At 42.1% G+C, this 144,179-nt stretch overlaps 1 protein-coding gene across 3 annotated transcripts; it reads left to right on the top strand.

The window, feature by feature from the left end:
* The first annotated feature begins 48,628 nt into the window (after positions 1-48,628).
* On the top strand, positions 48,629-120,335 carry WDR11 (WD repeat domain 11). 3 transcript variants are annotated; one of them, XM_075000530.1, is made up of 29 exons: positions 48,629-48,865; positions 51,759-51,870; positions 58,885-59,038; positions 64,855-65,028; positions 67,059-67,245; positions 70,108-70,273; positions 73,315-73,429; positions 74,297-74,492; positions 75,616-75,710; positions 77,600-77,779; positions 80,270-80,354; positions 82,233-82,339; positions 86,523-86,598; positions 90,827-90,935; positions 91,181-91,305; positions 91,838-91,985; positions 98,065-98,171; positions 99,397-99,511; positions 100,927-101,092; positions 103,130-103,238; positions 105,545-105,607; positions 107,161-107,226; positions 108,799-108,970; positions 109,365-109,460; positions 110,281-110,446; positions 112,863-112,960; positions 115,686-115,831; positions 116,288-116,370; positions 117,799-120,335. In XM_075000530.1, the coding sequence occupies exons 1-29, from the start codon at positions 48,780-48,782 to the stop codon at positions 117,951-117,953; spliced, it is 3,657 nt and encodes a 1,218-aa protein (XP_074856631.1). In that variant the 5' UTR covers positions 48,629-48,779; the 3' UTR covers positions 117,954-120,335. The 3 variants fall into 3 exon arrangements, with proteins under 3 accessions (XP_074856631.1, XP_074856630.1, XP_074856629.1); XM_075000529.1 differs by having other exon boundaries at positions 100,921-101,092; positions 116,288-116,367; positions 117,802-120,334; XM_075000528.1 differs by having other exon boundaries at positions 100,921-101,092; positions 117,799-120,334.
* The last annotated feature ends 23,844 nt before the right edge of the window (positions 120,336-144,179 follow it).

Here is a 144,179-nt window from a genome sequence, read left to right as displayed (position 1 = left end):
AGAGAATCTCTAGTTTTGGGAGTTCATTCTTGATTTTTCTCCTGTTTGTTGTACAGGGTGCTGATTAGGTGGTTCCTTGGTTTCTCTGAGAGTGTGTGGCACAGTCTCTCACTATCGTTTGAGCAGTATGTTGAGTGAAATAGATTTTTCATTTTCAGTCCATTGGGTATGATGTTAATCTCTCTGCATTTGGAGAGGAAGATGATGTCTGATTGTATCTGTGTGAGTTTCTTCATGAAGCTCATGCATTTCCATTTCATATGGCTAAACGCAGCGCTTTGTGTGGTAAAAAGTCTGGGGTGCGGGGGTTTGCCGTGTTTGTCTGTAATTTCAAAACCAACAAGCAGTATTTGAGGTACTTTAGAAAGGAACAAATTTATTAGAGCAGGGGCTTCATGGGTAGACCCACTTTGTCAGATGAATTGCAACTGTAGTATGCAACAGAGGAACCTATGAATTAATGAGGGTTCTGAAAAGCTGAAGATGATATTTCTTTCATGCTTGGTATTTTGAACTGTCTGTTGCATATGGTGAAATAGCAAGTCATTTGTGAAGAGGAAAAGACAGGACCACAGAACCACGTGTACTTGTTAAGTCCATTGTCAGTAGAACAATAGCCTCCCCATTTAAATTCAGTCATGCAGTCTTCAGGACAATGTTATCTATGGATTGCAGAGATCTGTGAGGCTGCAGTTTTGTCAGTGGTTAGGTTGTGCTAGGAATTTTAGCAGAGAATTTTATTGTGGAACCGCTGTCAATTTGCTAGTTTAATAAAGTTGTCAAAGAAAACAAGCAAAGAAAACTTGAATGGGGAATACAGAAATGTTGGTTGGGGTTGATAGTTCTTGCAATCCAAATAGCAATTCTTGTCATATCAAGAGAGTAGTTTTGCAGCTGAGAAATCCTACAAGATGAATTCAGTGCAAAAAGCCTTGGAACCGATGAGGCATAAAGTCAGACATGTTGTAGTTTGTGGGAAAGAAAGTTACAGTGCTGTGTGTACTTCATATTGGAATAGCGTGAAACGTTCTGCTGCTGATCGAATGCCTTTGATTTCAGTTTAAATAGACAGCTTCAGCTGACTGCCTGAATAATATTAAACAGAACAGGTTTTCCCTGAGCTCTCACTAAGCCCAGGACACTAATTTTAAACAGATCAAAAGAAAACTTAAATATAAACAGCTGTAATCCTTTAATACAAGCCAAGCCAAATCTCTAGGGAGCCAGTCAGCTTTTCCACTTCCATGAGTGCATAGAAGCAAGAAGGAAGAATTGTTGCATGGCTAAAGTGCTGCCCTGAGGCTTAGGACTTCTAGTTTTAGTTCCTGGCTTGACCATGAATTTCTTCAGTAAGTCTGTGCTTCAATTCCCAATCTGTAAAATGGAAAAAAATTACGCTACTGTGAAATACTGAGACTTCAAGTGAAGGGGGCTGTGGCTAGAGAAGCATGTAGGGACCGGCTCTACAAAGGTACTAAGGCATTGCAATGCTGACTGTGGCAGCCCTGTGATGGGACATCCACCTCACAGAGAGCCTGAAGGAGTTTAGAGGCTCAGAAAGGGCAGGAGAAATTAAGTACCTAGACTGCACCTTCAGGAGAAGGCAGGGATCAAGCACTAATTGGAGATGAGACTCCGCTACACAGGGTTTGTATAAAGCCCAGTAGCTGCAAACAGAAGGGGGTTGGTGAGACAAACTGCTTTCCCTCGCAGAGGCTAGGCTAGCTATAGAAGTAAGGTTCAGACTATGCTTGTTGTAGAGTCCCTGGGGCTGGATTCTCCTACCAGCTGTTGGAAGGGTGTTCAAGACATTAGGGTCTGAGAAACCTCAATACCCTGGAAGGGGAAGAGCAAACCATGAAGCAGGAACAGTTGAATCCCAAGTAAGTAAGGCAGGGAGAGTGGGGGAGCGAGAGGTCGGACTGGCAGAGCTATCGCTGGACATCGTGGGAAGAAGGTGCTTTGGTGGTGAGCTGAGTACCTGCTGACAAGCACTTACAAAATCACAGGAACAACACTGTGGTCCACAAAAGCCTGTGTTAGGCTCACTGTGGAGTGAAAAAGATGCAGTCAATGAAACCCATCAGGCAAGAGGGGGAGCCCTGTAAGATAGCCCCTGGGAGAGGCTAATTACAGCGATGTGTACTGAGCACTTTTGGTGATGGGCACCTTTCTTTGTCTCAGACTACACAAAATAGCTGGGGGAGAAGGTGATGCTCCTTTTTTAACCCAGAGGATGAAACATTCACCCAAGATGGTGGACACCCTGGTTCAGTTCCCTTCTCTGCCAGAAGGGGAGAAAGGGATCTATTACTATTCAGATGCAGCCTCTAAAACTATGGATTATGTCTAGAGGGACTGGGTGGATCCCCGGCACTTGGCTGGCATATGGGGCTCTTCCCTCCCTTTAGTCCCCACAGTGTGTACACTAGGAGGTGAGGGTAACCTTATGCCCAGCTCTTACTTTTTAATTAAGCAGGATCTGTGGGACAGTGCTCCCTGCCTGCCCTAGTCCTTGGCTTTCTGGACCTTGTCATCAGGCCCCGAAATCAGAAGCTCCCATGACCATTCTTTCTACATACCCCAAGTCAGCTGCACAATCTGAAACAATTGTACATGCTTGAGTGTCACAGCTAAGCTCTGTAACTTTATCTTCACACACAACTATTTCAGATTTGACGTCGATATATACCTTCAAATCAGCAGCACAGCTATGGGTACCCGCATGGCCCCTCAGTATGCCAATATTTTCATGGCTGACCTGGAACAGTGCTTCCTTAGCTCTTGTCCACTAACACCCCATCTCTACTTACGCTACATTGATGACATCTTCATCATCTGGACCCATGGGAAGGAGACTCTGGAGGAATTCCACCGGGACTTCAACAACTTTCACCCCAACATCAACCTCAGCCTGGAACAGTCCACACAGGAGATCCACTTCCTGGACACCACGGTGCTAATACACGATGGCCACATCAATACCACCCTGTACTGTAAACCTACTGACCACTACGCCTACCTTCATGCCTCCAGCTTCCATCCCAGACACACCACACGATCCATTGTCTACAGCCAAGCACTAAGATATAACCGCATTTGCTCCAACCCCTCCGACAGAGACAAACACCTACAGGATCTCTACCAAGCATTCTTGAAACTCCAATACCCACCTGAGGAAGTGAAAAAACAGATCAATAGAGCCAGACATGTGCCACGAAGCCTCTTACTACAGGACAAGCCCAAGAGAGAAATCAACAGAACACCACTACCCATCACCTACAGTCCTCAGCTAAAACCTCTACAGCTCATCATCAGGGATTTACAACCCATCCTGGACAATGATCCCCCACTTTCACAGGCCTTGGGAGGCAGACCAGTCCTTGCCCACAGACAACCTGCCAACCTGAAGCAAATCCTAACCAGCAATTATACACCGCACCACAGTCACTCTAACTCAGGGACCCATCCATGCAACAAACCTCGTTGCCAGCTCTTCCCACATATCTACACCAGCAACACCATTACAGGACCTAACCAGATCAGCCACACCATCATGGGTTCATTCAGCTGCACATCTATCAATATAATTTATGCCAGCATGTGCCAGCAATGCCCCTCTGCTATATACATCGGACAAACTGGACAGTCTCTATGTAAAAGAATAAACGCACACAATTAACTCAATCTAATTCTTGATCTTCCCCCCCACCCCTCCACTCTCTGATTTGCTCACCTTGATTATCTTTTTCTGATTTGTCCTCCTTGCTTACTGTTTTTGGTTCTCTGTGTCTTAAATATTGAGTCTGTTCTGGTCTGGCTATGGTCTGAAGAAGTGGGTCTGTCCCACGAAAGCTCACCTAATAAACTATTTTGTTAGTCTTTAAAGTGCTACTTGACTGCTTTTTGTTTTGATAGTGTATAGACTAGCACGGCTTACTCTCTGTTACTATTCAACATGCAAGGCACTACATTTAGCCATTTGGAATGGAGAGCCATCAACTACATGAAAAAACTCACCCAGATCCAGACAGACATCATCTTTCTCTCCAAATGCAAGAAAATGGACATTGCACCCAAGTGACTGGCAGTGAAAAACCCATTACAATCAACATACTACACTGACTACAGTGAACATCTATGCAACACGCTTTCTAAGAAACTGCAGAACCACTTGATCAAAATCCTTTACAATAAACAAAAGATGATCAAAAATGAACTCTCTGAACTTGAAATTATCATCAACGAACAGGCATCCACACAAGACCCCACAGTACGAAACTTTACCAGTGCCAGACCAGATATTTATAAAACACACTTCCTCTATCTACAAAAAAGAAATGAGAATAAATTTTCTTCTTTACTTCATTCCTCAGGATACTTCAACCCCAATACCAGTAGCTCGACCAACAACATTGTTAACCTCTCAAACTACCAACTCAACCCCGCAGAGGAGTCTCTCTTATCCCGGGGTCTTTCCTTCTGCCCTACTTCCCCCACAAACTTAATACAATTCTGTGGGGACCTTGAGGCCTTCTTTTGCTGCCTCCGTCTAAAAGAATTTTTCCAGCACACCTATGAACAACAGTCTGACTCTCTCGACCCCCGCTACCAACAACAAAAGAAGAACTCTACGTGGACTCCCCCGAGTGTCATAGTGAAAGTCTGGATTTCTACGTACAGTGCTTCTGCAACCGTGCTCAGTCTGACATTATACACAAACAACGCCAAAAGAGACACAATCTCAACTATGCTGAATGCTATGCTGTCCAGAGTCTCAAAAATAACCAAGACATCATAATCAAACCAGCTGACAAAGGGGGTGCTGTTGTCATCCTGAATAAGTCAGACTATGAACAGGAGGCAGCCAGACAACTCTCCAACACCACATTTTACAGACCTCTCTCCACTGATCCCACTTTGGAATTCCAAAGGAAATTACAACAACTGCTGAAGGAACTCCCTGCTGCTACTCGGGACCTCATTAACTCAGACACACCATCTGAGCCACAGTCTGGATTATTCTATTTACTTCCCAAAATCCACAAACCTGGAAGCCCTGGATGCCCTATCATTTCAGGTATTGGCACCCTTACCACCGGACTATCCAGTTACGTGGACTCCCTCCTCAAACCCTATGCCACCAACGCTCCCAGCTATATCTGAGATACCACCGGCTTCCTGAGGAAATTACAAAACATTGGAAAAGTTCCTGATAACACCATCCTTGCCACAATGAATGTAGAGGCTCTGTACGCTAATATTCCACATAAAGACGGATTACAAGCAATCAGGAACACCATACCTCATGCCACCACAACCAATCTGGTGTCTGACCTCTGTTACTTTGTTCTCACACACAATCATTTCCGTTTTGGGGACAATTTATACCTCCAGATTAGTGGAACTGCTATGGGCACCCGCATGGCCCCACAATATGCTAATATATTTATGGCTGATCTGGAACAACGATTCCTTAGCTCTCGTCCCCTATTACCACTCCTCTACTCAAGATACATTGATGACATCTTTATGATTTGGACCCATGGTACAGAGGCTCTAGAAGAATTCCACAGAGACTTTAACAATCTACACCCCACCATCAACTTATGCCTCGGTTACAACATGCAAGAGATACATTTCCTGGACACTACAGTACTAATAAAGGATGGCCTGATCAGTACCACACTGTACCGAAAACCTACTGATCGCTATACTTATCTACACCCTTCTAGTTTCCATCCTGCACACGTGACGAGATCCATTGTTTACAGTCAAGCTCTTAGGTATAATCGCATTTGCTCTGATCCAACTGACAGAGACCAAAACCTACAAGAACTTTACCAAATATTCATAAACCTGAATTACCCACCAGGAGAAGTAAAAAAACAAATCGACAGGGCCAGACGCATACCCAGAAACCAGCTACTCCAAGATCAGCCCAAAAAAGCCAAGAACAGAACACCACTGGTCATCACTTACAGCCCCCAACTCAGACCACTGCAACAAATTATTAAAGACCTACAACCTATTCTTAATCAGGATGCTACACTCCAGAAGGCCCTGGGTGACAGGCCTGTTCTCTCCTACAGACAACCTCCCAACCTCATGAGGATCCTTTCTAACAGCCACAGTCTATACCCCAGGAACACCAGTACTGGAACCTTTCTGTGAAACAAAGCCCGCTGCCAGCTTTGTCCACATATCTTCTCTGGAAATACCATCACTGGAGCTAACCAGGTTACTCACAGAATCATGGGCACTTTCTCATGCTCCTCTACTAACATCATATATGCCATCATGTGTCAACAATGCCCAGATGCTTTGTATATTGGACAGACTTCTAACTCCCTTAGACAAAGGGTCAACGGGCACAAAACAGACATCAAGACACTCCAGATCCACAAACCAGTTAGTCAACATTTTAATGGAATGGGCCATTCTGTCAATGACCTCAAGGTATGTGTGTTACTGAAAAGAAATTATCGCTTCTTGGTAGAAAGGAAAGTGGATGAATTGACATTTATATTCAAATTCGGAACATTAACACATGGTTTAAATTGTGATGTGAACTTTCTGAGTCACTATAGGGGCTCGTCTGCATACTTAACTCAATCTAATTCTTGATCTTCCCCCCCACCCCTCCACTCTCTGATTTGCTCACCTTGATTATCTTTTTCTGATTTGTCCTCCTTGCTTACTGTGTTTGGTTCTCTGTGGCTTAAATATTGAGTCTGTTCTGATCTGGCTATGGTCTGAAGAAGTGGGTCTGTCCCATGAAAGCTCACCTAATAAACTATTTTGCTAGTCTTTAAAGTGCTACTTGACTGCTTTTTGTTTTGATAGTGTATAGACTAGCACGGCTTACTCTCTGTTACAAATCAGATATCAGAAATGGAAATATACAAAAACCCATAGGAGAGCACTTCAATCTCCCAGGCCACACAGTAGCAGACTTAAAAGTAGATATCCTACAGCAAAGAAATTTCAGGACCAGACTCCAAAGAGATATTTCTGAGCTATAATTCATCTGCAAATTCGACGCCCTCAGCTCTGGCTTAAACAAAGACTGCGAATGGCTGGCTAAATACAGAAGCAGCTTCCCCTCCCTTGGTGTTCACACCTCCAGATCAACTGCTGGTAGTAAGCCTCACCCTTGCTGACTGAGCTAACCTTGTTATCACCACCCTTGCTCTGGCTTATTTGTACCTGGCCCTGCAGATTTTCAAGACCAGCATCTGATGAAGTGAGTCTGTGCTCACGAAAGCTCATGCTCAAAACTTTTCTGTTAGTCTATAAGGTGCCACAGGACCCTTCGTTGCTGTTACTGACCTTTCATTTCCTTACCTTCTTGTCTTGCCTCAACACTAACTGATGAGACCTCTTATCAGCAGTGGTGGATGAGGAATCAGCACTGCAGCTACCACAGTGAGCATCTCAGGACTGTCCACTTGAAGCTTGCCAAAAAACAACAGGTAACTGTCACCAGTGCTTATGCACCAACTCTAGACGCCAAAGATGATGTGAAGGAGAAGTTCTACACCCAATTGGACACAGTCCTGAGAGATATCCCCAAAGAAGTCAAGATTATTTTCTTGGGGGATTTCAATAGCAGGATTGGAAGAGATGTGGACCTCTGGCAGACTGTCTTTGGGAAAGAAGGAGTTTGTAACATGAACTCCAATGGAGCACTCCTCCTTATGAAATGTGTGGAACAAGAGCTCATCATCATGAACACTCTCTTACACAAGAAAAACAAATTTAAGACCTAATGGCAATATCCTCAATCAAAGTATTGGCACCTCATAGACTGTGTCATCATCCATGCTCCGGATTGGCATGATGTCCTTATCACACATGCAGTAACTAGTGCTGATAACTGCTGGACCAATCACTGGCTTATTCAATCCACATTGGTGATTAGGATTGTCACCAAATGGAGAAGTCCAAGGGAACAGATCTGACAAGAAATCAATTTGCAAGGCTTGAAGACCCCCATGATACTAAGTGATTTCCAGACAGTGCTCCAAAGGAAGGTGCTGAGAGTACACCCTGAAGGAGTGGAAGATGCGATGTTAATTGGAAAATGCCATCATTGGAGCCTGAGGACAAGCCACTGGCTACCAGTCTAGGAAGCATCAGGACTGGTTTGATGAGAATAATGTAGAAATTGAATGTCTGAGGCGAAAAAAAAAAAAAAAGAAGAAGCCTTCAGGTCCTGGCAAAACAACATCAACTGCACAAGTGAAGAGAAGCACTTGCCAGGCCAAGGCAGAAGTCCAAAGTAAAACAAAGATTCTGAAAAAAAAACAGTGGTGAACTGAGAGCATGAAAATGCCAGCATCTCACAGACAACAACGATACAAGAGGTTTTTTCAATGCTACCACAGCTGTTTATGGACTGAGAAACCAAGGACTCAATCCCCTGAGATCAAAGGATGGTACCCAACTCTTGAAAGACAATGGAGCCATTGCTTCTCACTGGAGGGAGTACTATAATGAGCTCTTGAACTGCCCCTCCACCATGGTCCTAGAATCCCTTGACCAGATCCCTCAGCAACTGCCTCGGGACAATCTTGCAACATTTCCTACCCTTAGTGAGGTCCAAGATGCCATCAAAGGGATGAAATGCAACAATGCAACCAGACTAGATGGAATCTCACTGAAGTCTTCAAAGGGCAAGAGCTCCACAAACAACTCCGTCCCCTGATTCTCAAGATCTGGGATAGGGAACAGATGCCACAAGAGTTCAGAAACACACTGATTGTCAGTCTCTTCAAGAAGGGTGACAACTCAGACTGTGGAAACTATTGTGACATCTCCTTCCTGGCAATGGCAGGGAAAATTTTAGCTTGAATCTTTGCAAACCAACTCCTGCTGATCTCAGAAGAAATTCTGCCAGAATCCCAGAATTTCTCCCAGAATCTGACCATTCTGAGGAACAGCAGACATGAACTTCACCACCTAGCAAATGCAAGAAAAATATTGTGAACAAAACCAAATCTTATACATGAGTTTCATTGATCTGACCAAAGCATTTGACTCAGTCAATCATAGTACCCTGTGGATCATCCTCTCAAAGATCAGCTGCCCCAAAAACTTCATTAGCCTCTTGAGGCTGCTTCATGACAACATTGAACAAGAACAGATCCCAAAGCGAGACTTTTGGGGTCAAAACAGGAGTCAAACAAGGCTGTGTCATTGCCCCATTACTGGTCTGCCTCTTCATCACCATGACTCTTCACCTCATTGATGGCAAGCTTCCTGATGGTGTGAAGATTGTCTATAGAATGAATGGGAAGCTTTTCAATCTCAGGAGACTGAAGACTAAGAGCAAGACCTCCACAACCTTGATCATGGAGCTCCAGTATGCAGATGACAACATAGTTGCTGCTTTTTCTCCTGCAGCCCTTGTGACCATCTTAAGTGCCTTCATGAGAATCTCTGCCTTACGCTGAACATCAAAAAGACCAAGGTGCTCCACCAACCCTTGCAGATGAGACAATCTCATTCACCTTCTGTTGAACTCAATAGAGAACTGGTGGAAAATGTGGAGCACTTCCCATACCTTGGAAGTCATCTTTCCACTAAAGTTGACATTGATGTGGAAATCTAGCATCATTTGAGCCATGCAAGCTCTGGTTTCACCTGCCTGAGACAAAGGGTCTTTGAGAACCAGGAAATCTATCACAAGACACAGCTCCTTGTATAGCATGCAGTGGTTGTTCTAACACAATTGTACACATGTGAAACCTGGACAACATACAGGCGTCATTTGCAGGCTCTTGAAAAATACAATCAATATTGCATTGAGAGAATCCTCAGTATCTCTTGGGAGGATAGGCGCATGAACACTAGCATCCTGGAAGAGACAAACATGACCAGCATTGAAGTCATTATCATTCATCAACAACTTTGTTGGACTGGTCCTGTGGTTTGGACAGCTGATCAGTACTTCCCAATACAGATTCTCTTTTCTGAGTTGGAGGAAGGATAGAGGAGCATTGAGGGCCAGCGGAAGTAGTAAAAGGACATGGTGAAAGTACACATGAAAAAGTACAGAATTGGTGTTGACCCTTTGGAGAACTTTGCCCAAGATAAGAATGGTAAGTGGTGAGGGTGTGGCACAGTTTGAAAGGTCCCACTGCACTGCAGACAAGGAAAGGCAGAGAAGAAGAAAAGAGAACCAAAAAATGCCCTATGCTCTACGAACAGCTACCAGCACCTGCCCCTTCTGAGATAAGATCTGCGGCTCCAGAACTGGACTGATCAGCCATCAACAAACTCACAAATAGGAGAGTGGCATGAAGATGTCCTACTTGTTACTGAGTGACCATGAAGAGGGAAGTCACAAAACCTCCTTGTAAACCTCCTCCTGGTGCTGGCCAATGCGACCTTCCAAAATCCAAGGAGAATGACGCTGAATGAGGAGGTGCTCTGTTACTGGGGGGGGATCTACTTTTGCTCCTCTTTTTGATCATACCTTGAGGCAGAGTTCTTCTGATCTAAGTCCATTAGCTCCTTAGAAGCTTGTGAAGAGCAATGGATTCTGTCCAAGGTTCTCTGCTCTGTGTTGCCTTCTGGTTCCCTACTTTGGACTGTGTAACTCTACTTCCTGTCCTTGTTTTATCATTAGCTGTTCCCCAAAATTGCTTGGGGTCTGCTCTGGCAACTCTGCCCCTTAGACTAAGGGCAGGGGCCATTAGCTGTTTAGCTGGGCAGGCACATTTCCAATAGGCTCATTCTTTAACCACTGAGCTATGGGATATTCTGATGTGGGGTGCCTTCAATAACTCCTGTTTAAAGCTCTTCCACTGTGGATAAATAATAAAAGGGTGACTGAGTAGGGGGACTCGACTTGAGGTCTTCCACCTCTCTGGTGGGCACCCTAATCCCAGGTTACAATGTCATTCACTCACTCCTTGTCTCTCCCAATGATTTTCTAAGTACTTATATCTAGAGGAACAGTCATGAGCACATCCCAGCTGAGTATTGTAATTGTCAACCTAAAAGTTATAAGGTTGGCAGCACCACCACCTTCTTCTCTGGTGGCAGCTGGATTTTGAATGAGACTCAGTCAAGTTGGCAGCCTATGAGTACATCTCCTGGATCATGCCCCACATGTAACTTATCTGTTTCTACACTTTATGAATCACTGCAGGGAAGGCAAGGAGCATCTGGAAGTCTAGAGTGAGACAACAGCATACATGACCAGAGGCACAAACATAGGTGCTGAGCAGGGTTGGTGTCCCGGGTGCTCAGGCTTCAGGAATATTTCTAGCCCACGGTCCCAGTTCCATGAAAGTTTGTGGCCTGCTCTGTCCCCTGTCCCCTCCTGCCACCCCCACCAGCAGATCAGCAGGGCTAGACCTGCTTCCAGCCCTGTGTTGCGGTGTGTGTTTCTCTGCACAATGGTCCTGCCCTGAGAGCCCCTGTGGGTAATGAGAGCTATGGGGTAATGCCTGCTGGCAGCAGCATGTGGAAATCCCTGACCCCCAACCACCTATTATTTGCTTCCAGAAGGAGGTACACGAGGTAAGTGCTGCATCCCCACCTCCTCCTCCTGAAACTCCCTGGCCTCCAAACTCTCCCAGACTCTGCACCCACAGCCCAGAACCTGCACTCAAGCTCCCTGCCAGAGCCTGCACTTCTCCCCCATCCACACTTCCCAGAGCCTTAGGCAGATGGGGAGGCAGGATGGACTTGGACCTGTGCTGGGTATCATCAAAATTTCTACAAACCTGCTGCCTTGAGTGTTGAGAAAAAGTTTACACTGAATACTTAAAGAGCCAAGTGAGCTTCGATGCCCACTGGTTTCTACAAGAAATCTGTGGATTGAGGGAGAGGCAAAACAACCTAAATATTGCACTTAGTCACTAAAGTACTTTTTGTGGATCTGGGTCTAGATAGTTAGAGTAAGGCACAAATGAGAAAGACTAGTTCTATAGCATTGGTCTCCTGATCCTGAGGAAAGTCCTAGGCACATGCCTGGAAGGGTGGGGATGACTGTTGTCCCTGGACTCCTTCCTCCCTAAAATCAACGTGCATTTGCTGAAGTATCGCTGGATCCTTCAATGGACAAAATAACTCTGGCGAAGCCATGCTGGCATAGCAAGGACGCTGGCCGTGCAGCAGTAAGAGGACTTTCCTACATGTCCTGAGATGGTCACAGCTTGATTTGGTAAGTAAAATCTACAGGTACATCAATAATAGAAAATAAAAGACAGGGGATATCAAAACTCCTGTACTCACTGAGACCCAGTCAGGTCAGGACTACTACCATCAGACAGTCAGGTAATACTAATGGACATGAAATAGGGCTGATCCTCTGCAAACATTGGGTGTTAGCCAGTCTATGTGAAAGAGGTGTGCTTTGGGAAGTGCTGATAGATTCACGACTGCCACCCCTAACTGTTCCAAAAACACCAGTCAGGCCATGAGCCACTGAGATTTGAAACTTAAGATATTGGAGGTATTACTTATTGGGTTTTGTATCCTGAGGGTACACATGAGCAGGCCTGCTGATTGCAGGGGGGTATAGGTAAAGAGAGCAATTGCCCAAGGGCCCAGTGATTCAAAGGGACCCAGGTTTCTTAGTCATCTTTGCTGGTATTGTGTCAGCAGCAGCAGCTGTAACCCTAGACCTATTAAATTGATGTCAGAACACTGTTCCACATGCTTCATGAGGCTCTGAGGGCTGAAGCAGGGGCCAGTGCTGTGGTCCAGGTGATGCTGAGGGCTGGTCTTCACATTTTGCCCAGGTGCTGCAAAAGCTTTCGGCCCTCCTGCACTTTGAGTAACCTTTCTCATGTGAGGAACAGAAGTTATTTTAATTAAAGCTGTGACTGAGGCATAAAGAGAAATGCTCAATATTGTGAGAGAAGCAATAAAATTATGAGAGTTGGCAACAGTGTAATTCCCTTATTGTGTCTAACTAGAACTCTAGCAGCTCCATGAATTCACCAGAAACTTATACACACTTTATTTCCAAGGACATTTTACTTAGTTATTTCAAAAAGAGTTCTAAGAAATTGTTCATATAAATTCAGACTTGAGAGACTTGCTGTCTTTGTTCTGATCGAGGTAAAAAATGCTACATGTAAAGTATTGCTGTTAGTGTGTAGCTTTGATTATCAGATCATTTCCTGACATTCTCATCTGATTGTAGTGAGTACAGACCAATTTGAAGAAGTAGATTTTTATCCCTCTCAGCTTACATGTCCTTTTAAATAGTGGAAATTGATCACTATCAAGATAGCTAGTGGATCAGATTAAATATATGTCCCATTACGTTATCGTTAGAATTCAGTGTAATTGCTAATGCAGTGATGAAAAGCTATCAAGCTGTCATTTCTAGTTCTTTGCAGACAATGTAAGTAGATAATGTTTGTAGAAAGATTTACCAGAGATGTACTCTTCTTGCCTGTACACAAATCTATTATTGTACAGTGCTATGCTACCATTGTAAGTTACAGTTACATCCATTTCCTCCTCCTGGCGATGTTTAGGGCTATGTTTACAATACGGCGCTCTGTCGACAGAAGTTACTGTCTGAAGAGATTTCTCAATAAAGCTTCTGTTGACAGAGTGTGATCATATTGGAAGAGCCCTCTGCTCTGACCACAGAGCAGGTGGACTGCCTAGCTGCTCTCTTGACAAAATAGGCACCTGGAAGCACAGCTGACAGGGCTGCCCATTGTTCTGGATGCCCTGTCTGTCGAGAGAAGCCCTGCCATCAGAGCATCCACACAACTTTTCTGTCAACAGAATCTGTCGACAGCAGCATTATACCTCATGGCTGAGGCAAAACACTGCCAGCGAAAGTGCTGAGTTTTGTTGACAAACTGTCAACAAAACACATTTTGTGTGTGGATGTTCCTCCAGTTTTGTCGACAAAACTCGCTAGTGTAACTGTAGCCCAGGAATCTATGGTGAAGGCCATGTTTAGCCACCAAGGACTGGCTTAAGCTTCTTGTGACAAATTATGGGGGAACTGATTTAAAAAATATAATTCTATCACTCAGGTACCCAAGCTAGTATTTAGTTTCTATCAGTTCACGTAGAATAACATTGTTTGTAAATAACTTTTTCTGCATCATGAAAATCCCAGAGCAGGCGATAGATCTTTTCTTTCAAATTCTTGATAAAAGATGCATGTTTCTATGACTATTCATGGATTCTATGTCATTGCCTAAGCCTTAATTTCATTCAGTTACAACCGTTAACTGCATAAATGAGGAAGGAATGAAACCTAGCTTGCATTATGTAATTGCCTAGTAAAGTAAGGGATCGGAGAACCAAATGTCCATCCAGTCACATTAATTAATCGCCCTTGACTCATCTTTTTGCTTCAACAATGGTTCTGGTGTACAGGGATCTTATAGGCTGGGCAAATAAGAGCAACCAGCTGTCACCTAGAGGAACAGAACTGCTTTACAATACTGTGCACCATCATCATAAAGGTAATAAGACTTTGTCTGCCCATCCAGTCTCCTAAAATTCAGATTCAGCTCAGCAGGTTCAAAAGCACCTCTTTGGGAACATTCGCCCACTCCTTAAATAATAAGGGTACCTCAGACTTACTGTCAAAACAAAAAGCAGTCAAGTAGCACTTTAAAGACTAGCAAAATGGTTGATTAGGTGAGCTTTCGTGGGACAGACCCACTTCTTCAGACCATAGCCAGACCAGAACAGACTCCTTGACTGCTTTTTGTTTTGATGGTGTATGGACTAGCACAGCTTCCTCTTTGTTATTATTCAGACTTAATGGGGTGTTCAGTGACTCCACCCTTGATACAGTCTCTTTGGATAATCTCAGGTTTTTAAATCTCAGTTGTTCATGGCCTGACTGATGATTTTAGAACAGTTAGGGTTGGCAGTGGTGAATCTCTCAGTCTATTATTTGCCAGGCTTAGTTTTTCTACAAGGTTCTGCAACTCCAAGACTGTGCTTTGTCTCCAGCCCCATTCCAGATGAGTTCAGACCCCCTGTTGGAGACATTTCCCTTTCAGGGAGCAGTGCAGCCAGTTATCCTCTTGTAAAATACAGGGCAATCTTTTCAAAGCAAGCCACCCATTTGTTAGACAACCGGAGTTCAGTATTGAAGAAGTCTGGTTAGAACAATATAGCCAAACTGAAGTCAGAGTCTGTGCTAACAGAATTATCTACCCACTTTACCAGAGCCTGTTAGCATATAGCTATCTCTGCAGCTCTGTATGACCCCTGACAGCTCCAGCCCAGAAAGACACACTCATGCCAGTGAACTAAAATAGCTGAGTGGATGCTGCAGCACCAGCAGAAGCTTGGGATATCCAATCAAGCCTGTCCACTGGAGCCAAGCTCCAGTGACTAGCCTGATCCTCCCCCAGGTGCAACATCAAACCAATTTTCTCACTGTGACACTAGTCTGGTGTTAGCCGATGGCCAGGTAATGAGTGGTCTGTGAGCCTTAGTACATCTGAGTCTTTAACTGTCAGGACCAGCAGTCCCTTTGCAGCAGGCAGCCAGGGTGACTGACAGATGCCCCAAAGGTTGGTGCAGGGAGCTTATTTCACCCGAGTCTTTAACTGCTAGGACAGACTGTCCCTTCACTGCAGGCAGGCAGGGTGGCTGAGGGGTGCCCCAGGAGTCTGTCCCATGGAGGCGACACTACTCAGCGCTCAGCTTTTACTGCACCTTACCACTGACCATGCTAATATAGCCAAACCGGCTAGGGTTCTTTGTTGTGTTCGGCCGAGTTACAGTAACTGGAAGGAGTCAGGCTGAAGCTTAAATGGTTACTATTTATTAAAAGGCAGAAATAAGAATCTTAGTGGTTACAAGGTTATTGCTCTATCTTCTTAACTACCAGTAAGATGATACATATGGTATACCAATTAGATTACAAGTTACACTTATAAAGACAAAACGCCTTAGCTTACAGAGCTCTTACTGTTAAATATGCACAAAAGTACATTGCAGGTATAATTCTCACCCCTGCATCCTCCAACTCCAGCATAGCCAGCGTCGTTCACTCAATCCCTCAAGAAGAAGAGTACGAGGAGGGCGTCCCCTGGGTCCTCGGGAGGCAATGACCTTACCCGACCGGCAGGTTTAGGTGATTGGAGCTCAGTTAGAGTGGGCTGCCGGACTCTTCTTTATACCCCTTGGGTCACATTCACTCTTCCTTATCTAAATATGCCAATTGTACTGGTTCACCTTTGTGACGCCAGTTCTTACAAGGGAGTTGCAACTTAATTTACACTTGTAAGATAGAGATAACTAAATCGTTAAGACAGAACATTCTTTTCTAACAGGCGAGAGATTCCTCTCCTGGGACAATGTGTAGGTGTATCAATTATCAGTACCAGCCAAGGGCAGTTTGAGGCCCTGTGGTCATTGGCTGGCCTGTTAGCCCTCTTATCTGTGTTCTTGCGTTGTCCAGGGTCGTGATGAGGCAGCACATCTGTGCTCTGAGGCATCAAAGACTGTGCTTGAGATTAGTACATCTGTGCTCCCAGGCTTCAAAGACTGTGCTGTTCCCTTTTGTCCTTTGTGCTCTGAGGCACCTAAGAGGGGCAAGATAGAGTAGAGCAGGGGAATTCTTGTCTGGCTACTCAGGCAGAGAACACTTACCCTATGTCTCTCAGCCCCAGTCTGCAACAAATTCACTATGGTTATACCTGCTCTCTTTGTCCCAAGTAGCAGTCCTGCTGGGTCTTCATGTTCTCCATTCTTGGGTGCCAACCACTAGGGCTTCTATTGACTATCTAGAGCCCTCCATTCACCTGTGCCAATTCCAATCAGTTTTAGATAGTACCCCATGGAATACGGCCATGCCTTGCATCTCTGTCCTCAGGGAGCAATTAATCTTTTCTCACCCAATGGCTAATGATGAAATAGAATGGGTAAACTGAGTCACACATACACTAAAACCATTTCAAAAATCACCACAATGGTTAGTACAGATAGCAATATATTTTCCATTAAAAAGTTTTTAATGGAAAATAGACTTTTCAGTTACAGGCTTTTATTTATTTATTTTTTTTTTGCAAAAAGAAAAAGTTAAGTATTTTCATGAAAAATACTTTGACATTTTCCCCCAAATTTTGGAAACCAAAAGCTGTGATGGTTTGTCTTGTTTAAAGCCAAGAACTTTAAGTTTTAATCCATAATAATTTAGATTTTGGGCATGGAAAACCAACAGATTTTTCATGTTTCTGACTAAAAGGTGAAAAACTCTGAGAATTTTAATAACTGTGAAAGAGTCTTCATGGGGAGGTTGGGCAAAATCTAAATGGACCAGCACTTGGGCAAAACATCAACCCAACTAATTCAGTGAGCGTTTGGGATTATTTTGTACTTTATATTTTATTTCTGTGCTGCCTGTGATCCAAAGGATTGGTCGTTTTTTAAAAAGGATTTCCTTTCCCCTTTCCAATCCCACAAATAACAGGTTCATGTTGTTGGTCTAATTTAAAGATTTATGTTCAGTGGCATGATAATATCTAATTGTCTCTCAAACATTAATGGATTTATCCTCATGACTTCCCTTGAAAGTAGGCAGGCATTATGCTAGTATTAAACATGGATAACTGGGATATAAAGAGGCTAAATGATTTGCCCCAGTCTCACAGTAAGCCCAGGACTGACTCTAGATCTTGTATGTTCCAGGCCAAGCCTTGTGCACAATACCAACCTCCCTCCATTAGACCAGCCTTTAAGTCCCTGTGGCCATACCAATGCCAAGAAATATTTTTAGACCCATTTTCCCAAGTGGAGAGCCGGAGGATGTACATCTTAATGCAATTCCTTTTATTAGTTATCAATTGTCAAGAATGTGAGAGAACCTTAGGCTATATCTACTCTATGAGATAATATCAGTTTTAAGTCAATTAGCCTGATTTTTCCAAGTGCCTGTCCTCACTGTAAATTCCATTAGCTCGATTTATGGAGCACTAAAATCGACATAATATTGATATCATAATATCATAGTACCCTGATGGGTTTAGTGTTCAGTTCAATTTTAAAATTCCAGATGGAGGGTAGTGAGGAAGCTTCATGTCTTTAAATCAAATTCATCAGCTTCCAGACAGGGGTTCCCACAATACACTGCTGCAGCACTCTATTTAAGCTACTTGTGGGTGGAAGCAATAAATCACTTTTGTGAGGAGCATGTGGGAAGGTGAGGATGCTCAAAATCAAATGGATAAAACCCAGCCTTAATAAATCAATTTTAAGTAATTTGCCTTTAGCTCGTAGTGTAGACACAGCCTTAGATGCTACTATGAAGCTCCAAAAGTAACACTGTACCTTTTCTGTGCTGCTTTGAAACTGTACCCCACAGAGACCAAATATTCCAAGATACATAAAATCAGCCAATGTCACTCATTAAAATGCTGAGATGAACAGGAACTGGAAATCTCCATGGACCACACATAAGCCTTTGAGGAGTGTTTGTGTTAGAATGGTAAGCTCTCTCTTTCAAAGGTGTAGACCTCTTTTAAGTGAGTTGAAAAGAAGTCATCTCTTTGTAGCAATCAGTTATATTTTTAAAAGGTTGCTTTTTAGAGCCTTTTCTTATGCCTACGTTTTAAATCTTACCATGTGCCATCCAACTCTATAGTTATAGAATCTATCTGTGCCAATCCAATGTTTGACATGCATGACAATTTTTTTGCTGGACAATTACTTTGTAGCTACAGCTCATTTATAGCCATAATTCTGTGATTACCATACAGGAGACATACTGCCTGCTCAGCAGTGGCACAAGTGAGTCAAAGCATAGCCAGGTGTTAACAACTGGATTGCTCATGTTACACTGTATGTAAAGTATTGGCTTCATTTCCATGACAGCAGCAAAACGCAGGCAGGAAATACACCAGCGCTTTGCTTTCAAGTATCATGTGCAACTGTTTCTTTGTGTGATAAGTCACCTTCTTCTTCAAGGACACGTTGAAAGGTAAAACTTCAATCTAATGGTGGACATGATCATTGTACATATAAAAATATATTTATTCATCCAATCTGCACAGATGATCTGTGTTGACCTTATTTTAAATGCATAGATAGTAGTGGAAGTTTCTCATGTGTACACTGGGGAGTGAAGAATGTCAGAATCAATATACACCTATACATGAGAGGATGAGTTTGCCTATAGGCAGGACATTTAATACGACATAAACCAATTAACTATGCATGTATCCAACCAACAAGCAAAAAGTTTAACAATTTGTCTAATAAATAATATGGGTATATGAATGTTTTAAAAAATTAACCAAAAGACATTAGTTTATTTTTAGAGAAAGAAAATATCATTAACTTCCAGGAAAGTACAACAGTTAACTCTCTTGATGTAAAGCTTCAGGGTGAGAAATAGAATATTAATGACTTGTCCTTTCACATAATAAGAAAATAACGATCACATCCCTAAACTAGAATTTTAAAAGTTCTGCTGTTCAGTAACTTAAAAACCTATGCATTCCTCTACGGGATAAGGACTTGACGTGACAGAGAATATATTGAATGACAGGAATAGACTGAACTAGCCATTTAAAAAATACAAAATTAAATTCCACAAGGGCCACTTTCAACATATAAATCAACACATTTAGCTTACAGTCTGGAATGTAATCCTATTTCTCCTACTTAAAGAAATGCAACATTTTGTAAAACAAGAGTTGGAGCCCTTATTCAGATCCAAGAAAGAAAACATAGCACTGTTTCAGTATTGTCTGAAATCTTCAGCTGTTTGCCTGTAGAATCCTGGGTTCACATAATGGTGACAAGCAGCCCTTGAATACTGTCAAGATAGCTTACTAAAGAGGCATGTGAGTGCCTAAGAGTTACCTAGTCCTGATCAAATTAGATAGAACCTCTACTCACCTACCCACACGGTTGCCCTCAGCCTTATCGCTTCTCTGCCCACCGCTTATGACTCTACCACAGACACAGTCCACAAGTTCACTGCTGTGGAGCAAGGAGGAGAGATCAAACACTCACTTTCCTAACAATCTCCTATGAGGAAAATGGCTAGATACAGTAGAGGTAGCTTCCCTTCATGGCTTGAGTACACTCTTCAGCAGACCAAAATAAACAGAGTCTGGACAAGAGGGGATCTCTTCTTCAGTCCTGCTGGCACAAGAGCTAGAAAGCCATGGCTGTCCCAGAAACTCTCATTCTACTGCTGAGTTATACAGTGGAGTTCTCACTAGCTACATCTACACGTGAACGCTACATCGAAGTAGCTTATTTCGATGTAGAGACATCGTAATAGGCTATTTCGATGAATAACGTCTACACGTCCTCCAGGGCTGGCAACGTCGATGTTCAACTTCGACGTTGCGCAGCACCACATCGAAATAGGCACTGTGAGGGAACGTCTACACGCCAAAGTAGCACACATTGAAATAAGGGTGGCAGGAACAGCTGCAGACAGGGTCACAGGGCGGACTAGCGCTTCCGGGGCAACAGCTAGCCGCTCCCTTAAAGGGCCCCTCCCAGACACACACAGCCTGCACAGCACGCGGTCTGCAGAGCCATAGGCACGCACACCTCGAGCGACGCAGTCATGGACCCCCAGCAGCAGCAGCTGCAGCAGCAGCCGCCAGAGGTCCACACAGCCGCCCCTGCAGGAGCAGTGCTCGCCCTGTTCAATGCCATGCAGGAGGCAGCTGAGCACCTCCTTGCCACAGAGAAGGAGCTGCCCACAGGGGAGGAGGACTCATCCCCCAACCCTGCAGCACCCCGCCGCCCCCCCGCTGCACACGCTGCCGGCTGTGGAGCTACCCCACCAGCACCGACTGGTGGGAGCGGCTGGTGCTCGGAGACTGGGACGACAACTGCTGGCTCCAGAACTTTCGCATGAGCCGGCAGACATTTCTGGAGCTATGCCAGTGGCTCACCCCCGCACTGAGGCACCAAGACACTGCCATGCGGCATGCCCTCAGCGTGGAGAAATGGGTCAGCATCGCTGTCTGGAAGCTGGCCACTCCAGACAGCTACCGATCCGTGGGCCAGCAGTTTGGCGTCGGCAAGGCCACTGTCGGGGCTGTCCTCATGGAGGTAAGAGGACCCACGGGGGGAGGGGGAGGCAGCCCTGGCAGGGGAGGGGAGGGGAGGGGGGCCCTGGCAGGGGAGGGCCACACACACCCTGCACTCCCCTCATTGGTGCTCTCCCATGTGCTTCCCCTGCAGGTTGTCCGCGCCATCAACGCCCTGCTCCTCCACAGGCTCGTGAGGCTTGGGGACCTGGATGCCACCATCACGGGCTTTGCCACCCTGGGCTTCCCCAATTGCTTCGGGGCTCTGGATGGGACCCACATCCCCATCCGTGCCCCGGAATACAGTGGAGGACGCTACATAAACAGGAAGGGCTACCACTCAGTGGTCCTCCAGGCCTTGGTGGACAGCCGGGGCCATTTCCTGGACATTTATGTGGGCTGGCCTGGCAGCACCCATGACGCCCGGGTATTCCGGAACTCGGGCCTGTGCCGCCGGCTGGAGGCGGGGACCTACATCCCCCAGTGGGAGATCCCTGTGGGGGACAACACCATGCCCCTCTGCGTCATCGCAGATGCGGCATACCCCCTCCGGCCCTGGCTCATGCACCCGTACATGGGCCATCTGTTTGCCAGCCAGGAGCACTTCAACCAGCTCCTGAACCACGCGCGCCAGGTGGTGGAGCGCACATTTGGCAGCCTCAAGGGGCGCTGGAGGTGTCTCCTCACCTGCCTTGATGCGGGGCCCACCAACATCCCCCAGATTGTGGGTGCGTGCAGCGCCCTACACAACCTCGTGGAGAGCAAGGGGGACGCCTTCTTTCAGGGCTGGGCTGTGGAGGCCGGCAGGGCCGATGTGCAGCCACCCGCTGCCCCCAGTCGCCAGGTGGACCCCGAAGGGACCCGGGTCTGGGAGGCCCTGCGGGCCCAGTTCGATGAGGCCGCGGGGTGAACGCTGGCAGGCCCCCCACTGCACCCCTCCCATCCTCCACAACACTCCCTGCCCCTAAGCCCACACCACAGAGCACCCAAGAGCACACCCCCCCACTTTTCTTGTAAAAATAAAAGCAGACAGTTGTTTGTCAACTCAAACATTTTCTTTACTACAACTCTTATACTATTATTATTATTATTATTATTATTCTGAACAAGACAAACTATGTACAGGGGAAATCAAACTGATAAATGTATATACACTATAAAAATTGGGATAACATGAAAGGGGAAGACAAGGAAGGGGGGAACTATTTACATGGGGGGGTAAGGATCAGCAAAGTAATGGGTCACAAATACAAACTATTTACAAGAAAAGAACAATAAACTGGGGGGAATATATACAAAGGGGGAGGGGGGGCCATGTCCTGGGCCCCACGCCCCTGCAGTCCAGCGCTGGGGGTGGGCGGCCGGGATCCCCGCCTCGGCCTCAGCCCTGGCCAGGGCTGGCTGCGGGCCGGGCGGACTGGGAGATACGGCCGGCGAGTGTCAGCTGGCCCCAGGTCCCCCTCAGCGGAATGGCCCTCGGTGGCAGTTCGACGGCGGCCGGCGCAGCAGGTGGAGCAGCGGGTGGAGCAGGCAGGGCGGGTGCTGTGGCGGCCGGCGCGGCCTGGGGGGCCAGGGAGTCCACAATGCGGTTGAGGGTCCGCATGTAGGCCCCCCATGCCTCCTGGCGCCAGGCCAGCACCCACTCCTGCAGGTGGAGGCGGCGTTCCTCCACCCGCAGCCGCTGCTCGGTGACCTCCAGCTGCCAACGGTGCAGGGCCAGCAGCTGGGGGTCCGTCACCGGCGGCTGGTGGTGTTGTGTCTGCCGTCTTCCCCATCATGGGGCCGGTCGTTGCTCCGCCGAGGGGCTGGCCTGGAGTGATGGCCCCGGAGGGCTTTCCGGGACCACTGACGCCTCGCCGGCACTCTCCGGTCCATCCGATGGTGCAGCTGCAGAACACAGGAGGGGGGGAAAAAGAGTGGAGACAGCCGTTAGTGTGGGCCCCGAGCCGTGGCCCTTGTCCCCCCACCCCTCTGCTGCAGGTTCCCCATCCCCGTCCCCAGGAGATGCTGCTGTGACGGGGTTCAGGGGTCCCTCTGCACTGCACCCCGTCCGCTGGCAGGAGTGACTCTCACTCACTCAGCAGGTACGACAGGAGGTTTATTAGGCAACAGATTCCCAGTTTCTCCCAGAAGCGACAGTACAGCAGTCAGAGACGGTCCTTCCAACCCATCCTGGGGAGAAGACCCCGAGGGGCACCCCTCTGGGGTGTAGCTTTCCCCCTCCTCAGGCTGGCTGCCTTCCAGCTCTCCCTTCCCCTAGCCTCTAACTGCCGCCCCCGATTCAAACCCAGCTCGGTTCCTCCCTTCTCTTTGTTCAGGGCAGAGATGTAACCTGCCAGTTGTAGCCCCAGGATCATCCTTAGCCCCTGGGAGCTATTCAGCTTGTTTCTCATATCTAGCCCGAGTCTCACATTTGCACTCCCCGCACTCCATCACATGCTGCTGCTGCTGCTGCTGCTGCTGCTGCTGCTGGGTGTCCCACCCCCTCCCCCCGGGGGACCCTAGAGGTTCCGCTCCCCACAGCCCCGGGGATGGTGCATGGCACTGTCGTGCTGGGGGCGGGGCATGGGCTGATGCAGTCCTGTGAGGGACATCCCACTGCTGTCCTTGGGGCCATGGTCATCTGGGCATGTGGAGGGCCCTGGCCATATCTATTACCCCCACCCCTGAACCCCGGGGGTGTGCACCGGGGGAGTACATACCTGACGGTCCACTCCCACGGTCAGGGAACACCCGGGGGGCAGACGCCCGGCTGAAGCTCCTGGATGGGAGTATGATGTGCAGGCCGGCATCACTGGAGGAGGAGTCCCTCTCCTCCTCCTCCTCCTCCTCCTCCTCCTCCGGTGCCCCGGGGGTGGGCTCCTGGGGGGGCCTCAGGGTGCAGGGCTTGCCTCCAGGGTAGACTCCACCTCCAGGGCCTGCTGGGGCTCCTCAGCCGAGGTATCAAGAGTGGCCGGAGGGGAGGAGGTGTGCCGGGGGCCCAGGATGTCCCTGAGCTCCCTGTAAAAGGGGCAAGTGATGGGGGCGGCCCCCAATCGGCCGGCCGCATCCCGGGCCCGGGCGTAACCCTGCCGCAGCTCCTTCACTTTACTGCGTACATGATCCAGAGTGCGGGCAGGGTGACCCCGGGCGGCTAGGCCCTCGGCCAGCCGAGCGAATGCATCCGCGTTCTGCCTCTTGCTCCCCATTACCTGGAGCACCTCTTCCTCGCTCCAGAGCCCCAGCAGGTCCCGAAGCTCAGCCTCCGTCCAGGAGGGGCCCTGCTGCCGCTTCCCCGCCTGGCTGCTGGGCTGTGAGCCTTGGCTCCTTTCGGGGGGAGTCCCCTGGGGGCGCTGGGGGGGCTGCCAGGTGGCCATCTCGTCGGGAGGGGGTGTGGGTGGCTGCGGAGGAGTGTGCAGGCTGGCTGCGTGTTACTGCTGCTGCCTGCACGCTCTCTCAGCTTCCTGCACAGGAAGGGAGGGGGCGGGGAGCTTTAAGGGGCCGCTCCACACGGCCACCATTGAGCTCAGGGGCTGGAGAGAGCATCTCTCAACCCCTCAGCTGATGGCTGCCATGGAGGACCCTGCAATTTCGATGTTGCGGGACGCGCAACGACTACACATTCCCTACTTCGACGTTGAACGTCGAAGTAGGGCACTATTCCCATCCCCTCATGGGGTTAGCAGCTTCGATGTCTCACTGCCTAACGTCGATGTTAACTTCGAAATAGCGCCCAACACGTGTAGCCGTGACGGGCGCTATTTTGAATTTGGTGCCTCTACTTTGAAGTAGCGTGCACGTGTAGATGCGGCTACTGTGAGCTATTTGAGAGCAGCAGCACCTTTGCTGTGTGTGTGTGTGTGTGTGTGTACGCACACGTATGCATGCATGCATGCACGCACCTGTGCTGGGAACCACCTGAGACAAACAGAACTGTTAAAGCTAGTCACAAGGATTCTGGCTCTTTATTTGCATCATACACAACTTGCAATCTCTAGAGATGGTAACCACCAAATCCAGATGACTGTCAAAGGGATAGAAATGCAGCGCTGAATGCCTGCTTCAGCCTCTTTGGACACTGTTTGCATCTTAGCCCATGAATGCAACTGATTCAGTGCATTTCTGCTGTGTTTTGGCCATATGCAGTAGAGGAGGGTGCCCCTGCAGGATCAGGCTATTTAGATATGCATGGCACCACTTTATTAGAATATCTAGTTAGTGGTGTGAAAAAAACAAGCAGACAACTTTAATGAGGGAGGGAAGGGAAGCAGGCAGTTCAGCTGTATGGTTTCAACTTCATCTATGGCTGAGTATTGCAGAAAGCCTTCAGACAGTTGAAAAGTCCCTTGATATGAACTGTAGAATAAATGTGTAAAATTTAATATATTTTTACCTGTCTAAATGTAACTAAGAGAGTTTTTAAAGCTCTTGCCACTAAAAGCTCAGAGGAACATTAAGACAGTCATGTCACAAAATGGTATTACAATCAAGGAGGAATCTCTTTATTTATAAATTGGCTACCCTATTATTGCCAAAGTCAAGAGTGCCGATAAATATTACTACTATGACTTCTGAGATGCTTTGGTTTTAATATTGTATGACATGCTAAATTTTCAATGTTGACTTTTCTTGTTCTGATACATGCAAATCTACATTTCCAGAGGGCTGCAATTCACAAAATGGATATTTTATTTAAATTGCTGCAGAGAAAATGGAGCCAGAAAGCTTTCATCATGGAAGAACACAGGTACATCTGTGCATTTCATATTAAACCAATCTGTATTCCCTTATACAAGTGCATCATGTTTTTGGAGGAGTAAAAACACGTAGGCACAACAATAGGGAGGGAAATAGACCTTGTCTGTGGTGAAGATCAATGTTTCTTAAACGTTTTGAGACCACAGAACACCAAACAGTATTTTCTATGCAGAACACCTCTGACAATTTTCTTCAAAATTTTTGTTTGACCTGATATACAGCAAAAACAGATTGAAGTTCTTTAATCGGGTATCATAGCAATGAAGGAGTAACATTGTATCTGGTTTTAATAACAGACAACATATACCATCAGTGTATTCTTCCAAATGTTCACAGCGCACTTACAAGTTGTTCATGGAACACCAGTGTTCACATAGTTTAAGAACACTGGTGTAGATTCATTGTTGTAACTCAATTGATCTTTTGGACTATGTCTAGATTACAGAGATTTGTCTACAGAAGTTTTTCTTGGAAGATATCTTCTGACAAAACTTCTTTTGACAGATAGTGGCCAAACTGCCAAGCAGATCACAAGAGCAATCTTCTCTGTTGACAAAACAGCCAACCGGGAGCACAGCAGATAGGGCTCCTGGGACTTGCTGCAGCCCTGTCTGTCAACAGAGGGCCCCCCGGAATGTCCAGACCATATTTCTATCGACAGATCTCTGTCAACAGACATGTTAGGCCTTGTGGGGCGTGGGATAAGACTATTGACAGAATGCCTTGGGAATCTGGACACATGCCAGTTTTGTCAACAAAACCGTCTAGTGTAGATATAGCCATGGTGTAATGACGGCCAACTTAAACTGAAGCAGGAGTTGGCGCACGTTTACTCTGTCACTAATCACAGGGTCTATAACAGCATAAAATGTTTTACGAACAAGGGTAGCAGTTGGCTATAACTTAAAACCTGTCAAAAATGTTCCAGCCAGAGGGGATCTAGGAATAAAAGGCAAGAGTAGGCTTCTAAGAGCTGGCTGACCTGTTAGCCAACAAAAAATGTCATAGAAAAATTAAGTGTTTAGATGGTGATCTCATCACCTCCTCTCCCAGTCATGTTGACCAACTTGTACAACTGAGTTCCTGAGCGTTCCAGTTTCTTTGTGTTCCCCTCTGAGACCGTACGCTTCCAGGAGCAGGGACTACTGGCTTGCCCTATGTTTGAACAGCACCTAGCACTAAGGGGTCCTGATCCTTAACAGAGGCCCCTAGGCACTACTGACCTAAGAAAGAATGTGGCTTTTAGGGGCCTGAGGATTATCGCTTGACTGGTACAGGGCTTCAGGCTACGAAGCTGAAGGACTAACCCACTGACTCTGGGTCTGTACCACAGCAGAAAGTGAGCATCCCACCCTGGTTAGATTTGAGCTAGCACAGTAAAAATGGCACTGTGGATGTTTGTGGTGCAGGTGACGACTCAGGTGTTCAGCCTCACAACCAGGGCATGGGTGCTCATGCATAAAGGCTACAGCTGGGAATGGACATCAAGGGTTGCACTCATAAGCCAACAGTTAAGCTGGGGTCTGGAGCAGGAGAGGAATAAGGCTGGTACAAGAGTAATGAAAGCTACAGGCAGGCCTGCCAATGAGGTGGGGTGGAGTTGGGGTGAACAAAGAGGGCAATTGCCCTGGGGCCCAATGATACGAAAGGGCCTGGAGCTCCTTTTGGCATATAGCAGCAGCTGGAGCCTTGGGCCCTTTGTATCACTGCAACATGCTCGGGTCAGCTGTGGAGGTGCACCACAGTCCAGGAAGCATTGAGGGCTGGCTGTCCCCAGCTCTGTCCCTTCTGTTTGAGGCCCCACATCCTCTGAGGGCATGGAGCTGTTTCTCCCCCACAGCCCAGGGACTGGGGAAGCTCTCAGTCCCTCTGCTTACAGGCATAGTAATTTAACAGTCAATGACCAGCTGGTTTCCTTCAGCCAATCAGGGTGTCCTACTACATCCTAGCTGAGCTCATTAATCTACTGGGGGGCTGGGAGGGCTAATCTACAGGCTCTGCTGAAGAAGCTAACTTCTGTTACTGTATTCCACCCAACTCTGGGCTCTGAGTTCAAGTGACTATCCCAAGCCTTTATTAGAGCCTCCGTGGCCACATTGATCTTCTTAGCTTGATTCCTACTGGCGGGCTAAGTAGAGTTTTAGTCCATAGTACTGCAACTTACATCTGTGGCTTAGAGCCAGCAACAGCAGTTAGGGAAATTTGCCTTGTTACTTGCGCAGTACCCAGAGGTACTGAGACCTCATCTGGGGTGAGTGAAGTCTCTGCTCTACAGCCTTAGCTGAGAGCTAGTGGGGTTTTAGCTCCTGTGGTAGAGTACAGGGCTTTAGACCCTATGCTTGTAGGTTCTATCCCTGGTACTGGCAACCCCAGGTCTGTCAGTGTTACACTCATGTCTGTAACTCAGAGTAGTTCTTGTTGTCTCATTAATGTTATTTTTATTGCTGCTGCACTCAGAAGCCCAAACAAAGAGTGGGTATCTCATTGTCCAGACATACTGTTGTTCACATACCATCTCTTCAACAAAGGTACTTGAGCTAAAACAAGGGATTTCTCCCACACAATCCACCATAAACTCCTATTTTAAGTGACTCAGAATATTGTCCTTTGAAATGCTTGTAATCCCCATTTACCCTTAAGGGAAGTTCAGGAATGCAGAGCCCTCTCACCTCATGTGAATGAGAAACTATCTAACAAGGCCCCAGAATTATTCCACTGCTTGGCAGAGGGGGTGATGCTAGTATCAGGAAAGGAACTATCATGTATTGTTATAAGATATGAAAGGATAATTCTTTCCTTACTATTCAAAAGAAAGACTGCCACTTTCTGAATTATCATCATTGCTATTCTTTGCAGCACTCTGAAGTATTGGCTGGATGTCACTCCACAGTTTAAGTAGGACCTTATTTATCTTGAGAAATCACATCAGTGGTATACATAACATGTAAATAATCGGAAAAAGAGATGATTCACCACTATCTTAATCTAGTTTTACACTTCTGTAATTCCACTAGATAGTTTGCCAAATCCAATAAACTATGGTAATCAGTCAAACCTTCTTGGTTATTTTTCTTTAAAAATGCATTTGGTGGAAACACCGCATTAATGCAACTTTATCATTAAAGTTTTAAAGGCACAAATAGTTCAAGTAGTTCAAGGTTAATGCTCTCTTAAAATCCATTTTTGGCTACATTCCACTTATATATTAAGGTATAAAAAAATATCACATGCAGCAATAGAAAGTATTTTACTAAGTATGTGCAGAGGAGTTGAAATGGTTACCATGGCTTCCATAATGCTACATTTCCTGATTTTTAGTGCATATAAAATCTTGACAATGTAGATTAATCAGAGAAAAAAATATTATACAATCATATATGACAGCACTTTATTTTATTTCTTAAACTGCACTTTATCAAGCACCATAAGTTCATATGTGCTTCACATTTTCTTTAACTATATCCATGCAATTGAATATGGTTCTTTAAATCAGTCTTAGCTCAAATTTGTTTTACAAGATTATTTAATGAAACAGGTTTTTTTCCTTTTTTTTTTTTTTCTTTTTTTTAAGTCATTGGTTTTCCTCTGAATATCTATGCCAAGGAAAATTTGAATTGTCAAAAATACTAACTGATTTCGTAGTATCCTACATCACTTCACAGAGATCTCAAATAGACAATGTTAAACAGTAAATGTTTTGGGCAGCCATTTTGAATCACTCTACATTACTGTGCTCAGTAACAACATCTCTAGATGAATGTCTGAAGGCAAATGCGCCAGTACTAATATAATATCTGCTGGTAGTTTATTAGCCACTGCAATTTTTACTTTCTATACATGTCTAATAAAGTAGAAAATAAATGCTTTCTTGACTTACAGCTAAAAGGCCATTTCACAGCTATTGATGCACTGCTAGAAGCTCACTTAGGAAAAGTCTCTCTCTTCCTCTTCATCCCATGGATCATTTAACATGATGAATGTGCATTTTATATTATTTGAGAGACCCAGGAACAAAACTACTCTGGACATCAGTATGGCATACAGAAATCCTCTTGTATGCCAGATCTTACAGTGGTGTGGAGGGCTCAGGCATGAGCTTTTGTCTTACCACACAGCCACCAGCTAAATGACTTTGACAAGTCTTTGTGTGCTGCTGAAAGGAGTGATCATTGCTGAAGAGCTAGTGTGTCTGTTTGCATAACTAGAGTGGGTTACTAGTGTTTCCTGAGGAGTCACTGAATGAGACCACTCACAAGATTTACAAGCAGTTGAACAGGGATCAGCCAGCATTTATCTCAAGTGAGTTTCTAAAATAGCCATCAAATGACATTTCTACAGCTCTGATCCTGCATTGTACACTGTGCAAATGCAGGGCTCCACCAATGCAAACCTTATTGTAGGATCATGGCCTGATGAAGGAACTTGCTGTCGCAGTTGATGAGCCAACTGCAACGCATGTAAAAGGCGTAACTCTAACGAGAAGTATAAGTGGGTGGCAACCTCAGCTGCAGTGATCATGAGATGGTAGATTGCAGGATCCTGACAAAAGGAAGAAAGGTGAGCAGTAAAATACAAACCCTGTGTCATACCCAGAGGCACTGAGACCTCATCTGGGGTGAGTGAAATCTCTGCTCTATAGGCTTGGCTGAGAACTAGCTGGTCTTGAGCTCATGTGGTAGAGCGTAGGGTCTTTAGACCCCATGCTTGTAGGTTCTATCCCTGGGGCCAGCAACCCAGGTCTGTTGGCATCACACCTGGATTTTACAAGAGGAGACCTTGACGCACCCAGAGACCTGATGGATAGGATCCCCTGGGATGGTAATATGAAGGGAAAAGGAACCCAGGAACACTAGCAGTATTTTAAAGAAGATTTATTGAAGGTACAGGAGCAAACCATTCTTATGCACAGTAAGAAAAGCAAATATGGTAGGCAACAAGCTTGGCTTACCAAGGAAATTCTTGGTGAGCTTAAATTCAGAACGCGCATATAAGAAGTGGAAACTTGGACAGATGACTACGAAGTAATATAAATATATTGCTGGAGAATGCAGAGGCGTAATCAGGAAAGCAAACGCACAATTGGAACTGCTACTAGCAAAGAATCTGAAGGGTAACAAAAAGCTTTTCTACAGGCATATTAACAAAAATAGAGTGACCAGGGAGGGTATGGGGCCTTTACTGGATGAAGGAGGTAATTTTGTGACAGATGATGTGGAAAAAGCTAAAGTACTCAATGCTTGTTCGTCTCTGTATTCATAGAGAAAATCAGCTCCCAGACTACTTCTCTAGGCAATTGTTAGCCGATGGTCAGGTGAGATGCCACTATGCCCTTGTATTAATATGAGATTTCAACTGCCAGGGCAGAGCTCACTAGTGACCAGGCTAAGAGCTGCTGAAAAGCAGCTAGGTTCTTTGTTTTGTGTTGGGTTTTGCACAGTAACAGGAGGAGTCAGGTTACCACTTAATCAATTACTTTGTTTATTTATCTAACAAGTTAATCTCTTACTGTTACAATGTTTGTTTGTTTACCTAGTGAGTTAAGCTCTTGTGGTTACAATTGTTACAAGGTTTATACTTTGATTACAAATAGCTAGCATACACTTTAATTTATAGATCTATACTTGTTAAATGCGCGCAAAAAGAAATGAAAATTAAAATACCTAGCAGGTCTTATCCTCACCCCTGCATTACCAATGTGGCTTGGCCAGTTTCCTCTCAATCCCTTGGGAAGAAGTCCTTTGTCCTTTTTTTTTCAGGAGTTGAGCATCCCCGAGGACCTGGGGAGACCCCTGCCCTCCTGTCCGGCAGGAAAGATGATTGGAGCTCAAATAGGGAGTCTGCCGGACCCCTCTTTTATACCCATTGGGTCACGTAGGCTTCTTCCTTGATTTAATTGAATTAAACTGTCTCATACTGGTTCTCACAGGGAGTTCAAGGGTGTAGTTCACACCTGTGAGGTAGAGACAATTAAGGGCATTTGTGTCTTAATGGGCTGGAGATTTTCCTCCTGTCTGGGACAAGAGTCCTGGCGAATCAACTGATGGTAATTAGCCAAGGGAAGTCCCAGGCCTGGCTGTTAATTAGCCCATTGTTCTTAGCTTTGCTCCAGAGCTTCAAAGACCATGGCTAAGATAAGCCATCTGCACTCTCAGGCATTCCAGGGCTGGGCTATTCCTTTTAACCCTTTCGTGCTCTGAAGCACCTAGGGAAGGCAAGATGGAGTAGAGCAAAAGGGGGGGTTCTGTCTGGCTACAGCAATGCACTATGGGATGAAGGTGGGCACCCCCAGGGGGGAAAGAATGGTTTAAGAGCTATTTAGACATACACAAATCCACGGGTCCAGTTTTAATGCATCCAAGGGTATTTAGGGAATAGGCAGATATCATTGCAGAGCCTTTGGCCGTTATCTTTGAAAACTCATGGTGATCGGGAGAGATCCTGGATGATTGGACAAAAAGGGAACTATTGTGCCCATCTTTGAAAAAGGAAAGAGGGGCAATCCAGGGAACTATAGATTGGTGAGCCTCACCTCAGTCCCTGGAAAAATCATGGAAGGGGTCCTCAAAGAATCCATTTTGAAGCACTTAGAAGAGGGGAAGGTGATCATTAATAGTCCACATGGATTCACCACGGGCAAGTCATACATGAACAATCTGATTAGCTTCTATGATGAAGTAACTGGCTCTGCAGACAGGGGAAGTAAATTATTTATCTAGAGAAGTGAATGGCTGTGATATATCCTGACTTTAGCAAAGCTTTCGATACAGTCTCTCACACTGTTCTTGGCCTCAAGTAAAGGAAGTATGGACTGGATACATGGACTGTAAGATGGATAGAGAGCTGGCTAGATGGTCAGGCCCAATGGGTAGTGGTCAATAGCTCAATGTCTGGCTGGTTTCAAGTGAAGGGCCCCAAAGATCAGTTCTAGGGCTGGTATTATTCAACATCTTTATTAATGACTGGATGAGGGAATAGATGCAGATGACACTAAGTTAGGGGACAGACAGATATGTTGGAGGGTAGGGATAGGGTCCATCATGACCTAGATAAAGTGGAGGACTGGACCAAAAGAAATCTGATGAGGTTCAACAAGGACAAGAGCAGAGTCCTGCACTTAGTGTAAGCTTTCATGGGCAAAGACTCATTTTGTCAGATACATCAGACGAAGTGGGTCTTTGCCTATGAAAGCGTGTGCTCCAAAATATCTGTTAGTCTATAAGGTGCCACAGAACTTCTTGTTGTTTTTGCAGATACAGACTAACATGGCTACCCTGCTGGTACTGGGGATTACAGTGGATGAGAGGCTGCGTATGAGTCAACAGTGTGCTCTTGTAGCCAAGAAGGCTAATGGCATATTGGGGTGCATTAGGAGGAGCATTTCCAGAAGATCTAGAGAAGTTATTATTCCCCTCCCGTTGGCACTTGTGAGGCAACATCTGGAGTATTGGGTCTTGTTCTGGGACCCCCATTATAGAATGGATGTGGATACGTTGGAGAAGATCAAGTGGAGGGCAATAAAAATGATTAGGAGGCTGCAGCATATGATCTATCAGGAGAAGCTGAGGGATTTGGGCTTATTTAGTTTGCAGAAGAGAATACTGAAGGGCGATTTGATAGCAGCCTTCAACTTCCTAAAGGGGAGCTCTAAAGAGGATGTAGAGAGGCTGTTCTCAGTAGTGAGGGATGGCAGAACGAGGAGCAATGGTCTCAAGTTACAGAGGGGGAGGTGTAGGTTGGACAGTAGGAAAAAAACATTTCATTAGGAGGCTTGGTGAAGCAGTGGAATGCGTTACCTAGAGAGGTGGTGGAATCTCCATCCCTAGGGTTTTTAAGTTCTGGCTTGACAAAGTTGTGGCTTGTATAATATAGTTGGGGTTGATCCTGCTTTAGGCATGGGGCTGGACTTGATGACCTCCTGAGATCCCTTCCAGCCCTAGGATTCTACCAGCTCTGATACCTCCTAATTGCTAATGTTCCCTCTAATTTTTGACATCCATGTGTGGGATAAATTTTGCTATGTGCACTGAGACATGTGTGAATGGGCACCACCAGTAGAAACACGTGCTGATGGCAGCTGTGGGCACTCTGCTGATTAGCTGGGTGGCATTGGAACCTCTCTTAGGTGGCAGCCCAGCTGCACAGTTTACAGAGGACGCCACTCATCTCCCTTAGAGTACCTCTGTGTGTCTCTGGCAGAAATTCTAGCTGTCACCTGGCTCTAGACAGTACCATGTAAATCATCAACTCTCAGCCTAATCTCTCAGTCACAGTCCTGATACTAACTGCATACCTTAGTCTGATTCAAGCACAGAAATTACAGTTCTGCTTCTTTGGGTGCAATGACAGTAGTTAATGCTGTAACTACCACACTGTTTTTATGCAGCTCTTTTATACTAAGAGAGTTCAACTGATGAGTCTGAGCAACTGTTGGGTATGGTGATTGTGAAGGCCAATCTGGCAGTCATTCTCTATGATATTAATCTATGATTCAAGAAAGCACTGGTTTCCTACTTTATGGAGCACATAAATAAAATTTTTGGGGAAAAAGTTCATGTCAGGTATTTTATTAGCAATATAAAATTTACACTAAAATTAATCTAGCCTCTGCAGAAGTTATTATTCACATTAATAACATTAGTGATTCTAAGCTGCAGTGAGAAAAGATAATTTTTTAAAACTGGGAATATTTCTTAAGGTTAGTGCACAGACAGAACAAAGAAGTGAGGAATTAGAGACAGACCTATGCCACCCCCAGAGTGCATTTTTAATATTATCTATGTCAGTGTCTTTGGCCATGATTTAGATTAATACAGCCAATCTGTAAACAATGTGCAAATCACACAGTAAACCATCACTGAAGAAATGGGAAAAGTTCAGAACCAGTGCGAACCTTTTAAATCACAGCACAAAACCTTAATGTCATCCAAAAAGAGAAAGTGTCACAGTGTATTTTCAAATTAGTCCAGGGTGCTAAAAACACAATTTTCTTCTTTTAAATGACTATAAACACACTTAACTCCCCCCAAACAAACTTTCACTGCATCTAGTGCTATGAGCCTCAGTAACAAAGAAGATTAACTGGAATTGTTCATTTGCAATGGTTTGTGCATAAATTCAATGTAGTTAGGAAAACCTTTTGGGCTGATTTGCATGATTTGGAATGTTAAATGCATTATAACCATTGATTTTTAGGAAGGATTAAGTGGGCAAAAAAGGAGGGAATGGTTCTTTTATATCAACAATTGAATTACTGGTTTCTCAATCACCGATAACTCAGAATTAAATGTTCTTGAATGCTTATGGATCAATATTCTAAAAGATAATGCACAAGATGGGGTATTAGCTGATGTCTGCTACAGACAAATGACACCATGGACTAGGATGACTGCCTCCATACATACATATCAGGGCCAGGGGGGAGTGGTCAAGGTGGGGGGCAGAAGGGCACTAAGCCTCGTCCCCCACTGCCATGCACATAGTGGTGGCACAATGGTACCATACTCCTTGGCATTTCAAAAGGGTCCAGAGCTCTGGCTACCACTGCTGCTACTGTGGCCTGGAGTTCTGGGCCCCTTTGAAGTGCACTTGATGATATAATTGGGCCAGTTTCACAAAGCTGACAACAATTCTGAACCAGATCCTCTGGGAGGAAGAAAACAGTGAAAGATAACTAGGAGTAATTTAAGAATACCTTCATAGATTCCAAAAAACTTACAATTACTCAAATGAGAAAGAAGGCTGTGCTAAATAAAAGAGCAACTGATTTCAGGAGGGAGGTAAAGGTAACTGTAAACATGTAGAACAACAAAAGAAAAGGGATGTTGATAGTTATTAACTTGAATCAGATGGTAGGAGTTGTAGGAAATTGATAAAGGAAGCAAACAGACATAAGGCAAAGACCTATGTGCTGTAGACTTAAGGACAGTAAAAATGATGTTTTAATATCTTGGAAACAAAAAGAATCATGATAATAGTATTGGTCCATTGCTAGATGGAAATCACAGATTTATCCGTAATCATGAAGAAAATATAGAAGCATTCAACAAATTTCTATTTTATATTTTGGGAAAAACAGATGATATCATATGGTAACAACACTTTTCATTCCACTAGCATATGTGAAGGATATTAAACAGAAGATACAAAAGTTAGACATTTTAAAATCAGCAGGTGCAAATACAAATAGCATCTAGGAGTTATAAAAAAAAATGGCTGAGGGTCCTGCTGGACCATTAATGTTCATTTTTAATATATCTTGGAGCACTGGGGAATTTTCTGAAAACTGTAAGAAAGTGAATGTTGAACCATTTTAAAAAGGGTAAACATATAATCTGAATAATTATAGGTCCATCAACCTGGCATTGATCCTAGGGGAAAATAAAGCAACTAATTTAATAAAGAAGTGAAGAGTAATGTCATTAGCACCAAACAACATGGGCTTATAGAAAATAAATCCTGTCAAACTAACTTAATATCTTTTCATTGCACATGTCAAATTGATCAAATATATGTAGATTCCATAAGGCATTTGATTTGGTACCACATGAAATTTTGATTAAAATCAACAGAATGACACAAAATGAACATGGCATACATTACGTGGATTTCAAATTGGCCAACAGATAGGTTTCAGTGTAACTATAAATGGAGAAACATCATCATCATCAAGTGGATGTGTTTTCTGTGGAACTTCACAGGGTCTGGTTCTTGGTTCTACACTCTTTAACAATTTTGTCAATGATCTAGAAGAAAACAAAATCATAATTGATCACCAACAATGCAAAACTTGCAGGAGTGGTAAATAATGAAGAGCATAGACCTCTGATTCAGAGCAACTTGGATCTCTTGGACACTAGATGTAAGCAAATAATATGGCTCAATGTAAGTTATGTATCTAGGAAGAAGGGATTACTGGATGGAGTTCTCTATCCTAGCAATCAATCACTCGGAAAACACATTTGGGGATTGTAGTTGAAAATCCGGTGAACTCCCAATGTGGCATTGTGGCCAATAAAGCTTACATGATCCTGTGCTGTACAAAGCAGGGAAACTTGAGTACGAATAGGTTATTATGCTTCTACAGCTGACATCAGTGGAACACTGTGTTTATTTCTGGTGCCTCTGTTGCACAATATTCTAGAAGAATATTGATAAATTGGAGACAATTCAGAGAGCAACCATACAAATTATAAAAGGATTAGAAAATGTACTTTGTCGTGACAGACTCAAAGAGCTCAATCTATGTAATTTAAGAAAGAACACATTAAGGGGTGATGATTATAATCTGTAAGTACAGGTTGAATCTCTCTCGTCCAGCACCCTCAGGACCTGATTGGTGCTGGATGAGAGAATTTGCCAGATGACAGGAGGTCAATACTTTCTAGCACATTACCAATACTTCTGCTCTTACTGGGCTCTTAGAAGATATTTAGGGGTAAATTAGAGCTAAATAACATCATAGAACACTGAGAACCAGGACTGGTGGCTGTAAACAAACTTTATGGGATCATGGGAAACTTGGCCACACCCATGAAAACTGGTCATCTGGCTAACTAAAATCATGCCAGTTTATGCAGTTTGCTGTATGAGAGAGTGCTGGATTAGAAAAGTTCAACCTGTATTTTCATGGGGAAAAAATAAATATTTACTAATGACCTTTTTAGCAATGAACCATACAATGTCCAATAGCTGGAGGCTGATAGCTAAACAAGTTCAGACTGGAAATAAAGCATAAATTAATTGTGAGACTGAGTACCCACTGTAATGATTTACCAAGCATTGTGGCGGATTCTCCCTCCACTGACTATTTTTACATCATTAATGGATGATCTTTCCAAAAGGTATGCTCTGGGATTTATATTGGTGAAATTTTATGGCCTGTGTTATATAGGAGACCAGACTAACAATTGCAATGGTCCTTTCTGGCCTTAGCATTTGGAATCTACAATCAGATCCGATGAGGTCCCCCTCTCCCCTCTGCCCTGCTTATGCTCAGTAAAAGGATAGGAGTGTTATAAATGGGCCTTAAACACCCAGTTCCAACACCAAGGGATTGTCTTCCTGATGCAGGCTCTGTGGAAGACCGATGTTTGACTGCCTTCCAAAAACCCCATCACAAGCCCTGGCATAGAGGTGTGTGTGTTTGTGCAGGGGGTACAAAATGGGTTGTTCAGGGCTGGGGGGACACTATTCAGCATGAGTAAGGTTTGCAGAACTTCACTTAGGGGATGAAGTAACTTGCCCGAGGTCATGCAGAAAGATTGTAGCAGAACTAGTAAATGAATCTAATTCTCCAGAGTCCTCAGCCCATAACATTATCCACAAGCAACAGGTCTGACAGCCCCTGTGGGCCCTGGGGCAAGTTGTGGGGTGTGTGTCTACATCCCCAGAAGGGGCGGGGCTCCAGGTGGAAGGGGCGGGCCCAGGGCAGCCAGCCCTCAGTGCCACCCAGAGTGTGGTGCAGGGCACTACCCCTCCAGCCCTCAAAGCCCTGCAGAGCACCTGGTTCTTGACTCCAGCAGCAATTCAAAGGGGGATGAGGCTCTGGCCAATGCTTCTGCAGCAATAGCAGAAGTGGCAACTGGGAGCCCTGGGCCCCTTAGGATAACTGGGTCCAGTGAAATTTTCCTCCCTCACCACCTGCTGTTGGTGGGCCTGTCCAAAAACACCCCTTCATCTCATTTGTGACTTTTCTGCTACTGCATTTGAATGTTTCACAGACTAATATATCCTATTTAGTACCTACAGTGTAGATGCAGCAGTAATTTACCGCTTCAAATATATCTACATTATTGTTAATTATTTCATCACAGCATTGGCTGAAAGAGAATATGTTGCCTGGGAAACAGGATTATTCTCTTTTCAAAAGCTTTTCATCTTTTTTATGGTTAGTTTTATCCCTTATCTACAAGATTAAACTGACCCATTATTGCCGTCTGTCCACCGTGATTACAGTGTATGATTCCAAATCCTCAGAGGTTGTTGACTTTTCCTCCTCAGAAGTCTGTCTGAGCCAGACAGAACAGAAAATATATTCATCTCTTTTTAAAGGGGTTATAGGCACAAGTCATAATTGCGAAGCTCCAGTTATTATAAAAAACACAGGTCACACACACAGCCAAGAGTAATACAGCAGGAGGAAACTCTTTCTCTGCAGTCATACCACGCTGCTCCCATATTGACTGGGGCTCAACCTGGTTCCAATTTTCTTCAAACACATACTGATCTTATCTTTCTGCCCAATGGAATTAGGGTCATATAGCAGTGAGGATCATAGTCAGGCAGTCAGGTAGGTATATTGGAGGGTAGGGATAGAGTCCGGACTAACTGAGACAAATTGGAGGATTGGGCCAAAAGAAATCTGATGAGGTTCAAGAAAGAGAAGTGCAGAGTCCTGCACTTGGGACAGAAGAATCCCAAGCACTGTTACAGGCGAGGGACGGACTGTCTAAGTAGTGGTGCAGCAGAAAAGGACCTGGGGATTACAGTGGATGGCCGTGTTTATACTAGCCAAAAACTTTGAAATGGCCATACAAATGGCCATTTTGATGTTTACTAATGAAGCACTGAAATACATATTCAGTGCCTCATTAGCATGTGGGCAGCTGCGGCACTTCGAAATTGATGCTGCTTAGCACTGTGCGGCTCGTCCAGATGGGGCTCCTTTTCGAAAGGCCCCTGGCTTCTTCAAAGTCCCCTTATTCCTACGAGCAGCCAGCCAACTCCTTAAAGGGCCCCTCCCAACACCCCCACCCTGCACATGCTCAAGGCTGCCAGGCTGAGGACAGCAGCAGAGCATGTGCTGGGGAGAAGAGCTGGAGAACATACCCGCTCCCACCCTCCCTGAGGACAAGGTCCTGTCCATCCTGCTGGCTATGCTGATTGCCTTGCTATTGCAGTGGTGTGGCCGGGTTGCCCGCATGGGACCCAGCCTGCAGGCCCTGGCCAAGGCCCTGCTACCTCTCTCCCTAGGCCCCCCCAATCTGGTGCCGACGGGCCTTTGCCACCAGCACTGAGTGGTGGGACCAGCTAGGACTGGGACTACAAGCGGTGGCTGAGGAACTTCAAGATGACCCACCAGACATTTGGGGACTTCTGCCACTAGCTCGCCCCAGTCCTCCAGCACCAGGACACCTGGATGCAGCCAGCACTCCCGGTGCAGAAGCGGGTGGCCATCGCACAACAGAGGCTAGCAACACCCAACAGCCATCTGTCCGTCAGCCATCAGTTTGGCATTGGCAATACCACCGTCAGAGTGGGGCTGATTGAGGTAAGTCTGGCTCTCACCACAGACCCACCCTGGGAAGGGGGTTACTGGGCAGGAGGCAGGGGGCCCCTGGTGGGGAGAGGGCAGGCAGCAGAGGGCCCATGGGGGGGAGGGAGTGAGGGGCAGGAGGCCCTCCCAGTCTGGCATTCATAGATGTGTCTTCCTTCCCCCCTGCTCACAGATCGTTGGAGCCATCAACACGGTGCTCCTGCTCATGATCTGGAAGCTGCCCTTGCTGTTTTTGCAGACCTGGGCTTTCCCAGTTGTTTCAGAGCCCTGGACAGGACACACGTGGCAATCTGGGCTCCAGACCACAGCAGGGGCACCTACGTTAACAGGAAGGGGTACCACTCGGTGGTACTCCAGGCCCTGGTGGACACAAGGGGCCTTTTTCTGGACTTGTGTGTGGAGTAGCTGGGCAGGGCCCATGATGCTTGGGTGTTCCAGAATTCATGGGTGGGATGCCAGATGCAGTAGGGCATGTATGTCCCCCCACACGAGCTCCCACTTGGGGCCATCATGATGCCCCCCCCCCGCATCGTGGCCGATGCCACGTACCCGCTGCACTCATGGATCATTCAGCCATATACTGGATGTACCACACAAGCCCAGGAAACCTTAAACGGTCTCCTCAACCATGCCAGGGGCACAGATGAATGGGCATTTGGGAGGCTGGAGGGGAGGTTTTGCAGCCTCCTCACCAGGCTGGATGCCAGCCTCCCAAATGTTCCTGTGGTCATCACCACCTGCTGTGCCCGCCACAACCTTGTGGAGGGCTGGTGGGAGCCATTTATCCACGGCTGGGCCGCAGACCCAGGGGCCAGCTATGAACAGCTGCTGGCTGCCCCATGCTGGGAGGCCCAGAGAGATGGGGTCAGGTCTGGGAGGCCTTGTGCCAGGCCTTTGCCACATTCTCCCACTGAACACACCCCCTTCCACATCTCACCACTATCCCACCAAGCACTAGGGACCTGGGTTAAGGTGGGAACAATCAAACTTTACTGTGGGCAATAAATGTAACTGTACAACAAAACAGAACAACACGCTAAACTATTTCCATTGTATGAGGGGAACGGTCTACAGGGAGGAGGTGGGGGGCTAGATGGGGGGATTGAACTGGCAGGGGGGCTGGGATGGGAGAAGGCTCAGGCACCCAAGGGCATGGGGGGCTGGGAGCCACGTTGGCCATGGCTACCCCTAATGCCCTGGGTCTGGGGCCCCCGAAGGGCTAAGTCAGGGCCAGGACTACATGGAGGTAGGACTGAGGTGGGGGTTCTGTAGGCTTGGCCTCTGTAGGGTGTGCAGGGGGCCGCTGGGGCTGGGCCAGGTTCACCCGCCTTGGCCAGCAGCCACCAAGGCAGCTAGACGGGGGTGAATGGTGACAGGTCTGCCACATGGTGGGCAGCTGGCGGTGGGGGTGGGGGGGAGCCTGCAGCAGGGTGGTAGCCATGGGCCAGGCTGGCGAGGGTGCGGGAGGCTGGGCAAGGTGGGTGGCCAAGGCCTGGGCCACAGCATCCAGGATGCCAGCCAGACACACCCACATATCCCACTCCATCGCCAGCCAGTCCCAGAGCACCCTGGTCATATCCCACATGACCGCCTGGTTGGCAGCCGCTTCCTTGTCCCTCCAGCGTCGTCTCCATGAGGCCCAACCATGGCTGTGAGGGGGTGCAGGCTGGGACAATGGGACGGCCTCCTGGCCCCCTATGGCTGAGGCCCACTCCGGTGGGCTGCAGCAGCTTCCCGATAATGGACCTGTAGAGACAGAAGGGGATGGCCCGTTAATGCTGGGTCCCAGCCCTGAGGAGTCTGCGGCCCCTGCTCCGGTGGCCTCCACCCTGCTCCCCTGCCACTTGATGGCCCATTAGCCACATGGAACCCTGGGTGCCCAGAGGTTCCCACTTGGCAAAGGTTGGGCCATGTTCTCTCTCTCTCCTCCATCCCCAGGCTTGTGGGCTGCAGGGCTGTTCCAGAAGGGCCCCACCCCTGTCCCTTGCAACATCCCACTTGTCCTGTACGTACTGTCTGCGACATCCTGGGGCTTGGGTGAGGCTCAGGTGGACAAGTCTCTGCTGGGTGTCCCGGAGGGGAGCGTAACGCTGAAGGTCCTATTGCTGAAGACCTAGTCATCACCCTTCTTCTTGGTGGGCCACTCCCCACGTGGGGGCTGGTGGTGCCGGAGGGGTCCACCTCATCCTTGCTGTCTGCAGTGGGAGGGACTGGTGGTGTCCACCAGATCCTCCGGGATGATCGTTCCTCAGCCCCAGTAGCCTATGTGGCTCCCAGTAGTGGGGGTAGTAGACAGGTCATACCCCCAATCAGCTGGCAGCGTCCCGAGCTCTGACGTAGGCTTGCCTCAGTTCCTTGACCTTTGTCTGGACACTGTCCCCAGTGTAGCTGGTGTGGCCTTGGGCGGAGAGCCCGCTGGCCAACCAGTTGATGGCCTTGGCATTGCGCTGGTGGGCGCTGGTTTGCTGAAGGACCTCCTCCTCCCCCCACAGAGCAAGGAGATCCTTCAGCTTGGCCTCGGACCAGGAGGGTCCCTTCCTGGCGTGTTCCTTGCCTGGGCACTCTGAACCCTCAGACTCCCCATCCGGGGCCCCTCAGGGTACAGTGGGTTCCTGGTGTGCTGCCATGGTGACCGGGGTTGTGGAGGCTGGCTGGTGCTTTGAGCAGGGACAGTTCGAGTGGTAGCTCGTTCTGCCCCTGCTTATGGCACAGTGTCAGATTTCTGCCTGGGGTTGCTGGAGAGCTGATTCCTTTAAGGTGGCCAGCAGGGACAATAGAGCCCTGCCTGGGCTGGCCAGACTCTCTCCATCCTCCAGGAGGTGGGGGTGGGGGTGGGGGTGGGGGTTACCTTCTTGGCATACCCCTTGCTTCGAAGTAAGGAGTGCAGAACATCTACACACACTTTACCTCAAAATCAAACTTTGAAGTAAGCAACTACTCCATTCTTGGGAATGGAGTAGTGACTTTGAAGTTAGCCTCCTTTGCTTTGAAGTTAACTTCAAAGTAAGGGAAAGTATGTCAAGTAGGGAAAGATACTCTACAGGCTACTTCGAAGTAGTCCCTTACTTCAAAGTAAGTTTGTAGTGTAGTAGGTATCCTTCAGTCTGCATAGACTACGGATCACACCCTTTATAGTTTCAATTGAGAACTTCATTTACAGCGTCTACTGTGACTATGAAGACCCACACGAGAGTGACAGTCCTTGCTGCATCTCTTGCAGATGTGGTGGGTGTCTGCCAAGTCCTTAGTGTGCTTTCTGTGTGCTCGCTTCTCCTCTGCTAGCTGTCTGATTCTCATCTCGCCCTTCTGAAGGCTCTTGTGTAACCCCTGCCTCCATCTGCTGCGGTCGTCTGCTAGTTCTTCCCAGTTGTCCAGCTCAATGTCTACCTCTCTGAGGTCTCTCTTGCAGACATCTTTGTAGCGCAACTGGGGGCGTCCGGGAGGTCTTTTGCCAGAGGCTAGCTCACCATACACGATGTCTTTTGGGATCCTTCCATCATTCATCCTGTGGACGTGGCCAAGCCAGCGGAGCCAACGCTGCCTGAGGAGGGTGTGCATGGTTGGGATTCCAGCTTGCTCAAGGACAGCGGTGTTGGGCACTCTGTCCTTCCATGATATTCCAAGGATGCGCCTGAGGCAGCGCAAGTGGAAGACGTTCAGCCTCTTTTCCTGGCGGGCATACAGGGTCCAAGTCTCACTGCCATAAAGGAGGGTGCTGAGGATGCAGGCTCTGTAGACTTGCATTTTGGCATGAGTGTACAACTTGTTGTTATTCCACACTCTCTTGCTGAGTCTGGACAGAGTTGTAGTTGCTTTTCCGATCCTCCTATTTAGCTCAGTGTCCAACAACAGGGTGTCAGTGATGGTGGACCCGAGGTAAACGAACTCGTGGATGACCTCTAACGTATAGTTGTCAATGCTGATTGATGGGGATTCAGCAACATCCTGACCAAGTACGTTTGTCTTCTTTAGGCTGATGGTAAGCCCAAAGTCCTTGCACGCTTTGGAGAACTGATCCAGCAGTTTTTGAAGCTCGTCTTCTGTGTGAGACACTACAGCAGCATCGTCTGCAAAGAGCATGTCTCTGATGAGGACTTCCCGCACCTTAGACTTAGCTTTCAGCCTTGCAAGATTAAACAGTTTCCCATCAGATCTTGTGTGCAGCAAGATGCCCTCTGTTGAAGATCCAAAGGCATGCTTCAGGAGGAGTTCAAAGAAGATCCCGAACAATGTCGGAGCAAGCACGCATCCTTGTTTGACGCCGCTCCTGATTCTGAAAGCATCCGATAATGCGCCGTCATATTGGATGGTTCCTCTCATGTCTTCATGGAATGACTGGATCATCTTGAGTAACCGTGGAGGACAGCCTATCTTGTGAAGCAGTTTGAACAGACCATCCCTGCTGACCAAGTCAAAGGCCTTGGTCAAGTCGATGAAGGCTATGTAGAGTGGCTTCCTCTGCTCCCTGCACTTCTCCTGCAGCTGCCTTGGAGAGAAGACCATGTCAATGGTAGACCTCTCTGCGCATAGACGCAGCCAAAAGTCACAGGATAAAAGTAATGGTAGAGGAAAGGATCAAAGGCTGTGTATATCGCAAAGACTTTCCTAAATAGAAGCTTCCACGTGCCAAAATTATAGAACAGAAATAGATAATTATCTGTGTTTTGTAAAACATATGTGATCCTGCCCTTGCTGTCATTCAAAAATCCTGTGTAACTACTCCAGGAAGAGGGCAAAGGATGGGAAGAGTCTTGTGGTTCTTACATGCAGAAAGCTATAGAGAAAATTAGATTGCATTGGAGAAAGGCCACCTCATATCCTGCTTCCATTGAATTTAACTAAGTTACTTTTATGTTTGTTGTGTTGTTGTAGCTGCCTTGGTCCCAGGATATCAGAGAGACAAGATGGGGAAGGTCATATCTTTTATCGGACAACTTCTGTTGGTGAGAGACAAGCTTTCAAACTACATAGAGCTCTTCCTATTTGGAATTTGCTTTCAGGCCTTTGCCCTTCGTTTGAATATGACAAGGCATTAACATTTATAATACTGCCTTTGCCTTTTCTGCAGCAGGATGAACATCTGTTCAACTGGATAGGTTGTCTTTAATCTGAAGCAGGTGGGATTTTCAGTGCCATTTTAACCCAAGGCCTATGAACTGTGCAGAATGTGATTTTCCTGGCAGTGACTCACCACCCGTAAAAACCTCAAGGGTTGAGTTGTGATTCACACACAGCTAGTGCAATATGGAGGCAGAGAGCTATAATTTCTTCTCTCTTTTCATTTTCTGTCCCTTTGCCTGTCTCTGCAGGATTCTTTCCGGTGTGAGCCAAAGTGACAGCTGGCCTCAAGAGTTTCAGTTTTTGGAGAAGAAGGAACTGATATTCAGCAGCTCAATCTTCTTTCCTTTGGTTCAATTCTAAAGTAAGGCCTGGTCCTTATGAGAAGCTGCGGGTCTTCTAAATGCTCTAAGAGGCCTCAACTTCCTTGGAGTACAGAGTGAGTTCAGAGAGTTCAGAAGCTCACAAAATCTAGCCATGAGCTAACAAGATATACTGTTGATACCAGATAGTATGATAGATTTGTATTGTCAGGAACTATGGGCTTGTGTATATACAAGTGTCTTATGGATACTTACGTATGGATACTCACATATGGACAATACATTGAGACATAATATAGGGTGGGCAATAACTTTTTTGGGGGGAGCACTCCAAGAACTTGGAAAGTGGTCAAGGGCCATACTTTTCCATATTAATGGAGGTGTGTGGTTTTGCATGGAGGTTGGGTGCAGACGTGAGCTTGGGGTAAGGGACTGTAGTTCAGGAGGGAGTCCATGGGTGTGGGTTGTGGGATGGGGCAGGAGCGAAGGGCTGTGATGTAAGCCAGGTGAGGGAGTTGTCACCTGGAGCCAGGAACTTGGGTGAAGACTCTGGGAGGGGGTTTGGATTGTGTAGGTGCTGGGGACAGAGTGGTGGGGAGACAGAGGGTCTGGGGTGCCCAAGGCAGTCTATGGCTGGGAGACTTTACTGGGCAACTCCCAGCCAGCAGCCCAAATTTCACAGGAAGGCAGGCTGCTGTTTGCTTGCCCCACCACATGCTTCTGTGAATAGCTGTGAGCCAGGCTCCTGTTGGCCAGTAATCAGCCAATAGGATTATGAAGCCTCTCCTACTTCCTCCCAGGCTCACAGTTATTGAAAAACAAACAGTGCCCTCAAGCCATTTTCTGAGTCATGCAAGGAGGCAGGGCAGACATGGAGCCTTCTTGAGGCTCCCTGCCGTATCCACAGCCTATATCTGGCAATTTGGCATATTGGATTCAGTCAGCGGTCTGTATTTTGCCAAGCCCTGCTTTACAGTTTGGGCCTGTCTGCATTGCTATACGTTTGATAGTATAGTTATAGTCCAATCTTACTTGGTACTGATTGTGTCCATGAAACAGTCACACAAGAATGTTACAAGTTCTCTTCTGACATCAGAAGCCCTCCTCAGCAGAAGATAATCAACTGCTTAAGCAGAGCTAGCTTTTCATTCGCAGCAGTGAAACACATTTCTCAAGAGTGATTATTATGAAGAGGCCATCTCACTGATCTCATTATTTCCTTTATTACCGTTCACTGACCCAGTACTTCTCGCTATGTGTATTAACATCACATTCTTGGTGTCCCTCCTTCCCTTGCTAACCTCCCTCTCCTCAGCCGGTGTCCTCCTTCCTTTTATCTGCCCCCACTTTCTATTCAACAAACTATTTATTTCCCCAGCATTGCCTGGCAACTCACATCCTTTTCCTCTGTTTTTGCTTTCTTGCTACTAAACAACTTTATCTAAAACCTAAGGATTGCATAGAATGTTCTTTCACTGTAACTCTTTCTTTTCCTTCAGCCCTGTGCCTCTTTGGCTTCTTCAACCTGCTTGATGAGGAAGCAGAGGCCAGTACCTCCTCTCCTCCTTTATAAACCCCCTCAAAATCTATTACACATTTTCTCTTTCTGCCTGTTGAAGATCTTGTTAATTTCTGCAGTGAGACAAATGAGAGCCCTTGAGAGAGCTTTCACTTTCCTCCACTTCCCTTTTTACATACCAGGATCTGATCAAATGACTCTTCCGCTCCTTCAACTCTGGTTAAGGAAACTGGACAGAAATGTGGGTAGGGAATTCCTTTCCATTTTGTGAGGAGAAGGAGAAGCAACAGCAGCAGCCTCAATGATGCAAAGCGTAATGTACCATGTTAGCAAATGGACAATTAAAATCAGTGAGAATTAAAGGTGCTTGACACTTTGTCAGATTGAGCTCCAGGTGGTTAGGATTATGTTGTCCCCAGTGGTAGTTTATAAAAAAAGGAAAAAGTCCTATTATTACTATTAGGAAACAGATTTTTCAGTGCAAAGGTGAAAGGCCACTGTTTTGGAATCCGAAGATCTTGAATTCTATCTCCACTGCTGTGTTTTAGCTGACAGTTTTATACAGCCATGGATTTGTTCCAAGAGCAAACAACAAGGGGTCCTAAGGATCAGAGAGAAGAACCCATCAGTTGCATATGGTTATTGGACTGGAAGCCCAACAACCATTCTATTGTATAAAGATGAAAAAATGTAGCAACCAACATATCCCCAAATTGAGGCCCTTTTGCAAAGTGACATAATGGTACTGCAAAAACAAGTATGTGCTGCTGTAACCCACTGCTCCGGGGTGCAGGTCACTGTCCCATATAGTTGCACCTAGACAACTTAATACAGAGAAAGAACATCCTAGCTACAACCTTCACTGAGACGCAATTATCTTTTAGCTCAAACTATGGAGGCTCTTGCACTAAGCCCCAGAGGTCCCAGGTTCAAATCTATCTGTGGCTGGTTACCTAGGTGCTAAGATTTTTGGGGATGAGAATTCAAAAACAGTTGGAGTTGGCTGCCATATACTTTTTTTTTTTTTTTTTTGCAGCAGTTGTACCAGTTTGCAGCAGAGCCTCGGCGTGTTGGTGCAGTATCGGCTGAACCAACAGAGTTGGGGTATTGGTATTAATCAGGTTGACATACTTGAACTTTCAAAAAAGGGGACCCTGGGAGAGGGAGTGAGTATGTACACATTCAGACAAGGTGCGATGGTAGATAGGGATACACTCCCTCTGGGGGGTGTCCTCTTTTTTCAAAGTTCAAATATGGTGCTACCTAAGCACGGAAAAAAAGATAAGCTCCAAGAAAGTCACAGAGGAGTCGTTTTTCAGAGCAACCAGGCCAGGATGGATCACGACTCAGATACTCCCCTTAAGACAGCGCTGGTGGCCACCCTTGTCCCTTCCTTAGACTGTGCACCCTGCCTGGTTCGGGGCTCCCGGGGCTGGGGCTGCCCAGCCAGAATGGGTTCACTGAGTGGCACGTGGGTGACCGCAGCCCCAACGCAGCCGCATCTGAGGCGACTGAGCGGCTGGCTGCGGCAGCGGCACGGAGAGCGGAAGCGGGGCTGCTGCGGCGCCATTGCGCAGCTGATCAGCGGCTGGCTGCGAGGGCGGTGCCAGCGGCTCCCTCTCCGGTATCACCCGAGGGCAGGGAGCGGCGCTCGGGCTACGCGGCTTCACGCCCCATGCCGCGGCGGAACCCGAGTGCCTGAGGCGTTGGGGCAGCCCGGACGTCGGGGGAAGGGGATCGGCAGCGCACCGCGTCGTGGCCGGCCGGAACCTCTTTCCCTCTACTGCCGAGCCCGGCCGCTGCCGCTGCAAGTGCAGAGCGCCGCTGAGGGGCTCCCTGCGCGCAGCATGCTGCCCTACACGGTGAACATCCGGCTGTCGGCCCGGACCCTCACGGGGGCCCTGAGTGCGCAGAATAAGGGGGCGGTAGACTGGTGAGTGTGGGGCCCAGCGGGCGTATGCAGGGCCCGGGGCTGCGAGGGACAAAGGTTCCTGCCTAGGGAAGAGGGGGCCTGGCGGACCCAGTGGCCGTGTGTGTCCTGGATCAGAGGCTGTTATTGTATCACTAGGGACGTATTGTATCTCATGGGACCCCAAAGTGGGGGTGCGGGGCGGGAGGCAGCCCTGCCCTGCCCTGCCCTGCCCTGGTGGGTCGGCAGGACTAGCCTTTCGGGGAGAGGAAGGGCTGGGGCAGCGAACTGTGGTGTCTCTTCTGCTTCAGCCTTTCAAAGGCAGCTGTCAGTGAAGGGCTGCTCCTAGGCCCCTTTCTCTGTCACTGGTCTTGCTGTTATACTCCTGTCTCAGAGTGTGGCATTGACTGCCTCAGACACTGAAAAGGTGTTTTGGTTTTTTTTTTTTTGTCCGTTTCAAATCCGGCGCTCTTTTTCTTTGACTTTTGGTCTATGCTAAGGTTTTTGAGCCTTTGCATTCTATATGGGGCACTAGGGTTGTTTTTTCAGTTTCTTTTTGCACTCAGGGGGATTAGGGAAAGATAAGTGTCAGAGAGGTAGCCAAGTTAGTCTGTATCTTCAGCGCATCTGATGAAGCGGGTCTTTGCCCACAAAAGCTTGTGCTACAAATTATCTGTTAGTCTGTAAAGTGCCACAGGACTTCTTGTTGTTAGGGAAAGGTAAGTAAAGTTGTTGGACTTTTATATTGCGGAACTGAGTTTGGAGGAGTTGATCAGTTTCACTTGTTGTAGAGAAACTATCATAAACATGCTCTTGACAAATTCAGTTTTGTGAAATTTCTGTGCCTGAATGACTGTTCTTGGTTTTGTATGATTACATATTTATATTATGGTAGGGTCAAGAGCAGTAGTTCTCAACCTTTTTTGGCTCAGGGCCACTTTGTAAATGGTTATGGCCTATTGTGACCTAATAAATAATCTGGAGATGGAGGGCCTCTAGTAAGTTTGGTTCTGTTCTCCTGGACATTTAGCCCACGGTAGCTCCTGTGCAGGGCTTGCTGGGCTTGGCTTTCTGCTTCAGGCATCAGAACCTCCTCTGCTGGTCCTCCGGGCAAGCCACATATTGTGTGTATTTTGATAAACAAATGGTAGAAACCTTCTGTAATCCATTGTAGCTATGATATACTTATTTACCTGTGATAGGGCAGGTACATATATATATTGCTTTTTACGTTCAAAGTCCTGTATGCTTTCCAGCTAATCCAAACAATTGCTTTGTCAGGGAGGTTTAAAGTGTACCCGTTTTGTGGTTGGTGAAACCCAGACAGACTAAAAGCAGACCCCGGAATTTCAGTCCTATGCTTAAACACCTGAACCAGTTTTCTCTCTGAAGACTTTTGTTTCCATATTTGACAAGTCAAGACAGCACTTTCCCTTCCACTAACTCCCTTGATATTTGTTCAGAGCAGTGAACATTATCTGGGGTTCTGTGCTTGGTTTCCTTTTTGATTTCTTGCTTTAACTCCATCCCAGTCCTGTTGTCATTTGTGTCCTACCATTTATCTGAGCCTCGTATTTTTGTGGCCTTTCTCCTCTGCAGCAATGTCAGACTCTCCCCTGACATCAAAAGGGGCTGAAACTTTTTTAACTGCAGGTTGAACCTCTCCATTCTGGCACCTTGCGACCTGACTGGTCCCAAACCAGACAATTTGCCAAACCACGGGAGGTCAATATTGTCTAGTAGCATTACCCCAACACTTAGACTGTGTACTGGGCTCTTAGAAGAGGTTTGGGGTAAAGTACAACTAAATAACATCACAGAACACTGACAGCCAGGACTGGAGGCTGTAAACAAACTGTATGGCACCACCAGAAACTTGGTCATACCAATGTTAAGGGTACATTCAGCTAATTAAAATTATTCTGGATAAGATGTTGTTGAACTAGAGAATGTTGGATTAGAGAGGTCCAACCTGTGCTACTGAAGTCACTTGAAATATACTCTTTTTCTTCTCCCTGCCCCACAAAACAACCACTGTACCTTCCAAAAGTATGCCTTATGTTGTATGTTATAAAAGAACATGCCATTTGTGGCAATGCTGGTGGTTGGTTTAAACTTTGTAAGGTTTAAACAGCTTGTAGCATTTAAACAGTCTCTTACATATACTATCAAAAGAAAAAAACAGTAAAGTAGCACTTTAAAGACTAACAAAATAATTTATTAGGTGAGCTTTTGTGGGACAGACCCACTTCTTCAGACCATAGCCATACCAGAACAGACTCAATATTTCAGGCATAGAGAACCAAAAATAGTAATCAAGTTGGACAAATCAGAAAAAAAAAATGATCTAGGTGAGCAAATCAGAGAGTAGCGGGAAGGTGGGGGGGGGTCAAGAATTAGATTAAGCCAAGTATGCAGAAGAGCCCCTATAATGACCTAGAAAATTTGCATCTGGGTTCAAACCATGTGTTAATGTGTCAAATTTGAATATACATTAGCCTTTCATTGAAAAATGACTCCCTCTAGAGTGCTGGAATTGAGTAATTTTAATGTTTCCAGAATTAACTTTGTTGGGTGGTTTTTACTGTTTGTATTTGTTTCTGGTATCATTCCTGCAACATACTTGATCTGGTACAGGCTATAAGGCACTTTTCTTTCCTCCAAATTATTTTAATTTAAAAAATGATAAAACAGGCATAGAATATAAGGGAGAAGGAAATGACAAACAGCTCTTGTTGGCCCCCTCTACATAATAAACACAATGTTTTAATGATACAATGATTTTTTTTAAAGCTTACGATATAGTGGCAAGCACAAATATACAAGCATTCTGCTGAGTTTCTTTTATTACTAATTATGTACACTTATTGATGGTCTTCACTTTCCTTGTTTGAGAGTAACATTGTTGTTTTTCCAGGGGTTGGCAAGGTCTGATTGCATATGGGTGTCAGTCCCTGGTGTTAGTGATTGATTCCAACACTGCCCAGACCGTACAAGTTTTGGAAAGGCACAAAACTAATGTTGTAAAGGTGAGTTTGTCTCTTTCAGGTTGATTCATGTGATTCTTTTAGGTTTGGTTTTCTAAATTTGACTGTAAATAACTACCATTGTATTTAATTTGACTTTCACATCAAATTGAGTACATGGCATTGATTTTTAATAAATAAAATGACCCGTTTAGCTAAGATGCTATCATATGTTTTGAAAGTGAACAGGCATTTATGGGACCTTATATTTTCAGATGTACTGTAGTGAGAAACATCTGTAGATGTGTTCATGATTTAGATATGACCAAAATGGGCTGCAGTGCAGGAGACATCCTCTGGTCTTGCAAATTTCCTTGCTCAGGACTGGTCAGGTCAGCTGGGTGCTGGACCAGGGAGGTCCAACCTGCATTAGTGAATGATTGGTGTCTTTCATGGCAGAGGGCTCTGTGGTGGACAGCTAGATTTCATGGTTGGTTACACTGAATCTGTTTTAACCAGATACTGCAGCAATGAATACATAACAAATTTATAGATTCCAGGGCCTCAAAGGATCATTGTGATTATATTAGAGGACGGACTTACAGAGATCTTACAATGTCCCCAGAATAATTCCTACAGAAGATCTTTTAGATATAAATCAGAATGGAGGATTAAATTCATGTTCTCCCCCATCCCCCTAAAAAGAATGAATAAGGATTTTTTGAGGGACAGAGTAAAGTTCAGTTTCCCAGTCTTTGCCCTATTAACCAAATGCAGGGAGGTTTTTGGACTGCAGCACAGCTCTTCCTTGGCTTATATTCTAGCCTATGGACTGGAATGGTGGCTATACCTCTTCTGCAGTTCTTGTATGAAGATTGGGCCATTGGTACAGTATTAGATAATGATCTGTTTTGCCCCTGTAGATGGGCATATTTATGAGTGTAATGCAAAATGCCTTTGGATCTTCAACAGAGGGCATCTTTTTGCACACAAGATGTGATGGGAAACTGTTTAATCTTGCAAGGCTGAAAGCTAAATCTAAGGTGTGGGAAGTCCTCATCAGAGAGATGCTGTTCGCAGAGGACGCTGCTGTAGTGTCACACACACAAGACCAGCTTCAGAAACTGCTGGATCAGTTCTCCAAAGCATGCAAGGACTTCGGGCTTTCCATCAGCCTAAAGAAGACAAACAGACTTGGTCAGGACGTTGCCGAACCTCCATCAATCAGCATTGACAACTATACGTTAGAGGTCATCCACGAGTTCGTTTGCCTCAGGTCCACCATCACTGACACCCTGTCATTGGAGACTGAGCTAAATAGGAGGATCGGAAAAGCAACCACAACTCTGTCCAGACTCAGCGAGAGAGTGTGGAATAACATCAAGTTGTACATCCACACCAAAATGCAAGTCTACAGAGCCTGCGTCCTCAGCACCCTCCTTTATGGCAGCGAGTCTTGGACCCTGTATGCCCGCCAGGAAAAGAGGCTGAACGTCTTCCACTTGCGCTGCCTCAGGCACATCCTTGGAATGTCATGGAACGACAGAGTGCCCAACACCGCTGTCCTTGAGCAAGCTGGAATCCCAACCATGCACACCCTCCTCAGGCAGCGGCAGCTCTGCTGGCTTGGCCACGTCCACAGGATGAATGATGGAAGGATCCCAAAAGACAATCCTGTATGGCGAGCTAACCTCTGGCAAAAGACCTCCCGGACACCCCCAGTTGCGCTACAAATATGTCTGCAAGAGGGACCTCAGGGAGGTAGACATCAAGCTGGACAGCTGGGAGGAGCTGGCAGACTATCGCAGCAGATGGAGGCAGGGGTTACACAAGGGCCTTCAGAAGGGTGAGATGAGGATCAGACAGGTAGCAGAGGAGAAGCGAGCCCAGAGAAAGCACAGTAAGGACCTGCCAGACACCCATTACACGTGCAACAGATGCAGCAAGGACTGTCACTCTTGTGTGGGCCTTCACAGTCACAGTCGATGCTGCAAATGATGATTCCAAATGGAACTATGAAGGGCGTGATCCATAGTCTATGTAGACTGAAGGATGCCTACTACTATTGCTTATGCAAAATATCATCTTGCAGTATTCAAGAGGTTGATTTATACTGGATCCTCTGCATGAGGAAATATATTGACCTCAGTAAATCTGAGTTACAATCTGTCAAGATATTATAGATGGTTGAAACTTTGTGTGTGTGTAGAAATAGATAACTTTATAAGAATACTGGTTTTTTGGGGCGGGGGAAGGGGACAGCAATCTAACATATTGTGATATTAATATATTTCTTCAAATACTATGCTTTGTGTTTTTTTTTCTGTGTTGTATTTTTTAATGGTGTACAATTAAACCTGTCTGTGTTGCTACAGAAGCATTGGTAGCTACTGTATTGTTAAGATTTGCATCTGAACCAGGAAAAGAATCCTTTTAGTCACATTTTAGTGACTGAATTTAGTCTCCAGATTTAGAGCATTAATATGCCAGATACCAACTGAAGTGTGTACCTAATTTTAGACCCATTGTTTTCTGATTCTGCCTACTCTGAATGTCTGACTTGCCCATTGATTTGAACAGTTAGATTTTTGTTTCTGTTATTGAGTAATTTTCAAATGCCAACATTTGGAACAGCTGTATAAGTTACGTACCATGTTGTATCTCCATATAAGACAACAGATTTCTCTGCCATGAACTTCTTAATTAAAACTTTTCTGTTTTATTGCATGTGTGGAGATTGCCAAAGAAATAGGTGGCCAAAATTTGAACAATACATTATATTAGTCTGGTAGATAGTGGATAGAGCAGTAAGTTATGTAAACGCATTGAAGCAGGTGACAAATAACCATACAAATAGTCAATGTCATAACTGAATATGATATTTAGGTATTACTTATGGTGGATAGAGATAGTCTTGCAGTTGGTCACAAAGTGAAAATGGAGGCTGAAGAGAAAGGGAGCAAAAATATACCTAGTGGTCAAGCCACAAGGATATTTTAGGGACCTGTATATTAAGTACATTAAAATACTTTTTAATTCCTTTACTCTCTTAAGGCAAGATACTGTAAAAGAAAATACACCAAGTAATTCTTTATAGTTTTCAAACATATTATATAATCTGTCATTATGATGAATAACATCCACTTTTTGTGAGCCGATTGTCGTCTTAGTCTCTTCCACCCCAATACGTGCTAGTATGTCCTCAGGCCTGGCCATGAGCTGTAGGTAAATGCCAATACCTAAAATAGTATCAAAATAGCAAATTAAACATATAAGCTGGGTCTACACTTGCCCCCAACTTTGAAGGGGGCATGTCAATCAGGGTGATGGGAGATTACTAATGAAGTGCTGTGGTGAATATGCAGCACTTCATTAGGCAAATTCCCTCCCCTGCACCCCTGGGGCAACTTCGAAGTGTCAAACTTTGAAGTGCTGGCATGTGTGTAGCTGTGGGCACTTTGAAGTGCCAGTGCTCCTTCCCAGTGCCTTTACTTCTCCAGATTTTGGGAAGTAAAGGCACTTGCAAGTAGGGCAGGCTCTTCAAATGCCCACGGCTACATGCATGCCGGCACTTCGACGTTTAACACTTTGAAGTTGCCGCGGGGGAGAATTTGCCTAATGAAGCGTTGCATATTCACTGCAGCGCTTCATTATTAATCTTCCATCACCCTAATTAACATGCCCTGTTTGAAGTTGGGGGCAAGTATAGGCAAGCCCATAGTGGAACAGGCCAGCAGCAATATTAATAACTTAACTTAATAAATTATAACAGATTCAACTCTGCTGCTTCATAATCACAGCATTGAAACTGTTTCTGGATAGCTATATTTTGCCAGTTAATTTTATGACACTGTGCTATTTCAACAGGAAGCTAAACGTTAAAGTTCCTTCAGTTTTTTTTATTTAATTTATTAGATGATTTTTCAAAACCACCCTCTCATTTATTAACTAGAACAGACTCCAGGAAAATGACTAATTTATGAGGAAAAACAGTGAAATGGAATTCTTTTCTTTTCTGTTTTGAAGATCAGTGGGCGTCATATAAGAAATGATTACGCTGGCCAAAATATTTCCACACTTCTCTAGAACTATCAATAAATAACTTCCTGCAGTTCCTGAGCTTAATATTTAAGAAATAACATGGACAGGCTCCATATACAAAGAATTTTCACATAAAAACTTGTTTACATTTGATACTGGACTGCCTACCCAAGTGGTTAACGCTATTAAAAGCCAAGAAGTAATCAGCTAAGCATTTCAGCATACCATCTGCAGTCTAGTCAACATATTCTCCTTTTAACCTAAAGCTCCTCTATTTTTTGCACACATCTCTATCTTTATCTTAAACTATTAAGGAGTATTCTTAAAGTCCCTCTATGTTCACTCTTTATACATACTTTTTGGTTCTTTTGAGCAATATAGATTTTGTGTGGCGTTCATAATATTATTTGTAGCGTTGTCTATATTGATGTGTAATGCCAGGTATTTGTACTATTTGGAGAAACGTGTCATGGGTGGTCTTCGTAGCTAGTGATACTTCTAAAGTTCATGTGGCTTTTATATAATAATTACAGGTTTGAAATCTGTGTCTGTATGTATTCACATATTAATGATCATAATCAAACATACTCTTTAGTTGTGCTAGTGAGTGTGAGATGTGCAGGCTGTGGGTGGTAGACAGAAATAACTAATGTTGCAAAAATCTTGTACCTCCCTTTCCCCGGTTTAACTCCGTGTTCTGGAAGAACTAAGATAATGGGAGCAGGGATGTAGCAGTCAAGTTACAGGGAATGGTTGAGGAAGTCATGAGAGGGTTTTGGCTGAAGGGAAATGGGGGTGTGGCTGGGAATTTGAGCTGCTGTTTTGATGCATCCTGGGAGATGAAGCCAGAGTGTCAAGGAGCCCTCCATGTGCCAACGTCTTTGTACAAAAGCACTGGACTCTCTCACACTTACACTTTCTTCTTGGTCATCCAGATAGCTGTATGCCTAGGTTTAAACATCACCATTTTTTTCTCCCAAAGATTGGTGAACCTTTCTTCTTCCTTAGATCTGCTTTGCTCCCACTCTAGTGCTTGCTTCCATAAACTTGCTGCTCAATCTTCCAGGTAGTGAAGTTAGCCATACTGAATATGCCTAGTGAAAATAAATGACTTCGGCTTTAGGAAGCAAAGACTTTGTGGGTTCCCCCATTTTAAAAATATATATATATGCACACAGGTGTACTTGCAATTTTGTGACCTCTTTGAACAGTTAACCAGATGAAATTCTAGAAGTGAAATTTGGTCTGGAGTGGACCTTCTTGAAAATTTGCCTTTTGGTTGTTCTGGTGAAATTTGATTTGACAGGCTTGGAACCTCTTGAAAATTGTTGACTGCAATATCCTCTTATTTAACCTATGATCCTTGAGCAAGATCCTGGAAACTGTCTGGTGTGCTCTGAGGGATAGAGAATATGTGTCAGTGTTGCCCTAATAATAAGGGCTTTTGGTTACATACATGTCTGCTTCATGGTAGCTTTGTTTTATCACCTGCCACCTGTGGCCCCCATGGACCATTATGGCCTGGTGATCAATTGACAGTTGTAAGCAGTGGCCCTTTCTTCAAAATACTCCCTAAGCTAAGGGGTCTACAGAGAAAGGAGCCATAAAGTTTTGTGAGCCACCTATGATACTTCACTGAGGGAATCCCTAGGAAGCCAGTTATGCTAGCTTTAAGGCTTCTTTTCCCACCAGTGCAACCTTGGGGGCCAGAGTGTATACCATAAAGCTTATTATGGTTCATCACTTCTTCCTTAGGAAAACATACAGGTACAAGGAGTCTGTTTTCTCCCCTTGGTGAGGGGACCTGAGGCCCAGCTCTGGTTCAGAGGGTTACAGTAGGACAGTACAGCTTAGGAAGCCTTTCAGGAAAGGTGACGTCTCTGTTAAATCTTTGAAGACACAGTTGTGTTCCAGTGAAGTACAGTCCATGTGGTACAGATGATTAAATTACATACACAGATTGTCATCTTCTTGCAAACCAGGAGGGCTTTGAACTCCTGAGTAAGAGAGAGGTTTATGCGTGACTGCTGACCATTTTTAAAATTTATATTTTTATCAGATAAAAACTTTAAATGATATATTGACCATTATGCAATTAGTGAAAAAATTATTTAAAAAAACCCCTTATTTTCTGTCTTGTTAACATTTTAGGAAAACGTGCATTATATTAGCTAGAATGTTTGGTGAGTGAGTTGGGAAGATACTAATGAGGTACTACCGTGAATACACAGTACCTCATTAGCATAATGGTGGCCACATGCAATTCGAAAGTGCTGCTTTTGAATTGCGTGCCACCTGTGTAGATGGGTGGGGGTGGAGTGGGGCTTTTGAAAGGACCTCCCAGACTTTGAAGGCCCCTTCTTCTTCTTTGGTTTTAGGAAGAAGGGGCTTTCAAATCTGGGGGGGTCCTTTCGAAAGGCCCCTGTCTAAACGGGCGGCGTGCAGTTCGAAAGTGGCACTTTCAACTCACGCGGGGTGGCCATTATGCTTCTTCCCAACTCACTCATTATTATGTCTCTGAAAGGAAGGGGCTAGTGTAGACATAGCCTAAAAGACCCATAAGTATAGTTTTTATTCTCACCGAACATTCTAGCTAACATAATGTACATTTTGTGTAGAGGTAGCCCTAATATGTACATGTAAGACGATGTTATACCGGCCATCTTAATTTTGGCATTTCCTGAATTTCCTTATCTGTGGAAACGTAAAGTTCTCTATATTTCTTCAAATAGAATTATTATAAACTGTGCATACAAATACATTGATTTATTGTGTATCTTCTAGTATCATTCATACACCAATGCACAATGGTAAAATATATATTATAAACTATAATCATTAATTTGCACAGCATCTTCTGGTTTAAGTATCTATTAAATTGCAGTATCTTGCATGAGTGTCACTAACTGTTACGTAATCTTTTGGTGCCTCAGTTTCATGTAGTTTCAAATGGGGTGTGTGTCAATTAATGATGTCAAACAGTACTTGTCTTTGTTCTACATAACTATTTTTACCTGGTTTGATTTATACCCTCAGGTTAAATGGGCTAAAGAAAACTACCATCACAATATTGGTTCTCCATATTCTTTACGCTTAGCTTCTGCTGATGCCACTGGAAAGATAATTGTTTGGGATGTGGCAATGGGTGCAGTTCGCTGTGAAATACAGGAATACACAAAACCAATCCAAGGTAAGGAAGTTGTATGCTATTTGTATACTAAGTTGGATTGTAAAGGACAATATTATCTACTAGTTGTAGTGTTGATGGGATGCTAGGACTTACAAATTCTTTTCACTTGTCTGCCACTGATTTTCTCCATGACCTTGGGCACCTGACCTTCTAGGTGCTGGTTCACCTGCCTTTAAGGTAGTTATAATTCTTATCTCCCAGCAGGCCTGCTATGATGGAATTTATGTGGTGTCTGTAAATATTCTGAGCTCTACTGATGAAAAGTGCTATCAGTTAAGTTATTTATTACTGATGAACGCTTGTACAAAACATTAAATAAACTTGTTCTTGAGCTGAGAATTTAATGCACCTTGCTGTCCACATTTGTAATAATACTTCTACAACGTTACAGTGCTGTTACTTTTGAGTATCTGTGTCTGTCTTCCTTGGCGTGCAGGAACAAGAAGGCTATTCCAGGCGTAAGAGCTGGTATATAATAAGGTGGAATGGAAAAGGCAATAAAGCAGTAAGATGGAATGGAAAAGGAAAGGAAAACTGAGGGAATGTTAAGGAACATGCAGATTGCAGCAAATGAGATAGACATAAGATGAAACTGGAGCTGATATGTACTTAGTTTTAACTAAGCAGTGCTGAAGTTGAGGCTTTGGTGTTTGATTTAGCTATGGAAGGAGTCTGTGAAGAGATGATGGGAGAGGACTAGTCATGAGTGAACGTGCAGGAGAGGAAGGATTTTTGGATGGAAGGTGATTATTGTTTTTTTTTGGTTACAGTTGACAAGATATGTCAGAGGAATTTGCTTTGTGCATTGTCATATCTGTATACATTCACATGTTGTAACACTTTAATGGGAATCTGTATAAAATACCCACAAAACCATGCATAAATAATCCTTTTCGCTTAGGAGGTGGAATGTAGTTTATGTGCTCGTTTTTTTAAATTTAATACAGTGGTTCTCAGTCTTTTTCCACCCATGACCCGGAAGCTACCCTCTTTCTTAATGCAAAATACCTAAATTTCACAGACCTTTTCTGGTCACACAAAACTTTGAGCTGTAATCAGTGTAAAACTGTAGGTACTTAGGTGTGTGAAGCATCTGTGCTTCAGTGTGCTGAATAATGGGCTCCGGACGCTAGTTGGGCTGGATGTTTGTGGCAATTATTGGTGATATCCTGGTGGGAGGCTTTGCATCATCCTATCCTCCATTTGCAAGCTGCTTATTTCTGGCTGTTGTTGAAACTTGCCTCATGTAGCCTCAGGAAGTGTTGCTTGCCTTAGAGCTGATTGTCATGCTAGCAGGTATGATGGGTGACTCAAGAGCTGCCCTGGGACTTAATGGTGGAGTGGAACAAAGAGCAGAAAGACAGAGAGACTAATAAGAAACCTTCTTTTTTACCTGGTATCTTGTTAGTTTTGTTGTCAGTCAGCCGGTTACCACCCAGCGAATGCCTCCAGCTAGTTGATTTCAGCCACAGAGAAGTCCTAGTCTGATGGATAGCACAGGGGAATTAAACCGTAGACTGTTTTGTTTCTACCATAGATTCACTGAATGATCTTGGACCTTAACAGTGTGTGCACGTGTGTGGCTATGCATGTTTCCTGAGCTATAAAATGGTAATACTACTACTTTTGCAGGGCTAGAAAACCTTAAGGTTCTTGAATTAAAAACTACTTGTATTGTTATTGGTAGTAGGGACTTACAAGATCTCCTTTTGTGCATGAGATTCTCATTGCTAAAACAAATGCGCAATTTTATTTTGTTGGGAATTTTTCAGAAAACAGGTTTCTGTGTAATGCATTTGGGAAACTTTTTAAAGCTCTCTTGTGGTTTAAAATCAGACCAAACACTGAGTAAAACACTCTGTGTTAGAGCTAGCCATCTCCTTATTAGTTTTTTTTTTTTTTTTTTTTTTCCTGAACCAAAACTCAGAAATGAAATTTTATTGTGTAATGAAATTTTCTTGGTACATTTCTGAGAAGAGTTCATTTGCCCCCCAAGCTTTATTTTATCCCCAAATGCTCTGTGGCACCTGCCTGAATCCTTTTTTTTAATCTTCAAATATATTATTTGAAAAGCCTCTTAACAAATTAGATTTTTGTTTCTTAAGCAAGCCTTATAAAATAGAAGCATAACATACAATAGATAAAATACAGCAAATCTTAGACATACTTTTTTGGCTTCCATTAATGTAGTTAGCTTTCTTTCTTTTTACATGTTGCTTAAAGCCATTTTCTGATTGTATAGTACCAATCTGCCATCAATTCCCAATAGTAGCGTGTACCTTCTCTCCCAAGGACGTTATTATCCCTGTTGTTCTGATGAAATGGAAGAAAAATTAAAGGGAGACTAGAATATTTTCTCATTCTTTTTCCTAATAATAATATGGAGATACACATCTCATAGAACTGGAAGGGACCTCTGAGGGCGAGTCCAGTACCCTGCCCTCTGGCAATACCAAGCACCATCCCTGACAGATTTTTTTTTTTTCCTTCATTTATTTGCCCCACATCCCTTGGCCTTCCCAAGGACTGAACTCACAACCCGGGTTTAGCAGGCCAATGCTCAAACCGCTGAGTTATCCCTTTGCTTCTTTATGTTGATATTTAAATATGTTTTTGGAACATAATCCTGTTTTACATTACATTATATAAGCAAGACTATCCATTCTTTTTCTGTTTAGGATGTGAAACTGGTAGTTATTTTTAAGATCTGTTTCTTTTTATCCATGATTTTTTTAAAAGTATTTTGCAATACCAAAACCTCCCACTAGTATTCCTGAACATAGGCTTCATTGTCACAAAATATATCTCCAAACCACCATCTATAACAGGACACTCAGAGTTCTCATACTGTGGACCTCATCTTCATAAAGAGATCATCTCTCCTCCTATAGTCACATAACATTTCTTGGCAGTAACATCAATGACTTAAGTAAACAAATACTGGGAAAGTTCGATGTGATTTTTACTGTTTTCATCCAGCAAGACTAGTATCCTTTTTTTAATCATCACAGTTCTGTTGATGTTCTTTTCTCTTAAGTGTTCTATTCTTTTCTTCTCTTTTCTGTTTTTAGTACTATCTACCTGTGCAATTCTTTCTTTCTTTTTTTGCTCTCTCGTCTTCTGGACTTTCTCTTTTGCTGGTACTTGACAATTCCAGCCCCATTGATAGATCTGGTCACTTTAAAGATGCTCCTTATTTCTTTCCTTCCCATTTTCTATAGGAGTTGCCCACAAGAGATGCAAGTAGTTGATGATGATGTGAAGGGCAAAACTAACAGTTTTCAGAAAAAGGACCAAATAAATTAATGGAGGATAGGTCTGTTAATGGCTATTAAACAACATGGTCAGGGAGGCAACCTTGTGTGTTACTTGTTCCTAGACTCTGAACGCTGGTCAGTTTCCCCTGTCCTGTGAGCAGGGGGCCATTCAGAGCTAGGCTGTGGGCTGCCTGCCACTCACAGGAGACTGGAAACTGACAAGTGCTGCTGCTGGTCGGTTTCCTGGCTCCCCTGAATTTTGAACACAACCACCAGATAAGTCAGGGGTCTGCTCTATACATGCAGTACATAGTATTAGTTGAGTTTGTGTATTGGTCCTATTTTTTTTAAATGTCCTTTTCGCTGTAATGAGTAGATGATGGCACACTGCATTCTCTAGCAGGATAGATTCAAAGAATATTTTCCTTATCATTAGAAGTCATCCATCTTTCATTAAAAAAGAGAGAGAAGATTGACATTACACATTGAAAACTATCCTCTGAAAAATTTTTCTGACTTGGATAATGAGCTGCTCTTGTCAGCTTAGAAACCCTTCAAAGTAATTTGATATTTCACACAAATGATTTGTGCAGATTCTTACATCATTTTTGTATGAATTTCTGTGTTGGATCTGACAAACAAAGTGTCACTTGTTAAAGTGAATAATCAAATTAAAATTCATGGAAAGTAAAAGTCAGAGCTCAGAACCTTGTTATTTTCATCTTGCTATTAGGAACTCTGCATTTTTATTCTGAGGTACTTAGGTACTATGAGGATTTTCTGCCTCACTTTTACATTTTCTGGATTAGAATTTTTTTTTAAAGTGCAGTTGAGCAGTAGGATTTTATGTAAATGTGAAAAAGAAATTTGAATGGGAATCGCTGAAAGGAATCAGGGTGAATACAAATAAATACAGCTTCTACTGAAGGGAGATTTGTATTTTACAGTTATGTCTAGGCATCTGCCCACTACATTGTTCTGTGGCCAATCCTCTTCTCCCTTCCTGTTAGCTAACATCCTCTTTTGCAAAATGGTGTACCTTGAATAATTTGGTATGTTAAGTCTCAGAGGGGTAGCTGTGTTAGTCTGTAACTTCAAAAACAAGATGGTCCTGTGGCATGTAATAAAGTCGTTTAGTCACTAAGGTTGTAAGCTCTCATTGATAAAACCCAACCCATCTGATGAAGTGGGTTTTACCGCTGGAAGCTCATGACCTAATAAATGTGTTAGTCTCTAAGGCTATGGCTAGATTACAGTGATTTGTCTTCCGACAAAATATATTTTCCAATGAAAACTTCTATCAACAGATTGTTGCCAAATTGTCCAGCAGATCTCAAGACTGCTCAGCCTCTCTCTCGACTCAACAGCCATCCAGAAGCACAGCAGATAGGGCCGTGTGGTGTCCTGTAGACCGTGTCTGTTGACAGAGGACCCCCCAAAATGTCCAGACTGGCTTTCTGTTGACAGATCTCAGTTGACAGAGGGGTTATGCCTCTTGAGGTGTGGGATAAGACTGTCAACCAGAAGTGCTGCGTTCTGTCAATTTACTGTTGATAGAATGCTTTAGGAATCTAGACCCTCCCTGGTTTTGTTGACAAAACCTTCTAGTGTAGACATAGGCTAAGGGTGCATCTCTATAGCAGCCTTATTTTGAAATAAGCTATTCTAAAAACTACTCTAGAATACCTTAGTTCAAAATAATGCTTTTACACACAAAAATGCATTTCAAAATAGCACTTAGCTATTTTGAAATACATCATATTTGCACACAGAGGTATTTCGAAATAGAACCATTAGATGCACTATAGTTTATTTCTAAATAGGCTCTGTTCCCTGGCTTAACAGGACCCATTTAGAAAAAGCAACTTCAAAATAGGCACTATTCCTCATAGAATGAAGTTTACCAATTTGAAATAAGCCAGCTGCTATTTTGAAATAGTGGTTGCATAGTGTGTATGCTAGGATAGTTTTGAAATAACAGGTATTATTTAAAAATAACATTGCTGTGTAGACATACCCTAAGGTGCCACAGGACTGCTTGTTGTTTTTGGTATGTTGTATGAAAGAAGAATATGGATGTCATCCTCTCTCTTGTGACTTATGTCACTTTAGCAGTATAGTTCTTCATTTGGATTACATAATATAGAATGATAATTTGAAGTTACTCTTGACCTCCGAACCCGTATTCCAAAAAGAGAATTTGAAGCACAGATGTCCTTTGTTTTATTTTAACATATGATGCTGCAACTATTTTAGCTATTTTAATAGCAGTATGTTTGTTAATAAATAGTTTTAGGCATTTTTTGGCTCTTTGAACTTATTCCTTACCAAACCAATGTCTAGGTATGTTATAAACTAAAATAAATTGTTTCAAACATGTTTATTTCAATCAGTTAGTGTATGCTGTAAATAAAACTTCAGGCAATAAAAAGGACATAGTGTTGTGCTCCTTATAAATCACTTTTTCCGCCAAGTACTTTAGAAGTAGAGTAGCTTTAAAATGAAATTAATATTTTTAACACAAATTTCAAGTTGACTAATTGTTGATTCTTTCGACAGACATGCAATGGCTGTGGAATCAAGATGCTTCTCGAGATTTATTACTTGCTGTTCATCCACCAAACTATATTGTACTATGGAATGCAGATACAGGCACTCAACTTTGGAGGAAGAGTTATGCAGAAAACATCCTTTCTTTTTCATTTGATCCCTTTGATCCATCACATTTAACTTGTAAGTTTGTTATACAAAAGGAATTTATTTTATTGATTTTCTTTGATGCTGGCAGCTAACTTGTTAAAGTGAAAAATACAGGTAAAGGAGTTTAGATCTCTGTGCCTCCCATGTAGAAGGCAAGACACACTGTGAAATTCAGTGGGGAAAATACCATAGATACCTATCTATAATCATTATTTAATACTGCACGATCATTGTGAAAGAAAATCCTGAGAATTTGTTTGTGAAGGTGGTGACTTTGCCAACTGTGAAGTCATTCCATATGTAATTCACATAGTGTGAGAAGGGGAACTGGTTTCAAGGCTGCCTTTGCTGGTGAGGAGAGATGAAGGTTCCAGCACTATCCCTTAATTTGTAAAGAACCTGAAACAACAGCCTTAACCAGTATTGAATTACTTCAAGAAAGGCTAAACAGGGAGGGCAAGAATGATCAAACATGAAAACCTTGTGGGAGCCCCTCTGAAAGTGGGGCAGGGAGGGAGGAAGACCCACTAAAAGAGCAGATGAAGGAATGGCCGAGAAGAGGGAAACCAAGAACGAATGGGGCTTTGAAAAGGAATGTGTTCATGAAGTGGAGCATCTGTTCAAGTGTCAAAGGCAGCCAAGATGTCAAAGAAGTGAAGTATAGATTTGTGCACAGTTTAGTTGCAATAGCAAAAGAATAATACAATTACCATTTCTATTTGTGAATTGAGCTCTTTTCTCCCCAATGAGAGTGGGTACAGTTTCTGTATTTTTCTTGCTTCCCTCCATGCAAATCAAAGTGAAAGAACAACTTTTGGGCGTGTGTGTGTGTGTGTGTGTGTGTGTGTGTGTGTAAAAATAAATAAAAATGATGGAGATGTCAACATCGCTTTCAAGTTAACTTGAGTTCAGTTATTCAGTCATGTGAATATTATAATTAGAAGTTCTGAGAGAACAATGCTGCATGAGAATGGCAATGAGGACTTATTCTTGGGGGTAATCGTACTTTCTTTTTGCACTGTAACACTTAGGCTACGTCTACACGTGAAGCCTACATCGAAATAGCTTATTTCGATGTAGCGACATTGAAATAGGCTATTTCGATGAGTAACGTCTACACGTCCTCCAGGGCTGGCAACGCTATGTTCAACTTCGACGTTGCGCAGCACCACATAGAAATAGGCGCTGCGAGGGAACGTCTACACGCCAAAGTAGCACACATCGAAATAAGGGTGCCAGGCACAGCTGCAGACAGGGTCACAGGGCGGACTCAACAGCAAGCCGCTCCCTTAAAGGGCCCCTCCCAGACACAGTTGCACTAAACAACACAAGATATACAGAGCCGACAACTGGTTGCAGACCCTGTGCCTGCAGCATGGATCCCCAGCTGCCGCAGCAGCAGCCAGAAGCCCTGGGCTAAGGGCTGCTGCCCACGGTGACCATAGAGCCCCTCAGGGGCTCGAGAGAGAGCATCTCTCAACCCCTCAGCTGATGGCCGCCATGGCGGACCCCGCTATTTCGAAGTTGCGGGACGCGCAATGACTACACGGTCCCTACTTTGATGTTGAACGTCGAAGTAGGGCGCTATCCCCATCTCCTGATGAGGATAGCGACTTCGACGTCTCGCCGCCTAACGTCGAAGTTAACTTCGAAATAGCGCCCGACGTGTGTAGCCGTGACGGGCGCTATTTCGAAGTTAGTGCCGCTACTTCAAAGTAGCGTGCACGTGTAGACACGGCTTTAATGAGGAATAGTTGAAGACTGAGAATCAGTGTACTGAACTAATGTAAGGATAGACAAGAACTTCCTTCCTATAGTCTGTTCAGTATTTTGTAATATACAGACTTAATTTTGAAAAACTGAGTTTTGTGGCCTGTAATGAATTGCAATGAACCATCTGCTGCTCTTTCACTAGAAGATTGCTGTTAGTTAGAATTCTGAATTTCCCAGCCAGTTCAATATGTTCAACTATTACCATTTTCTACCTAAAAGGTACATTAAAGTGCCATAATAAAATTGCACAATATAGTTTGCTACAATAAAAAATCTTTTTCTTGGTACAGTGCTCACCAGTGAGGGCATAGTGTTCATCTCAGACTTCTCTCCTTCCAAGCCTCCTACCAGCTCAGGGAAAAAAGTTTACATCTCTAGTCCTCATTCTAGTCCTTCTCATAACAAGTCGGTTGCTGCAACAGGAGCCAAAAAAGCCCTTGATAAAGTAAAAATTTTAATTACTAATGAAAAACCAAGGTAAGTTGCAAGTGTTTCTTTTGTCCTCACAGAATTTTTTCTCTACACATAATTTTATGTATATATAAAAATAAAATAATCCTGTAAACACTAGGGCCATGTCTACACTTGCAAGTTCTATCAGAAAATCAGGCCCCTTTTTGAAAGAACATGTAGAGCATTCACATACAAAAGGCGCTCTTTTGATCTGAAATCTGAAGAATGTGACTCTTCTTCCCAAAGCCCTCTTTTGCTCCTGAATCAGGAAAAGTGCCTCCTTTCAAAAGCTTCTTTTGAAAAAAATCACGTGTAGATGCTCCGTGGGCCTTTTTTTTTCTTTTTTGTTTGACAGAGCAGTTCTCATGGTTCCTGATTTATTTTATTTTATTTTTTTAAATCCTTGTCCCATTCTTTTGAAAGAGCAGGGGCTTTATGGATGCTCTCTAACAAAAGAGCGAATCAGTCTTTTGATCTTTTTTGTGTGGGGGCAGATCATCTTTCAGAAGATCTCTGTAGTGTAGACATGGCCTTGTTGATTTATTATGTAGTATTTGAGTGACAAGGCAGTACATGGAAATTGCAGAATTATGTTTTCCTCCATTTCCGGGCATTTGTAACCTTTTTCTCTGCTGTAGCAGTGAAATTGAAGGGCATCTGGCCCGGAGACTATGAAATTTGATGAACCTAATATCCAGCATCTACAATTGTTTAGGCATCTGATTCCTTTTTGATTCCCTGGATAAGGTTTAATTGAACCCCTGTTCCGTAATTCTGGTGTTTGATTGTTGAATGGAAGAGAGGGAATTCTTAAACAATAGAAGTGTTCTAAAAAGCTTGTGAACAGAGAGTACTTTCCCATTCACAAATCTCCTCTCTCTGAGGTTTTGGAGTCCCATGCTTACATTGTGGACAAGGAAGTTTTGCTAAGTCCCTCGATATCCTGATAAAGCCAGTAGTCCTGAAAGAGAGCGTTAGAGTTTATTTCTTCTCCTGCATCATCAGTTGAATTGTTAAATTTATAACAAGTGAAGGGTCTACTTTAGTCCTAGTTTACAACTGTAGAAACTTATTTTTTCAGTGGCAACAAATGATATAGGAAGGGTCTGACTTCTGATAGTGATATTGAGCATACAGGAAAAAAAAACAGCTTGACTTTCAGATATCAGCACTTCAGGAGATTAGCATAAGTGCAAGTCTGACTATTTTCAAACAAGCTCCACTTTTTAAGAAAAGCCTTCCTTTAAATAATGAAGGCTGAAAAGGTCCTGATATCAATTCCTGTTGATATGGGGTTGGTAAGGTGAGCAGTAGAAGAAAATAAAAAATCCAGAATTACAGCAGCAGTAAAGAGAGACCTTAATTTTGTTAAGAGTATTTCTTAATTTCTTTTTATTCTGCACTTAGCAATTAACAATACATGATTTTTTGATACACCAACTTAAATAAAATCAGAATATAAACCTGTAAATCAAATTTCAATATTTTAAAATCTAAAATTTCTACATTTTAGGTTATTCTGGAAATTAACTTTCATTTTTATATGATGTGATTTTTTTTTTTTTTTTTTTTTTTTTTTACTTTTTTACATATTAAGAAACCTTCTAATCTGCCCGCAGTTGACAATACAGTCTGATTAGTTTGCTCATATAATCAGTGCTAAAAGCAAATTTTAGTGCAGATTTAAATTCAGACTTCATTTCAACAAGCTGTTTAACTTGCAAATAAAACAGAAGACTTAATGGCATGTCAGTTTGTAATGGTTTAAGTAATTCTGATCTTTATACTTCAAGTTACCACATGTGTTGTTGTCTTTTTCTGTTTTATCCTGATCTGCATGTGCTGCATCAGATTGAATACTTTATTTAAAAAATGTCAAGGAGAACAATCTTGTTGCTTCAGTGTATGTGTGAAGATATCTATAGATATACACAGTAGCTAGAGGAATAATACATTAATAAAGGTGGATTTTTTTTCTGTTCTTCTGCGTGAATTGTTAAGCTTCACTTGTTTTTTAGTGATTTGCTCTGCCAAAACAGTGTAAATAGTCAAAGGCAATGCGAGAACAAAAAGCAAGTGATACAGCAGTACTTAGTTTGGATTTTTTTTTAGTTGCCCTTTAGTTATTAACTGTGTGGGTTGGGCAAAACAAGAAAGGGAGAGCAAAAAGCAGTGGGATGGGAGATAGGTGCAAAATTGCTTAGAGCTTTCAAAAGTGTGAAGAGTTTGTATGCAATACCAATGTCCTTCGTGACTCTGTGACAAACTATTAGATTGAATGTATATTTTTTAGAATGTTCTTTATTTCAAAATCCCTCTCTTGTTTAGATACATTGTATTTGTCTGTATATAGCTATGTAGTCAGCAAAAGGCTGAAATAATGTTTGGGCATTATCAATTTTAACATATGTTTTGGCAGTGAGGCCAGTTTTAGTTAATTACAAAATAAAAAAAATTATACACAATATGCAATTTGCTATGAACCCCAGGATTAAGGTTGCTTTCCCATTAGTATGAATAGATGCTTCAACTGCTACCCACGATTAACAGTTGGACTGCCTTTCATTTGAAATATGAAACTGTTTACATTTGTTTTATTAGAATCATAAACTTAATAATTTTCTGAGGCTTTGCAGTTTGAGTTTAATTTCCAGAGATATATTCTGAATTGTGATGAGTCAAATGAAGTATTTACAACTATCTTACCTATTGAAGTGAGCATTCATTGGAAATTGGGTTTTGTTGCTGCATGCAATTTATTACTATGCAGATATTAATTTTATTATGAGTTTGAAATATGCTGATATCAATACCTCCTTTAAAGCTGCTCCTGCTTACTGAACTGTGTACGAACTGCTTAATAGATATGTATTTGATATATTTCAGTGCTGAATCGGTAACGCTGAATGAGTGTCTTCAGTTGTCATATCTGCCTTCCAAAAGAAACTACATGTTATTACTCTATCCCAGAGAAATTTTGATTCTTGACCTTGAAGTGAACCAGACAGTAGGTGTAATAGCTATTGAAAGAACAGGCATACCTTTTGTACAGGTAACAAATCCAGTTTGTTTCTGAATAAGTATAGATCCTTTAACATTGTTTGCAATTTAAAACCTTCTTTTATTAATTCTATTTACAAACATGTATTGATTTTTATAAACCCCAAGTACATGAAACTTCCTTTTTAAATTTGTGCTTACTATGTGGCTGTCAGAAAACATGTGTTTAGGCTAGGATTTTTAGTCTATAAAACACAAAGAAAATGTTAACTTGCAATGTGAAGAGCAAAGATTTTTAATATGTCATATAGTCTGTACTGTATAGCACTCTGTGTGCATGTGAATTATTGTACTGTGTGCTATCAGGAAGTACTTCTGTTACATCTTTAGAAAGAAAATATTTTTAACGTGTCAGTTCTGATTCCTGAGTTATAACTGATAAAGGAATCTTGAATTTAGGGCTGGGCTCCTATGATACACAAAAGTGATCACAAAATTGCCACTTCCATCTGAGCAAAGGGCAGTTATCGATCCTACCAGCAATGGGGTAGACAGACTGCAGAGCACTCAAGCTTATGCCACCTGACCCCCATTACAGTTGAAGATTTTTCCTAGGAAGGGATAGAGAAAGGTGTTTCTGCCTCTCCTTGCCACTAATTGGTCTTCGGAAGAGAGAGAGATTAGTTCTTCTGGTGCCCTCCTCTCCCGCCTTTCTCATCTCCTTGGTGTATGGAAACATTCAATGACATGCATATGCCATTTTGGTGTGATGACTGCTATGCTGTCCTGATTGAAGAATTTGAGGTATAATTTGAACCGCATTTCTGAGATTCTGTGCATCTGACAAGATTCCCAGTTTTGGGAGCAAGAAGCAGTTTTTCCACTCACAGGAAGATACATGTAGTGTCTGGAGGAATTTACTTTACCATATTACCCTGGAGACCTTCTTAGAGCTAAATAAGGAGAAGTATTTAAAAGCTCTAAGTTTAATAAGCCAAGTTGCTAACTTCATCACAACCTGTGACCATTGCAGGTGTGAAACTCAAAGGAATTAGTTCCTAAAAGTAAGCAATAATAAGGCTGTGGCCAGACTAGCCCCATCCTTTTGGAGTGGGCATGGTAACGAGGCACTTCAGCAGATGCTAATGAGGTGCCACTATGAATATGCAGCACCTCATTAGCATAACGGTGGCTGCACACGATTCGAAAGTATTGCTTTTGAAATGCATGCTGCCCATACCCAAATGGGAAGAAGGGGTTTTCAAAATCAGGGGTCCTTTCAAAAGGCGCGAAAGGTGGCGTGCATTTGGCAAGTGGCACTTTCAAATTGCATGTGGCTGCCATTATGCTAATGAGGCAGTGCATATTCATGGAAGCACCTCATTAGCATCTGTGAAAGTTCCTCATTACCATGCCCCCACCAAAAGGAGGTGGCTTAGTATGGCCACAGCCTAAGTGAGATGGGATATGGATGTAATTTTAGGAAGGAGAGGAGATCAGACCTTTGCAGACTGATACTTCTCCCCAATAAAATTAATAAAGTTTAAGTTTACTGATTTAAAATCCATCTCTGTGTCTATTTCATTCTCTTGCATGTCCTGCTCTTTTTAATTTACTGTAGCTTGATAGCTGGAGATAAATGTTGAAACTTATTGTGTTAGAAATAATATAAACAAAATTATTGTGAAAAGTCACGTAGTTGTGGTATCTGTTGCAACGGTCAACTTCTGTTTTTGCTTATTGGGACTCGGAGCTGTACTTAGGTAAACTAGCTTCTTTTTGTGAACTATCTGCACAGTAATCTTTCCTGGTTTTTGGGAATGCTTAGTGATATAGTTTGATTAAGATTCTATTTGACATATCGATATACTGTTGAGATAATCAGCAGGCCACAATCATTCAATGTAATAGTTTCATTTTCTATATAGTTAACATTTGTGTAGAAGGGAAAACATTAAGATTGAAAACCGAACAATGTTCATTCAAAACTCATGTCAGTATGAAAATATTTGCAGTTTCTAAATGGTTTGTTGTGAAGGTTGGGGAGGCTAGTTGCGCAGTCTCATTGGTGAAGCCCTGCAGATCTGCAGGTATCAGCTTTATAATCCGTGGGTATTTGTACCCACAGGTATGAATGTGGATAGCCACAACTCACTTTTACTGATACAGATGTGGATGTTGATACGAATTTTGTACCTAGATCCCTGCACATTTTGTGTATATGCACTTTATATCCATGGGTATCTGCATCCACAGATGTTGAAGTATATATCTGTGACTTGTAATTCTGAATGTCGATGCAAGTTTCAAGTGTGTTTAGGCCTCTGCTCATTGGACAAGAGTGGAAGAAGTGAATGGCCATTGGAACAGATATGGCAACCATAAGTTTCTCACTTACTGGCAGTTTCTTTTCATGAATAACAGACAGTGAGAGGAAATTAACCAGGAAAAAGCTGGCCTCTGATGCTGCAGGCATCGTTTAATTAAGCTCCTAGAGGCATGCTGCAAATCTACCCTTTTTGTGGTGCATAAAGGCTACCAGTTTGGAAACAATTCCGTGAAGAAAAGAAATTTCAGTTTTTTTGTGTGTTCAGCCTTCTACAAACAAGGTGACATGCATTTTTCTGACCAACTGGGTTTGTTTGATTGGTTAGCTAAATGAGTGCGAAGCGATGGTCTTATCAAAGCTGGTTTGTTTTTATGGAATCATAAATTCCTGGGACTAGAGAAAGTAGAGCAGAATTTCACAGCTACAACAAATTTTTACCTTTTAAAGGTACTGGTGATATAAAAGATAGATTCTCAGATCTCATTGTTAATATTTGATATGCATTTTTGGTTTTAAAAAAAAAAAGTTGAAATGAATTCCTGGGTTTTTTGCTCCAGGAACTGAAATCTCCATCACAATGCATTTACTTTATTTTATTTATTTTATTTTTAGGTAAATTGATATAGGTAGTTCCTTAGTGGTATATTCTGTATAGATTCCTTTAAGATAAATGAGCATGCTTACTACTGTTGTTATTACTAACATTAAATGCACACCTCGATTTTTTGTGTTTAATTCGGTGCTTTTTGACATTTGATTTATAGGTAATTCCGTGCTTTCAGCGTGATGGTTTGTTTTGCCTGCACGAGAATGGTTGCATAACTTTAAGAGTTCGCAGATCTAATATTGGTATATCTGGTATGCCAAATGAGGAATCAGGTGAGTTTGGTGCCAGCAAATGGTCAAAACTGTGTGTGATATCAAAGTCCATGTATCTGGACTAAATTTCTATTTACTATTTTTTTTCAAATACAAACACTTTTTTTTTCTACAAAGCAGTAAAGCCTGGTTCTTAAAGGCCACGTCTACATGGAGCCTTTCTTCAGCTCTGCTGCCAGCAGCATTATGCTAAGCAGAGTTCTCGAAAATGCAAATGGCTTTCCATTTGTATAATCACATGGCTAATTAGCATAGCCACAGGAGAGCAGGGGGCTGGACTCGATGGCCTCTCGAGGTCCCTTCCAGTCCTACTCTTCTATGATTCTATGATTCTGTGATCTCCGTGCTAGCATTGAACAGGCTGTGTAGACATGCCTTTGCTGGCAAAACCCGCTCTGTCACCAATCCTTTATCCCTGGAAAAAAATATAATTTTACAAGCATGTCAAAATTTATTGTAGATTAGTCAGAGAAGAGGATGTCACAAATCAGACTGACTGTTGAGTTAACACATGTTGAAGATCTTGTTTCACCATCTGCTTACCAATCTAGAGCACACCTTTTTTTCCACTTATTTTGAAGTTTTGGAGATAGAGAAGTCATGTTTATAATGTTGAAAAAATTCTAATGAAATTACCTATTTTCAAGGCAAAAGGATGACCCCCAGGTTAGAACTTGAGACATTGTATATGTTGAAAGTGAAAATGTGTTTAATTTATAATTTTACCTTCATAAAAATGTTTTGAGGAACATCTGTTACTCTTAAAATAAATGATTATCCTCACTAAACCAGAACATGCTCCAACAATAGGATCCTATTTTTGAGTCTGAATATATGTATCTGATACTTGGTACTTTGGTATTGCAGATCCAGATCCAGTTCAGGAGCTGATTTATGACTTACGAAGTCAGTCTGATGCAATCAGAGTGACAAAGACAGTTCGCCCATTCAGTATGGTATGCTGCCCAGTGAATGAGAACTCTGCTGCTCTCATAGTCAGTGATGGCAGAGTAATGATATGGGAACTGAAGTCTACCATTTCTGGCAGAAATTTACGTAACAGGTAATTTTATTATGTTTCTGTTGGATTGGTATTTAATTGTATTTATACAGAACACTTAATCACATTATATATCATATCATAAAAGTAACAGTGTGAGTCATACTTCTCGAAAATATGGCAGAAGGAGGTTTAAAATAGTTTTAACTTAAGGGTTTTAGATTTCATTTGTGTTTTTTGGGAAAAGAGATTTTTTTTCCCTCTATCCTTCTCCTTCTTTTGAAAAAATAACAATTGTGTTGCAAATGGGAAAGTATCCAAAAGTATAGTAGAGACCAAAGCTTAACATTTTTTTAAAGGAAGATTTTCGTTCAGCGCTGTCATTCAGCTTTTTCTCCAACAGAACCATTTTCCTGAAGAAAAGACGTATGAGTTTTGATAGGATGAAGAAAAGACTGCCAAAATACTCTGAAAATTAGAACCACTTTTTAATAGGTGTCAGTGAACGTCGTCGTCCTACTTTCCCCTTCATGGCACCTTCACTATAGTCTTCCGTCTTGGTTCTACATTAAACTCAAAGAGGCCTTGACAATTCCAGGAACAGCAGCTCTCCTCAGATCTGGTTTATTAATCACGTTGGGCTGGTGCAGGGTGGATTCACTCTCCAGCTTGATGCAAGCAAAGTGTTTACATAGATAAATCCTTTGTTGATAGCTCAAGGTGTGTGGTCATTTTACCCATTTGTCAGGTTTGCTGAATCAGATCCATTGGTATAAGACATTTGACTACAAGTCTGTTACAAAGGCGTTGTAACAGGAAATGCCCTATAAGAATGTTGCTAGAATGTTCTAAACTGCATATTAATACTTTTTCTAGGTAGGAAGTCTATGGCTAAAGCATTGATTAACTTAGTGTTAAAATATCAAATTTTGCATTTATAGAATTTTGGATGTCACCTAAAACAAAAATGTCGATAGGGCAGTGAAGACTTGTTTTGAGAAAGCATGCATCTCGGGACATTTTCCTGGTATTAGTCAGCTTTTATATTGAAACTAATAAGTAGCAGGGAGGTTAAGTGACAAGTTGAAAGAACAGTTCAGGAGAAAAGAAACCTGAGTACATTATGCAAGCAGCCGTAACATTTTGCATTCACAATTTATTTTTTCTTGTTTTATAAAAATTCAAGTGCATCACCTTTGTATTCGCCAGTGTCTTTCTGTGGAATTCCTATTGGAGCATTCCAAAATAAACTTCCAGATCTTTCATTGGATAACATGATAGGTAAGTGTTACAAGTAATCATTTTAGAGCTAGATTTTTAATTCCAAAGAGAAAATCTTATGGTTTGTGGATTGAATCCAACTTCAGTATTGACATACAAAGTTATAATTATAATTTTGAAAAACTGAATACCATTTCTGTTTTTAAAGAAAATAGTTAGCTAGTATTTCTGTGGCATGAAGACAACATACTATTTGTGTATGTACTCCCTAAAAAAATAACATTGGGGAACATAAAGAATATTTCAATAGCATAGGAACCTCTGTAAATGTGGAAATAATAGATATTCTTTGAGTGCTTGTTCGTATTGATTTCACTTCTGTTTGTGGTCACAATCACATACCTCAGTCATCCAGTGGAGTAGACTTTTGCCTAAGTGGCATCTGCAGAGTTGACTGCGGAATCCATTGCATCAACATATAAAGTGCAACCAACCCTATGCCCTCCCACTTCCTCCTTACTGCCCAGGATGATTGGTCAGAGCACCTTGTCATGAACTGTAAGAGAGTTAGCACTTCTTTCAGTTCGTTGTTCTGTTTTCTTTGTAGTTAACTATTATGTCCTTAGTTTCAGAGGGGTAGCCAATAGTCTGTAACTTCACAAATAATGAGTAGTCCTGTGGAACTTTAGAGACTAAAAAATTTATTAGGTCCTGAGCTTTTGTGGGTAAAACCTACTTCATCAAATGAAAAACGAAAGCAAGTAAGTTTGTTAGTCTCTAAGGTGCCACAAGACTGCTTGTTGTGTGTTAGAAACTTAGTTTAGCCATTAAGTTGAGTATTAGATAATAGTTTTAGTAGTTAGCGTCCTGGCTGCAGCTTTGCTACAGTATAGAGCATGCCCCACTTTCCAGGCTTTAAATGGAGGTTCAGTGGTGCCTGATATATCAACTCATGAGCATGGCACTCGAGGGTGCTTTGCAGCCTACCCTATGGATACCATTAAGGGCAAAAGTCCCCAGTTACTGACTGACTGCATTGGGGTGTGCACTCATCTAAATTGAATGGATATGAGTATTACATTTCTAAGAACAACAGGTGCATAAGGTAGGAGACCATTTCTACAGCTCCTATGAAACACCTGTGAGAATTTCAGTTTGCTGCTTCTGAGTAGGGGTCTTTTCTGTATCAACATATTCAGATCTAAAGCAAAGTGACCCCCTCCACTTTGAGATGTGACTTGTGCTAACCATTCCTGACATGGTGTAAAGATACACTGCGCTTAAACACATTTGCACTCTCAACGGTCCACTGTTCAAGAAAACTTCTTGGTAACTTGATATGGTTTGGAATGTTAAGGATGGACGCTTAAGACCTTAATATCAATTAATGGCATGTTGAGCAGTTCATTTACTGCATCTTTGACATTCTAATGGTACCTTTGTTACAGCTACTTTGCACTGGTGTAAGTGGCATTTCAAAGCATAGGTTTACAAAAAACAAAGCTGTTTTTCTACTTTCCTTAACATAACTGCCGTACCAGTGCACTTAATGTCTACCAGTGCAGTGTCCACAGTAATAACTTTACAGAATTGTTCCTTCTTTCCACCTCCAAATGGAATAATCTCATGCAAAACACCTTTTATCTGTAAAGACAAAAATGAGGCCACTTCTCAGTTACGGAAATAAATCAGAATCTACAGAATTTAAATATCTGTACTACTAAAGTTAAAAATGGGGGTAGGAGGAAACTGAAGAGTTTATCAGCTGAAATGTAAGTCTTCTGAAGATAGTTGTATTGTACCTCTTACAAAAATTATGAAAGCCTCTTTAAACAGATATTGATTATTGGCAATTAATTGTCTTAAATTGTAAGGTCTTGCTGCTGATAAGGGTTATCAGTTGTCAAATTAAGATGCTATACTTACAGAAGCTTTTTTCTAAATTATAGCAGGACAAGGTACAGTGGCTAGTGAAGAACAGTTAAAAAATCCCTTCTTTCAAGAAGTTCATCTCAAATTCCTGTTGACGGGGCTTCTTTCAGGACTTCCTTTGCCTCCATTTGCTATCCGTATGTGTCCACCTCTCACCACAAAAAACATAAAACAGTATCAGCCTCTCTTAGCTGTTGGTGAGTACACTGAACATCGTATTTGATGCTTTGTATGGATGTGTGAAGGTTGTACAAAGCTAGGAATAATTTGTCTTTCTTTTTAAATTCTTTATATCCAATTCAAAACAATGGCCGTTTTAATAGCTTTCATCAGAAATATTTGTTTCAGAGTTGTGCTGCCAGCAGCCTTAGGAAAATGTGATGCAACTTGTAAATTTGGCTTTCTTGTGACCATAGTTCTACTTACTTGGCTAGTCAGTCCCTCATTCCAAACCCTCCTAAAAATTCGCTTCTATATACCAGTTGCCCAAAATGAATTAATAAACTTAAAGACATGCTTCAAGGCCCCAATTCAGTGGAGTAGCTAACATGTAATTTTTCCTTGCCATATCTGGTTCTGACCTAATGCATCTTGGTACTACTGTGCTTAGCATTGAGGGCCTGATCTTGGAGACCCTTGCTGTGGGGAGTAGTTCCCATTTAAGCTCTGATCCTGCAGCTGGCTCCATGGTAGCAAAACCTCTGTGCCAGTGCACCACGCTAGTGACTTCCCTGAGATTCCAGGCAGGCTCGGGTATTGGCCTCAGTGGAGCCAGTTTCAGGATAGGGGCCTGCAATGCACTTGTAATCTTTAGAAAACTGGACCCCGATTCTTGACTTCTCCTTCTCCTTAGAGAGCTCTAGGAGGCTGGCTAAATTACTGCAACCTCCTTAGACTGCACTGTGGGTTTCGGCATTGCCTGAAATCTCTGTAACGTGGTATGCTAAAGCCCAGCCCCCAATGTCCCTGTTCTACTCCCTTTACCAGGGTCTGCAAATCCTCTTCAGAAGGTAGCTTATGGTTGTCTACCACAGTGTCTGCTGAGGAATCCTCTTGCAGCCACAATGGGGTGTTTTCAGGGCTATTTATGTCATTCCAACTCTTACACAGGATTTCACTCTGGGAATTGTAAATTTTCCTCTTAATACATCCTGTTGTATTAGTTGCACTTGTTTCCATTGTCAACCAATAACAGTAGACTTTTTGAGATTAAAAAATTAAAGCTTTATTAACATTTAAAAGACAAATTGTCAATATCACTTGTCAAAAATGTACACTGTAAATATCTTTAAATCAAACTGAGTTCTCAAGCAGTATTTTTTTTCCTTTTCCTACTTGCAAATTTCTCTTATTATTTATGGAAATACTTTCTTTAATTCAGATGTCTACAGCAAAATCAGATTTTATTTATAAAATCCTTCAACCATATAGCTGTTTCATGAGTGTTTGTTCCCAGCGTGAGATACGAAGATTAAGAAACCACTATGTAGCTATAAACTGTGTCACCACCTGTAGGATAGTTGCTGTACACTGAGAATGTGTTCCTTAAGTACCAGACTTTCATCCTGTTTAGACCAGTGGTTATCAACCTTTCCCCCACAGTACTTCTTTTAGGAGTCTGATTTGTTGTGTGTATCCCTAAGTTTCACCTCACTTAAAAACTACTTACTTACAAAATCAAATGTAAAAACACATAAGTGGCACTATTACTGAAAAATGTCGGTCTTTCTCATTTTTACCATATGGTTATAAATCAACCGGAATATAAATATCGCACTTATATTTCCATGTGATACTTGAGCCTGTTTTTCACTTGTGAGCTTTCTCTGAAGCCTGAGCCTCAGGTGAAGGGCTGAAGCATACAACTTAGCTTCACGGGAGTCCCTGTGGCTTGGGACCTTGAACAGTTGCTCTGTTTACCACCACCTAATGCCTCATTGGAGGATGCAATCTCCAGATTGAGAAACATTGATCTAGATAAGAACATAAGAATGTCCATTATTGGGTCAGACCACAGGTCCATCTAGCCCAGCATCCTGTCTGCTGATAGTGTCCAGTGCCAAGTGCCCCAGAGGGAGTGGACCAAAGACAATGATCAAGCAACTTGTCTCCTGCCATCCATCTCCAGCCTCTAACAGAGGCCAGTGACACCATTCCTGTCCCCGGCTAATAGCCTTCTATGGACCTAACATCCATGAATTTATCTAGCTCTTCTTTGAACTCTCTTATAGTCCTAGATAATTTGACATACCCTCTGGAAGGTTTCTGAATACCACCCTCTCACCCCAAGTACACATAACTCTGGTTAAGAATCACTGCTTTTGACTGTCATTTCTGTATTGATATACATAGCATGATAGTGGGAGGAAGTGTAATGTTTTTAATAGGTTTACTATTTTTTAAGTGTGCATCCACTGCACCAAATAGAAAATTATCCTTGAAGTTTTTGATCAAATTGATTTAAGATAGAAGCTATTAATACATTTATTGGCTTGTAGTTAAAAGGAAATATTTCTTTCAAAGAAGAGAAAGCAGAATTGTAAATACTGATTTATGAAAATTTGCCGTGCTCCTTCTGTATTATTGAGGAAACCAATAAATTATGAATTAAATCCATTTGGATTAACTGTGACTTGTGTTTTTATTTTTAAAAGTTACCAAAGCTGCTATGCCTATGTCTTTTTTAGGTACAAGCAATGGCTCAGTCTTAGTGTATAATCTTACCAGTGGACTTTTACACAAGGAGTTAAGTATTCATTCCTGTGAAGTCAAGTGAGTCCAAGTCCATTTTTAATTCTTGCTTATCCTTTGGAGATATGAAAATTGTGGTATTTGGTATTCCTCGAGTTATACGGTCAGTTTGATACACAAGATATTGACCCTGTTGAATTTTCTGCCCTAGTGTCTTGCGTCTTCAAAACCAGTATCTCATTTTAAAAATTAGATTGGAAATTGCACTGAATTACAGATATTTGAATTGGTACCAAAGTGCTTGTTGGTCTAGGATGACCATCAGCTGGTTGCATTTTCTCTAGAACTGTGATGAGCAACCCTGAATAATGGGTGGGATGTATGTGCGGCCATCTTTCACCTCAGTGGACTGCAGCAGCATTATATCCTGTAAATGGAAACAAACAATGAACCAAAATGCAACTAAAGTACTTTTGCATTAAAATCAGCATGTGGAAAGAACACAAATTATGGGTTGAAAATCGCATTAATTTTGCCTTTTTTTTCCTGTGTGATAGTCAGTATTCTGTGTTTTATTTATTAAGCCTATTCCAAAGTCACAGGATTTCTTCCTTAACTAGATTCAGCTTGTTATTCACCTAAGGATTTAAAAATCTGTGAGGATTTATAACTCAGTAATCAGAATCTTTATTTTCCTGAAAAACATACATTGATCAGAGTTACAGATTTTAATGGTGCTATGTATATAAAATCCATGAACTATATATTTTGATGAAGTTTGTAAAACCAGCTTAGTGGAACTCTTAATTGCATCAGATAAATGGATAGTAGATTTCAGTGCCTTTAAAACAAAAACAAACAAACAAAAAAACCAGATTGGGTAATACGATAATGAGAAATAATTGTATTACTTCAGCACTGAAAGTATTTATAATGGGAAGCAAATTCTTAGTTAATCTGAGTGTCATGAGATGCAATCGATCACTATTAATATGGACAGATGGCCAAATGGCATCAAAGGGAATAGCAACATAACTAATCCTTATTTGATAAGTCTGAGGTGATGATGACTAAAAATCTAGAATGTGCTTCTTTTACAGAGGACTGTAAATGGCTACTGGGAATAATAATACGTTGTAATTACACTGTGGTGTTTCCATTATGTATAGCAATGTTGCAAAAATAAAACAAATTAAATCATAGAATAGAATCTGGCAATAGCAAGGATTTTTTTTTTTAAACTTCTGAATCCATCTCCCAGCCATTTCAGGAAATTCCCTATGATATACTTACTACTGATTATGTGAACATGTTTCAGTGAGACTGGAATTTCATTTTTGTATGTCAGATCATCTGTTGTATGGAGGCATTTTTCAAATGTGTTTGGTAATTCACTTTCCTCCCTCTTTCCCTGTCCTTGTTGTTGATAGGAAAGGGAATGTGTCTTCTTATTGTCATCTCTATTACTTAAGAGCATGCATATGCATCCTGTAGTGATCAGATTACTCACAGCTTTGTGTGCCAAACAGAGCAGGATGCTCTGAGATTGATTGCATTTTTTACGACCACTTCTAAAATGTGGTGAAAATGTTCTGCTCCCTGTAAGGTATAAGCTATGCCTGTCTCTGAGATTTTGGGCAAAACTTTCGTAATGTTTCTCAGTCAAAACTTCTTGACCCAACGAGACTGTGTCAAGAAAATTGTGTCCTTAATGCAATTTGAAAATGAAATCCTTGCATTAATATCACTTGATAACTACATCTTTATAGTTTTATCATACCAGTACATGCTTTTCACATTTTGTTTAAATAATGTTTCTATAAAATACAGAAAAGTAGCTATTTATTTGTTTCAAAGTGTAGAATAAGTTGTGGAGTGATCCTTCTGCACTAATCTAGAATATTTTCTAGACTGAAAATTTTTTGCTAATATGCTCCATGTATTCTATTCTGATGACAGAGGCATTGAGTGGACAAGCTTGACTGGGTTTCTTTCCTTTGCCACATCAACACCCAACAATTTGGGATTGGTAAGGAATGAACTGCAACTGGTTGATCTTCCAACAGGTTAGTGTTTCCTGAGATATCTGAATCGCTTACTCTTTGGAAAGTGACTTTGACAGAACTGCTCCTTGGATGCCTACGTTGACATTTGACTTCAGTAACGCGAATAAATTATGCTTCATCTCCTTTTCATGGCAGAGATAACAACTGAAAAGGAATTGCATCCTGTTCCTCCTTGTCCAACCACCGGGGTTTTCAGATATGTACAGGCTTAATGCACGTAACAGGTTTGCACAAATATCTCTGGTTTGGGTCAAACTAGAATTACTGCCATTTGTCAGCAGCAGAGTCAGTGCCATTTCAGCTACATTCTGCTTAATTAAGTCCACGAGAAGCTCAAGACAAGTTCAGCGTCAGTTCTCATGTACCCATGGACAAGATTGCCTCCATATGTACTTTATCCAGAGATTTCTGAAATGATGCTGAATGTGACTTGTCTTGGTCTAAACGTGCATTTATGCCATGTGCAGCTGAAATTGTGTGCCGAACTCTTTACTGATACACATAAGCAAATGGATAATTATTCTATGATGCTCCAGGCCACAGAGCAGAATTTGACCTCAAGATCCTGTGATCTTATTTGAAAGACCAGAATATAGCATTCAGATCCCAATATGAATTTATAAAGCTAGTGGTATATAAACAAGAAGAGACTCTTTGATGAGGACACACAGACACATGGAGTAGGTTTTAAGCAGCAGGCCACAACTTCTATTATTTTAAGACTGGCTGGAGGTGTTGTGTGTCCTCATCCCCTGTTGTCACATATCAGGCATTTAACTAAATCCGGAAGAGGGTTACAAGGTTCCTACCTTAAAACCAGTCATTCAGAGTAGACCCATTTATGGTCACCTCAAGTGTTCAACTCACTTGTGAATAAGCTTTATTTCCTGCTGTATGTGGGGTGATAGAGGTTATGGGCCTCAGTTTGCAAAGACTTCAGCTTTCTCCTTTTTCTCATAGGTAGTTGGACAACCAGAAAATAATCCTGAAACTCTGCGATTTGATCTGTTTTACCTTATTCATTCAGGCCAATAGGGGTGCTGGCAATGACCTGGTCATTGGCAGGCACAAGAGGCTTTAAATAAGCAAGTGGTCACCTGCCAGATCAGCCAGAGGAAAGACAATGGAACTGGGAGTATTCAAACAATACTTTTTTGAAAATAAATGTGTTGCATATATGTAATAGATCTTTTAACGGTGGAAGTCAATACAGTTTAGAACAATGCATTGCGATCTGGTAGGTAACAGAACAAAGTCACAGAGAGGTAGTAGTGATCAGGTGGTTCCACAGTTTCTTGCGGGGGGGTGTGTGTGAGAGTCTCTCAGTATAATCAGTGTAGTAAGTTCTTTTTAGTCAGCTTTTTTAGTAAATTGTCTGTTGAAACGTCTTTGACCTTGGTGTCAATTTCTCACAAGATGGGGCCTAAGTTGGGTGAAAACCATGTCTGTAATCTTTGAGTTCAATGATTTTACAAAACAGGGAAATTTAGTTTGGAAGATTAGCAAGATTCTGGGAATGAGAAGCACTTTCGCTACCTTTAGTTTGATATAAAATGTGTAAACTTACAACCTGATTGAAGACCTTGAATCTTGTGACACACCAGTAAATTTAGTTTCCACTAAATGCTATTCTACTGATGTTACTATTTAGCAATAGCAACATATTTTTTTTAAAAAGATAACAGGAAGACTTTCAACTTTCCATGAGCAGCTATGTTCCTATGCAAACAGAACTAGTTGTAATTTTATCAGATGTTGACAGGGAGCTAACCTTTTCCCTTTCATTCCACTAAAAGTGTGCTGGAATAGCTGGCATTGATTTCCCACTTTATTATGGCTATGTCTACATCACAGGGATCTGTTGACAGAAGTTCCTATTGGAAGAGATTTTTCTGCAAAACTTCTATCTACAGATCACATCCACCCACAAAAGCAGATTGAAAGAGTAATCCACTCTGTGCACAAAAAGCAGCCAGACTGCCTGGCCACTCTCTTGATAGAATGACCACCCAAGAGCTCAGCAAACAGGGCTGCTTGGTGAAGAGGAAGCCCTATCTGTTGACAAAGAGGCCCCTGGAGCATCTCTGCAGCCTTTTTGATGACAAAATGTCAACAAAGTCATTATTCCTCATTGTGGAGAGGCACAGTGTTGTCCTCAAAAGTGTTGAGTTTTGTCAACATGCTGTCGACAAAACGCATTTTGCGTGTACACCCTCTGAGTTTTGACGATACAACCTTCTAGTGTTAGAAGTAGCCTATGATATCAGTAGTACTATAAGCACTGGAAAAAAGATTCTGCTTACAAGTTTAAAAATGCAACTCAGTCATGCCTTTGGCTAATGTTAGCATTATATTTTTAGTATATAAATGATGACTGTTAAGAGAACCTGAACTGTGTGGTTTTTTTGGTTATAAAGAAAACAAACTCTGTCTTCCACAGAGGCAGATCTTTTGCTCCAGTGCTGATGGTTCACTCCTGACTTCATATACCCCATCCATGCTGAGCTATTCTAATTAAGCAAGAAGTCTGCAGCCAAAAATAAAAAGTACTCCGGGGAGATTTCTGTGCCAAAACAATTAAAAATTCTGTGCATAAAATTTTAAAATTTTGCAAAATTCTGCATATTTGTCAAAATAACACAATATAATCATGCTGGTTTTGAATATTTTAGAACTTGCTTTCAAAATACCTGTCAGGAATCATGTCTAACCGTACAGACAACAAAAAAGAGTCAGGTTCCTTACCAGACACATTAATGCAGAACTTTGAGTAATAATAGTTCATTTAAACTACAGTACAGAAACATGCAAAGGTTTTGAGGAGTCGGGGTAAGAGCGCAACTGAGGGAGACAGACGTAATTACTTGGAAAGAGCCGATAGTGAACCATGGTGGTGGTTGGGTATGAGAGAAGCATGGATAAGTGTGGTGGGGGAGGGGTTAGCAGGAGGGATTGTTAAGGAGTTTGGGAGTTTCTCTCAGGCAGACCCTGGCAGACTTCTGCACTCTCCTATTCAGTCAGGTGCATCTGCCTCCATGTGTCCCTCCTTGCTCACTCAGCCATCCCCACTCAATCTTGTCCCTAAGTGACTGTGCACCCCATTTCTGTTTAGCCCCTGGCTCAATGATGTCACTCCACAAGCTCCTATGCCCCGCCCCAATCTGCCCCACCTGCAGTTAGCCCTTCTGCATTCCAGTATGTGTGATCTCCAGCAGCCTCGTGCCCTACCTTGTTCATCCCCCCCACGCCCAGTGACTCCTCATCTGGCCCCACAGGCAGAGCACTTTGATGAAGGCAGTCTCTGCTCCTTCCCTCTCTATGCCTGGCTGCTTCAGCCCCTGATCCAACTTGCACAGAAGGTTTAACAGCAGCTTCCCTTTGCCACCTCCATAAGAATCAATTATTTTACGAAAGACATTAATGCTGCACTTGCAGAGTGGCACAGAATTCTCACACAAGTAGAAAAAGGATTTCACTCAGGAGAGAGAAAAATAAATGTATGTGTCATTTGCTGGAATTCCTCTTAATATTTTAAGTATTCAGATGCTTGGGAGTTGCCTTGGCCACATTTATTTAAAAATGCTTAAGTCTATGACTGTTAACAGCTGTATAGGCAATACAGAGCTTCACTGAGAGAAGACAGTAAGTTTCATTGTTGGTACTCAGCAGTGATCAATTTTCTGTTTTGAAAGTTACACATACCAGCCATCAGGAACACGGTGATTCACTGGGTACAAATGAATTAGTACTTCATTTGAGAAGAACTTGTGAATTTCTTATATTCAAAACATGCTTTAAAAAACAAGGGCAGATAATGTTTTTTCTGGTGTGACATTTGAAATCCATTCAAGGTTTCTTTCTGGAGCGGTCATTAAATATATTTGAAATACCGTCTATGAGCCAAAACTCTTAACTCTCCTAACTCAATGTCATTATTTAGGTAATGCAAATCATTCATCAATTCCAGTATTTCCAATCTGGAAAAGAGACTGTTATGGGGTAATCTCTAGGGCAGTAGAGACTATATTATGTTTTAATATCAAAAAAGCAAATAATAGATGAATAGCAATGTGAATATACAAGCAAGGGCAGGTCAGTTACAGTGATTTTACTTCAGTGGGGTTACTATTTTTATTCCTTGTTCTTCTTTTCTCCTCACCTCTGTATAACTCCTGTGTCCTAGGTAGGAGCATTGCATTTCGTGGGGAACGAGGCAATGATGAACCAGCCATTGAAATGATAAAAGTGTCTCATTTGAAGTAAGTAGCCTTATAAAACTCATGTTATCTAGTATTCAGTTTTCAGGAGATGCTTTTAACGGACATCAAAAACCTGAGAAAAGCCTGCACAAGGAGAAGGTGGACATGAGCATGCAAGCTAATGACAGGAAATAGTCTGTTTTTAACATATATTTGTTACTGTAGGCTTTTATTAAGCAAATGTGAATGTTTTTGTAATGGACTTTTTCTAACTGACCTTTTTACAAACTTCAAAATCCCACTGAGTAGCTGGAATAATTAAGGAAAACGTTAGTTTAATAGGCTTATTGATTTAAACTGTCGTTTTGATGTCCAGAGCAATTAGAGAATGCTGGTTATGATTTTTTTTTCAGCTTTTGGATATCTCTGAGTTCCAAGGTCTTTTTAGACTCTAAACTTTAAATAAAATCAGATGGTCAGGGTAGCACATTGTTGTCTCAGTAGTTAAGTCTACACTGCAGCGATCTTTCAAAAGAAGTCTTTCTGAAAGATCTCTTCTGAAAGAACTTCTTTCAAAAGAGTGCATCCATATGCAAAAAGTGGATCAAAAGAGTGATCTGCTCTTTCAAAAGAGAGCATCCAAACAGCCCCACTCTTTCGAAAGAACAGGCCAAAGACTGAAAACTCAGGTGTCATGAGGACTGCTCTTTTGAAAGAGAGGCCCTGTGGAGTATCTACACCCATTTTCTTTCGGAAGAAGCTGAAACGGAAGTGGAAGAGTGCTTTCAAAAGGAGCACCACATTCTTTTGATTTAATATTGAAAACACTTTTCGTGTGTAGATGCTCCACTGGATATTTCAAAAAGGGCCCCTTTTGAAAAATATTTTGAAAAAACTTGCTAGTGTAGATGCACAGCACTTAACACAAGCTCTGAAATTGCCACCAGGGGTATAAATGAGTAGGCTCAGACTGAAGAAATAGAAGAATATTAGGTTAGAACAAGAAAGGAATAGTGTGATTGGCAAGAGATTAAGGTGGGTTAGGGAAGAGGCTATAATGCCTTCAGTTTTAGGGAGAAGGTACATTTTACAAGTAAAATTTACAATATGAAAAAACATGAGTAGATTGTATCGAAGTCTTGAAGAGTTACTTTGCAAAAGTCTGTTGTAAGCTGGTGTGACGACAAACTGCCGAGAAAACAGGGAGTTAACTCTAGAAGGGCTTTTCTGCACCTATTACACATGCGCTTAACGAGAGGCAAGTATCTTTGACAAGAAACCACAGAATCACAGGGCTGGAAGGGACCTCAGGAGGTCATCTAGTCCAGCCCCCTGCTTCAAGCAGGATCAACCCCCACTAAGTCATCCCAGCCAGGACCTTGTCCAGCCGGGACTTAAAAACCTCGAGGGATGGAGAATCCACCACATCTCTAGGCAACTCATTCCAAAGCTTCACCACCCACCTGGTGAAGTAGTTTTTCTTAATATCCAACCTATACCTTTCCCTCTTCGTCTTCAGACCATTACTCCTTGTTCTGCCATCTGACCCCACTGAGAACAATTTCTCACCCTCCTCTTTAGAGCTCCTCTTCAGGAAGCTGAAGGCTATTAAATCACCTCTAAGTCTTCTCTTCTGTAAACTAAACAAGCCCAAATCCCTCAGCCTATCCTCATAGGTCTTGTGCTCCAGCCCCTTAATCATCTTTCTTGCCCTCCACGGAACCTGCTCCAGCAAATCCACATCCTTTTTATACTGGGGGGTCCAAAACTGGACACAGTATTCAAGAAGTGGCCTCATCAGTGCCGAATAGAGGGGAATGACTACTTCTCTAGATCTGCTCGAAATGCTCCTCCTAATTCACCCTACTGTGCAGTTAGCCTTCTTGGCTACAAGGGCACACTGTTTACTCATAGCCAGCCTTTCATCCACCATAACCCCTAGGTTCCTTTCCATCGTACTGCTGCTGAGCCAGTCAGTCCCTAGCCTGTAACAATGCTTGGGATTCTTCCACCCCAGGTGCAGGACTCTATACTTCTCCTTGTTGAACCGCATCAGATTTCTTTTGACCCAGTCCTCCAATTTATCCAGGTCACTCTGGATTCTCTCTCTACCTTCCAGCGTATCTACCTCTCCCCCTAGTTTTGTGTCATCTGCAAACTTGCTGAGGGTGCATTCTAGTCCCTCATCCAGGTCATTAATAAAGATGTTGAATAACACTGGTCCCAGAACTGAGCCTTGCAGCACTCCACTTGAAACTGACCGCCATCCAGATATTGACCAGAAAGCTGAAGGCTCCTATCAAATCGCCCCTTGCTTGTGTCTTCCGCAAAGGAAATAAGACCAGATCTCTCAGCCTCTCCTCATAGGTCATGTGCTCCAGCCCCTTAATCATTTTTGTTGCCGTCCGCACTGAACCCGCTCCAGTGTATCCACATCCTTTTCATATTCGGGGGCGGGGGGGTGCAGGGGGCTAGGACTGGATGCAGTACTCCAGATGTTGCCTCACCAGTGCTGAGTAGAGGGAAATAATAACTTCTCTAGGGCTATGTCTACGTGGCACTCCCATCTAGCGCCACTGCCTGCAGAGCTATGCAAAACGAGCTTCTTGGGATTGCAAATGGCGTGCCATCGGCATACTCCCAAAGCTCATTACCCTAGCCCTGGAAGAGTTCAGCGTCTGCAGCAGCGGGTGTTGGCACTGCAGAGGCCGTGTGGACGTGCCTCTGCCAGCTAACACGCCCCCCCCTCCGGCCCCCGTCACCATTTTCTTATGCTTCAAACACTTGAGGTACCCACTTCTGCCAACGCTGAATTCTCACGGGGCTATGGTAATGAGCTTCAGGAGTATGCAAATGGCACGCCATTTGCAATCCCCAGAAGCTCATTTTGCATAGCTCTGCCAACAGTGGCACAGGGCAGTATGCCATGTAGACCCAGACTAGATTATCTGGAAATGCTTCTAATGCACCCCAATAAGCCATTAGCCTTCTTGGCTACAAGGACACACTGTCAACTCATATCCAACCTCTCAACCATTGTAATCCCCAGGTCTTTTTCTGCAGCATTACTACATAGCCAGTTGGTCCCCAGCCTGTAACAGTGTTTGGGATTCTTCCATCCCCAGCCCAGGACTCTGCATGTCTCCATGTTGAACCTCATCACATTTCTTTTGGTCCAATCCTCCAGTTTGTCTAGGTCACTCTAGACCCTATCCCTACCTTCCAATGTATCTACCTGACCTCCTTCTTTGGGTTAGCAGATAGATTTAGAAATGATGAAAAGTTCCTTCATTTGAAACTAAAAAAGCAATATTTACTATGATTGCGTCTACACATGCCACCTCCTATTGGTGGTGGCATGGTAATGATGTGCTAACGTGCATATTCAGCCCCTTGTTAGCATAATGGCGGTCGTGCTAATTTCAAAGTTCAGACTTCAAATTGCAGATCAACAGTGTAGATGGGGGCAGCTTTGAAATAAGCGTCCCACTTCGACATTCCCTTACTCCGACCTAGATTTGTGGGAGTAAGGGAATGTCGAAGTGAGCGCTTTTTTCAAAGCTGCCCCCATCTACACTGTCATTCTGCAATTCAAAGTCTACACTTCAAAATTTGCTGGGCCACCGTTATGCTAATGAGGCACTGAGCATGCACATTAGCGCCTCAATAGCCTGCATTGAATTGCCTTAGTACCATTCCATGGCATGTGTGGAAGCAGCCAATGTAGTGTAGGTTCTAAATTGGCTGGATAAGAGATTGTTGCAACAGCATCAAGTATAATAATTCACATTTTAATTTATATATTGTTCTTCTTAGTCTTCATATGTTAGGAATCTTATGATAAATGGTTTTTTAATTTTGTGTGTGTGTGTGTGTGTGTGTGTGTGTGTGTGTGTGTGTAAAAATAAAATCTCATTATCCCAGGAAATATGGTAATATGAGTTTGCCGCTCAGTTTTTAAAAGTAATTTTCAGTATTTGCCATACGCTACTAAACTATGATAGTAACCAGAAGTTTTGGATCATTTGCAATGAATTCTAGATGTTTGTGCCTGGGAGGATAGTCAGGCAGGTTCTAAGTGGGTATAGGACTCCAGTTCCACAAAGACATTTTGTGAGATGGGAGCCAGACTACATTTGTGTGTGTCTTTTTGCCCTCAATTTACAATCGTACAAAACAACACACACACATGCACCCATCACCAACATGATGCCAGTGAGAAAATGTATGAAATAAAAAAAAAAAAAAAAAAAAGCCAGACTATAGTAAAAAGTCTCATTTATTTCAGGCAATACTTAGCTGTAGTATTTAAAGACAAGCCTATGGAACTCTGGGATGTCAGAACATGTACTCTTCTGAGAGAAATGTCAAAAAACTTCCCCACTGTGACTGCTTTGGTAAGGAACCTTATCTGTTATTTCTCATTTGAAATAATCTGGTTTTTTTTCTGGGTTTTTTTTTTTTCCCCCTCCAGTATACAAACAGTCTGACCTCTCACCCCACTCTTACTCTTCTACTTTGAAAAGATGCTCTCCAAAGCATTGGGGTTTTTTTTTTTTGTTTTTTAATAAGAGTCTGTAGTGAGTATGGTTAGAAGCAAAAGAGATGTGATTTCTGTTTTTCTAATTAAAAATTCTCACAGGAATGGTCATCTTCTCATAACTTGAAGAGCTTGAAAAAGAAACAGCTGGCAGCCCGTGAAGCCATGGCCCGACAGACAGTTGTGTCTGATACAGAACTTAGCAGTGTAGAGTCTTCTGTGATCAGGTATTGCCCATCACTGTCTCATATGATATAATAATGCACTAATCATACAAGTTCTCTTACTTAACAGATTATTGCTTGTTACTAGTGCTAGGTGCCCTATACGTGCCATCTGGATGATCTCCCATGATAGAGCTAACCTCAGCTGTTCTGTCAAAGCAACTTTGAAGACTCTTGTGTATATTTAGCACAACGCAGTCAAATAACAAGCCAGTCTAGCACTTAAACATAGTCCCTTGCTTTGATTGCCGAGCGAGAAAAGTTGTCCGAACAAACATTAGTGACATCCCTCGGTGGCCAATTGGTTGAAGAAAAATATTGATTTGCCACTTGTGCACAGCTATAAACGTATGAAACCATTTGGGTACATCAAGATTTATGTAGACAGTTGTCAGGGGAAACACTCACTTCTGATCTACTGTATATTTGTATGCATTTGTCGATTGGGGAAACCTGACCTCTTACATACATTTTAAGATAAAACAAAACAAAACAAAAAATGGCCACCTTTGTCTCATGGTCTTTTTTCTTAAAGCTTATTACAGGAGGCCGAAAGTAAATCTGAGCTGAGCCAGAACATTTCTGCCAGAGAGCACTTTGTGTTTACAGATACCGATGGGCAAGTTTATCATCTCATGGTAGAGGGAAACTCGGTCAAAGATGGTACAAGAATTCCGCCTGATGTGAGTTCAGTAGTTTTGTCTCATCAATGCTGTAATTTGTTTTCATGGCTACTCTTGCAAAAAAAATAGCATGCCATCAATATCCTTAATAGAGATATACATTTTAATGGTAAATAGTTACTAGAAATCAATAATTGGAAACCAGAATCCAAAATACGCTGTGAAACATACACTAAAAATATTTTTTTTAAAAAGGTCCTCTAAAATTTGTAGAAATGTGTGTAAATATTCAAACAGTGTTTTTATTTAAAAGAACACATTGGTTTGTGTTCTATGTAATCACTGTTTACTTGGAAAGAACAAAGGAGGATTTTTGTTCCTTGTGTCCCTATTCTGCATAATAATACATAACAGAGGGAAGCTGTAGACAGAAGTTGAAGGTGTTTTAATCCTTATGGGAATAGTAAATACAGCATTTGAAAAAAAAGGAAAAATGAAACTCTTTATTTATGCTGGCTATAGAAGGGGTTGTGTGTCTTGGTCTTTCTTTCACTTCTGTACAGTTAGAGGTATTTGTAGATTCAAATTTCTGTCTGTGACTAGAAATCAGTGTCCTCTGATTTGTAGGACTGTACTTCCAGGACCCTCAGTAGCCAAAGGATAAGAACTACTTAGAAGCCAGCGTCCCATAGTGGCAGCTTCTACCAGCTGTGTGGCTGTATGGTCTCAGACAGCAGATGTGGCTGGTGGAGGTACGGACAGACATATGGCCAGCAGGAGCTGCCAGTGCAGGGTGCTCGCTCCTGATAGCAGCAGCTCCAGGTTCTTTTCCTTTGGCCACTGTGGTTCCAAGGTATAGAGCCCTGTGGATCAGCAGATACTGATTTCTATCCTTGAATATCCCCCATCTGTGGATAGAAATTTGTATCTGTGGAGTGCTCTGTGTACAGGCATACACCATCCTATTCAATTTAAGAAATTAGTAATCTAACCTGTGTCTGAGAACAGGCAATAACCAAGTTGATCATATCATATAGGCATGTGGCAGCAACCTCTTTAAAGGGCAAAATTATATCCATTGCTTGCCCACTTTACATAACCTGAAAAGGCAGTGTATGTTTTGAAAAAAATATGTATATATATTTTTCATGTGAGAGATTTTTTTTCTTTAAATTTTGAGCAAAGTACTTTTAGCTGATTTTATTTTTCAGCTACTTTATTCCTCTGTTCTGTGGGAAAATGGGGGCATAGTCTTTCAGACAACAAAAACAGCTGAAATGAAGTTGGGTAACCATGGTCTTCAGTGAGCACTGCTGCCTTTGTTTGCTTTGGAATAGAGAAACTTTTAAAATAGTTCATATTTAAATAGTATTTCTAAGAACATTTGTATTTTATGATAGAGTGGGATGTATGGAAGGGCTGTTGGGCATGTATGGTCATCTGGATTCTTTTTTTTTTTTTTTTTAAACTGAGACCAAAGAAGTTCTGCTGATTTTTTGTGGTAGAACTGCATATTTTTCTGCCTAAGAAGTGACTAGAGTGATAACGTCAGCTTTGAAATAGTGACTCTTAACCCTGAGAAATCTTTCCCTGTATCTTTTTAAAAAATCACAAAAAAAACGGGTATATATTTATACCCTATAAAGTTATACAGTTAATTTTTACACTTTCTGACTATCAGTCTAATGTTCTAACAGCAAAGCTAATTTGGACTTCTAGCGTTTCTGGGGGGGGGTTTCGGTTTAAAAGTGTACATTACATATTTTCACTAAATAGTTAATTGCATTTAATGTAACCATATATAGGCTTGAATTTTCAAACATACGTGAATAATTTTATCTGTGTAAAAGCCCTATTTAGCTCAGTGGAATTCTTTACGTATATAAAAATTAAAGCACCTGTGTCTTTGTGGGATTGGGGTCTAAGACTGTTTTCTCATTTTCAGTGGTGACCGATACATCAGTCATAGCCCTGGAATACAAGATTTGCAACACTAGATCAGATTGCTCGTCGATCAGTTCTGGTAGTGTGCCTCTGGTAGTGGCCAATAACTATTCCTTCACAAGAAAGTGAAGCCTACCTTTCACCCAGAACACCATCACATGCTGCTAAATAATTGTGCTGTACTGCATGTTAAATGCATTTGATGGGGTTTAGAATAGGGGAAATGAATGAACTTAAACTTGTACTTTGAAGCAAGACTTGATTGAATTTAGTTCACAGTGGTATGCCTAAGGACAAAATGTTGTTACTGGTCATAGTTCTGTATCTGAATCTGGGATATGCAGTGGCAGTGTATTTTCATTCTTGAGAAATGTTAAGTTACAAATGTTCTGTTTGGCTGTTCTTTTTGCTAATAGCATGTGCTTTCTGCTTAAAAGCTTGTTGTTAAGTGAAAGTGAGGTTTGCCTTAGTAAGGTGTACAGGATAATATTCCAAGGCTCAGTAACCAAGTCTTAATATATTGTTCTTCATGGTACAGAAAAAATGAAGTTCACTTAAAATTGTTGTGCAGTGATTTAGTAGTTAGGATATGCATCCCATCTCAGATTAGCCCCCCAAGCCTAGTGGTCAGGCTTACTAGCCAAACATTGTATGGCATAATTGGCAATATGTACTCTGAAAAGGATTGAAACTCAAGATCACACCCTCATGTGACTCCTAAAGCAATTGAATTGCTCTAGGGAGGATGAAAGTCTTCCTTGCTAGAACAGTTAAGAGAGCTTGCCCTGCACGTTCTACACCCTCATATAGTTAAAAACAAACAAAACCAGTTTGTCCTTAGGTGACTTTTTAAAAATACAGAATTGGCAACATTAGAAATCCATTTCTTTTTCCATTTCCTTCCTCTTATCCCCTACATTTCAAAACATTTGTGTAACATTATTAAATGTTACTGACTTTATTATCTCTTTCACTTTGTTCAGGCCAACAATCAAGATTTTGCAAAACTTCTTCTGGTCCACTGCTAGATTGTCTTTTTGTCAGATAGGCTACGTCTACACTAGCCCCAAACTTCGAAATGGCCATGCAAATGGCCATTTCGAAGTTTACTAATGAAGCGCTGAAATGCATATTCAGTGATTCATTAGCATGCGGGCGGCCGCGGCGCTTCGAAATTGACGCGGCTTGCCGCCGCGCGGCTCGTCCAGACGGGGCTCCTTTTTGAAAGGACCCTGCCTACTTCAAAGTTCCCCTTATTCCCATCTGCTCATGGGAATAAGGGGACTTTGAAGTAGGCAGGGTCCTTTCGAAAAGGAGCCCCGTCTGGACGAGCTGCGCGGCGGCAAGCCGCGTCAATTTCGAAGCGCCGCGGCCGCCCGCATGCTAATGAAGCACTGAATATGCATTTCAGCGCTTCATTAGTAAACTTCGAAATGGCCATTTACATGGCCATTTCGAAATTTGGGCTAGTGTAGACACGGCCATACAGTGTTAGCTTTCGCAAAGAGGAACTGACTATAAAGGACCCATATTCTGACTTCAGTAAATAATTCAGACAGACTTGAGCATGGAAAACACTTGTGGTGGTGAAATTTTTTCCTTTGTGCTTTAATGAAAAATTATGTATTTCTAGGAGTACATTTGCAAAATTTAGGAAAGGTGGTGGTGACAGTTTTTAACTGATATTGCATAATTAAACCTTTTTAAAAGTAGAGGTTTACTGATTTTTTTTTTTAATTCATGTATACTGCGTGTCTGTGTATATATAGCTACAGTACATACAGAAGTTACCCATATAATCATACACATAGTTTATGATATTTATGTCTGGTACCTGAGAGAGCGATTTCTAAATATATGTAAGCCTTTTAAATTGATTAGGGTAGAACAATTTTATAAATGTTCATCAGATACTTTGAGTTTTAGCTTAAGACAAAAATAGTTCACTAGAAAATATAAAGTTTGTTCAGCCTACTCCAGTAACAAAGTATTCCAGACCAGAAGTCTCTTGAATTACTTTTTTCTTAATTAACACCTCTCAACAGATTAAGTATTTAGGAGTACAGCAATACAAAATATTGGAAAAAAGATACTTAAATACACACAAATCACTGACCTATTTCTAGAGGTGTGGTGAAGCCTGAAAATGTGGATTTCAGACAGTCTGAAGTTCAGATGCATGGTTTTGGTTTTGGTTTTGGCCAGTGTTTCATATTTTGTAATTGTGGTCATTTTTGAATAATGGCCGTAAACTGTAATTCATTACTAACAGTGGTAAATTTGCTGATGGTCTGTGCAGAGTGTGTTGCTGAATCTCCTTGTTTTTGCCTTTTAAATTTTATTTAAAGAAGCTGTAACTATTTTATTTTATAAAATTACTTTTCCATATAATTATCAAAGGAAAGAATGTGGGCACAATCTGTCAAGATGCAGTCCAGATTATGAAAGAGCTTGGCAACCTGTATTTTAGAAGATTGTATGACTGTTAATCCTCACCATCACTTTACAGAGGTTATAGCAGTCAAATTAGAACGTAGGTTGAACACTCTGGCTGCTACCCACAGTGAGGCAGGATTCTTTATGCAGTGGCACTGTTTGTTCAAGACAGTGGATTTAGAGACCCAAAGGCCATTTCTACACATGCCACTTTTGGAGAATAAGTGGGCTGAAATATGCTAATGAGGCACAGATGCAAATCCCCATGCCTCATTAGCATAAGGTCACGTGATTTGGTGTCCGGAAGACGTTCTTCCAGACTACAAAATACCGTTTAGAAACACGGCTCCTGGGGGGTCTTCTAGAAGGAAGCCTTTCTTCCAGAGGCCCCCTTCTTCCTAAAATTAAGATGCAGCCGCCAGAAAGACTTCCTGCTGGAAGACCCCCACAGCACCGCACTTCTAAACGGCATTTTGGAGTAAAGTGCATGACCTTATGCTAATGAGGCATGGGAAATGTGCATCCGTGCCTCATTAGCATATTTTGGGCCATTAATTAGCATGCCACATGTGTAGAAACAGTCAAGATCTTCGATTTTTTTTTTTTTGTAGGCTCCAAGCTTTAGAGGCAATGTTATGGGTAAACAATACAATATAGCCTCTCAAACAAGGAGAAGAATATTTGCAGACACTTTTTAGTCATAACTTTGGAGGTTGTCACTTTTCCATATTTGTATAGTGATGGATTATCATCATATCAGGAAAAAAAACTGTGGAAAACAACTATTTATTGAGGTACTTACATGGACCTCGTCACCATAGTTTCAGAGCATCTCACAATGGCTAATGAATTTTGTCTTCGTATCACCATAGGCAACGTAGGCAGAATAAATGATTTGCTCAGGATCATCACAGATAGCCATTACTGAGCTAGGAATTGAACTCGGGTCTTCTGAGCTCAAGTCCTGTGGCCAGTCCACTAGATAATCATTTTACTTCTTCCAGGGTACAACAGTATTATTGGTTGGAAAATGCATTATCTGAGCTGCATGTACTACTTTGTGACAGTTGTGGTTTTTACACTGTGGCCTAGAGAAAGTGAGAGGAAAGTGTAAGACCAATTTGTAGAGCAAGAAATATTAATATCTAGGAGCAGACTAATTGCCGCTTTTGTCATTTTGGATTAGATTAAAATTTCATTTTTGTGAGTGTTGAAAATCTGAATGCTGCCCCCTAATAATTAACTTTGGTGTGAATTATAGCAGGAATGGCTTGGGTTGACTATAGATTTGTAATGGGTCAGAGTACTGTGACCTTTAACATTTTTTTTTTAGTTCAGCCATTTTCTTGCATTAAACATGAAGACTCAGATAAGAGAATTCTAATTTGATAGATAAATTTGTTTTTGTTTCCTATAGTAATATAGCTATAATATAGCAATCCTATAAGTTTGATAACTGAGTCCTCTCACTTGGGGTTTACATGGAGCTTGAGACACAAAAGCTTGGCATTGTTTTAAAACTCCAAATCGTAAGTGATGATACAAAACACATAATTCATGACCACAGAAAAACCTTCAAAATATGATGTGGCAGATTCTACCCTCTGACCCAGAACAATTCCTTACATTCTGATGAATTGCTTTACTGTAACAGCTAAGAATTAGGCAGTTAGATTTATCAGTTGTGTAAAAAAGGAAAGATCAGTAATGATATGGATGTTATTAATTACACAGTTTTATTCTTCTGAAATACTTGCAGGGAAGCATGGGTAGCATTACTTGTATTGCGTGGAAGGGAGATACATTGGTTCTTGGAGATATTGATGGAAACTTAAACTTCTGGGATTTGAAAGGAAGAGTATCCAGGTATGAGTGTCCATAAAGTCTACCTAAATCATATAAAATGAAGATCTGGTAAAATCATTTTAATTTTATTTTCCCTGCAGTAGCTGTGTATGTGGTGTTGGAGATAACTATTCAAGATTGTATTTTTAAAATGAGAAATTCTCAGTCATGTCCTAGCAGAGAGTGATGTATCAGAGAGATGTTGGGCCAAGTTCATAGACTTAAGATACTATTGTGATCATCTAGTTTGACTGGTGTAACATAGGCCATATAACTTCCCCTAAAATAATTCCTAAAACATATATTTCAGAAAAGCATTGTGTTGATTTTAAAAGGGGAAGAATCCTTCATGACAGAATCTTTCATGACCCTTGATAAATTGCTTCTGTGTTCATTTACTCACTGTTTAAAATGTGTGACTTATTTCTAGTGTGAATTTGTCACTTCAATATCTAGCCATTGAATGTAGTTATACCTTTCTCTGTTAGTTTGAAGAGCTATCAAATATTTGTTCCCCTTGTAAGTTCTTATAGCTGTAATCAAGTCACTCTTTTATTTTTTTATTTCAATATATATTAAATAGCTGCCTTTACGTACCCTCCAAATCAGGCCATTTTTTAAAATGTCTTCCTTATTATGGAATAGTGACTTTTGGGACAGCTGATAATGTGTCTTTAGACAGTTGCCAGCTATCAGTCACATTTTTTTTGTTTAAATTATTCTTCCCGAGTGATTTAACTCATAATTGGTTTCAGTTTTGTGAAATTGACCCCTTTAAAGCACCAAGTATATTCATCTCTGATCTGGGCATCATGAATATGATCAACTCTTGATCACTTGTACCAAACTTATCATAAATTTTCTGGTTCTATGATAGAGAATAGTTTCTGTTGGTGTAAATCAGTATAGCTCCATTGACTTTCATGAAACTAAATATTGATTCAAAGATCTGGGTCGTTATGTTTAATCCAAGCAAGGTTATTTTATAATATATTTTGATAACTAATAGTATACAAATGTTCTGATGTTTTCCCCTCCTGCAACCACTTTTTATGGGAATGTCAATTTTTGAGATTTTGTGGGGGTTTTGCTAATTATCTATTTATATAGCATTGGAAGATTAGTTCTCCAAATGTATACAGGATCAAAGTGTAAATGCTTGAAGCAGAATTTATAACCACCACCTGTGGTATGGTATGTATGTTTGTGAGAATGAAATGGAAATGGTGGTTCTTTTTGTCCTCAGGGGCATCCCCACACACCGAAGCTGGGTGAGAAAAATACGCTTTGCACCTGGGAAAGGAAATCAAAAAGTGATAACAATGTACAATGATGGAGCTGAAGTTTGGGACGTAAAGGAGGTGCACATCTGTTTATTTTTATCATTCTCACCTGTGCACAAAATATGCTGCTTTGAATTAGAGAGTGTCTGGCACCCAAGCAATCTAGTTAAAATAATGCTTAATCTATTGATCACATCTGTATAATAGTAACCCAGCCTTTCACAATTATTTTTAGTTTTTTTCATCTGTTTTCAGCTGAGATGTGTCTTTCCCTAGGAAAGCTTATGCGCTATTGAAATATAGTATTTTACCAGTTTTCTAGTGAGTTTGGGTTGAATATGTTGTTTTGAACGCACTGTTAGGAATAGACAAAAATCTCTCTTCTAAAACTTTGTTAAAGGTTAATGAACATCTACATTTGTGAAATTATAAAATTGTCTTTGCCTTCAGAACTTGGTCTTAACTTATTAGAGGATGTAGGAATGCCGGACACCTTATATTAACCCTGGACCTGCTTCTCCTTCCCTGCAAAAGGAAAAAAAGGAAAACAAAACAAAACAACCCTGTATTTGGAAAAAATGCTGTTAAAAATACTGGGGTTATTCTTAAGTAGTTGGAGTTGCATTCCTCCCTCCAGGGGCCCATCAATACTGTCATGAGTAGAGCTGGATGATTCCATGGGTCTGATGTTGAACTCCATGTATTTCACAGCTCGAGCAGGGCTATGACCCTATATTCCTGTCCTCAGTGAATGATGTCTGAGGAGTTCTGGTGCTACTGCTTATTCCTCCCTGCAATGAAATGGAGGAAATTGAGGTAGAAGCTCATTGATTTCGACTTGAAAAATCTGTCAATACCCAGGAAAGCAGCTGATGAGCCACACCTTGGTTCTGTCTCCAGAACTTCTTCCTGTTCCGTGGTGCTCCAGCTTTCTTTTATATGTGTGGTAGAACTTCACTGTCTTCAGTGTCATGCCACAAAACTGCTGCTTCCCCTTTCTCACACCCCATTCGCTTCTACCAGCTTATACATGTATGTGGAGAGAGAAGAGAATCTTAATCAATGAGAGCCTCACTGGCTGTTTACTTCAGCTAAGAGGAATGGTGGCCTCTTCACTGCAAGCCACTCTGTTATACTGGAATAGGGAAAAGTGGGTGTGAAAAGCGCTGTATCTGTCTCAGGCACTGCAGAATTAAGCTATTCTCTAAATCCCTTTTGCAAGCCCTGGAGGTGATGCTGGGGAGTGGAGGCAGGGCGCATGTGTATCCGAGAGCACTGTGGCCTGTGGAATAGCCTACTGTAACCCAGGCAAGCACTCAGATCTCTCTCTTTTACCAGAGGCCTTTCCACCCCCTAGAGCATTTCAGGATCCTTCCCGCTCCCCCCTTGCTTGAGAGTCCTGTGGAATGGCGCTGGGAGAAAAAACAGAATCATGATCAGTGTGATTAACAGCATTACTAAAAATGAAAATTCCTTTATATTTCAAGCTGCAGATGGTGAGCAGCTTACGAAGTGGAAGAAATGTCAATTTCCGAGTACTGGATGTGGATTGGTGTACTTCAGACAAAGTGATCCTGGCATCAGATGATGGCTGCATCAGAGTTTTAGAGACAAGTATGAAGTCAGCAAGTTTTAGAATGGATGAACAAGAATTAACAGGTCTGAGAAATTTCAACAGCACCTGCTCACTTGCTTTGAATTGTTTCCCTTTTACTACAGGCCGCAGTATATTTCATTTAGGAAGATGTGTCTTTACAATTTAAAACTGACATCAGTCTAAGCCAGAAGATGAAGAAGTTCAAAAACACCAGAAACTTTGGAAACATGGATTAGTTTTATGAAATAATAGGCTATACAGCTTTTGATATTTCTGAATAACTCACTTCACTTTTTAAAAATTTTGTCTAAATAGATATGCAGCAAATTCATTGCATAAGGACAGTCTTTCACATACTCAGTATGAGTTTAGTCACGTTTGTGATATTTGAAAAAACACCGTGTTACATCTGTATGTTTCCAGAGTTTGAATCCTACTCATTGACTGGTTCAATAAATGGCCCAAGTGGATGCCTCCATGCAACTGTAGAACTGCATCAGTTTGTGAAAGCTTAGTTGACTGACTTATTTACAATGGTGTTAACGAGCATAAATTCTTACAAAAGTTGCTTTAGCAGTCTTTCATCTTTCAGGTGAACTATTTAGCTAAAGTGGTTAATACATAAAATCATGAGTTAAAAATGATCCAGATTCTTCAGATTGTGGGCCAGTCCCATTAAAATTATTCATATTACTTGTGTAGTAAGGCATTATCCAATAAGGCTGATATCATATGGTATTAAGTTTAATATATACTCTGATTTAATATATTTTTCTAGCTTTGTCTACAATTAAAAATGGATTTCCTCCTCCCCCCATACTATGAAAGCTGTAGTTTTGGTGAAAGACAAGTAATAGTGTGATCAGCATGGCATTCTATTATCTGGCATTCTCAAATAACTGGCATTTTAACCATAAGTAAATTTTAGTTAAATTTTCCATACGTACAGTATAATGAAAGTAAATATAAATAAATATAACAGAGTATAAGTTTACAGTATACCATACTACTGTTATTGGTAAATAAAGTACTCTACATACATTTTTGATTGTTTCTTAATATCTAAGCTTCAGTGTTTATCTGTTGCTAGTTATACCTCTCTATTATCTAGAATATTTGAATATCCAGCAACTTCCCAGTCCTGGAGCTGCCAGACATGAGTTTACTGTAAATTATTTCTGAGACTTGAAAATTAAACTTTGTCATTTGCCTGTGGTGCTTTAAGAATCAAGTAAATTTTGTGTGATTTCAAAAGAGGATTTGAAAATGTTAGTACTAATGAACGTTCATTGGATACATGATATAAGAAAGAAAATATAAGAAATCAAAGTTGTTATAGGTCTTTGTTTAAGCCAACCACTAACAGGTAGAGGTTAGAAAGAAACTTCCCAGAGGAGCAGATTATTCAGTAATGTTCCAGGACTGGGAATCTAACCCCCTCTTCTGGAGCATTTTACTGTTGTTGGAGACTAGGTACCAGACTAAATGGGCCACTAAATCTGATTCACTGTGGCTAAATCTAAGCAGAAGTCTTATACTGAGTAGGCTTTTTGAGGCATTCATTATATAGACCTATGTTTTTAGTTAAATTCCCTCCCTGTAAAACCATATTGATGTTTCTTGTTTTCACTGCAGATATTCCAGAATAATGAGATAAAGAGTCAGTTTCACTAGAGTCCATAGTAATTGTGATGTGTAAGGATGATGCGTTCTGGCATATTTTGTGTGAATTTCTTTCACCTCTGCTTTATAGACGCATCTACCACATACATCTCTTCTTAACTCAAATTTCATTTTTACCTTGCAAGTTCATCTGCAAACAGCTTTTAACTAAACTAAAAGCCAAAGGCCAAGAAAGTCAGATTCTGATTGTAAATGTCTAGTGACTAACCGTATCTCCTAGGAAATCTTTTTGCTCATGTGAAATGATCCATGCTGTATATATGGGATTATAATCTGGCCCAACATTTAATATTTTGGTTTTTGGCACAGGAAGCTATACGTTTTATAGTTGTTAAATGCTATGCCATTAGAGGTGAGCTGCTTACAGATCTTGAAAATTACTCATTTACTTATGTATTTCCTTTCTTCTATTTCAGAGCCTGTGTGGTGCCCTTATCTCCTTGTTCCAAGGGCCTCATTAGCTTTAAAAGCCTTTTTGCTGCACCAGCCCTGGAATGATAAATGTACTCTAGATATTTTACACATGTAAGGCTTTGTTTTAATTTTCGATTCAAACTTTTAACTGTTATCACATGCAGATCGATTATGTATGCCTTGGAAGGAGGTTGTTAAATGGGTCAAATTCAGCATTTATAGAGCAGTTGGAATGGAGGGCTTACCTCTCATCAACCAATAGGAATTTGAGATCAGAATTTTGTTTTATTTTAAGTAGCACTCTACCTTCATCTTCAAAAACAGACCCTATGTTTTTAAGACAATAGCAATTGTCTGTAGTTAGCATTAGAAACTTGTGCAACAAGTTACATCAAAAATCAGTACTGTGCTTTCTTTCTAAAACCAATTGCATTTAGACTTAGAGGTGGTCAGTAGAGAATAAATTCCAAGTGTCCTTTTCTGTAAACTGATTATCATGTTTTCTCTTAAGTGGTGCAGATTCCCATCAGAATGGAGCACCTTATCGGGCTGTAACATTTATTATTTATAGTGCAATAGCAGACAACCCATGAGGATTGTTCAGGGCAATACGCAAACCACTTCCTGCCTAAAGAGGTTGCAGTCTGATGAGTAATCAGCATACAAACCATATGGTCATATACATATGCTATATATTATTAATATGCTCTCAAAGCAAATTAAATGTAAAATATCTGAGTCAAATGAGATGGTAAGGAGCTAGAAGCTAAAGGGGCTGAGTTGGTCACCAGCGTGAAAGTTGAACTCTCCAAAGGGAAGCATGATTTTATGTAAAGAGATGGAGATCATTGAGTCCACAGGGGAACAGATAATGTAAGGTTTGAAAGGAAGGGAAGAGAGGAGTTGAGTGGGATACTGATCAAAATGGAAATGGAGTGAGCAAGTGCAAGGGGCTGCAAAAACAGCAAGTGCAGAGAAGACAAACACCTCCACTGCAGCCTCTGGGAGCTTACTAGGGTCTGTCTACATGGACAGTTACCTCTTGGGTATCTGAAGCATGAATACAGTAGACCCTGACTCCTGCGTAAGTCAAATTTCCCGTGCAGCTCAGGGGAGCCAGGAAACTGATGAGGGCACCAGCACTGGTCAGTTTCTTGGCTCCAGCAAATGGAGGGGAGCCAGGGACCAGGCGGCAGTGTGGCTCCTGGCTCTCCTCTGCTTGTAGAGCCAGGAAGCTGAACACGGAAGGTGCCCTCATCAGTTTCCCCGCTCCTGTCAGTGGCACCAGCTGCTGCCCCTGACAGGAGTCGGGAAAATGACCTAGTATGCTGTGATCTGCACTGCTTTGAAACAGAGTAAGTTACGGCTCACTTGGGAATTTTTAGTGCACAGCAGTATGGTCCAAAAGGACACTTGCTATCTAGCAAGCCAGTGTAGGGTAGATTCACCCACCAGCTTGCTGCCAACTATGTATTTTATGAAGACAGGCTGTCAGTGTGGAGTGTGAGAGAAGTAAAGGCTGCCAAGGACCGCTGCAAACATACTTGCTTACATTTTCCAAAGTGGGGAGTGATTTTTGAGTGCCTCTATTTTGGGTGCCTAACTGGAGACTCCTTAAAAGGGAATGGGGGATGAAAATTAAGGCTGCAGTGTTGGAAGGGGGAAACCATTGATTCAATATGCCTTTGAAACTTTTGAAACTGTGCAAAAGAAAAATGCTGCTTTTAACCATCTTAATATACACTTAAAAAGTACAGATACAATTTCCTTCATCAATCTTTAACTTTCCTTTACAGTAGTTTGCATTTAACACATTAGTGCTGTATAGTATTCACTTTTTTCAGTTCTTCTGCTGTCTAAGTACTTCTAATTACAAATAAGGTGTGTAGTTCATGAGTCAGTTCATAACTCCAGTGTTCACAAGTCTGATATTCTACCATAGCTGATAAAGGGGTGGGAGTGGGGAGATTGATGAGTGAGGGGCCAGTAAGGGAAAGTCGTGCTGACAGTGGGCATGTTGGGCAGAAAGAGTAAGGAGATAGTCAGGATTGGATTTATTATTGCTGAAAATAAACAAGATTAAGCAATAAAGAAAGTGGAGGTCGGAAAAGAAGTTTGAGACAAGGGTTTGAGGATGAGGAATGGGCAAGCAACGTGACAAAGGGGAAAACCTGGAGGTGAGTGGGTAACTTGGAAATGTGAAGAGAAGGGAGACAATAACAAAGATGTCGAAGTAATAGTGAGAGTGAGCAGAAGGGAAGAATGGGCCATGGTTAGCACTTCGGAGCTAATAATTGATATGCAAGGTTTCTGTCTAAACCATGTTTCCTCCACTTCAGATAATATTGCAATTTAGATCTGAGCAAATACAAAATTCTTAAAATTTATATTGTTGTTAAATCATGTTTTCTTTGCAGCGATTATCCTGAAAATGAAAATATTAAAAACCAGCTTCAAAAACAGTTGGATTCATTATCCAAGTAAGAACCCTTTTATTAAAGTTTTAACAAGGTACCTTTTGAGTAAGGTTGAAGCAGCAAAAGTTATAACAATTGGTTTTTCAGATAGCAGACAATCCAGAATAACTTTATTTTGCCATGTTTCAAGATAAATACTTGAGTTACAATAAATGAAATTTAACATACTTCATGACCTGCTTTGTCTAGCGAAAAGTGAAGAATAACATTCATCCCAAATTGGAGAACTTGCATAACACAAATTGTTGGATATTGGCTTAGCCGTAAGAATAGCTGCTCTGTTGATCCTTTATGAAACTCGTGTAATTTGTGACATTTGGGTTGTCCCATTATCTTCTTTGACATCAGCAATGGTTGCCAAAGGAGGCCCCAAAATACTCACCATTTAAATTCAAATGCAATTCCTGGCTTACTAGAAAATATTTCTCAACATGTCTGCCCCTCAGAGGGTTGAGGGGTGCAGCTTCTTTAAAAAAAAAAATAAATAAATCCTGACCAGCAAAAAAGATCACGTAGATATTCTTAAAAATCCTACCCTTTCAAGATCAGTTAGTCTTTATGGGTCAAGTTCATAGTTCTGGTGATATGACATCAGTCTCCCTGGTTGCATAGCCAACAGATGGCAGTACATTCATTCAGAGGATTAAGGCAATCCTGGCTGCCAAGAAACTGGTACCACTTCCTCTTTCCTTTCTACCACTTAAATAAAAAGTTAATTTTCTTCTGTATGCAGAAAAATGCATGCAAAACCTTAAATCATATATTAATACTAGATGTATTGTCTGTTGGCACCATCCAGATTATATTTACAGAATTCTGACATTTTAAAAATAATTTTATAATGTATAGAATTGTTTTAAAACAGTATCACAGCTTCAGGCATTCTTGACTGCTATTCAGCTATTAAAACTGATAAGCCATGCATTGCTCGTTTAAAGGTTTAGGCATACTTCAACTTTGTATAATTCCTGTTGTTGCAATTAATTATTACATGTAGCACCTTCCTTATCCAGCATAATTGGGACCTCACAGGTCCCAAGCAAGAGAATTTGCTAGCTGTGGGGAGGCCAAGGCCTTCTGCATCCAGACTCCAGGGCTGCTGCAGCCCCAGCCTCCAGCCTTTCTCCCTTGGGACTCTGATCCGTGCCCAGTCTGCCACAGGTCTGTAGCCAGCCCCTGCCCTGCCACAGTTCCTGCACCTCGCAGTCTCCTGGGCCCCACTGCCATGGGACAAGAAGGCGCTCCGGCTGCCAGTCTTGCTGGGGCTTTTGCACCAGCCGCTACTGTCTAGGCTGGAAAAAACATCCATGGTGCTGCCAGACCATGGATGTTGCCAGACAAGAAAGTACCAGATTTGAAAGGTGCAACCTGCATTTTATAGAAGCCTTTGTTCAGGTCATCTTGAGATAAGCTTCTACTTTCTTTGTCTCATGCGACAAAATAAAAGGCTTCTTTTAATTCTTAAACTTTTATTCTTAGCTGCAATGTGTAGAACTTATTTTTTAAAAATCATGAACTGCATATTACAGATTAAGCATTACTTTCTGTTCTTGTAGTGACATCAAGAAACTTTTGCTTGATCCTGAGTTTACTTTATTGCAGAGATGTTTACTGGTTGCAAGGTAACAGAAATTCAGATAAAATGGATTTTTTTCCCTAAATAATCGTGATGTCATCAGCAGTTACAAATGTGCTTATCTTTAAGCATCTACTGTCAACTCTTTCATATCCGGCTTTCTATCATCTGGAACTCTCAGATAACCAGTATTTTAACCATAAGTAAATTTTAGTTATGTTTTCTGTAAGTACAGTATAGTGAAAGTAAATACTAATAAATAGAGTAAATACACTAGAAGTTTACAGTATACAATACTACTGTTGTTGGTAAATAAAGTACTTTGCATACATTTTTGTAATATCTAATTTGTTTTTCTGTAGTATTATGCATTGTTAGGTACACTCTCTATTATCCAGAATATTTGAATATCCAGGAACCTCCCAGTCCCAGAGCTGCTAGATATGAAAGAGTTTATATGGTATTATTAAAACGCATAATGACACGCATCTGCCAAAGTGGATCTATGCCCACAAAAGCTTATGCTCTAAAAAATGTGTTAGTTTATAAGGTGCCACAGAACTTCTTATTGTTAAAATGAATAACACTAATGATGTGCATAAAGTTAAGAATATGTACGTGTTTCAAGGATAGATGTCTTAAGCTATTATCTTAGTAAATTTATTTGCATTTGCACTTGAGTTTTTTCTGTTCCAGTGTGAAGTCTCCTTTAACGTGGTTGAACAGGATTGTATTTTAGAAAGGTATAAGGAACATTGAAATTGTAGTTATTTGTACAACATCCAAAAATATGTTCAGAACAAAAAGCAGTCAAGTAGCACTTTAAAGACTAGCAAAATAGTTTATTTTGCTAGTCTTTAAAGCGCTACTTGACTGCTTTTTGTTTTGATAGTGTATAGACTAGCATGGCTTACTCTCTGTTACCATTCAAAAATATGTTGTGTATTTCACTAGAATATAGAGTTAAGTCCTCTCTCTGTCCCAGAGACCTAAAACCTAGGCCCATACGCAAGCAAAGAAAAAGAGAAAGTGGGGCTCTTTTTTAATTCCATGACCCCATTTTCATGTATTATGCTACCCAAATCATAAGAACTTTTAATCTGCTACACATTTTTCTTAGTTGCTTCCCAGTTTTTATGGTTGATTATTTATTTATTTATTTATTTATTTTACTAAAATTGAAAAGGTGTCTTTATGGTAAAGTATAAAGCAACCTCCTGTTAAGGACAGATTAAGTGCTGAATGCCTTTGCCAAACAGGTTAGTAGAGAGATCCACTGAGCATTAACTGTATAAGTCTTTCCTCCAATTTGCTGCTTCCTAGTCTGTCAAACTTATTTCAAAATTGATCATTGTTTGTGATGTCATGTAGAAGAAGATTCATTGGTAATCCAGAAGATTCATGATACCAAAAAGATTTTACCTCATTTTCTGACATAGTTAGATCAAATAAAACTGTTTCAAAATACAGAACAATTAAGTGGGGCAGGGGGGATCTAAAATGAAATGGTTGTATGGCTGCAAGTGATTGTGCTATAGGGTTTGGGCATTTAAGCTAGTCTATTGTAGCTAGAATGCATAATTATAGGGTTTCTTCATTTCAATTTTTGACTTCACAGACTCTATGGGGATGAATCAGAACTACATTTTTGGAGTGTTGCTGCCCATTATTTGCATAGTTTTTCTCAGGAAAAATTATTAACTGCAAAAACTACAGATAGTCTTCAAGAAAAATTGAGCAACCCATTGGATATATGCTATGATATACTTTGTGAAAATTCCTACTTCCAGGTATTGCAAACTGCTTTTTAAATAGCATTGATTAGATCTGGGTCTAAAGCAACAAAATTCCAAGAGCATTTCTTCCCTTTTGAATTTAGAGCTTGTACAAGTTCCTCACTTTTATTACAAAATAGAAGGTGCATGACTCCATGTTAACAATAGAGTTTTACCCTGAAGTTAGTGTACTTATTGTTGTGAAATTAAAACACTGAGTACTATGTAAAGGCTGGGTATTTGTGGTTCAATAAATAGTATCCTAGACATATAAGGTCATTCATATTTATATATATTTTAAGATTGCATATTTTGGAAGGTGTTTTCAATGCATATTATGGTAAAGTTCAGTTTTATATAGTAGCTAGTTTATTCTTATATTTGTAAACATTTTTATTTTTCTCTGCAGAAGTTTCAGCTTGAAAGAGTACATCTGCAAGAGGTTAAAAGATCAACTTATGAGCATACCAGGAAATGTGCTGACCAACTTCTTCTCTTGGGGCAGGTTTGTGGGTGTTTATGTATGTATAATTCCCCGTACTTGTTTCTGTAAGTTTTTTGTTTTCTTTTCTGTACTTCCTCTATCAAGATGTTACATCTGTCTTAGGCTGAGTTTCTTCAGCTACGACCCAGTCTTGTCTTAAATAGTTAAAACCAAGTTGCTCAGACAGCAGTATTTCCCTGCAAGTACCAACCTATTATTGATATGCAAGCTTATCAGACAACATAGTGGTATCAAAGACTTCTAAAAAATTTGACATCGATAATGAGACAATGTGTCCTAACAACCAGTGCAGCCTACAATCAGATATATAAATAAACTTTGATATATCTCCATAATTTATTAATCAGATGACTTTAAATATAATGATTTCTGAAAGTTTATTCTGAAAGTTATTCCAGGTATCATCCTTTGAGTACCTCACCAGTTTCTTTGCTTACATAATCTTACTCCATCCCTACTTTTTAAATTGCTTTTCTTTCCTCTGTTACTCTGTGAAAGATCCCACAAATGGAGAATGACACACTCAAGTTACTGTTTCTCCTGTGTAGGTCTTATTTCTGGAAAATGCTTAAGCATGTGCTTTATAATCCTATTCAGAGCATGTGTGCTTAAGTGCTAAGCAAGACACTTTCTTGAATTGGGACCACAGTCAGTTAGTAAATGTGAAAAAAGGTATTTTCCCTCCTCGTATCTCTAACTACAACTGTTCATGTTTTTTTGTGTGTTTAAAGAGGAAGTTAAAACATCCAAAGAGGTGTATTTTTTTTTTGTTTTTTTTTTTTGTTTTTTTAAGAGAAGTAATTTTACTTTTTCTTACCAGACTGACAGAGCAGTACAACTGTTGTTAGAAACTAGTGCAGAAAACCCACATTACTACTGTGATTCGCTCAAGGCGTGTTTGGTCACTACTGTCACTTCATCGGGTCCTTCTCAAAGCACGATTAAACTGGTAGCAACCAACATGATAGCAAATGGAAAGCTAGCAGGTAAAATATTGTGTTTTGTTCTTGTTTGTAAGTACACACATCCCTCGCTATACGAGCACAGTTGGTTCCCAAATTTCTGCTCATAGGCGAAAACTCATAAGAGCGACACTAAATTCCCATTAAAATACATGTAAAAGTCTCCAGTTCATTCCAAGTGCTTGTAACTTGACATAAACCAGTTGAGCTTAGGTACTTTTCTGATGTATTTGAATACTTTGGCACCAGAAATAAGATGTAGTGTATGTATGTAGAGCAGGGATTCCCAACCTATGGGTTGGGACCCAAACGTGGATCCCATTAGATTTATTAAAGGTCAACAGCTGGGCAGTTCCCAGCTGCATGTGGCTGTTAAAGAAGCCATTTGCCATTTCTTAACACTGCTGCGTGAGGCAGATATCTGTTGGTAGTGATAGCTGCTGGAGATGGCAGCTATCTCTTATCCCTAGGGATAGCAATTGCCTTATGCCCAGGTGCTGAAACCTTAACACGAGTTAATGGCTAGGAGCAGGAGGGCTTGGGGAGCCACCCAGCCTAGCAGTCCTGGTGAAGAGGCTGCAGGAGGCGGAGGAGTATCTAAGGCTGGGGCTGTTTAGAGATGCGGGCAGGGTGGGGCGAATCTAAAACTGGGGGCAGTTTGGGGCCGCAGGGAGAGTCTAATGCTGGGGGTGGTTTTGGGCTGCTGGGGGGTGTAAGCCTGGGGGGCAGATTGGGGCTGCTGCAGGGCTCTAAGGCTGGGGGGCAGTTTGGGGCTGGTGGCGGGGTCCATTGCTGGGGGCGGTTTGGGGCTGGTTGTGGGGGGTCTAAGGCTGGGGTGTTTTGTGGCTGCTGGGGGGCAGTCGAAGGCTGGAGGAGGTTTGTGGCTGCTGGGGGGGGGGTTAAGGCTAGGGGCAGTTTGGGACCATGGGGGTGGGTTTAAAACCTGTCCAAGGGTGAGGTCTGCAGGGCAGGCGGGGGGTCTAATACAGTAAACCCTCGAGTTACCCAGGGGTGTTCCTGCAACCCCTGCATAACTCGAATTTTCTTGCAAGGGGAGGGGAGCCAAGAACCACTAGGGTTGGTCAGTTTCCTGGGTCCCAGAGTGACAGGAGCTCGGAACCAGGGGCAGGCTGGTTCCAGTCTCCCCATGGCTTGCAGGGCCAGGAAACTGATCAGCTCATGGCTGGTCAGTTTCACTTTCCTGCCATTGCAGGGGAGGGAACCAGGCTAAGAGCCTTCTCCCTCTCTTTCCACAGCTGCAGGACTGTCAAACAGCTGAATGTCTGAGAGAAAGGAGGGAGAAGGCTCCAGCTGTGGGTCTCCCTGCCCCGCAGCCAGCAACCCTCACGGCTGGCTCCACTCCAGCCATGAGGCTTCGGGTCTCCCTGCTCCCTGGCCAGGGACCCGAGGCTGGAGCGGAGCCAGCCATAGGGTTGCATGTCTCCCCGGTCAGGGACCCTGCTCATATAAGCAGAGGAAGTTCATTTAGTGAATAAAGGTAGGTATATTTGTTCCTCGTTTTCGCAAGTACTCGTTAAACGAGGGATGAGTATAATTAATACAGTTAGACAAAATACCTCTTTGTACAGTAAACCATATAGGATGCTTGCTTGTAAAGGTGTGCTGGGACAGATGTACAAAAAGCATGAGACATAATTGTAAGTACTTGATCAGACTGAACGAGTTGGTGAATTTTATTGTTCTAAACAATATTCCAGAAATAAGTCTGTTTGCAATTTGTTGCTCATATCAAAGAATGCTGCTGGTTAATTCTACATATTTACCATACTCCTAATGAAGACAGCAGCATTTTTATTGGATAAAATTAAAACACACAAATTTCAAATTGAAGTCTTCCTATTTTTCAGGTTGTTTCACACCATTAATATATAAATAGACTCTTAGAACTATAATTTCATGTGTATCTACCTATGGTAATAGATGCTTGTTGTAATTGGAATTTTTGAAGTTATGTGCAGTAAGAACTTATGTATATAGGTGTTGAGACACTTGTTAAGCATGTTGTTCTGTTTTGCTTGTAGTTTTAGAGCATGGATGACTTTTTTGGGCATAGGCTACTTTCCCCCAAAGATTGATTTGCAAAAATTGGGCTTTTGGTTTAATATAATTCTGTGATTCTTACTCAGTCTGAATGATCCCATGATCTCCTTAGTAAGTCTGTATGTGACAAAGAAAAGCTGAGGAGATGTGAGAATCTTGTGGAGCACTTCAGAGATGGTGTCCTAGATAACCTTTGGAGCTCCAAAGTTCTAACATGCTGAAAAGGTAGGTGTTAAGAACTGGGAACTTTTATGGAGCTCCTGTATCCCAAGAGGCAGCAAGGGACCATTTCTAGAAGTGGACGTGTTATAATTAAATATAAACTGTTTTTCCCCTTAGCTGAGAGTTAAGTTTTAGGTAATCTACTTTTATTTTCCAGAGGGAGTACAGTTGCTCAGTCTAATAGATAAAGCTGCTGATGCCTGTCGTTATTTGCAAACCTATGGAGAATGGAATCGTGCAGCATGGCTTGCAAAAGTATGTAATTACTCAATGCAGATTATTACCCAAATAGTACAGAGAAACCCTACATTTTTTTTTTTTTGGCTTATTTTGAACTGGAGTGATATTTTTTTTTACCTGCAAGCACTGATGACCTTGTTCCATTGATATTGTATTCTTTGGTTGGGATCTATATTTTTCTATGACCCAATCAAAAATTTCATATCTAAATAAAATTGCAAAAGGTATGATATATTATACATATTTCACTTATTCTTAATATAAATATTCCTTACTTTAGTAGTTTGCAGAACACTGGAAATGAAATAAACTTGGGGGGGAAAAAAAGGCCTGTCACTGACATATTCATAGAGATTAGTGTTGCTTTCAAGGACATTCAGACAAAAAGAAAATACAGTATCAATTCAGAAACATAGCAGTGAGAAAAGCTCTTTCCAGTGCACAAAGCTGTAATGTCCCAACCGTGCAACTGGTCATTGTGGCAGAAACCTTCTTCCATGGGGAAATCAAGAAGTTCTTCACCCATATATGATGGTCCACCTGCTTGATTCAGATTATAGGATTGGGGAATAACAATGGTCAATATTCCCAGTTTTCTACTTTGAGCCTGAATAAATTGGCAGATTGGGCCAAAAGAAATCTGATGCAGTTCAACAAGGAGCTGTGTGGAGTCCTAAACTTGGGACAGAAGAATTCCAAGCATTGTTATAGGCTGGGGACCGACTGGCTAAGCAGCAGTACAGCAGAAAGGGACCTAGGGGTTATGGTGGATGAACGGCTGGATATGAGTAAACAGTGTGCCATTGTAGCCAAGAAGGCTAATGGCATATTAGGGTGCATTAAGAGGAACATTTCGAGCAGATCTAGAGAGGTTGTTGTGGCCTCACCAGTGCTGAATAGAGGGGAACATCTGGAATATGATGTCCTGTTTTGGGCCCCTAGTATAAAAAAGGATGTGGATGTGCTGGAGCAGGTTCAGCGGAGGGCAACAAAAATCATTAAGGGGCTGGAGCACGTGACCTATGAGGAGAGGCTGAGGGATTTGGGCTTATTTAGTTTACAGAAGAGAAGACTGAGGGGTGATTTAATAGCAGCCTTTAACTTCCTGAAGGGGACCCCTAAAGAAGGTGAAGAGAAACTGTTCTCAGTGGTGTCAGATAGCAGAACAAGGAGCAATGGTTTGAAGTTACCGAAGGAGAGGTGTAGGTTGGATGTTAGGAAAAACTACTTCACCAGGAGGGTGGTGAAGCACTGGAATGCATTGCCTAGAGAGGTTGTGGATTCTCCATCCCTAGATGTTTTTAAGTCCTGTCTTGACAAGGTCCTGCCTGGGATGATTTAGGTGGGGTTGATCCTGCTTGAAGCACGGGGCTGGACTGGATGACCTGCTGAGGTTCCTTCTAGCCCTAGGATTCTATGATTCTATGAAATGCATTCAATAACCTATTTGGATTGTTGTCTACATATTTTTTTGTAAAATTGTATATCCTTTATGTCATTTATTTTTACGTTGGGGGAAAATAATATATTTCAATTTCACCAAGTTCAGTTTCTATCCTAAAGTAAGAAAAAAAATCAGTCTGATAATCCATTTCACTGTAAGAAGTAAGAGAAAGGGAGGATTATAGATTTTTCCAAATACAGGTTGAACTTCTCTTGGCCAGAGCCTGACGGGTGCCAGATGAGAGAATTTGACAGACCACTGGAGGTCACTATTGCCTAGCATGTTACCAACACTTTCACTGCTTACTTGGCTCTTAGAAGACATTTAGGGGTAAATTACAGCTAAATAACAGCACAGAACACTAAAAGCCAGTAGTGATGACTGTAATCAAACTTTATGGGACCGTGGGAAACCTGCCAAACCTATGATAAGTGGTCATCCCGCTAACTAAAATCATGCCAGATTATGGATGTTGTTGGACAAGAGTGTGTTCAACCTGTAGATGAGTCCCAGTTTTTTGTTTCTTAAATCTTTAAGAGAAGTTGAGGTTTTTCCAAGTGTATTGAGTTCCTTGACACTTTTCGTTGGTGCTTTTGATTGCAGTGAAGTATGTTAATGCAGAGGCTCTCAACTTTTCCAGATTACTGTAATTCTTTCAGGAGCCTAGTTTGTTTTGTGTACCACAAGTTTCACCTCACTTAAAACTATTTTCTTATAATATCAGATGTAAAAATATTAGTATTACAGAACACCATTACTGAAAAATTTCTTACTTGCTTATTTTACTGATTGATTGTTTTATTATAAATATTGTACTTACAGTTCTTTGTATAGCATATAGAGCAGTATAAACAAGTCATTGTCTGCATAAAATTTTAGTTTAGGCTAACTTTTTTTTATGTAGCCTGTTGTAAACTATGTAAATATCTGGATGATTTGATTACCCCCTGGAAGACCTCTGTAAACCTCTGCATACACTGAGATATGTGTACTCTGCTTGTGAACCACCCATGTTAGCAGAATCCATAGTAAGCAAGCCCAATTTCTTAAGTCAAGGTCTAAGAAATATGACAACTTCCTTGTGTTTCTCATTTTCCTCATTGTCATCCAGTGCATTTGGGGTTTTGAAAGTGGTAACTTGAGATAAACTCTTGAGTAAGAATCTGCTGAGTTGTAATGAAGTTATATTCTTATAAAATCTTGTAATACATAAATATGTGGCTTGTCACAGACATGCTTCCTTTTCTTACAAAGCAATTGGAGCATTCAGACTTGGGCTTTCTTTATCTCCCAAAGGTTCGCTTGAATTCAGAGGAGTGTTCTGATGTCTTGAAACGTTGGGTTGATCACCTGTGCTCTCCCCAAGTCAACCAGAAATCCAAGGCTATCCTTGTCCTTTTATCACTAGGCAGTTTTACAAGAGTTGCAGAGATGCTACACAGGTAGAGCTGAATGTTATACTCTGCTTTGTCCAAAATTGTTAGCTGAAGGTTTGATCCATAAATGGGGGAGGGAGGAGGCTCCCCGTGAACGTCTTGTCTTGTATTTAGTTCTAGTTTTGAACAATTCATTCTGTTTTCTTTAGTGGTTAACTTCATAGGTATGTAATCCTTGTCTGTTTACTTGTACTGATGCTTTTTCTGTAATTTCAAGGGATTGTGCTGTCACTGTAAATTTTCAGCTGATTTAAAGGTGTCGGCGCCTAAAGAAGTTGCTAACATTTTATCACAGCTTTTACTTAGAGCTAGTAAATTGAACTTTGTCTTTTCAAAACTTCAGCATCAGAGAACAGCTCATTGAATGTTCTTTAATTACAGTTATATAAACCAGATAAAATATTTTGAAGAAATTTTAAATCTTCCTGTCCTAACAAGTTTTATTTTTTTCCTTTTCAACAGCATGAGGTATTTTGATAGAGCTGCCTTATTTGCTGAGGTTTGTATGAAGTATGGCACAATTGAAGTTAATGAAGATACAAATATCCTTTTTCTAAAGATATACATTGTAGAAATATAAAATTAGCTCATCTCTACAGGAAGAGAATCTCCTAATACTTATGTCCCTCAAGCTGTATACTGCAAGTCTTAAAGGAGCAACAAAATAAGGAAATAAATGTAGAGGAAATACACATCCTAAGCACAAAACCACCCTCATCCTGCATTCTGTCACTGGAAAACAAATCAGGGAACAAAAATAAAAACAAAAGTGCGCAAAATTCACACCTTTTAGTTTGGCCGTGGAGATTAGAGCATGTGGCAGAATTTTAGTTCTGATGGAACTTGAACTATTGTGCTGGTTTCTGCTTAATGAGGTAGTTGTCTTTTTAAAAGTTGTACACCCCCAATGTACATTAAATTTGAGGTCTTTTGGTGCTCCTCAAAGTGTGTGTAGGCAAGATTTTTTTCTTTACTGAAACGATCATCCGTTTTGAAGTTGTAAGAATTATGGAGGGTATCGATCAAAGTTTAGTATGAGATGAAAACTTAATATGTTTCTTCCAACACACACTTCTGGTAATTTGTTGAATCTTGCAAATGTTTAACCAGCATTTAGGCTGCGTCTACACTAGCACCCCCCTTTTCGAAAGGGAGATGCTAATAAGACACTTTGGGATATGCCAATGAGACACTGCAATGAAGAATAAGGGGATTTCGAAGTGTGCAGAGTCCTTTTGAAAAGGACCCGGTGTAGACAGGCTGCGCGCGATCGAGAGCTTCACTTTTGAATTGCTGCTGCCCCCAGTATGCTAATGAGACTTCATATTTATTGGATCGCCTCATTAGCAGATCCCAAAGTGTCTCATTTGCATCCCTCTTTTGAATAGGGGGTGCTTGTGTAGACACAGCCTTCACAAATGGTCTGGTTTTTTTTATCTTAAGCAGTGTACCAGTAAGTGCAGGAGTTTTGTGAAGTTTTTATGTACATTAATATTGGGAGTATTATGGTTCTCACAGCTGACAGAGCCACAGATGAGCCTGATAGTTCATCCCAAACTATTTTATTGTGAATATCTTACAGTTTCTTTGCTACCAGTGGGGCCTTTGCAACATTAGAAAATCAATATATGTTCACACGAGACATTGAATTTGTATTGTTGTATCTGGGTGTGCATTCACATGAATTTCCCTAGACCTTATCAAAATGTTGTGTTTTTAATTTATTGTTGCCTTCTGAAATAATGGTGCTGAGCAGCTCTTTGCTAAATCAGTTGCATTAGGATTTTTGCCTTCATTTGGGTTTAGAAGTTACTTTTAGATAAAATTTGATACGTTGTTCCAGGAGTGAACAAGTAATTAACAGCAGTATTCAGCATTTGCTGCATAGATAGGGGTGTGTGTGTGAGGCAAGCCTTGTTCTGAGCCTTCTCCATTATGTCTTGCATCTGTTTTCCTTAACCATGATTTACATAAACTAATCCATGTGATATTTGCAGATTATGCCAGAGGCTTGAAGATGCTGGGCTTTAAGCAGGGGGCTATTCTGTTTGCTTCAAAAGCAGGACCTGTTGGTGAAGATTTATTAAATGAGCTTAAGCAACCTAAAGAGGAAGTGACTGAAGAGTGACAACTTTGTCATAAAAATATAAGATTTTTGTCAGATGTAGTATTTTTAGCTACACTTCCATAGTTAATGAAATTCCATTGTATGAAAAATATCCTTTCTCTTTTTTAAAAAAAGATGCGTGTGGAGACAGTGACAAGAACTAGTTAAGACAGAGCTTGCTTTTAAGTTATCTAAATTTTTTTTTTTTTTTAAATTATCTGTTCTGGGAACATGCATAGAGACAGCTAAAAATCATAGACCTGGAAATGTTTTTTAACTTTCTGATCCTAAGCACAGAGATCAAGGTTCCAGAATTTGCTAAAAGATTTGTTGAGTTTGATGGAGAGCTACTTTTACTTCAAGAGACCTGTATAGAGATGAGTTTATATGTATCTTTTAGGGAATCTGTACATTAAGAAATGTAGTAAGAAAAATTAGTTAAGGGTTAAGTGTAGATTACAAAAACATGCAGGGGTTTTCTTGTGTGAAAGCCATATGTTTTTCCCAAGCCTTATAATTATATTGGTTAAATTCAGTGTGTTCTGACATTCTCCTACGCAGCTGTGAATATTACTTTAAAAGCTTTAGTTACAAGAAGTACTTAAAAAGTTGTTCCAAATTTCTCCTTTTTAACTTTTCAAAATCCATCAAAAAGTGATTTCCTGAACATATTAGAGTAGTTATAATTTTTAAGACATTTACATTCCCTGTCATTTTAAATGTCCTTCATGACTTGAGGAATAAATGCTGCCCTGCACTGTACTGTTCAGTTCTTGAGGTCCAAAGGAGAGGAAAAGGTCCTATCACACAGGCCAAAGGCAAGACTTCTGCACAGCATTCAGTATTATCAGAAGAAAGGGCTCCTAAGGCTCCTGCAACTCTTTTGTAGTTGAGGAGCTATTATAGCCGTAGTGAGTTGTTGAATGTGCTGCCATCATCACATGGTAGCAAAAGCATTGTACAGAACAACATGGTATAGCCTTCAAGATGTCATTCCCTACCTTACTGTGAGGAAGGCTGCCCAGGTTGTCAGGATTTTCGTAACAGATAATGCGTATGGCAAAATCTCTGCTCCTGATTGTTGTGCCAGCCATACAGTATTTGAGCCTCGGCCTCCTAACTGCTTGTTTGACAGAGTTCTTTGCATAACTGTTGCTTGCAGCTGACATACCTATTTTATTTACAATTACACGGATTAAGAAATATTTTAAAAAAAGTCTGCTGAAATAAGATTTGCCTGGAGTACCCATTGCCTGGAATGTGACATTGCACTCACAAAATGAAGGTGACGGATACTGCAACTGTCACCTAAGGAAATATTACTGTTGCAAAATTACTTATAATTAAGTTACTGCTGCTAACTACTGTAATATGCGATATTGTAAAAAAACATATCACTTAAATCTTCGAAGTGGTAGCTGAGCAGTTGTTTTGACTTCATGCATTACACACTAAAAGTAACAGAACATAAAATTTCCCTGTATGTCTGGTTATTTGTTTACATCTCTAACTCCAGAAATGTTTTAACTGTAAGCCAAAATGGCATTCGAGTTAAAATTTCAAAAGGTTGGAATTTTCAATACATAGTCTTTTATGTAAATAGAAAAATCTGAGTTTCATTTCTATAAACAGGAAACTGAATGTTTTAACTATAATGTATCTGATTTCTTCCTGCCACATGTTCCATATACTGTAATGTACATTCCTTTATAGTATTATAAACAAATCACATATAATTATGTTAGCTGGAAAAATATATATGATAAAATTTGCCTTAAGTATTTATTTTGCTTAACTTGTAGTTGAATTAAAGTTAATGTAACTGCTAAGATCTAACTCTGTCACCTTTACTTACACTGAGTGTATCCAAAATTGCTCATGTTCTTTTCTATAAGACTATTCAGCATCAGTAAGCGTATCAGAATCTGTCCCTAGACAAATCCCTATAGGCATTTCTCAGTAAGTCTCTGAAGAAATTCTGCATATGCTTAGTGTACAGTTTTTGAATATTAAATCTGTGGTTTTGTGTTATAAAAAGAGATTATTCAAAAAGGTCATCTTCTTACTGGGTGTGTTTATATGTGCTTCACTTTTAAGTATGAAGGCAGTACATCTTGTTCAATGTTATCTGATTTTTGTTATCTTTATGCACAAATTATGGGCAGTGTAAAAATCATTCCAAAAATCCATTTGGATATGAACACAGTCACATAATGTAATTAAAAATATTCTAAAAACCACTGTGTTTTTGATTAATTCAGAAATACTGTAATCACTATAGTTAACCATATACTTATCTCCTTTTACTTTTTTCCTTTATTTTTCCTTCACTGTTGTTTATAAAACCATGCAGGGTGGACTGCTGATTAGAACTAGACTGGTGAGGAAAAATAAAGTTCAGCTTCATGCATGTGAGTCAGATTATGGCTGAAAATTTTGCTTTTCTTAAACTTTTTATTTTATTTGCCAAAAAAGCCTAAATTTAGGGGCAGTTAAAATTTCAGCAGGATGCAGCCCCATCCACTCACTACTTTTAAAACATGAAAAGAAGTTAAAGAAATGACGTGTGCGTTCCTCCAAACCTTTCTGATGTCTACATTACTGTCAGTAATATACTTAACACTCAACTTTCACTTCCATCTGCAAGCAATATCAGAAAGCATTGTGTACATCAGCTTCCTCAAATTTGCACTCTAGCATGAAAGCTTAATGATAACTATATGCCTCAGTATCGGTTTATACCAACAGATCAGTACATCTGACTGATTTTATGCCTCCGGGAAGTTATTTTGCTTACACTGAGGTCTCTGTCACTAAACTCCTAGGTTGTGCCTACACTACAAAAATAACTTCCAAGTTGCCTACTTCAAAGTAAGCAACTTCGAAGTTGAGCGTCTACACACACCGTACTTCAAAGTACGGCAATAGTTCCTTATTGTGAGGAACAAGCCTGCCATTTCGGCTAAAATGTTGTAAAATAATTTCTAGACATATTTCTGATGTATAACAGACTGTGGAAATCAGCTGATGAGCAAATGTGGCCAAAGGAAAGGTGCTCGAGTGTGTGAGATTTCTTGCAGAAACGTATTGTCAAAAGTGAGATTGTCCGATGAAATAATTGCCAAAATGAGTAATTTTAAACTCTTGTTTCTTGTCAATTATTTTATCATCAAGCATCCATGAAGTATTTCAAACAGTGGCTGATATCTGTATTCTGTAGGGGTTTTTTAGGTTTTTTGTTTGTTTTTTGTCTTTTCACTGAAATATTTACAAAATAAAGATTTAAAGCATCCATCAAAACTGAACTCTCTAAAGCATCCTTAAATTTGATGCTTCTGTACCATAAGGGTTTTTTTTTTTTTTTAAGTGAAGAAGCCATATAGGAAGTAAATTTTCAAATACATATGCTCCATAGTTCTTTGAATATCTATAATACCAGGAGCTTTTTTATATTAAATCAAGCTTGCTCTTGATTTCCGGAAAGCGCCTTTTTTACCAGTTTTGAAGTTTACTTCAGGAGGACCACAACCCCTGTCCATCGTTAAGGAGACTCTGTGACCAAGGTGTTTGGGTGTCTTGATGGGACTCCTGCAAAATACGCTTTTCTTCTTCGAGTGTCCCCGTGGGTGCTCCACAATAGGTGTCGGGCTTGCCCGGCGCCGCAGATCGGATCTTCCAAGCAGTTTCTGCCGGACCGCGCATGCGCCGGCGCACGCTGCTCCCTTGCGCGCTCCTGGCCATGTGCGCAATCCGGTCCCCGCCAGTTCCTCTTAACCGCCGTCGGCTGCAGACGGAATCCGAACTAGGCTAAGGCCAAGTAGCGTATTCAATGACTTTAACTGTTTTTCTTTAAAGTTTTTCAAGTACTTAGGCTACTGCAAGTTAGCCGGTTGTTATTTTTTCAAAAAAAAAAAAAAAAAGAAAAAGCAACAAACAAACTACAAACGGGACAGCTTCAATCCAGTCCCAGTAACAAGCGCCGGAGGCCAGGAGCATAGGGCCATCAGCCCTCCTGCTGCGGCAGGCCATCGGAAGGGGAAAACAGCACAGAGAAGGTGCTAAGTACCCGTTTAACAACTGAAAGACTCACCAACAATGTCCTCTTCAGGATTTAAAAAATGTGAGTCCCGCCGAGAGGCGATGCCAGCGTCCGATGGGCACAGTCTATGCATAAGGTGCCTTGGGGAGTCCCATGTTGCACAGAAATGCTCCTTCTGTGCTAAATTAACAGCCAGAGCAAGGAGAGACAGGGAGATGCGGCTTAAAATGCTGCTTTTTTATAAGGCCCTCCAGCCAGACGTGCCGGAGCGGCTGCAGCAGGAGGGACCCTCCGGGGCCCATAAAAGGAAAGCTGCCTCCCTCACCCCATCAGCGCAAAAACGGAGGAAAGCCTCCCCAGCCCGATCCCTGCCGGCAGCAACAGCGAGCGGGACGGGAGGAGCAAGCAGCCCCCAGCCGCAGCAACAGCTGATCGGCGGCGGCACGGAGAGCCACGTGGAAGCGGCTCAGCCTCCGATAATCAGCCAGCCGCCCCGCACCGCAGTCAGGGCGGCGGCTAAACAAGCGCCGGTACCGGCGGCACTGCAGGCAGCGGCACCGACCCCCGGGGAACCGGCGGTGCAGAGCGCGCAGGCATGCAGCCTGCAGGCACCGAAGGACACCGCACGTGCGGCACCGCCTTCGAGCGTGCCTAGCACGGTGCGGACGGGGCCGGGATCCCCTGTGCGTCAGGGGGCGGAGTTACCTTCTCCAGGGAGGGGGAAGGCTGCACACAAGAGGAGGCATTGCAGCCCCTCTCCGGACAGGGCTGTGGAGTTGCTTTCTCACAGCCCTCCGCTTATGTTGCAGACTCCAACCAGAAGGCAGGGGTCCCCCCTAGCCTACCCGGAGCCCCCTTCTCCATTTTTGCAACCAGCCTCACCCTGGCTGGGACCACCTTCACCCTTCCTGGGGTTTGAACCGCTGGACTATTATGCAAAATCACTCTCTCCAGTGTCTCGACGATCTCCCTCCCCCAGACGCAGAGGGTATGCACCAAGGGAGTGGTCTAGGTCACCTTCCCAAGAACAGTGCCTATACTGCCATGGTCGCCCCTACCACGCAGGACATAGACATCATCGGCAATCTACTAGGGAAAGATCCCCACAGACGATCTCGTACCCCCGAGGGCAATTGCGACCGGGGACAGAGACTCAAGCATCTCGGGGGGACTTGTTATGGAACCCTGAGATTTTCCCTCGCAAACCTCTAGGGAGAGGGTGTACCATCACCAGCAGGAACCGGAAGGGTCCAGAGAGACGTACCCCAGCGGTTCCTCGCTCTCCTCCCCGGACGAGGCTACGGCCCCGGGGGACGTCCATCCTCCGGACGATCTCAAACAGTTTCAAGAGCTGTTTAAGAGGGTGGCCTTCATGCAAGGCATCCAGACAGCAGAGGTGCAAGAGAAACACCATAAGCTCCTCAAAAATTTGAGACCTCCGGCCTCCTCCAGAGTAGCAATACCGCTTGATGAAGCGATCTTAGAGTCCACCACTACGATATGGCAGACCCCTGCGACTATTCCGCCTGTCCAAAAGAGAGCGGATAAGAAATACTTCGTGCCGGCGAAGGGCATGGAGTTCCTGTTCAGCCACCCACAGCCAAATTCCTTGGTGGTGGAGTCGTCGCAACAAAGATCAAAGACATCTCAATTCAGGACAGGGGGAACAGACAAAGATGCCAAGAAGCTAGAGCTGTTCGGCAGAAAGGTCTACTCCTCCTCCACTTTAACGTTGCGAATGGCAAATTACGCAGCGCACTTAGCGAACCATAATTTCGATAACTATTCCAGGTTAACCTCCCTCATGGACTCGCTTCCAGAGGACAAAAAGCCGGTGCTCAAGGCCATAGTGCAAGAAGGCTACGCGGCCTCGAGGACAGGAATTCAGATCACCCTGGACGTTGCGGACACAGCAGCACGTTCCACAGCAATGGCAGTGGTGATGCGAAGGGAGTCCTGGCTCCAGACTTTGGGTATACCGAGGGATCTGCAGGCGAAGATAGTTGACCTTCCCTTCGACTCGCAGAAGCTGTTTTCTGAATCAACTGACTCGGGCCTTCATTCCAGTAAAGATTCAAGAGCCACACTCAGGACCCTGGGGATTTACACCCCTCCATACACAAAGAAAAGGTACTACCCTCAACAAAGACGGTACCAGTACCAGCAACAGCGCCCCCAATACCACAGGGGTTACGAGCAAGGGCGACATCAACAGCACCAGCAGTACAGAACTCCCAGGCGACGTTCACAACAGAGCCGTGTGTCCTCGGGGCGGGGCCAAAGGCCACAAGTTTGACATACAGATCCAGGGCTGCGCCATCACTACCATCGCACAAGGTCATCCGAAGCGACTATTCCACAATCGCCTCCGACCATTCTACGACCAGTGGCAAGGGATCACCACAGACAAATGGGTGCTGGAGATCATAGCCACGGGGTACGCCATCCCCTTCCAGTCGCTCCCACCGTCACGACCTCCACCCAAGCCCCACCTCCAGGAGGCCTCCCATGTAGCGAGGCTCAGGCAGGAGGTGGACCATCTCATGCTCATAGGGGCAGTGGAAAGAGTGCCGGAGCAACTGCAAGGGAAAGGGTTCTACTCCAGGTACTTCCTCACGGAGAAAAAGACAGGAGGCTGGAGGCCCATCTTAGACCTTCGCGGCCTCAACAGGTACCTGCGCAAGCAACGTTTTCAGATGACCACAATCGCCTCCATCCTTACAGCACTGGACGATGGAGACTGGTTCGCAGCCCTCGATTTACAAGATGCGTACTTCCACATAACTATCCATCCGGCTCACCGGCGATTCCTCCGGTTCATGGTAGGCAACGAACACTTCCAATACAAGGTCCTACCGTTTGGCCTCTCCTCGGCCCCCAGAGTCTTCACCAAAACCTTGGCAGTGGTGTCAGCCTACCTGCACAGACAGGGGGTATTTATTTTCCCGTATCTGGACGACTGCCTGCTCAAAGGGGCCTCGAAGGGGGAGGTTCTGCGCATGATACGCGTCACAGCAAACACGTTCTCTTCACTCGGCCTGGTTATCAATCTGGCAAAATCAAAAATAGACCCCACACAGGACATAGAGTTCATAGGGGCTCGCATAAACTCGGTTACAGCGAGAGTATATCTACCAGAGGCTCGCTTTCGGGCCATCGGTTCCCTCGTGCAGGTCATCACCTTCAGCCCTACGGTGCCGGTCTTGACGTGCTTGCAGCTGCTGGGCCACATGGCAGCGGCGACGTTCGTAGTACAGAACGCCAGGTTACACATGCGCAGCATGCAGCACTGGCTGGCGAGTGTATACAAACCGGCAGTACACACCGTTCACAGGGTGGTGTCGCCCACAGCCGGGGTGCGCAAATCCCTACAATGGTGGGTAAACCCCAGGAACCTGCTAACAGGGGTACCCTTCCACCAGCCGCAAATATCGGTTTTTCTCACTACAGATGCCTCCCTCATAGGGTGGGGAGCGCACATGGGCGAAGAGGTGACTCAAGGACTGTGGTCACCCACGGAACAGTCACTACACATAAATATACTGGAGCTCAGAGCAGCGTTCAACGCCTGCAGACACTTTCGAGACCACATACAAGGCAAAGTCGTTGGGATCAGTACAGACAATACCTCCACCATGTTTTATATAAACAGGCAAGGAGGAGCTCGATCCCGTGCCTTATGCACGGAAGCAATCCGCTTAGGGAACTGGTGCATCGCCAACAATATAATCTTGAAAGCCTCATACTTGCCGGGTGCGCACAATGTGAAGGCAGACCAGCTGAGCAGGCATTTTGCACTCACACACGAGTGGCAGATCCGTCCCAATCTGCTACGGCCGATTTTCCACGCATGGGGTTTTCCCCAAATAGACCTGTTTGCCACTCAGCACAACAAGAAGTGCCCACGATTCTGCTCCAGGGCAGGACTGGGATGGGGGTCCCTGGGGGACGCGTTCGCGATCCCGTGGAGGGGCCCCCTGCTTTATGCGTTTCCTCCCACAGTGCTGATCCACAAAGTCTTGCAGAAAGCCAGGAGGGAAAGGGCCCGGATGATCCTGATAGTCCCAACGTGGGATCGACAACAATGGTTCCCCCTACTCCTGCGCATGTCGGACCGTCCACCGATGCCTCTTCCGGTGGCGCCGGATCTGCTCACGCAAGCCCAGGGGTCCATAGTGCACCCGCACCCCCAAAGCCTGCGACTGCAAGCGTGGTTAATCCATGGCTCAGCTTCCTAGAGAGCACATGCACAGTGGGAGTACAGCAAGTCCTAGAAAGTAGCAGGAGGACTTCCACCAGGAAGACCTACAAGCCAAAATGGACTCACTTCACGGCTTGGTGTTCTACCAAACAGCTGGCCCCCCTTTTGGTGCCTATACCTACAATACTAGAGTATTTACTGGACCTCAAGAGAGGAGGACTCTCGCTATCCTCGTTGAAGGTCCATCTTGCCGCCATCTCGGCGTTCAGACATGAGGAGGAAGGGCACACGGTGTTCGCCCACCCTATGGTTACCAGGTTCCTCAAAGGGTTGGTAAACCTATACCCCCCTCGGAAACCGATTCCACCTTCGTGGAACTTGGACCTGGTGCTTACCACGCTAATGGGACCACCGTTCGAGCCCTTGGCCACGGTTCCCCTCCGCCTCGTTACAATAAAGACAACCTTTCTTCTTGCAATTACGTCAGCTCGTAGGGTGAGCGAGCTCGCGGCAGTCATGGCAACGCCACCCTGCACTGTTTTTTCCAAGGAGGCGGTAACCATACGGCTGCATCCAGCCTTTGTTCCCAAAGTTTCTTCCGAGTTTCACATTAACAAACCTATTGTTCTACCCTCGTTTTATCCAAAGCCTCATAACTCCAAGGAAGAGGCGCGCCTACACCTCCTGGACGTGAGGAGGGCGCTAGCCTTCTATGTAGACAGGACCAAGTCCTTCCGGAAAATGGATGGACTCCTAGTCTCCCTCGCTCCCAAATCGAAAGGAGAAGGTCTCTCCTCGCAGAGAATCTCAAAGCACATTGTATCCTGCATAAAAATGTGCTACGAGCTCAAAAAGACTCCTTTATCGGCCACTCCCAGGGCTCATTCCACTAGGGCGGTGGCAGCATCAACAGCCTTTTTCAAGGGCGTTGCGTTAAAAGACATTTGCAGAGCGGCGACCTGGTCATCCTACGACACCTTCGCCAAACATTACGCCCTTCACAGGGTATTCCAAGAGGATACCCGTCTCTCTGCAGTGGTCCTCTCGGGGACAAGCTGCACATAATACGATTACCCACCTCCTATCTTGGGTTACTGCTGGGTAGTCACCTATTGTGGAGCACCCACGGGGACACTCGAAGAAGAAAGAGAAGTTACTCACCGTAGTAACGGTGGTTCTTCGAGATGTGTCCCCGTGGGTGCTCCACTACCCGCCCATCCTCCCCGCTTCGGATCTCTGTTAGTGTTTTGCAGGGGCACCCGAGGCGGTTGGTCGAGGAACTGGTGGGGACCGGATCGCGCACATGGCCAGGAGCGCGCAAGGGAGCGGCGCGCGCCGGCGCATGCGCGGTCCGGCAGAAACTGCTTGGAAGATCCGATCTGCGGCGCTGGGCAAGCCCGACACCTATTGTGGAGCACCCACAGGGACACATCTCGAAGAACCACCATTACTACGGTGAGTAACTTCTCTTTTTGAACACATGTAGACTTAGGCTACATCTACAGTACCTCAGAACATTGACCTGCTTAGGGTCGATCTTCTGGGGTGCTGTTTTGCGCGTGCATGAAATGGCACTTTTCGGGTCAATGTTGACCCCGCAACTCTTCGCAAGCCATGAGGATTAAGGAAGGTTGATGAGAGGAGCACTCCCATTGACCTTCTTCCATGAAGACAGCCATGGAAATCGATGGCTGAAAAGTCAATTTTAGTTACGCAAATGGCATAGCTAAAGTCGCGTATCAGCCGTCGACTATGTCTAATGTAGACTTAGCCTTACAATAGCAATCCCTCCTTTTTCAGCCATTGAAGACATTGTATAAATCTGCTGCTTTTAGTGTCATAGAATGAAAAGTTATCTACATTTTTTTTTTTTTAGCTCTGTGAATTACTTGTATATGACTACATAACCACGTGTGGTTTCTTCCATCCTTGGGGGGGGACATTTTTAAATTTGTGCAGCTGCTAAATGAAGTTAATTCAGTCCCAGCTGCTGCTGCTCCCAGAATCAGAAAGAGGTTTGCATAAATGTTGTTGGACTGTTATAGTAAGATTTTTATTTGAAACAATGCAGTCCTGTGATGAAACGAATGAAGGTTAAACTGTTTAAAAAGTTTGGCTATAATGAATGTTCTTGTTTTAAGATGAAATGGAAAGTCAAGTCCAGAGTGTCTTCTAAAAACTGTTTAAGTATACGCAGCACTTTAGAGTTGAATTATAAAATGTGGTAGAGGTTCAAATAGAGGTAGTATGTGTGAATTTATTATTAATTACATGAGTGAAATGTCTAAAATTGGGTGGGTATGTGAAGTACTTTGGTGTACAGGACATAAATATTTGATGGGCATAAATATCTATGGAAAATGATAATGTTAAAATTTGTAATAGTACAAAAATATTGGCATGATTTCAGTTAGCTGGATATCCACTTATCACAAGTGTGGTCAAGTGTCCTGTGGTCTCATGAAGTTTGTTTATGACCACCAGTCCAGGTTGTCAATGTTCTGTGCTATTATTTAGCTGTAATTTGCTCCTAAATGTCTTCTAAAAGCCCAGTATGCAGTGGAAGTGTTGGTAATGTTGCTGGACAACATTGACCTCCTGTGGTTCAGTAAATTCTCTTGGACGCTTCACTTAAGGGCAAGGGATGGGGCCCAGGCAAAGACTGATGCATGCTGGAGAAGAATGCCTTTCTGTGAAGATGGTGGTGTTTTTTGAGAGTGAAATATGTGATGAAGGTGTTTTTATTCCATTTCATAGTTGCTGTTGCTTATTTGGCAGATAACTTACTTTTATGTCAGTATAATTTCCCTGTAAGCTTGATACACTCCATTTCTATAGCTGTTTTGCAGAGAGATATTCAAAGTACTAGCAACATCTATTGTTGAAGCCAGGTGCTGAAACGAGTCTTTTAAATACAAAGTAATCTTGTTGAAATTTTATTTTCTCTGCGCAACAAGAGATGAAGTAATGCTCCCTTATACTAGTCTAGCTTGTGATTCACTTGCAAGAGCTAATCAGAAAGACACAAAAAACATTTTAGTTGAAAGTAATACTACTGAGCATTTGTTCTTCTGGAGCAGTCATTATGTCAAATGCCTATTTTGTAGCCTAGAGGTAGGATGCAAATAATACATATTTATTTTTATTGTTCACTACAGTTGAGAGGAAAGTTTCATATTCATAATTATCAGACAATTGTTAAGCACTTTATCCGAATCTGCAATAAAATACAGCTCATTTTCTACATGTCTGTCTCCTATGAATAAACTTTTCCATTGCCCAGACCATGTCACACCATTGGGTTCATTTTGTTTTCAGCATGGCAAGAGCAATCTTGTTGCTATTGATACTGCCGGTATAAGCTCATGTGACTTCAGTCTAGACATTGGATCATTTCCAGGGAACTCATAGCTACTGGGTCATCTTGGAGATTAGAAGACATTATCAAACACGCAGAGGGCATGTTTGCATTAAGAGGAAGATTTTTCTGGGCTCAGTTGAGCACACCTGAATTTTTACCTTTTAGTCTCTCTTATGTGTGATGTTTTATAGAAGCAGGAAATTAATCCTGTGTTATCTGACTTAACCTTCGCTGTTGTATGCAGTGTTCTTGTAGGCATGTTGGTCCCAGGATATTAGAGACAAAGTGGGCAAAGTCATGTCTTTTCCTGGACTAGCTTCATTTCACCAGCTGTGAGCAAGAGTCTGCTTCTGTGTGGGGAGGAGGAGGGGATTCCTGTTTGCATCTGGGGAAGAAAAGTTGGTCCAATACAAGATGTTACTTCATGCATCCTGTCTCTTTAGTTTCCACTAGCATTTCAGATGGTTCTCTTAATAGGTTCCTGATGATGCAGTTGTCCTCTAATATCTTTTATTGGTAAAAATTAAGTGCTCAAAGTCTGAACTGAAATTCTCCAAGAAGAGTATAAAATGGTTCTCTTTAAACAGTTGTTTTATGCAGATTCCTGCCTGCTTCTCTCCCCCCTACTGTAAAATATGGATTTGGGTTCAGTTACATGTTTGCATTCAGTGGAGTCGCAGCTGAAGAACAATTATATTTGGTGACTGATCGTGTGAACTATATAGCAAAACTGCTCTGAATTCCTTTGGAGTAAAGAACACTAATGAATTTAGTGTTGTGCATATGCCTGTTTTAAATAGAAGCCAAATTATCCCAGAGTTTTGATTTAACCCTGTTAGTATGGTTTTTAACAGCAGCACAGACTTTTCATGAACAAATACGCTGGTACTATTTCCTGAACTACCACAATTCACCAAAGTGAAACTGAAATCCCAAGGTTTAACAGTGAAGAAAGCATGAAACAGACCTGCTCTTCAATCTTGAGGACACAATCATATTAATAGGCATTTCAGAGAGACAAATTTTAGCAGAGCATCCACCTTGCAATTGAACAGTTTGGCCACTGTGGCATTTGCAATAGGGTGCTGTCAATCTCATAATTATTATCATCATCATCATCATCATCATCATCACATATTTTGACAGAGGTAACGTAGTTCAGTTTAGACCTGAAAAAAGACACCATTTCTTTGTTGAGGTAAGTGGACCATATTGTATAATGTCCTTGTTTTTTCAACTTTGGCAGCAAGTCCATTTAACTGAATTTTGGTGCTTGTTGAACTGCCCAAGCCCTGTTGTTATTTCCAAAGGAAAAGTAATCCCTTTTTTGGGGGTCAAGTTTTGAGTCAGTCACCACATTATACAGACCACCTCAGTGATTTTGTTGTTGTCCAAGGAAATGTCAAGGACATATTTTTAGCCAATTTAATAATGAATGGAAATTGACATACATTCAACAATCATCTAAATTAAGCATTTACTGCTTGGCCATTTTTGACTCACTGGTTAATTTACTTTGTTAAATGTGGCCCAGTTATTGTTTTACTTTGAAGTTAGAACTCCCTTACCTACTTCAGGCTGAATCTCTCTAATCTGCTACTCTCTTATCTGGCAATATTTGGGGTCCAGCATTATTTTAATAAGCCAAATGTCCACTTATGAAGGTACGGCCAAGTTTCCTGTGGTCTCATAAAGTTTGTTTACAGTCACCAGTCCTGGCTCACTGTGTTCTGTGCTGTTATTTAGCTGTAATTTACCCTTAATGTCTTCCAAGAGCCCAGTAAGCAGTGGAAGTGTTGGTAATGTTGCTAGACAATATTGACTCCCTGTGGTCCAACAAATGGTACCAGACTAGAGAAGTTCAACCTGTATACTGATTTAAATGGTCACCAAGTAAATAGTTCATACCAACTCTTAATATGCTCATTATCTTAACATCTTTTATACATAAGCAAGGAAATAGAAGAACTTGGTCCAAAGTACTCCAGAGCTGCCTTCTGTTGTTGAAATGGGTGTTAGAAATGTACTGCTTTGCTTAGGCTTGATCAGCCCAAACTACTTATCTTCCACAAAGCAGGACCCCTGGAATCTTATTTTTGCGGGAAGGAAAAGCATGTACTTCAGAAAGGACAGGAAGCTCTGTGGGAAGCATTCTATAATGTGGCACCTTATGTTCTAAAATTACTACTGACTGGATCTGCGCTTTCTCTGCAAAACACACCCCAGCTATATTTACAGAAGTGCAAATAATAACAAGGACCTTAGACAGGCAAATGCCTGAGTTACTGAAAGATGCTGCTGCTGCTGCAATAGAAGGGGTTTTGGTTTATGTTTTTGCAAGGAATTGGCAGCCTGTCTGAGGGCAGGGCTGCATAAGTTCTTGGATGGCTCCTTTGTGCATTCCTAACACTTAAGCAAATATCGCTATCAATAGTGCCAGTTTTTCAGAAGGTACTTTTTTTTAAAATTATAACTATTGTGTGACTTAAAAACAACTTCTCAGTTATCAAATGTCATGCACCTACCTATTCAAAGACTTCATGAGATGCCATTAAATGTCTATTAATCCTATTTTGGTCCAATTAATTCTGATTTGCATTTTCTTTTGTGCTCTTTGGCTTTGTATTTACTTTGCTTTTTAAAGGAAAAAGCATAAAATAGAAAATGTCTCACTTGGAGGAGGACTTAAACTCTTATCCCAAATTCTCCTGGTGTGAATTAAAGCTTACAAAATACTTTTCTGAAACAGTGGCTGAGCCTGGTACTTTGTCTACTACTCCAGATCATAGTCAATTTTGATGTGCACCATTATGAACAGCTGCTGAATTTACAATAGGTGCCATAGTCATCTACATGGTCATTGCTCTAATGGTATCCGACTCATTGAATCAAATTCATCCTCAGAGTAACTTTGTCAGTCTAGTGACAGAAATGAATTTGGCCTGTTGTTTTTTAAGCACCAGTGGAACACTTTAAGCATGAATGCAGGTGATGGCTTATATTCTAAACTACAGTTACCTAATGTATAGCCTTCCAAAAAAGTAGGTGTGTTTTTTCCTTCATCTTCCCAAGGCAGAGAAGTGCCATACAATTCTACAGCTTCTAAGCTCTTCAACTGAGACTTTTCAGTCTCAATCTCTTATTTGATTTGTGCTACTTTGCAAGTTCCTTTGATAACTCACTGTCCCTGCTGCCACAGCCTCCAGATATGTCCTATATTCTGGGTAATTAGGTACTTCCTGTCTGAGAGGAAGAGTGGCCAGAGTGCCAAACGGGAGTTTCATAGAGAGACGGGAAGAAATAGACCCAGGGTTTGGAAAGCCATTTGGGAGCTTGGGAGACAAAAAACACAGTCTCACTAAGTGGTCTCACTGGGCAATAGTGGCTGATGAATTTCAATGTTCATAAATGCAAAGTTGTGCTCATTGGTAAACATAATCCCAACTATGCAAACATAGTTATGGCACCTAAATTAGATGCTACCACTTAACAATGAGATATTGGAGTCATAGTGGATATTTCTCTAAAACAAGCTGTTCAATGTGCAGTGGCTGTTTTTTTTAAAAAAAAAAAAAAAAAAAAAAAGCTAACTGTTAGAAACCACTAGGAAAAGGATAGACAAGACAAACCTATTATAATGCCACTAGACAAATCCATGGTATACCTGCTCCATAAATACTCTGTGCAAGTCTGGTCGCTCCATCCCAAAAAAGATATATTAGAACTGAGAAAAGTAAAGAGAAGGGCAGGAAAAATTATTCAGGGTCCAGAATAGCTTCTGTATGAGGAGATATTTAAAAAATTGAGCTTGTTCAGCTTGGAAGAGATGACTAAAGGGAGATATGATAGATGCTTATAAAATCATAAAAGTTGTGAAGGACGTGAGTAAGAAAGTGTTTGCACTTTCACATAACCCCCAGACCAGAGGTCACCCAATGCAATTAATAAAATGCACAAAAGGAAGTACCTCTCATACTGCATAGTCACCTGTGTAACTCATTGCCAGGGAACACAATGAAGGCCCAAACTGTAAGTGGGCTCAAAAAAGAATTAGGTAAATTCATGGAAAATAGGCCCATCAATGGCTATTAGCCAAGAAGATCAGGGATTAAACCACATTCTCTGGGAGTCCTTAAACCTGTGACTGCCAGATGCTGGGACTGGACGCAGAGGATGTTTCGTGATAATTGGCCTGTTCCGTTCATTCCCTCTGAAGCGTTTGACATTGGCTGTTGTTGGAAGCAGAACATGGAGCTAGTTGGACCATTGGTCTGACCCAATAAATGGCCATTCATATGTTCTCTTGCAGGCATTTACTTTCTAGAAAAAGGTAGTCTCATTTGATGAAACTTAGTAGGCCTGTGGCAAGTAGACAAGTAGTAATAATGATAAAACATCAGTCAATATCAATCCATTCATTCTCTCCACATCACTCTTGGATGTACCCAGTGGCTCAAATTTGAAGCTATAGTAGCAGGATCAATGGAGAGATTGAGTACTGCAGAATAGCCTAATCTATTTCAATGGCTTTATTCATGTATCTGGGGTTAAAAGAGAGCCAAATTTTCTTATGTATATAAGTGGTTAATCTGAAGTTTATTTTTTAAATATTCAAATAAATTGAGTTTTCATAATAATTTGTGTTCACTAGTCAAACCATTTGGGAGACATATGATGTACACTACAGTAAGTGTGGATTGTGTGCACAGTTAGCAAGTATACATTAGCGTTATGCAATTTTCTACTGTGGTAATGAATATTTGAGCTTTTAAAGAGCGCTTTCAAGATCCATTTCTGTAATTAGACCCCTTTCTGTGAGCATGTCACTAATAATTTGCTAGAAGTTCTATAATGATTGCTTTCATAATATCACTTCTGAATATCCAGAAAAATAACTTTTAGTACCAGTTTTACTCTTCACTTGAACAGCATTGTCTGTCACTTATAATGTTTTTTTTCCCTTCATATTTTTGTAACTAGCTATATTTGTATTGCTGCAGGAGAAGAGGATGTGACATGCTTTGCACTGTACAAACACATCGTAGGTACACAGTCTCAACCACTTAAATTTTATTAGACCAGGCAAGGTCTGTGGCAGCACTTGAAAATGACCAAAGATTTTCTGAGTTCCAGTGCAGATTTTTAACCACAAGACCATCTTTCCTCCTTGAATGGGTGTGGTATAGAACAGAGTGGAATAGTTTTCTTTAACTGTTTATCTTTTTAGAAAAATAACCATTGCTAAATAATACTTAACAAATCAAAACTTTCTGTTTTGACTCTTGCTCCTTGTTCCATTTTGTGGGAACACCATGGGCCTGGTGGCTTTTCCCATGCTATTAGTACCAAGTAAGCCTGTTTTCAATTAAAATCAAACTGAAAGACACATGACTTCATTTGCAGGAAGAAAAACCCAGCACTCATTATATGACAAGAAAGCAGGAAAGTAATTTGTCATTGAAAGCTTTGTCCTATGCGTTGTTTTCCAGTATCATTTTTAATCCCAGTAGGACCTTTCACTATTTTGTTACTGTCAGGCCAATAATAAAGCTTCTGCTTGTTGTTGTTTTTACCACAAATGTCCTGCTTAAAGTGGATTCTAGGCCATTCATCAAAAAGTCAACACATTTTAACTTAAACCTCATTGACTCATTTGTCCTGTCTAGCTATTGTTCTCCCAACCCATCCAGACTCTAAGGCAATTAATTGTAAATACTATTGCTTTTCCTTCTGGCATGTGTGCCTAGTGCATTTTTTAGCGGTTTATGACATTTCTTTGTGTGGTGCCACTTGTTGAACCTAGGGGAAAATTTAAATCTCCATGATGGTCACAAATTCGTAATCTTAAAATGGCATGATAACTGGAGTAGCCCTTATTCCCTTCCACTTGATGTTAGGGAGTCAAGGCATTGTGGAAGAGAAATGGAGGGCTAGAAAATCTCTCTGTTGAAGGGAGCTGGAATAGAGAGGAGAGCTGGTGTAACCTTCCCCATTCCCCCAAACTCCTGGATGCGTATATTGTCCCATCTAGCAAGCAGTCGTGTGATACTTTAGAGACTAACAATTTTGGTAATGACTTTTGTGGGTAAAACCCACTTCATCAGAGGGTTCCCCTCTGGTGAAGTGGGTTTCACTTACAAAAGCTCATGACCTAATAAATTTTAGTCTGTTAAATGTAACTTTGCAGATAACAAGCAATGCTGTGACAGATTGACACTGTTGCACCCTGACATGTTTGCCCATCTACTGGCACTGAGACCACTTACAGATACTATACTTCTAAAGGGAGCATTTGTGCAAATGATTTGACACATTAGTGACAACATAGGGTTTCACCTGATAAGACATGGGGTATCAGAATTTTAATTGTGAAATTTTAACCATGAGTTTTCCAAAATAATTGCTAATGTTTCCAAGACTGTGTCATCTGGTTCTTTAAGTACCCTTAAATGAATGCCATAAGGCCCTGATGACTTGAATACATCCAGCTTACCTAAATATACTTTAACCACCCCCCTCCCAGCCCCATTTGGCTTGTATGCCCTCTCCTTTGTTGTCAGTTTTCTTACCCAACTGTGCGTCATTTTTCATTATTAGCAACCAGAGCGTGTTGCTTCACGCAGAAGAGGGCAGCAGAGATCAGGAAATGGAGTCAGAAGAAGAGACAAGCTAGCGGCAGTACAGTGGGATATGGGGAAATTGTTATTTTAAAGATACACCACCCACGTACATATGCTCCCTAATCTACTTTAAAAAAATGAAGCTGCACCAAGTCAACAGCCAGCCAAGTAGTAGCTATTTTTGCAATAGTTATGAATTTTGGTTTAATTTATAACTGTCTGGGGAGCAAAGGAGGATACCAGGGTGATGTCATACAATATCCTTCCCATAAAAAGAGATCAGAGGTAGGGAATGACTAGTTGTAGTTAAAGACTAGGCCACTCTTCAGTTGGAATTTGTCTAGGTTAGGAAAATTAAGTCAGGATTTTAAACACAACTTTGCATCTTATGCAAACAAGGCAAAGATGTGTTTTCAAGTCTTGTAGCTCATTATGGTCATCTCCAGTTCAGTTAATTCTTCTGCTGAAAGATTCTCTTTGATATTATTTATTATAAAAGTCAGATGTTTGCCTTCTATACCTAAAGTATCCTGTGTAAAGGGTGGATATCTCTGTTCATTATTGATAGCACAGACGTTTTTAGCTGGGCTTAATTCTCAGTTACAGGGAGAATTTCAGGCAAGTCATGCTGATCTGGAAATCATAATTTTTGTTTTTGTTTTTATACAAAGAATTACCAGCATAATAGAAAATAAAGATGATATATGCCTCTCATCTAAGCATGAACTTACAGCAATATGTCTTGAGTCAAATATCATGTTGTTTTATGCGCTGGAATAGAGAACACTGACAACAGATGATGCACCTTAAAATGTCAGGAAAGCATTCATATGTAAAATTATGGATTGCAGCAGCTAATTTTATGTGAATAGTCACAGAAGGGTAGCTGTGTTAGTCTGTATCTTCAAAAAATGAAAAAGCAGTCCTGTAGCACTTTAAAGACTAACAAAATAATTTATTAGGTGATAAGCTTTTGTGGGACAGACCCACTTCTTCCTATCTGGAAATTCTGAAAATTTTATATGTGTAGTAAAAAGAAAGGAGCATTCAAAATTTGTAAGAGGAAGGACTTTCTGTGTATGAGTTTTGAAAAACACATTCCTCAGAACTTGCTTGTATGTACATGTTGTGTTTTCTTCTGAGGAGTTGTGAATTGTAGGGTTTGGTGACTGATCACAGTTTAAGAACTTTAAACTGTGAAAAGCTGGGAGCAAACTGACCTCAGGTGAAAAGCACCAATAAGTGCCGGGCAATCTATTTTCTCAATTAATCTTCATTTCAACAAACAGGTTTCTTAAACATGCCGACTCTTGTATCATATGGTAAACAAGCTCTGTTGGGTATACCTCTTTTCAGGAGGCACACGGACCAAAACCTGCTCCTCTTTAAATATCTATGCATGTTGTATTAGTTAAAGCGCTGTGTGGACTTATTCTAAACATCTAGGATTGAGAAGAAACAGCTTTCACATATTAAGGCAAATGATCCCCTCCATTTTCAATAGTAAAAGTCAGCAAGGAAAGGGATTTGGTTAACAACGTGAAAATTCATTGGAAGTTACATGCTATAGTTGTCACTGTTATGAACAAGCACTTAATCTTTACTAGTCATGAATTAAGACCCTAGCAAAATTTGTCACCCTTGTTGAGGGTCAAGCCCTGATCCGGCAAAGCACTTATTAAATATTTCATTTTAAGCATGTGAACAGTGAACTGAATGATGGATTTTTGGCTTTTAATAGCGTCACTCATGGTTACGATGAAGCATGTGTTTAAGTGCTTTTCTGGATTGGGGCTGTAGGTATCCTTGTCAGAAGTACTATAGAAGAGCCTTAGAGAGAACCAGTTCTGAACATGGAAATAATAATTCTCTTGTTCATTTATTGGCATAGAAAGACCTAAGGGAAAATACCATGTATAGTCATTTTACAAAAGGATTTGTGACAATTCTCAAGACAAGTATAATTTAAGGTTTTTCTTTCAACACAGATGTTATCAAACAAGCATAGACCTAATATTACTCTCACTCTGAAAAGCTTAAGGATTTAAGAAATAATTATATAGACAATGCCTCTATTCCTTACTGAATATTGGTTGGCCACAGCCCTGTTTTTAAGTTACTCATTTGTGTGTGATTTTTTTTTTGTTTGTTTGTTTGTTTGTCTAAATTCCCACGAGGTGGCAGTGTCTCAGTATTTTTGTTTTTATATTAGAGTCAGGGGTCTGTAATGAAGTAAAGCCTTCTTAAGGGTTACAGTGTAGCATGCTGCTTTCCGGACAGAAGGGAGAGATAAAAAGGGAGTGATAGCACCCTGCAGAATTGTTTTGGAAGATCTGGAGTGCTAATTGACTTCCCTCTTCTGGAGCTGTCCTTGATTTGGACTTTCCAGCCATTACATTGATAACACATCTGAGGATATGTTAGAAACCATGTGAGCCTCAATAATTAATCTTTCACATCCAGGTCACTAGTTCAAATCTGGCTTTCTGATGGTCCAAACCTCAGATTAAACTCCCCAAGGAACAAAGGAGCATTACAAATCTCCCCACCTTCCTCCCTGAGTGCCTGGTGCATTTCTTGGACTGTACCTTCTTTAACATAAGCGTATGGCAAAGTGTCTATGTAGGTTCAATCACATTCCCAAACAAAACACTCTGCCATACATTTTTTTCCTTCTGGTAGAGGATGAGAGAATAAACTAGTGAGAAATGTTAGATACGTTTCTTAATGCACTACTGACATGACTATCTGATTTTAACTCTTGGAATTGGGTATCTGATGTGAACAGTCATTTCCATTCACAGTGCAGGTGGAACCTCTCTCATCCAGCATCCTTGGGACCTGACCAATGCCTAATGAGACAATTTGTTGGACTATTTGCAGAACGGGCATTAATAGAAGATTGGTGAGGGGGGTGGATTGGAAAGACCAGCAAAGCAAATTCCTATTTTTATTCGTAATAGAGACTGTGCTAGTCTATATATTTTTATTCAAGTGAGTATTTGCTGGAAATGTTTAGAGGCTTTCATTCAGTTTTGCAGATGCTGCTTCAAATGCACACATGTATATTGTATCTCAGGGCAAGTCTACGCTACAGCTTTAATCAATCTAAGTACATCACTCTGGGGTGTGAATAGACAGCTCCAGAAGCCACACAAGTTACAGTGACCTAAACACTCTCCCTCCAACATAGCCTCTGCCTTTTGCAGAGGCGCGGTAATTATGCTGATGGGACAATGTCCACACCTCGTGCAACAGCACTGATGCAGCACTTCTAGTGTTAGACCAGCTCTCAGAGAGCACATTTCCTTTCGAGTCTTGAGATTCCTGTATAACCTAGACAGATTTCTCACCTCTTTGGTGTTGGGAAAGTAGAAAACAAATACAAACAAAGTTTGCATTTAATATACATCTATTTTAGGGCTAGAAGGAGCCACGCCTCTCCTCTCCTGAGAAGCACAGGCTACAGCATTTCACGACGTGGCACCTGCATCTGTGCTGTACCGTCTAGTAGCAGCATTTGAGCAAATCTTTTTTTTGCAGAAGTCAAAGGTCGGTTTAAAGACTGTGTGTGAGGAGAATCTACCACATCCCTAGGCAAACTGTGAACGTTTTTGCCTTATTTCTATGTTCATTTAGCTTCAGGCAGTCAGCATATTGATCAAAGAGAGTTCATCCCTTTACCCATCCATCACCTCAGGAATCCCTTTTCAAAACGGGGTTTAAATGCCCACTTGCTTTTGCTCAAAGTATCACTTGTCTGTACTAAGTGTGGCTGTTTTTGAGACGAGTACAATTTAAAGGACCACTCTTCATTCAGTCTCATGTTTTCTCTCATCTACTAGTGACTGAATAAGTCACTGCTACAAAACTCTTCATCAAAGCCCTTTGAAAGCTTTACCTGACTAAAAGTTAATGCAGTAACAAAAGGCCATTTTCCAGGGGAAATTTACTGAAACTCATTCCTCAGGCACTTGTATAATAGAAAAAACACTTTTTCCCCTTGGAAGGCCTTATAGACATATGCACACATTTCTTTTTATCCCATATGTATTTTTTTGTCAAACATTTCACTCTTCGCCTTCCCTTAAGTACTTAACATAGGCACCATTTCATGTGTTTGCTGTCTGAGACCCACTTGAGCAGTCAACTTTGATTTTTATCAGGCTCATATTTTAGTGGAGTCATGGTTCCCAATAATTACCTGTGCTGAACTTCCTCACAATAGGAATTCTGGCTGCTACCCAGCAATCATTTGGGGTCTTGAGACAATTATATACTGATGACAGAAAAATCCAAGCGTATAAACCCAAAGCACTCACATGTTGCTGATCGGTGCACAGTGATCATTTTAATATATTGGTTACTTCTTCCTGAATTATGTTAGATTTTGTTTCTAGATACAAAGTACTTTGTCATTTGAAATGTTTTGATGCATGTGAGCAGTGATAGGCTAACAGCTGAATTTCCTGGTATTCTCCTTTTCTTCATACGTTTCCAAGATGAAAGATACAGACCAAAGAAAATAGCACAGTAGGCAGCTGGTTTCATGGTAGGACTCGTGGTCACATTAATGGCCCAAACATTGCAATGCTAGTTGTGACTAGCACCTTTAAGGTTGTTAAATGTCCTATAACCAGAGGGTCCCAAGCATGTTGAGCACATTGTGGTAAGTAACATATTTCTTTTTCACATAGTATCAGGTGAAATCTAAAACTTTGATGCAAATTAAAGTAAAAATGTCTGTTATTGAGCATGTTGTGGGAATTGAGGGTGACTGTAAGTCAAAAATTCAGGTTAACTAAGAGGGAGGGAGTTTGGGTACAGGAGGGAGACCTCGGGCTGGGGATTGGGGTGCAGGGGGTATGTAAGGTGTGGGCTCTGAGATGATGTTGGGTATGGGAGGGAGCTTGGGGTAGGAGTTTGGGGCACACAGCAGGTGTTTTGGGGTGTGAGATCCAGGCATTCCTCCCTTCAGACAGCTCCCTGCAAGTAGCAACTAGTCCCCACTTCTCCTATGCCAAGAGGATCTACCAAGCAAGCGCTTGAGGTGGAGCCAGGTAGCACATGGAAACCCCCCCGGCCCCATGGCCGTTCTTCTGCCTAGAAGGGGCATGTCACTGTTTCCAGGGAGCCGTGTGTTGCCAGATAGGGAGCCTGCTGGCCTCACATCAACCAGAATATAAACTGGGCATTCACTGATGATCAGTAATGCTATAGAGCTTTTGGGCTGGGATAACATAGCTTTTACTGAAACTGGAAATATTGTGAAGCCACCAGGATTCGCTTTTTTAACACAAAATTTGTCACTTCCCTTGCCAGTAAATAATCATCTCTCATTAACTATCATATTCTTACACAATGTACTCAGCAGAATGCTTTCTCCATGACCTTGTTCCAAATTAAACTTTAAGACTCCAGGAAAATTCTAACAAATGTTTAAATCAGTCACAAGTAAAACTAATGAAAGGGGGGAAAAACCTTTCCTCCCTTGTGAAGAGCTTATATTTCATCTGTCTACAGCATTAGGGTCTCTTTCATCTTCAAGGCCTGGGATGTGTGGTCAGAATTCCATATGGCAAACTAAGAGTTTATTTAAGGTTAACTTGAATAAGTATTAACAAAAAAAAGTTGACCTTTGGGGGGGTACTGTGTAGGATTGTTCAGAAAGGACTCTGGGCTGGAAGAGAGGCAGTGTGGTAAAGTGGGCTGGAATCTGGAAGATCTGGATTCTCCTCTTGGGCAAATCTTGTTCCTTGGCTTTGTGCCTTAGTTTCCTCTTCTGTAAAATGAGAATAGAGTAATTTGCTTTCCTTTGTTCAAATGCTTTGAATTCTATAGCTGAAAAGTGCTGTATAAGAGATTACTCTTTATTTATACCATAAGACAGTATATGGAGCCTCCAAATAACAAGCTTTGAGCCTGTCCAGGTCGAGTTTATATTGAAAACAAATGGGTCGGTATAAAATGAATAGTTCAGGGTCTGATTTTTATTTAAATGCAAGGGGGAGAGTTAGATGGTGGTAGGAAGCCATAATTTGTATTTTCAGAAACACAAACTGCTGTTGATGTCAACAGGAGTGTAACATCAGGTGTTTTACACATTAAAGATCCTGAAGCATTATCCAGAGGCTAGCACTCTCATGACCAAGTAGATTTTTTAACCAGCATTACAAAACAATTTCTCTAAGTGCACAATGCCTTATGGAAAGAAATCCCCACAGTCAACCCTCTGCTGATCATCTCATGCCACTGCAGCTATATGAAATCCTACACAGTTTATTGGAGTGAGTACTTTTGGATGAAACCTTAAAAGTTGACGGGTCCCTCTCTACTTTGTATACTTGCTATGCCTTTTTTCCTCTCACGGGTTTCCCTTTGTCTCTGACCAAAATTATCCTTCTTCTTGTTGTGCATTGTAATGTGTGGCAGCTGGTTGCCTCTCTGCATCTGAGAGACATTATGGTGAATGAGAGCCATGTAATCACCAGGATATCAGCTAAAGACCTGTGTACGGGGCTGAGTCATTTCTTCTTTATCGTATATGTTTTGTATTATACTCATAGTACCTGAGCTAAGATATTATGGTCAAAGTATTCCATATTGGACTCCTAAGGAGGACATCATATCTGTTTTCTGTTACATTTGGATAGTTTCTTTTATGGTTTCTGATGCATCATTGGCTTCTCAAGAGTCTGAAGGCTGTGCCTGAATGGAGCAATTTGAAATGCACAAAGTGGCTTTTAAAATTTATTTATTTTTCCTTTTTTGTCTGGAGTTTGAGTTGCTAGAAAGGGTTCACAACCAAGCACCATCCCTGACAGGTTTTTTTTTTTAAGCTACTTGCCCCAGACCCTTAAATGCCCCCCTGCCCCCCCAAGGGTTGAGCTCACAAAATTCTCTCATCTGGCACTGGTCAGGTCCCAAGGGTGGCAGAGTGGAGAGGTTCAGCTGTATTTTCCAGGCCAAGACACCTAAAAGTAAGGAAGTAGGACATAGCAAACAATGCCTTTGCCTTGCCTGCCCCGCACAAGGTCTTTGGCGCAGGGATTATGTTTACCTATGTGTGCATATAGTGGTTAGCATGAAGTCCAGTCTCAGTTAAGGCTCCCCAGATGCCACTGCAGTGTAAATGTTTTTTTTTTATTTATAGGGGTAAAGGAAAAGAAATCCAAACTGTTATTTGCTTAAACCCAGTGTGCAGCTGTTATAAGCATGTTTGTCCCAGTTGATTTTGATCCAACGGATCAAAGAAGACAATGAATGTACAAAGTTTCTAATAACCTCCTTTTTGACTGTCTTTGCCTTTGTGCCATTAAAATTGACCATGATTTTCCATGAACACAATTACCCATGTTACTGGGCTCACTACAAAGATACAGGGATGAAATTCTATAGACTATTTTATACAGGAGGTCAGGCAATACTGAATCAGAGCAGTGGTCCTTCTGACTCCCATCTTGTCTTCTGGTAGTGGCCAGTGCCAGATGCTTCATAGGGAGTGAACAAAGCATGGCAATTTATCACATGATCCATCTCCTGTCATCCCATCCCTGCTACCTGCATTCAGAGGTTTAGGGACACCCAGAGCATAGACCTGTGTCCCTGACCAGCTTGGTTAATAACCATTGATAGACCTATCCAGGCCTGCCAACAGGGGGCAAAGAGCAAAAAAGCCCCAGGCCTGGTGATTCAAAAGGACCCACAGCTCCCAGCCACCACCATTACTGTGGCAGAGATGGTGGCTGGAGCCCAGGGCCCTTTAAATCGACAATGCCTGGGGTGTGGGTTGTGGTGCAGTCTGGTAGCGCTGAGAGCTGGCTGCTCCAGCCTGAGGCCCTGCCCTTTCCACAAGCAAGGAGCTACCCCACCCCACACCTTGGCCAGGACCCAGAAAGTCTGTCAGTCTCTTGGACCTATCCTTCATGGATTGTCTTTTGTGTTTTTTTAACCCAGTTAGACTCTTGGCTTCACACCATTCCCTGGCAATAAGTTGACTGCGTTGTGAAATAGTATTTCCTTATGT

The sequence above is a fragment of the Carettochelys insculpta genome, chromosome 7 (assembly GCF_033958435.1).
Source record: "Carettochelys insculpta isolate YL-2023 chromosome 7, ASM3395843v1, whole genome shotgun sequence".
Taxonomy (NCBI): Eukaryota; Metazoa; Chordata; order Testudines; family Carettochelyidae; genus Carettochelys; species Carettochelys insculpta.
This window is presented reverse-complemented; position numbering and strand designations above follow the sequence as displayed.

What these genes read in the sequence shown, in the direction of transcription:
- WDR11 (XM_075000528.1), top strand. Translation starts at nt 48,780, where the DNA reads ATGCTGCCCTACACGGTGAACATCCGGCTGTCGGCCCGGACCCTCACG. An exon ending in GTACAAGAATTCCGCCTGAT is followed by an intron (nt 91,986 to 98,064) that starts GTGAGTTCAGTA and finishes AAATACTTGCAG; the next exon opens with GGAAGCATGGGTAGCATTAC. An exon ending in AGCAAATGGAAAGCTAGCAG is followed by an intron (nt 110,447 to 112,862) that starts GTAAAATATTGT and finishes TTTATTTTCCAG; the next exon opens with AGGGAGTACAGTTGCTCAGT.